General features: G+C 43.5%; 3 protein-coding genes and 2 pseudogenes across 3 annotated transcripts; 1 reads left to right on the top strand and 4 right to left on the bottom strand.

The window, feature by feature from the left end:
- Nucleotides 1-22,707: 22,707 nt before the first annotated feature.
- Nucleotides 22,708-23,814, bottom strand: LOC115194318 (uncharacterized). Its single transcript, XM_029753944.1, has 3 exons — nucleotides 23,769-23,814; nucleotides 23,259-23,615; nucleotides 22,708-23,142 (listed from the first exon to the last, which is right to left on the bottom strand). Exons 1-3 carry the CDS (start codon nucleotides 23,812-23,814, stop codon nucleotides 22,742-22,744), a joined length of 804 nt encoding a protein of 267 aa, XP_029609804.1. The 3' UTR covers nucleotides 22,708-22,741.
- Nucleotides 23,815-25,935: 2,121 nt separating this feature from the next.
- Nucleotides 25,936-33,863, bottom strand: LOC115194945 (uncharacterized; annotated as a pseudogene).
- A 21,992-nt stretch (nucleotides 33,864-55,855) lies between these two features.
- On the bottom strand, nucleotides 55,856-65,891 carry LOC115194944 (immunoglobulin superfamily member 3-like). Its single transcript, XM_029754856.1, has 5 exons — nucleotides 65,505-65,891; nucleotides 65,057-65,401; nucleotides 63,030-63,125; nucleotides 56,646-56,699; nucleotides 55,856-55,974 (listed from the first exon to the last, which is right to left on the bottom strand). The coding sequence occupies exons 1-5, from the start codon at nucleotides 65,818-65,820 to the stop codon at nucleotides 55,856-55,858; spliced, it is 930 nt and encodes a 309-aa protein (XP_029610716.1). The 5' UTR covers nucleotides 65,821-65,891.
- A 4,369-nt stretch (nucleotides 65,892-70,260) lies between these two features.
- LOC115194943 (uncharacterized) lies at nucleotides 70,261-89,800 on the bottom strand (annotated as a pseudogene).
- A 5,437-nt stretch (nucleotides 89,801-95,237) lies between these two features.
- LOC115194942 (uncharacterized) lies at nucleotides 95,238-106,151 on the top strand. The gene is given in 4 exon segments (XM_029754854.1): nucleotides 95,238-95,241; nucleotides 105,144-105,338; nucleotides 105,556-105,900; nucleotides 106,042-106,151. Coding segments are annotated over 4 exon segments (654 nt in total).
- Nucleotides 106,152-107,912: the final 1,761 nt, after the last annotated feature.

The following is a 107,912-nucleotide window of genomic DNA, read 5'->3' as shown; positions in this document are numbered from 1 at the left end:
AACCATACCTACATGTACATACTACCTCAATAAGCCTGACTAACCGGTGTCTGTATATAGCCTTGCTCTTACTTTCAAATGTCTTTTCACTGTTGTTTTATTTCTTTACTTACCTACACACACACACACACACACACACACACACACACACACACACACACACACACACACACACACACACACACACACACACACACACACACACACACACACACACACACACACACAGACACATACCTTTTTCACACTATTGGTTAGAGCCTGTAAGTAAGCATTTCACTGTAAGGTCTACACCTGTTGTATTCAGCGCACGTGACAAATAAACTTTGATTTGATTTGATCGAAGATACCTCTGAATAGAATCCATCTCCTCCTCTCCTCTCTCCCAAATGGCCGTAGCCCACTTCAATGCTTGCCCAGTCAGCAGAGAAATAACTGTGTCAGACTTGGACCTCTCAGTGGTGGGAGCTCCCTTCTGGTGCACAAAATAGAGGGAGCACTGGAATAGGAAGCCACGGCACTTAGATGGGGTTCCATCATATTTATCCGGGAAGGACAGACGGTCATCGCTGACATGGGTGGACTGCTGAGTGGACTGGTGTGCTGTCTCACTGGGTCGACTGTTGGCAGAGTATCCTCTGCTAGATGAAGGCAACGCTATGTTGTTCCAGATGTAGAAGACTGCGAAGAACCTCATAGCCTTTCACAGTTCCACCATCTGGTTGTTGTGTTGATGAAGTAGGTATCCCTGTTCTTCAACCATCTGGGAGATGTTCTGATTACCTGCTGCTTCCATTTGTTGAGGCAGTATTCTGTAACATCTATGCTGGGAGTTGGAAAACAAGTGCAGCTGGTGAGTTTAATAATAAACGGAACATAGAACAATATAACAAACACAAGTAACGTATAGACATGAAACACTTAGACAAAACCTTTATTTTATTTAACCTTTATTTAACTAGGCAAGTCAGTTAAGAACTACCTGAGGACGGGAACTAGGGCAGTGACAGATATAGGGGAGGTAATCAGTGAAGTGATGGAGTCCAGGTGTGCCTAATGTTGAATGCCAGGACTGGTGGTTACCAAACCGGCGATGTCGAACAATGGAGGTGAGGAGCGGGAGTAGACATGACAAAGGGAAGGTATTAATTTAGGCCATACTCAGGCATTTTTATGTTCCAGTGATGAACAGTATTTTTCTCTTCTCATACCACTAACACCCACTCAAACACACAGCAACGTATTTACAGGTACTCTGATGTCATTTCTTAATTAAGAAAAACATAAGACATGGTAGTATGCCATTTAATTAGTAAACAAGAAGAGGTTTCAAGTGTTTTAAATGTAGACAAGAAGAGGTTTCAAGTGTTTTAAATGTTGTGTCATTTTTCTTTTAGCGGGGACCCCTTCTCAGCAAAGCCAGTATGGAAAGCCTTATGCCAACACGTCAGAACAACAGGTTAGCAGGATGAGACAGGGAAAGAGAATTAACCTGTTTAGGATAGGGGGCAGTATTTTCACGGCCGGATAAAAAACGTACCCGATTTAATCTGGTTATTACTCCTGCCCAGAAACTAGAATATGCATATAATTAGTAGATGTGGATAGAAAACACCCTAACGTTTCTTAAACTGTTTGAATGGTGTCTGTGAGTATAACAGAACTCATATGGCAGGCCAAAACCTGAGAAGATTCCATACAGGAAGAGGCCTCTCTGACAATTTCTTGTCCTTCTATAGGCTGTTTATGGAAAATAGAGGATCTCTGCTGTAACGTGACATTTTCTAAGGCTCCCATAGGCTCTCAGAAGGCGCCAGAACGGGGAATGATGACTCTGCAGTCCCTGAGCGAAAAACAGTAGCGCATTTGGAAAGTGGTCGATCTGAGAACAATGAACGGGTGTGCGCATGCACATGAAGAGTCCATTTTACATTTTCTGTGTTTGAACGAAAACAACGTCTCCCGGTCGGAATAGTATCGCTATTTTACGAAAAAAATCGCATAAAAATTTATTTTAAACAGCGTTTGACATGCTTCGAAGTACGGTAATGGAATATTTTGCATTTTTTTGTCACGATACGCGCCGGCGCGTCACCCTTCAGATAGTGTCTTGAACGCAAGAACAAATGCAGCTATTTGGATATAACTATGGATTATTTGGAAACCAACATTGGGTGTTGACGTAGAAGTGCTGGGAGTGCGTTCTGACGAAGAACAGCAAAGGTAATCCAATTTTTCTTATAGTAAATCTGAGTTTGGTGAGTGCCAAACTTGGTGGGTGTCAAAATAGCTAGCCATGATGGCCGGGCTATCTACTCAGAATATTGCAAAATGTGCTTTCACCGAAAAGCTATTCTAAAATCGGACACCGCGATTGCATAAAGGAGTTTTGTATCTATAATTCTTAAAATAACTGTTATGTTTTTTGTGAACGTTTATCTTGAGTAATTTAGTAAATTCACTGGAAGTTTCGGTGGGTATGCTAGTTCTGAACGTCACATGCTAATGTAAAAAGCTGGTTTTTGATATAAATATGAACTTGATTGAACAAAACATGCATGTATTGTATAACATAATGTCCTAGGAGTGTCATCTGATGAAGATCATCAAAGGTTAGTGCTGCATTTAGCTGTGGTTTTGGTTTTTGTGACATTATATGCTAGCTTGAAAAATGGGTGTCTGATTATTTCTGGCTGGGTACTCTGCTGACATAATCTAATGTTTTGCTTTCGTTGTAAAGCCTTTTTGAAATCGGACAATGTGGTTAGATAAAGGAGAGTCTTGTCTTTAAAATCGTGTAAAATAGTCATATGTTTGAAAAATGGAAGTTTTGGGATTTTTGAGGAGTTTGTAATTCGCGCCACGCCCTATCATTGGATATTGGAGCGGTGTTCCGCTAGCGGAACATCTAGATGTAAGACGTTAAAGTAAAAGACTAAAGCATTAGACTTGACCCATACTCTGAATTTACTGAGTCCTTGTTTCATCCCCATAGCTAAACGGTGATTATGATGCTCTGAACTATACTGCCCTGCTGTTCAGTGACAAGAAGAGTACCAAGCCCAGGAGACAGAGGAGAGAACAGAGAGAAGAAGAAACCATCTACTCTGGTGTGAGTAATCAAGACAGGATGTGACATATGAGGGTCATTCAATCAGCATCATTCTAAGTTAAGCCCCACCCCTCCTCTGAACTCCACTTTGATCCCGTCACGACTTCCACCGAAGGTGGCTCCTCTCCCTGTTCGGGCGGTGCTCGGCGGTCGTCGTCGCCGGGCTACTAGCTGCCAACGATCCCATTTTCCTTTTCGTTTAGTTCTGTCTGTTTTTCACACCTGTGTTTAGTTTAGTTGATTTCAGTGGGTTTATTACACCCCGCTGCAGGCTAGGCTGTGTGCGGGATTATTGCTGTGTATTGTGCTTGTAAGGGGTGCGTGCCTGCACAACGGGATTTCATTTGTTTCTTATGGTATATGTTTACCGTGTGCATTTTGTGCTTTAGTTTGAGGAGTCGAGGTTTCTCCTCCGTGTACGAAGTTCCTTCCCTGTGGGTGGCGACGACGTTAGTGCGGTTATTCCCATTGTGTTTGTGTTGTGTTCGGCACTGCCTGAATAAACGTTGAATTACACTGGAACTTATCTGCTCTCCTGCTCCTGATTTCCTACACACCCCCCTCCTACGAAAGGCGCTGTTACAGATCTTGACTGAGCCAGCATGAACTGTCTATTATAAACATTTCTAATTTATTGTAGGATGCTATTGCAGGGGCCTAGCTTCGCCTAATATAAATGTAAAAACTCGCAGGTGCAGAGCATAATTGTACAGCAAGTGTGAAAGCTGATAACGGGATGGTTTCAGAAGACTCAAAACTTTAGCACTAGTGGCTGAGGTTGACTGACAGTATACATTTGTTTTTGTAGAAGTGTACAACAAAATGTATATAATGATTTTGCAAATGTCTGAATTCTTCCTTTTTATGATAATAGTTGTAATATGGTACTCTGTAACCTGCCTTTATGGTTGTGTGATATTTCAATAAACATATTTTTATTTCCTAGTTTAATGACTTGCCCAATTCTTACCACTTATTTGCACCAGGTATCAAAGGATCACATCTTAATTTTGTAAAAAAGGTGCCAACATCACCAGAGTTCACTTCCTCCTGAAAGCTTGAACTGCCTTCTACAGACATGAAGTAATAAAAACAATGTAAACTCCCTGTGTATGTCAAAAAGGACATATGTACCAGTAGTCTCAGACACTGACCCAAATGATAACATTTACATTTTTTTACATTTTAGTCATTTAGCAGACGCTCTTATCCAGAGCGACTTACAGTAGTGAATGCATACATTTCATACAAAATACAAACCAGTAACTCTGACTTTACATCATTTGAAGGGCTGTTCTAACTATGGAATGTTAGAGGACACATGTTAGATTGTAGTTTTTATCACATGCTTTATGCCTGTTCAGACAGCCAATAATACCACTTAGTTCAGAGTTTCCTCCTACATCATAATGATTACCCGATTAGTGTCATCATGTAAAAGCTGCCCCGTTGTCAGACCCACACACTATACAGTTCAGAAAGGAAATTATGATTATATATTGGACAATCTTTTTGTTTTGTGCCAATTTGGGTAAGTAAGACTTAATATGGATACTTTTACTTTTTTGTCAGTCTTTTCTCATCCATTTTAATGACTATGTAGTCAGAATAACAATAATCATTTTAAATTCTGTACTATACCTTCATCTGATTTATTTAGTTTGTTTGCTTCACAGGTTGTGCACTTAATACGGATGTAATCCAACCAGACCCTATGATAGTTACACAACTGGGACAAAGTGTATCTCTCACTTGCTTTTGTTGATCTCAATTGTTCAGAGTTACAAGCAAACTGTTGGACAGAAGCCTCTTCTCATGGCATCATCATATTATTGGACTGAAAATAGTATTTATTTCAACAACTTTACCGAGGACTTTACCGAGACTAAACATTTGAATGTGAAGAGAGGATTTGACAGCTAACCATCGCCAAGACAGAGTCAGGGGACTCAGCTACATACTACTGTGTTAGTATGTTAGTGAGGGAAGCCAAATTTGGGGAAGGAACTGTTTTAATAGTCAAAGGTAACTTAAGTTGTTTTTAAAAATGTTGGTTCTGAAGTGCATTCATATAATGCTAAATTAATTAATCTAGCAGGAAAATAGAATGTACAAACCATGATCTTATTCACGCTCTTCAGATTCAGGGTCCAACTGCATGTCTGTGCTCCAGCAGCCTGTGTCTGAGTCAGTCCAGCCAGGAGACTCTATGACTCTGAACTGTACAATACACACTGAGACCTGTGCAGGAGAACACAGTGTCTATTGGTTCAGACATGGCTCAGGAGAATCCCATTCAGGAATTATTTACACCCAGACAGGAATGATCAGTGTGAGAAGAGCCCTGAGGCTGGGTCTCTTACACAGAGCTGTGTCTACAACCTCCCCAAGAGGAACCTCAGCCTCTGTTGTCAAGACTTATTACTGTGCTGTGGCCTCATGTGGGGAGATACTGGACATCAAGGGTAGGTGATATATCTTACATTTTTCTTTATATCTATTGGATACTCTGCTGTGTAAAACTGTACACAGTACTAGTTATTTAGATCACATAAGAAAATTATCCATACAGTACTATACTTATATATCCATATTTATTTTCACAGACAATGGAGCAGACCCTCTTCTCTTGGTGTACTGCCTGGGAGTAGCATTGGCTTTCTCTCATCCTGATCATTGTCCTGACTTGCATCATTTACAATATGAACAAGATGTCACGGCTGTCAGAATGATCGGACCAACGCGCAGCATGGTTGTAGTTCCACATCTTTTATGTATAGTGAAACGTTGCAATACACCAAATACTAGAAATACAAAAAACAACAAACCGTGACGCAGAGAGGAAAACACACTACTCAAAATGAACAACCCACAAACCCAAAAGGAAAAACCCCCTACTTAAATATGATCTCCAATCAGAGGCAACGAGGACCAGCTGCCTCCATTTGGAGATCAACCCCCCAAAAAAACAACATAGAAATAGGAAACCTAGAACACAAAACCTAGAAATAGAAAACAAGAAAACCAACCAAACACCCCCTGTCACGCCCCGACCCATCTGCTATAGAAAATGACCTCTTACAAGGGTCAGGACGTGACAGTATCCCCCCCAAAGGTGCAGACCCCAACTGCACACAAAAAAACCAACAAACAACCACAAAAACACAAGGGGAGGGTAGGGAGGGTGACAAAAGTGTATGGTGGCTCTTGTGCTAAACCCAGAACCTTCCTATCCCTCCGATCCTCCAGCAACGGAGGTGGCTCCGGCTCCGGGCGTAAGCCCCGTTCCGCCCGCAGATCCCTCCGCTTCTGTAACACCGACCTGTGGATCATTATTAGAAGAATCGGACTGTAGGTCATTACCAGAAGCTCTGTGCTGCAGACCTCCGCTGGAGGATCTGAGCTGCAGGCCGCCGCTGAAGGTTCTGGGCTGCAGGCCGCTGCTGAAGGTTCTGGGCTGCAGGCCGCCGCTGAAGGTTATGGGCTGCTGGCCGCCGCTGAAGGCTCTGGGCTGCAGACCATCGCTGAAGGCTCTGGGGTGCAGACCGCCGCTGAAGGCTCTGGGCTGCAGACCGCCACTGAAGGATCTGGGTTGCAGACTGCCGCTGGGAGGCGTCGCTGGAGGCTCCGGACTGAGGAGCGTTGCTGGAGGCTCCGGACTAGGGAGCGTCGCTGGAGGCTCCGGACTGGGAGGCGTCGCTGGACGCTCCGGACTGGGAGGCGTCGCTGGAGGCTCCGGACTGGGAGGCGTTGCTGGAGGCTCCGGACTGGGAGGCGTCGCTGGAGGCTCCGGACTGAGGAGCGTCGCTGGAGGCTCCGGACTGAGGAGCGTCGCTGGAGGCTCCAGACTGAGGAGCGTCGGCAGAGGCTCCAGACTGGGAGGCATCGCTGGAGGTTCCGGACTGAGGAGCGTCGCTGGAGGCTCCAAACTGAGGAGCGTCGCTGGAGGCACCAGACTGAGGAGTGTCGCTGAAGGTTCCGGGCTGAGGTCCGTCTCAGTAGGTTCCGGACTGTAGGCCGTCTCAGTAGGTTCCGGACTGTAGGCCGTCTCAGTAGGTTCCGGACTGTAGGCCGTCTCAGTAGGTTCCGGACTGAAAAACTTCACCAGAAGCTCTGGACGGCGAACTGTCGCTGGAAGCTCTGGACGGGGAACTGTCGCCGGAAGCTCTGGACGGGGAACTCTCACCTCATAGTGGAGGTGCTGGCAGGATATGGCAGCACCTTCGGTTGTGCGTCAAGAATTCTGCATACAGAAGGAAGTTTGTATGAAGGTGTGGTTATTCACAGGCAAATAGTTTTTGCTATGGAGGTAAATTTGTGTCTTTTTGTCGAGAGTAAAACTTTTTTACTTTCAATCAAAGTAATTGTTCTGAAAACAACTTTTTTCCGACACAAAGGAAGTCATAGCGGACACCTACGAAGAAGGACTGTGTGATGATGGCATCTCAGGTAAGCAGCACTGGGCGTTCTTCTGTTCAACTTTTACATAGCTAGTAGTTAGCTCCTACGTTTCAGTGTCGGTTCATAACATTCTACTATATTACATAACGTAGAATGATAAATCACGCAATTATTATTCTTAAGCTAACCAAAAGAATTTAGCTACGAATACCTGTTCTCGCCATTCTCAGTTGAATTAATCTAGCTTTTTTTTCATGGCAACTCATAAGCAGGCCATGTCCTATTTGTTTCATAGTCGATATGCAGTTGAAGTCGGAAGTTTACATACACTTAGGTTGGAGTCATTAATACTTGTTTTTCAACCACTCCACAAATGTCTTGTTAACAAGCTAGTTCGGACATCTACTTTGTACATGACACAAGTAATTTTTTCCAACAATTGTTTACAGACGGATTATTTCACGTATAATTCACTGTATCCAATTCTAGTGGGTCATAAGTTTATAAACACTAAGTTGAATGTGCCTTTAACCTCTAGAGGACCCCTTCCCGCTCTGATCCCGGTAACAGGATTTATTGACAAGATACCATGGCGGGAAATTCAAAACTGCAAGAATCGAATAATTTCAATTTCTCAAACAATCAACTACACTGCTCAAAAAAATAAAGGGAACACTTAAACAACACATCCCAGATCTGAATGAAAGAAATCATCTTATTAAATACTTTTTTCTTTACATAGTTGAATGTGCTAACAACAAAATCAGAAAAAAATAATCAATGGAAATCCAATTTATCAACCCATGGAGGTCTGGATTTGGAGTCACACTCAAAATTAAAGTGGAAAACCACACTACAGGCTCATCCAACTTTGATGTAATGTCCTTAAAACAAGTCAAAATGAGGCTCAGTAGTGTGTGTGGCCTCCACATGCCTGTATGACCTCCCTACAACGCCTGGGCATGCTCCTGATGAGGTGGCGGATGGTCTCCTGAGGGATCTCCTCCCAGACCTGGACTAAAGCATCCGCCAACTCCTAGACAGTCTGTGGTGCAACGTGGCGTTGGTGGATGGAGCGAGACATGATGTCCCAGATGTGCTCAATTGGATTCAGGTCTGGGGAACGGGCGGGCCAGTCCATAGCATCAATGCCTTCCTCTTGCAGGAACTGCTGATACACTCCAGCCACATGAGGTCTAGCATTGTCTTGCATTAGGAGGAACCCAGTGCCAACCGCACCAGCATATGGTCTCACAAGGGGTCTGAGGATCTCATCTCGGTACCTAATGGCAGTCAGGCTACCTCTGGCGAGCACATGGAGGGCTGTGCGGACCCCCAAAGAAATGCAACCCCACACCATGACTGACCCACCGCCAAACCGGTCATGCTGGAGGATGTTGCAGGCAGCAGAACGTTCTCCACGGCGTCTCCAGACTCTGTCACGTCTGTCACGTGCTCAGTGTGAACCTGCTTTCATCTGTGAAGAGCACAGGGTGCCAGTGGCGAATTTGCCAATCTTGGTGTTCTCTGGCAAATGCCAAACGTCCTGCACGGTGTTGGGCTGTAAGCACAACCCCCACCTGTGGACGTCGGGCCCTCATACCACCCTCATGGAGTCTGTTTCTGACCATTTGAGCAGACACATGCACATTTGTGGCCTGCTGGAGGTCATTTTGCAGGGCTCTGACAGTGCTCCTCCTGCTCCTCCTTGCACAAAGGCGGAGGTAGCGGTCCTGCTGCTTGGTTGTTGCCCTCCTACGGCCTCCTCCACGTCTCCTGATGTACTGGCCTGTCTCCTGGTAGCGCCTCCATGCTCTGGACACTACGCTGACAGACACAGCAAACCTTCTTGCCACAGCTCGCATTGATGTGCCATCCTGGATGAGCTGCACTACCTGAGCCACTTGTGTGGGTTGTAGACTCCGTCTCATGCTACCACTAGAGTGAAAGCACCGCCAGCATTCAAAAATGACCAAAACATCAGCCAGGAGCATAGGAACTGAGAAGTGGTCTGTGGTCTCCACCTGCAGAACCACTCCTTTATTGGGGGTGTCTTGCTTATTGCCTATAATTTCCACCTGTTGTCTATTCCATTTGCACAACAGCATGTGAAATTTATTGTCAATCAGTGTTGCTTCCTAAGTGGACAGTTTGATTTCACAGAAGTGTGATTGACTTGGAGTTACATTGTGTTGTTTAAGTGTTCCCTTTATTTTTTTGAGCAGTATATTTTTCACCATTTGAAAGATAAACATCTCCTAAATCCAACTACATTGTCCGATTTCAAAGAGGCTTTACAGCGAAAGCATAAAGTTAGGTTATGTTAGGAGAGTACATTGAAAATAGCTGTGTGTAATGTTTTGTCAATTCAAAGACAGGCATCACCAAAAGCAGAAAACCAGCTAAAATTATGCACTAACCTTTGACAATCTTCATCAGATGACACTCCTAGGACATTATGTTATACAATACATGCATTTTTTGTTCCATCAAGTTCATATTTATATCCAAAAACAGCATTTTACAGTGGCGGTGAAATTCAGATTTTTTTCCCCCTCAAATGCTTCCGGTGAATCAGCGTTACAATTTCCAAAATTACTATTCGAAAACGTTGGTAAATTATAATATTGTCATTCAAAGAATTATAGATTAACATCTCGTAAATGCTGCCACATTGCCAGATTGCCAGATTTCAAAATAACTTTACTGGGAAATCACACTTTGCAATAAACGGGGTGCTATGCTAAGAACAATAGGCTAGGATATACAGGTTAGCACCATCTTGGAACCATCTAATATCAATAATACTATGGAAATAATCCCTTACCTTTGATTATCTTCATCAGTAGGCACTTCCAGGAATCCCAGGTCCACAACAAATGTGGTTTCCTTCGACAAAGTTCATAATTTATGTCCAAATAACTCCAAGTTGTTCCATGTTGTTAGCGCGTTCAGTAGGCTCCTCAAAATGTAGGGCGGGGGGGGGGGAAAGTCACGCCGAAAAGTAAAAAAAAAAATCTATTTACATTCGTTCAAACATGTCAAACGTTGTTTAGCATCAATCTTTAGGGCCATTTTTAACGTGAAACATCAGTAATATTTCAACCCGACCTCTCCTGTGTCTTGAAAAACGTTTTGAAAAATGTCTCGCCTCACATGAACGCGCAGGTGCGCGCAATAATGAAGTGACGACATCCCAGGGATGTCAACTTCTCTTCCTTGTCATTCGTTCTCTGTTCATCATAGACGCTTCAAACAACTTTATAAAGATCGTTGACATCTAGTGGAAGCCGTAAGAAGTGCGAAATGAATCCTTTGTCACTGTGTGATCTATTAGCAATGACTCGAAAATAGTACAGCCACAAAATTCTCATTTCCTGTTGTATTTTCTCAGGTTTTTGCCTGCCATATGAGTTTTGTTATACTTACAGACACCATTCAAACAGTTTTAGAAAATTCAGAGTGTTTTCTATCCAAATCTGTTAATAATATGCATATCCTAGCTTCTGAGTTGGTGTAGGAGGCAGTTAAAAATGGGCACATATTTTTTCAAAATTCTCAATACTGCCCACTAGCCCCAAATGTGGATGTATTTCAAGGCCTACCTTCAAACTCAGTGCCTCTTTGCTTGACATCATGGGAAAATGAAAATAAATCAGCCAAGATCTCATAAAAAAATTGTAGACCTCCACAAGTCTGGTTCATCCTTGGAACAATTTCCAAAGACCTGAAGGTACCACGTTCATCTGTACAAACAATAGTACGCAAGGATAAACACCATGGGACCACACAGCCGTCATACCGCTCAGGAAGGAGACGAGTTCTGTCTCCTAGAGATGAACATACTTTGGTGCGAAAAGTGCAAATCAATCCCAGAACAACAGCAACGGACCTTGTGAAGATGCTGGAGGAAACAGGTACAAAATGTCTTAAGGAGAACAAAGTCAAGGTATTGGAGTGGCCATCACAAAGCCCTGACCTCAATCCAATAGAAAATTGGGAGCAGAACTGAAAATGCGTGTGTGAGCAAGGAGGCCTACAAACCTGGCTCAGTTACACCAGCTCTGTCAGGAGGAATGGGCCAAAATTCACCCAACTTGTTGTGGGAAGCTTGTGGACGGCTACCCGAAACGTTTAACCCAAGTTAAACAATTTAAAGGCAATGCTACCAAATACTAATTGAGTGTATGTAAACTTCTGACCCACTGGGAATGTGATGAAAGAAATAAAAGCTGAAATAAATTATTCTCTCTACTATTATTCTGACATTTCACATTCTTAAAGTAAAGTGGTGATCCTAACTGACTTAAGACAGGGAATTCTTACTGGGATTAAATGCCAGGAATTATGAAAAACTGAGTTTAAATGTATTTGGCTAAGGTGTATGTAAACTTCAGACTTCAACTGTACAGGCTACAATTTGGGGATCTCATGCGTGGTAATAACTACAGTACATGTATATAGGACTTGCATCCTTGGCACAATTAAGTTATTATATTTTACTCAATCGATTGGCTTCATTAATGCCATTCAGACTTGGAAGTTGATACAACAACTATGATAGCTGAGGTTCACACATCCATAGGCATACAGTTATTTTTATCCTCCATTACAAAATAAGCAAGTAAATAGTTAGCTAGCTATGTTACTTCAGCTGCATTGCAAGGCAAGCTTACACAATTGTATATTCAAGTTGCAGTAAATGCTTTAGCTAGCTAGATTCTTTACATCCACTGCTTCCCAAGACGACAGCATGGTTTGCTGGTTTTCTCAGGAGTCCTTAAAACATGAAACAACAGGAATTACATTTTCATACTCATGTCATAACACCAGCTAGCTAGCTGGATAATATTAGTACGTTATCTTGCTAAGTCGCGATTTTCGTAAATTAACTTTATGACAAATAAATATGCCCCATCGTTTGCCTCTAAACCTCTCTAGCGTAGGGGGCAGTATTTTCACATCCGGATAAAAAACGTACCCGATTTAATCTGGTTATTACTACTGCCCAGAAACTAGAATATGCATATAATTATTGGCTTTGGATAGAAAACACCCTAAAGTTTCTAAAACTGTTTGAATGGTGTCTGTGAGTATAACAGAACTCATATGGCAGGCAAAAACCTGAGAAGATTCTGTACAGGAAGTGCCCTGTCTGACCATTTCTTGGCCTTCTTGATCATCTCTATCCAAAACAGGGGATTTCTGCTGTTACGTGACACTTCCTACGGCTCCCATGGGCTCTCAGAACCCGGGAAAAAGCTGAATGATGTAATTCCAGCCCCTGGCTGAAAAACTTTAGCGCGTTTGGATAGTGGTCGGTCAGAGTACTATGAGACTGAGGCGCGTGCACGAGTCGACTCCATGTTTACTTTCTCTCTCTTTGAACGAAAACAACCACTCCCGGTCGGAATATTATCGCTTTTTTACGAGAAAAATGGCATAAAAAATGATTTTAAACAGCGGTTGACATGCTTCGAAGTACGGTAATGGAATATTTAGATTTTTTTTGTCACGAAACGCGTCGGGCGCGTAAACCTTCGTCACCCTTGGATAGTGTCTTGAACGCACGAACAAAATGCCGCTATTTGGATATAACTATGGATTATTTTGAACCAAACCAACATTTGTTATTGAAGTACAAGTCCTGGGAGTGCATTCTGACGAAGAACACCAAAGGTAATAACATTTTTCTTATAGTAAATCTGACTTTGGTGAGGGCTAAACTTGGTGGGTGTCTAAATAGCTAGCCCTGTGATGCCGGGCTATCTACTTAGAATATTGCAAAATGTCGAGGTCATTTGTAAAGTCACTATGCTCATTGAGTTAATTCTCCAGTGATTGCACGTTGGCCAATAGAATGGATGGTAGAGGTGGGTTACCCACTCGCTGACGAATTCTCACAAGGCACCCTGATCTGCGCCCCCTGTATTTCCTTATTTTCTTCATGTGAATAATGGGGATTTGGGCCTTGTCCAGGAGCAACATTATATCCTATGCGTCAGACTCATTAAATAAAAAATCTTTGTCCAGTTCGAGGTGAGTAATCGCTGTTCTGATATCCAGAAGCTCTTTTCGGTCATAAGAGACGGTGGCAGCAACATTTTGTACAAAAGAAGTTACTAACAATTTAAAATAGCACAATTAGTTAGGAGCCCGTAAAACAGCAGCCATCCCCTCTGGCGCCATTCATTTGATTTGATTTGATTTGAAGCAGTCACAAGGACCTTCATATACACTGCTGCTCCCTATTGAAAGATACATGAATTGCAATCCTGCAAGGTGCACTTATACGTTCACGTTTTGTCAATAGTTTGTGAAAACTGCTCAGTCACAATGTGTACATTGTCATATCTGAAGTCAGTCTCAACAATATAAAGTCTGTTCAAAGTATATTCACCTAAGATGTTTATTTTTACTTCAAGGCTATTCTCATGAAAAGAGTGAGTTGTGCTCTTAGTGACATGGTTGATTGTGGTTTAGATGCAATGAGGTGTGTGTAGAGAGCACGTGGTGAGGACTTACAGTCATTGCTGGGGGTTAGAGATGAGTTTAGCTGAGTGTTAACCTCTCTAGGGTATGTGGGACGAAATCGTCCCACCTACTCACCAGCCAGTGGAATCCCGTGGCATGATATTCAAATACCTTAGAAATGCTATTACTTCAATTTCTCAAACATATGACTATTTTACACCATTTTAAAGACAAGACTCTCGTTAATCTAACCACACTGTCCGATTTCAAAAAGGCTTTACAACGAAAGCAAAACATTAGATTATGTCAGCAGAGTACCTAGCCAGAAATAATCAGACACCCATTTTTCAAGCTAGCATATAATGTCACAAAAAACAAAACCACAGCTAAATGCAGCACTAACCTTTGATGATCTTCATCAGATGACACTCCTAGGACATTATGTTATACAATACATGCATGTTTTGTTCAGTCAAGTTCATATTTATATCAAAAAACAGCTTTTTACATTAGCATGTGACGTTCAGAACTAGCATACCCACCGCAAACTTCCGGTGAATTTACTAAATTACTCATGATAAACGTTCACAAAAAACATAACAATTATTTTAAGAATTATAGATACAGAACTCCTTTATGCAATCGCTATGTCCGATTTTAAAATAGCTTTCGGCAAAAGCACATTTTGCAATATTCTGAGTAGATAGCCCAGCCATCACGGGCAAGCTATTTTGACACCCACCAAGTTTGGCCCTCACCAAACTCAGATTTACTATAAGAAAAATTGGATTACCTTTGCTGTTCTTTGTCAGAATGCACTCCCAGGACTTCTACTTCAATAACAAATGTTGGTTTGGTTCAAAATAATCCATAGTTATGTTCAAATATCCTCTGTTTTGTTCGTGCGTTCAAGACACTATCCGAAGGGTGACGATGGGTGACGCGCCCGGCGCATATCGTGACAAAAAAAATTCTAAATATTCCATTACCGTACTTCGAAGCATGTCAACCGCTGTTTAAAATCAATTTTTATGCGATTTTTCTCGTAAAAAAGCGATAATATTCCAACCGGGAAACCCTGTTTTCGTTCAAAGACGAAAAATAAAAACATGGAGTCGTCTCGTGCACTCGCCCCCAGTCTCATTGTTCTCTGATCAACCACTATCCAAATGCGCTACTGTTTTTCAGCCATAGCCTGCAAAGTCATCATTCTATTTTCTGCCGCCTTCTGAGAGCCTATGGGAGCCGTAGGAAGTGTCACGTTACAGCAGAGATCCCCAGTTTTCAATAAAGAGAGTGTAGAAGGCCAAGGAATGGTCAGAGAGGGCACTTCCTGTTTGGAATCTTCTCAGGTTTTTGCCTGCCATATGAGTTATGTTATACTCACAGACACCATTCAAACAGTTTTAGAAACTTTATGGTGTTTTCTATCCAAATCAAACAATTATATGCATATTCCAGTTTCTGGGCAGTAGTAATAACCAGATTAAATCGGGTACGTTTTTTATCCGGCCGTGCAAATACTGCCCCCTACCCTAGAGAGGTTAATTCTATTTAGGGTATTCAGAACACCACAGAGACGTTTTCAGGATACAGTTAAAAAATTGTTTGAGACAAACTAAAACACCAGTCAATAGATGCATATTCACAGTGCATTATGCAACCAAAAATAGCTTTGTTACATTGAGCATCAGCCTAATATAGTTGTTGCACACTGAATTTGTGGATGAAATTTAAGGACAGAGAAAAATATCAAATCAAACAATATCTCTATATGAAAGCATTTGAATGCTTTATTTGAATTAAAATACACAACAGTATCAATGTTAAAATGAGATTAACAGAAAGTAATTGTAACACACAATGAAAAAGCCATAGTTATACATATAGTGTAGAAAACAAAATCAATGCAAGTTATTAAAGAGCAAAGGTCTACATTTCTGTCCATATTTTGTCATCTCAACCGAGTAAACAATCTCTCTCCATGGCGACCCTCTGTCTCCCGGAGTTTACTTTCTTGTGGATGTTGTTCAGAGCGGCGTCATGGAGTTTTCAGCACCTTGATCCTGAGAGGAATAGCAAAAAAAAGTGTTCATTAGACTAAAATATTTATAGTGAAACAACACCTATAGGTAAATGCTTATTTTTGTATTTGAATTAAAAAAAACATGTTGAATCAGCAACAGCTGGACAAGTGTTATGTCATCATCATCATCATCATACAATGAATTAACCCATTTTCATGACTAAAACATTTAATGTATACTGCACCAACAGTTTAAGCATATCAAATATCAAATCAAATCAAATTATATCTGTCACATGCGCTGAATACTTACAAGGAATGTAACCAACAATGCAGTTTAAAAAATAACATAAAAAAATACCAATAAGAATAACAAATATCAGTAACAAATTAATAAAGAGCAGGAGTAAAATAATAATAACGAGGCTATGTACAGGGGGTACTGGTACAGAGTCAATGTGCGGCGGCACCGGTTAGTCGAGGTAATTGAAGTACCGTAATTTCCGGACTATTAAGCGCACCTGAATATAAGCCACACCCACTGAATTTTAAAAAAAGTAATATTTTGAACATAAATAAGCCGCACATGTCTATAAGCCGCAGGTGCCTACCGGTACACTGAAACAAATTAACTTTACACAGGCTTTAACGAAACACGGCTTGTAACAAAAATAAATAGGCTTTAACGAAACACGGCTTGTAACAAAAAATAAAACATTTGCAGTAAGCTTTAGTTGTCTTTTTGCACTGAGTCAATTCCTCACGCTGCTGTTTCCAACGTCTTATCATCGACTCACTAAGACCAAGCTCCCGTGCAGCAGCTCTATTTCCTTTTCCAACAGCCAGATCAATAGCCTTCAACTTGAAAGCTGCATCATATGCATTTCTCCGTGTCTTTGCCATGATGAGGGTGACAAAATGACTACCGTAATCAGAATGATGGGAAGTTTGAGAGCGCTCGATTCAATCTAAACCGTAAACAAAAAAGTTGTTTGACCGTAACCCGTTCGGCAATTTCATTGGTCTAATGAAATCTTCATGACGGCAAAAAACTGAGCACATCACAGAATGTTTTTTTTTGGAGAGAAAAAATTGAAAGCAGGAAAAATCCATATACTAGCCACGTCATTGTTTAAGCCGTGAGGTTCAAAGCCTGGGAAAAAAAGTTGCGGCTTATAGTCCGGAATTTACGGTAGTATGTACCTGTAGGTAGAGTTATTAAAGTGACTATGTATTGATAATAACAGAGAGTATCGTTGTCTGAGTAGCCATTTGATTAGATGTTCAGGAGTCTTATGGCTTGGGGTAGAAACTGTTTAGAAACCTCATGGACTTGGACTTGGCGCACCGGTACTGCTTGACATGTGATAGCAGAGAGAGCAGTCTTTGACTAGGGTGGCTGGAGTCTTTGACAATTTTTAGGGCCTTCTTCTGACACAGCCTGGTATAGAGGTCCTGGATGGCAGGAAGCTTGGCCCCAGTGATGTACTGGGCCGTACGCACTACCCTCTGTAATGCCTTACAGTCAGAGGCCGAGTAGTTGCCATACCAGGCAGGGATGCAACCAGTCAAGATGTTCTCGATGGTGCAGCTGTAGAACCTTTTGAAGATCTGAGGACCCATGCCAAATCTTTTCAGTCTTCTGAGGGGGAATAGGTTTTGTCGTGCCCTCTTCACGACTGTCTTGGTGTGCTTGGACAATGTTCGTTTGTTGGTGATGTGGTCACCAAGGAACTTGAAGCTCTCAACCTGCTCCACTACAGCCCTGTCGATGAGAATGGGGGCGTGCTCGGTCCTCCTTTTCCTTTAGTCCACAATCATCTCCTTTGTCTTGATCACACTGATGCAGAGGTTGTTGTCCTTGCACCACATGGCCAGGTCTCTGACCCCCTCCCTATAGGCCCCCTCCCTGGCTGTTGGAAAAGTCTCATCGTTGTTGTCGGTGATCAAGCCGACCACTTTGTCATCGGCAAACTTAATGATGGTGTTGGAGTCGTGCCTGGCCGTGCAGTCATGAGTTAACAGGGAGTACAGGAGGGGACTGACAACACACCTATGTTGAGGATCAGCGTGGCTGATGTGTTGTTGCATAACCTTACCACCTGCGGGCGGTCCTTCAGGAAGTCCAGGATCCTGTTGTAGAGGGAGGTGTTTAGTCCCAGGGTCCTTGAGGGCACTATGGTGTTGAATGCTGAGCTGTAGTCAATGAATAGAATTCTCACATATGCGTTCCTTTTGTCCAGGAGGGAAAGGGCAGTGTGGAGTTTAATAGAGATTGCATCATCTGTTGATCTGTTAGGGCGTTATGCAAATTGGAGTGGGTCTAGGGCAGGGCTGCCCAGCACTCTTCCTGGAGATCTGCTTTCCTGTAGGTTTTCAGTCCAACCCTAATTTAGCATATCTGATTCAGCTAGTTAAGGTCTTGTTGAGCAGCTAATAAGTAGAATCTGGTGTGTTAAATTAGGGTTGGACTGAAAACCCACAGGACGGTAGATCTCCAGGAAGAGTGTTTGGCAGCCCTGGTTTTTGGTTTCTGGGATAATGGTGTTGATGTGAGCCATGACCAGCCTATCAAAGCACTTCATGGCTACAGACGTGAGCACTACGAGTCGATAGTAATTTAGGCAGGTTACCTTAGTGTTCTTGGGCACAGGGACTTTGGTGGTCTGCTTGAAACATGTTGGTATTTCAGACTCAGACAGGGAGAGGTTGAAAATGTCAGTGAAGACACTTGCCAGTTCGTCCGCGCATGCTTGGAGTACATTTCCTGGTAATCTGTCTGGCCCTGCTGCCTTGTAAATGTTGACCTGTTTAAAGGTCTTGCTCACATCGTCTGCGGAAAACATGATCACACAGTCATCCGGAACAGCTGATGCTCTCATGCATGGTTCAGTGTTACTTGCCTCGAAGTGAGCATAGAAGTAATATGGTAGGCTCATGTCACTGGGCAGCTCTCGGCTGTGCTTCCCTTTGTAGTCTGTAATAGTTTGCAAGCCCTAAAAAATCCGATGAGCATCGGAGCCTGTGTAGTATGATTCGATCTTAGTCCTGCACTGACGCTTTGTCTGTTTGATGGGTCATCGGAAGGCATAGCAGGATTTCTTATGAGCTTCCTGTCAGGGATCAAGGTAAGACCCAGATGCAGACATGTCAAATTGACAATTGTTTGATATTCCAACAGGGGCAGGCAATAGACAGGTCAAGGCAGGCAGGGGTCAGTAAATCAGAGTTGGCGGCAAAGGTACAGGTCGGCAGGCAGGCTCAGGGTCAGGGGCAGGCAGAGTGCTCAGGCAGGTGGTATCAGAGTCAGGACAGGCAAGGGTCAAAACCAGGAGGATGAGAAAAGAGAGACAGGAGTTGATACAAAAAACGCTTGTTGACTTGACAAACAAGACGAACTGGCAACAGACAAACAGAGAACACAGGTGTAAATACACAGGGGATAAGCGGGAAGATGAGCGACACCTTGAGGGGGTGGAGACAAGCACACAGACAGGTGAAACAGATCAGGGTGTGACAGTACCCGGCGTCCTACCTGGGCGGATACCTTGTTGACCGTGGTGTCGGCGTTGAAAATCCACGATGAGGCCTGGGTCCAGGATGTCCCTGGCGGAGACATAGCACCTCTCCTCCGGGCCATAACCCTCCCAGTCAACCAGGTACCGGAACCCCCTGCCCCGAGGTCGAACCTTCAGGAGATGTCTCACCGTGTAAGCCGGTTGGCTGTCGATGAGATGAGGAAGAGGGGAGGGCCTGGAAATAGGAGACAAAGGGCTGTGAGACATAGGTTTGACTCTGGACACATGACATTTGGGATGTATACAAAGGGTAAGTGGCAACAGAAGACGAACAGCAGTGTGGCTAATAATCTTGGCGATGGGAAATGGGCCGATGAACCGGGGGGAGAGTTTGCGGGATTCCACCCAGAGGGGCAGATCCCAGGTGGATTGCCATACCTTCTGCCCGAGACGATATCGGGCATCCGGTGTCCGATGGCGATCCACTTGTCGTCGACACCTGGAGGTGGTCTTGAGGAGAGCCGACCACTCCAGGTACAACGACAGCGGCGGACAAATATCTGAGCAGATGGTACCCCGAAGTCTTCCTCCTGCTCGGGGAAGAGCGAGGGCTAAAACCCCAGGGAACTGTATGTTGTTGTACATTGTTCATGTAATTGTTCAGCCAAGACTCGGTGAAACATAAGATATTACAGTTTTTAATGTCCCATTGGTAGTTTTGCTTGTAGGTCATAGATTTTATTTTCCAATGATTGCATGTTTGCCAATAGAATGGATGGCAGTGGGGATTTACTCGCTCACCTGCTTATTCTCAGAAGGCAGCCCAACCTCCGCCCACTTTTTCTGCGTCTTCTCTTCAAGCAAATGACGGGGATTTGGGCATGTTCCCGGAAAAGCAGTGTATCCTTCACGTTAGACTCGTCGGACACATTAAAGGAAAAAACTTCTACCAGTTTGTGGTGCGTAATCGCTGTTATTTTCGGTCAGAAGAGACAGTAGCACCAACATTATGAACAAAATGAATAAAAAAAATAGTTTTAAACATGCAAAAAAACTAACAAAATAACACAGTTGGTTAGGATCACGTACAACATCAGCCATTCTCTCTGGCACCATTCTACATATATTGTGGGCAGTGATAACGCTTACCTCTGCACAGCAGAGAGGTTTTCTTCATCATCTTTTAAATAACACAACCAAGGACAATGATGAGGATGACACAAAGAGCCAACGCAACACCCAGACAGTACACCAAGAGAACCTGGTCCTCCTTACAACCATCTGTGGAAATACAGATAGTGATAGAGGAGATTCAGGAAATTTTGTTCAACCAGACATACAATTTGTTCACAGCAATGTGAAAGTATTTTAGAGATTTTCAGAAATGTCAGAAATATCACTTATGGTCAATGTCCAGCTTGGTCCCATTCCCAAATACGATATCCCCACATGAGGACACAGCACAGTAGTAAGTCCCAGCATCAGAGAGGCTGAGGTTCCTCTTGGGGATGTTGTAGACACAGCTCTGTGTAGGAGACCCAGCCTCAGGGCACTTCTCACACTGATCAGTCCTGTCTCCATAGGTGTAAATGATTCTTAGACAGGATTCCCAACTTACTTACAGATACAGTCTGTATCCATTGATGAATCAATGAGTTTCTTTTAAAATGCTTACGCTATCAATAAGTTGTGATATTCATCTTCAAATGGTGTAAAGTCAGAGTTACTGGTTTGTATTTTTTCATCGTTTTGGTTGGTTTCTGAGACTAGTAGCACATACAGTGCCTATAGAAAGTCTACACCAACATTGGATGACTTAATTTTTATTGCGTAACAAAGTGGGATTAAAATGGATTTAATTGTCATTTTGTCAACGATGTACACAAAACACTAATGTGAAAGTGGAAGAAATTCAAACATAAAATTACTTCGTACAAATAAGTTGTAAGAATTGGGCGAGTCATTAAACATAGGAAATAAAAACATGTTTATTGAAATATCACACAAGCATAAAAGCAGGTTACAGACATCCATGTTACAACCATTATCATGAAAAGGAAGAATTCAGACATTTGCTAAATCATTAAACATACAGTATTTTGTGCTACACTTCTTTTTACATTGCAATTGTATCCAGTCAGTCAACCTCAGCCACTATTTCTGAGGATTTGAGACTTCTGAAACCATCCTAGTATCAGCTTTCACACTTGCTGAACAATTATGCTCAGCATCTGAGTGATTCTACATTGATATTGGGAGAATATGCCAATGCAGTGACAGTCTCTTCAGCTACACCCAACTATTACATTGTATAGCAAATGAAGAAAGTACAAAATAGCCAAGTTACACGGACACAGTCAAGCTCAAATTGGAGGTCAGTAGGGCACAACTTAAAATTATACTGATTGGAGGACTGTCACATCCTGACTTGATTACTCACACCAGAGTAGATGGTTTCTTCCTCTCTCTGTTCTCTCCTCTGTTTCCTGGGCTTCCTATCAGTGAACTTTAGGCCAGTGTAGTTCAGGCCATCATCGTTACCGTGGAGCTATTGGGATGAAACACAGATTTACTCATTTCAGACTCTGGGTCACATCTAATGCTGTAATCTTTGCTTTAATAATCTTTTCCACTCTTGATACAGTACAATTGATCCTGCTAACCTGTTGTTCTGAAGTGTTGGCATGAGGATTCCCATAGTGGCTTTGTTGAAAAGGGGTCCCTGCTAAAAGGCAAACGTCAAAACATTCAATATATTGGAAACCTTTTATTTTTTACAAATAAAAACACTTACTGCTGTGAATGACCGATTTTTTGCCTCAAAATGTAGTAGGCCAGAGAGGGAAGTGGTAAAAGGAGGGCAAGCCTTCATTCCTCTTTATGAAATGTAACTATTATTACTATTACTATTACTATTAGTATGAAGACTTTTACTGTACCTGCAGAGTGTTCACATCGTGACCTCTTCATTCTCACACAGAGGATAATGTTGACAATCACACTCAGAATCACAGTAGTTGTCAGGAAAGATATAATGATGAGTAAAAGAAGATTACTCTGATCACCCAACAGGTCTGAAACTTAAAAAAACAAGGCTTGAATATTTTCTGTAATTCTTTATTCCGCAGTGATTTTGGCACACAATGAGCTATATAAATTATATTTGAAATCTAATACGAATTGAAAGTCATGGAATTAGATATTGATATTTTACACCATTTGAGAGAAAATGTTTGGTATTTTGGTTATGCACAGCTTACCTTCGATGTCCAGCTTGGTCCCGTTCCCGAACAGTATCTCCCCACATGAGGCCACAGCACAGTAGTAAGTCCCAGCATCAGAGAGGCTGAGGTTCCTCTTGGGGAGGTTGTAGACACAGCTCTGTGTAGGATACCCAGCCTTAGGGCTCTTCTCACACTGATCACTTCTGTCTCCATTGTTGTAAAATATTCCTGGATGGGATTTTCCTGAGCCGTGTCTGAACCAATAGACACTGTGTTCTCCTGCACAGGTTTCAGTGTGTATTGTACAGTTCAGAGTCATAGAGTCTCCTGGCTGGACTGACTCAGACACAGGCTGTTGGAGCACAGACATGCTGTTGGAACCTGAATCTGAAGAGAGTGAGTAAGATCATTGTGTGTACATTCTATTTTCCTGCTAGATTCATTCATTTAGCATTATATGAACACACATCATTACCAACTTTTTTAAAAGCAACTTATATTACCTTTGACAATTAAAACAGTTCCTTCTCCAAATTTGAATTTGCTCACTTCCATAGCACCACAGTAGTATGTAGCAGAGTCCCCTGACTCTGTCTTGGAGATGGTCAGGTTAAAGCTGTCAACACCCCTCTTCACACTTAAACGTTTAGTCTCATTAAAGTCTTTGTTAAAGTTGTTGGAATAAATACTATTTTGAGTGTGATAAAATGATGATGCCATGTGAAGAGGCTTCTCTCCAACAGTTTGCTTGTACCAAGAGATAAAATGAGATTGACAAAAGCAAGTGAGGGATACACTTTGTCCCAGTTGTGTAACTATCAAAGGGTCTGGTTGGATTACATCCTTGTTAAGTGCACAACCTGTGAAGCAAACAAACTAAATAAATCAAAGACAAAGGTATAGTACAGATTTATACATTATTATCATTATTCAGAATACATTGTCATTAAAATAGATTCAAAAAGACTATGATATACAAAATAAAAGGAATCATATTAATATTTCTTACTTACCAAAATTGGCGTAAAACAAAAAGATTGTCCAATATATAATCATCATTTCCTGTCTGAACTGTATAGTGTGTGGGGTCTGACAACGGGGCAGCTTTTATATGATGACACTCATTGGTTAATCATTATGAAGTAGGCGGAAACTCTGAACTAAGTGGTATTATTGGCTGTCTGAACAGGCATAAAACATCTGATTAAAACTACAATCTAACATGTGACCTGTAGCATACCATAGTTAGAACAGCCCTTCAAATGATGTAAAGTGAGTTACTGGTCTGTATTTTTTTTATCATAGGAAGTGAACTCCGGTAAGTTTGGCAACTTTAAAAAAATAAATAAAGATGTGATACTTTGATACCTCGTGCAAGTAAGTGGTAAGAATTAGGCAAGTCATTAAACTTATGAAATAAAAACATGTTTATTGAAATTTCACACAGGCATAAAGTCAGATTCCAGAGGTCCATTTTCCAACTATTATCATCAAAAGTAAGAGTTCAGGTATTTGCAAAATCATTATATACATTTTGTTGTACACTTCTACAAAAATAAATGTATGCTGTAAGTCGACCTCAGCCACTATTGGTGAGGATTTGAGACTCATGAAACCATCCTAGTATCAGCTTTCACACTTGCTGAACAATTATGCTCTGCATATGAGGGATTTTACATTTAAATTAGGCGAAGCTTGGCCCCTGCAATGGCATCCTACCGCAAGTTAGAAATGTATATAAATCGCCAGGTCACTCTGGAATAGTCAAGATCAATGTGGAGTTCAGAGGAGGGGTGGGTCTTAACTTAGAATGATGCCTATTGGATGAATCTCACATGTCAAATCCTGTCTCTATGACAGACCAGAGTAGATGGTTTCTTCCTCTCTCTGTTCTCTCCTGTCTTGTCAGTGAACTTCATGCCAGTATAGTTCAGGGCACCATTGTTCCGTGGAGCTATGAGGATGAAACACACACTCACTCAGTGAGTGTGTGTTCAGATTCTAGGTCAAAACTAATACTGTACTCTTTTGCTTTAATACTCTTATCCAGTCTCACTCTTGATACAGCAATTCTGCTAACCTGTTGATCTGATGTGTTGGCATGAGGATTCCCATACTGGCTTTGAGGAGAAGGGGTCCCCACTAAAAGACAAATTACATAACATGCAAAATACTTGAAACCTCTTCTCAAAAGGCGTACTACCATGTCTTATTTTCTTCTGAATTAAGAAAAAACATCAGTGTACCTGTAAATAGGTTGCTGTGTGTGTGAGGTGGTGTTAGTGGCATGAGAAGAGAAACAACTGTTCATCACTGCAGCATAAAGATGCATGAGTATGGAATAAATAAATACATTCAACTTCCTTTGTCTTGATTATTGTTAAACGTTTTATTTATCTTATCACAAGTAAGTAATTGTCAAATGAGTGTGTCAAAGAAGCAATGCACCTAATTCATTACAGTTACAGCTAACAAAGTTAGCAATTAAGGCTGTGTCATTCATCCAGTTCTACTGTCTGATCCCAGAGTACACTGTCTCTTCCTTCATGTTGCTTCTCTGTCTTCTAGACCTGTTCTTGTTGTTGCTCAGATTCAGAGCTACATAATGGAGACTGTCTGCATCTTGGGCCTGTGAAGAACAATAATATAATGGAGGAGAATATTACTATATGTTTTTATTGTATCCCCTTTCACACTTCTTTATATGGTAATACAACATAAGGAATTCTATTTACTGCTGCATCTGAAGAAGAAACTGCTGGACCTCTTGTCTGAGAGACGTGTCCTGAAAAAAAAGACAGAAAATATAAAGATACAACTGTTTCTTCCATTACAGATACATCTGGTGATATGAAAGAAGAGCAACTTCTATGAAGGACTTTACCTGTTACATACATCATTCATTTTTTTGCTATGGACTTCACTTACCTCTACACTGCAGACACTTTATATTGTTCATGATGTACACAACGCAACCAAGGACAATAATCAGGATAAATGAGAGACCCAATGCTGCACTCAGGCAGTACACTAAGAGAAGAGGGTCTGCGCCATTGTTTGGGAAAATGATTGCACAATTTCTTATGTGATCTAAATAACTAGTACTATGTACAGTTTTACACAGTAGATTATACAATAGATATAAACAAAAATGTAAATTGTTTCACCTGCACTTGATCTTCAGCTTGGTCCCATTTCCAACAGTATCTGCCCACATAAGACCACAGCAAAGTAATAAGTCCCAGCATCAGAGAGGCTGAGGTTCCTCTTGGGGAGGTTGTAGACACAGCTCTGTGTAGGAGACTCTGGCTCAGGGCTCTTCTCACACTGATCACTCCTGTCTCCATGGGTGTAAATGATTCCTCCTCTTCCATCCTATCATCTCTTCCCTCTGCTCAAATCCTTCTCCAACCAATCTCCTGAATCTGCCTCCTCAACCCTCCTCTCCTCCCTTTCTGCATCCTTTGACTCTCTATGTCCCCTATCCTCCCGGCCGGCTCGGTCCTCTCCTCCTGCTCCGTGGCTTAACGACTCATTGCGAGCTCACAGAACAGGGCTCCGGGCAGCCGAGCGGAAATGGAGGAAAACTAGCCTCCCTGAGGACCTGGCATCTTTTCACTCCCTCCTCTCCACATTTTCTTCCTCTGTTTCTGCTGCTAAAGCCTCTTTCTACCACTCTAAATTCCAAGCATCTGCCTCTAACCCTAGGAAGCTCTTTGCCACCTTCTCCTCCCTCCTGAATCCTCCTCCCCCCGCCCCCTCCTCCCTCTCTGTGGATGACTTTGTCAACCATTTTGAAAAGAAGGTTGACGACATCCGATCCTCGTTTGTTAAGTCAAACGACACCGCTGGTCCTGCTCACATTGCCCTACCCTATGCTTTGACCTCTTTCTCCCCTCTCTCCAGATGAAATCTTGTGACTTGTGACGGCCGGCCGCCCAACAACCTGCCCGCTTGACCCTATCCCCTCCTCTCTTCTCCAGACCATTTCTGGAGACCTTCTCCCTTACCTCACCTCGCTCATCAACTCATCCTTGACCGCTGGCTACGTCCCTTCCGTCTTCAAGAGAGCGAGAGTTGCACCCCTTCTGAAAAAACCTACACTCGATCCCTCCGATGTCAACAACTACAGACCAGTATCCATTCTTTCTTTTCTCTCCAAAACTCTTAAGCGTGCCGTCCTTGGCCAGCTCTCTTGCTATCTCTCTCAGAATGACCTTCTTGATCCAAATCTGTCTAGTTTCAAGACTGGTCATTCAACTGAGACTGCTCTTCTCTGTGTCACGGAGGCTCTCCGCAATGCTAAAGCAAACTCTCTCTCCTCTGCTCTCATCCTTCTAGACCTATCTGCTGCCTTTGATACTGTGAACCATCAGATCCTCCTCTCCACCCTCTCCGAGTTGGGCATCTCCGGCGCGGCTCACTCTTGGATTGCATCCTACCTGACAAGTCGCTCCTACCAGGTTGCGTGGCGAGAATCCTTCTCCGCACCACGTGCTCTCACCACTGGTTGTCCCCCAGGGCTCAGTTCTAGGCCCTCTCCCTTTCTCGCTATACACCAAGTCACTTGGCTCTGTCATATCCTCACATGGTCTCTCCTATCATTGCTACGCAGACGACACACAATTAATCTTCTCCTTACCCCCTTCTGATAACCAGGTGGCGAATCGCATCTCTGCATATCTGGCAGACATATCATTGTGGATGACGGATCACCACCTCAAGCTGAACCTCGGCAAGACGGAGCTGCTCTTCCTCCCGGGGAAGGACTGCCCGTTCCATGATCTCGCCATCACGGTTGACAACTCCATTGTGTCCTCCTCCCAGAGTGCTATGAGCCTTGGGATGACCCTGGACAACACCCTGTCGTTCTCCGCTAACATCAAGGCGGTGACACGATCCTGTAGGTTCATGCTCTACAACAATTGCAGAGTACGACCCTGCCTCACACAGGAAGCGGCGCAGGTCCTAATCCAGGCACTTGTCATCTCCCGTCTGGATTACTGCAACTCGCTGTTGGCGGGGCTCCCTGCCTGTGCCATTAAACCCCTACAACTCATCCAGAACGCCGCAGCCCATCTTGTGTTCAACCTTCCCAAGTTCTCTCACGTCAACCTGCTCCTCCGCACACTCCACTGGTTTCCAGTTGAAGCTCGCATCTGCTACAAGACCATGGTGCTTGCCTACGGAGCTGTGAGGGGAACGGCACCTCCGTACCTTCAGGCTCTGATCAGTCCCTACACCCAAAGAAGGGCACTGCGTTCATCCACCTCTGGCCTGCTCGCCTCCCTACCTCTGCGGAAGCACAGTTCCCGCTCAGCAGAGTCAAAACTGTTCGCTGCTCTGGCACCCCAATTGTGGAACAAGCTCCCTCATGACGCCAGGACAGCGGAGTCAATCACCACCTTCCGGAGACACCTGAAACCCCACCTCTTTAAGGAATACCTGGGATAGGATTAAGTAATCCTTCTAACCCTCCCCCCTACCCTCTCCCCAAAAAAGATATAGATGTACTATTGTTAAGTGGTTGCTCCACTGGATATCATAAGGTGAATGCACCAATTTGTAAGTCGCTCTGGATAAGAGCTTCTGCTAAATGACGTAAATGTAATTCCTGAATGGAATTCTTCTGAGCCATGTCTGAATCAATAGACACTATGTTCTCCTGCACATGTCTCAGTGTATACTCAGTGTATATTGTACAGTTCAGAGTCACAGATTCTCCTTCCTGGACTGACTCAGACATAGACTGCTATACAACGGTTATGTTTCTGGATGCTCAACCTGACAAAAAGGTTTTCATGTCAGTAATGTTTCCTATTTTGTGTCCTAACTGAACATTTGTTGAAAACTTAAGCTGCAGCAATTTCTGATTTTGCAAATACCTCAAATTGTATTAAGACATTGTACGTATATCCAAAACGTAAAGTGCAAAAATGATCAAGATTATAGTTGCAGAACATTAGTTTCTATTTGTTTGCTCTCTAAATTCAGATTGTCTACCTTTAATAATGAGAATGGCTCCTTCTCCAAATTCCACCTTGCTGGAATAAGAACTCCCTCATTAATATGTTGCTGAATCTGAGAGCTGCATGTCTGAGATCCTTAGGTGTTTTATTCCTCTGCCTCTTTGCACTGATAAGTGAAGGTTGCCTTTAAATTCATTGTGGACACAAGGCTCATGACTGAGGATTGTACCGCAGCTGGAATACACACAAAGACAAGTATGAATTGTATCAATAAAGTACCTGGGTGTCTTATGTTGGGTTGTAATTTGAAATTCTTGCTACACCAGAAGGTAATGGCTATATGTAGGAGGAATGTATATGGTGCGGTCAATTGAGGGTAGATAAGTGACACGGGCCTGAAAAGTTACTAAGTAAGGGAAAAGGCAATCACATGGTTGCGGTCACTGATAAGGGTGGATAGCTGTGAATTAGTGAAGAATGTGGGCCGAGGTCAGGTCAGGTCACATGAAGAGAGAAGGAACAGTTTATTACCAACATCACAACTTCCTGCCTAGCAACAAAGATGTGTTTAGAGAAAAAGAAGAGACTCCCCCTAAAGGGGGGTATAAATACTTGTGCTGGTGGGAACATGTCTTTGTCTTTGCAGCTGTTTGACCCACTGGGTGAATAAACTTGGTCAGTGTTACTTTCACTATTATTCACAGAAACATGAAGTGTAACACCTGAGAGTTTAGTAGGAGTCAGGGTTTGTACCTGGGTGGGTAGGGCTCTTGGCTGTAGCCTGGATACACCTTCTACTCTACACTCTGTAAACTAATGATTACAGTTCAAGAATTGATAAAAACCTATGATCTTGTAAGTGATAAGATACTGTGTTAGTCTACATGACATGCAGTATATCAGTGGAGTTGTGTTTCTAACTGTCATGGGCGTGAACAACGACGAAAGAGAGTAAATGACTGACACCACATAGACATCCTTCTGGAACCACATAGTGAGTGAAAGGCCAACCAGGCCTGTCCAAAGAAAAGACACAGCCTTGTCTTGAGCTCAAAACAGACCAAAGTGTTCCGGTACCTGTGAACAGCTCAATGAGTGCATGATGTGTGGGTGGGTTTAGCATAGTAACAGTAGGTTGTCTCTGCAGAAACCCTCTTGACAAACATTCATACAGGCACACTTTATGTACAACACCCAAGAGATGGAAGAATTCTTTTTTTATCCATATCAGTTGTTTAAATAGATATGTATTAATGCCAAAAGAAATGCGTTCTGTACACAGGGATTTCAGGAGAGCAGTTCAATCAATTAACCCATATGGCATTAGCAAGGATGCTTGCTGTTTCCTGTGTGCATCAAGAATGGTCCACCACCCAAAGGACATCCAGCCAACTTGACACAACTCTGGGAAAAATTGGAGTCAACATGGGCCAGCATCCCTGTGGATGCTTTCGACACCTTGTAGAGTCCATACACAGATGAATTGAGGCTGTTCTGATGGGCAAAAGATGTGGGGGGTGCAACTCAATATTAGGAAGGTGTTCCCAATATTTGGTATACTCAGTGTATACCGTATCACTCCACTATATTGCTACGGGCATTAGTTGATACCGTAAGTCAATAATTGACCAATAGTATGTGGACACCTGCTTGTCGAACATCTCATTCCAAAATCATGGGCATTAATATGGAGTTGGTCACCCCTTTGCTGCTATAACAGCCTCCACTCTTCTGTGAAGGCTTTCCACTAGATTGGAAGGTTGGTACGGGACTTGCTTCCATTCAGCCACAATAGTATTAGTGAGGTTGGGAACTGATGTTGGGCGATTAGGCGTTCGCTGTGGTTGAGGTCAGGGCTCTGTGCAGGCCAGTCAAGTTCTTCCACACTGATCTCGACAAACAATTTCTGCATGGACCTCGCTTTGTGCACATGGGCATTGTCATGCTGAAAAAGGATAGGGCCTTCCACAAACTGTTGCCACAAAGTTGGAAGCACATAATCCTCTAGAATGTCATTGTATTATGTAGCTTTAAGATTTCCCTTCACTGGAACTAAGGGGCCTAGCCCGAACCATGAAAAACAGCCCCAGACCATTATTCCTCCACAACCAAACATTACAGTTGGCACTATGATTTGGGGCACATAGCGTTTTTCTGACATTCGCCAAACACAGATTCGTCTGGTGGACTGCTAGATAGTGAAGCATGATTAATCACTCCAGAGAATGGCATTGAGCTTTACACCACTCCAGCTGACATTTGGCATTGCACATGGTGATCTTAGGCTTGTGTGCGGCTGGTCGGCCATGGAAACCCATTTCATGATGGTCTTGACAAACAGTTCTTGTGCTGACGCCGGGTGCTGACATTGCTTCCAGAGCCATTTTGGAACTCCGTAGGGAGTGTTGCAACCAAGGACAAGCTATTTTTATGGGCTAAGATCTTCAACACTCAGTGGTCTCGTTCTGTGAGCTTGTGGGTCCTACCACTTCTCGGCTGAGTCATTGTTGCTCCTAGATGTTTCAACCTCACAATAACATCACTTACAGTTTACCTAGGCAGCTCTGCCAATGTTTGTCTATGGAGATTGCATGGCTGTGTGCTAGATTTGATTAACCTGTCAGCAACGTGTATGGCTGAAACAGCTAAATCCACAAATTTTGAAGGGGTGTTCACATACTTTTGTATATATAGTATATGTACAAGTTTGAACATTCTCACATGCCGTTAGCACCAAAAGGCCCCTCCCCCCTGGACCACAAGTTAGAATAGAGGGTGCTGTACCACACATGAGATGCTTAACTCAGAGGGTTCAGATAGGGTTCATTAGCAGTTATTTGTGGTTTGTAACTGATTTCAGATAACTACAAATATATTACAGTCAATTTGATAAATAACTGTTTTGTTGTGGTTGTAAGCTGTCAGGGACAACATGAACAACAATTACAGATAGAGAGAACAACAGTGACACCACATAGACATCCTGCTGAAAACCACATAGAGACACAGAGACACAGAGAGCAGTTAGCAGGGTCCTGTGCGCATAAAGCCAGCAGGCCCACCTGACCAAAGCGTAGATATAGCCTCGTCTTGGGCTTACAGAAGACTGCAGAGTACTGTGAAACTGTTCACTGTGTGGGGGTGGGTGTTAGTGACATGCTATCAACACAACTAAAAGAGGACAACACATAACACATTACAGAGGAGAGAGGACATGAATAAATAAGTTGTCTCCTATACTTATGCAACTACTCTGGAACTCAATACAAAACTACACACAAACACGAGTCATTGTCTCCATCATATAGAGATCATTCTGCTACCCATTTTGAGTGATTCTGTGGCTCCTCCTGGTATCTAAGCTACACTTTATAGTAACTTAGTTGATGTTAGTAGTAATGATCCAGTGATGATGACTACCTAGCCTGTTTGATGCATGTTACTCTATGATTCTGAAATGGATTTATAACATGATACAGATATCTAATATCTATGTAATAAATGTATATATTACCTTGTTATAGATTCTTAACAGCCACACAGTGTCTTTGTTGGGCCTTTGTTGACAGGTATTATGACTACACGTATGAGCAATCACAGGAAAGTCAATTTTCTACGATTCTTTGTCAAATTAGTGAACAATTTGAACATTTTCACAACTTTTAAAAGTTGCTGCGACTCTAGTGGTGAAGCAGTCACATAATCAAATCAAGTTGTATTTATCACATGCACTGAATACAACAGCTGTAGACCTTACTGTGAAATGCTTACTTACAAGCCCTTAACCAACAATGCAGTTTTAACCTCTCTGGGGTATGTGGGACGCTAGCCTCCTGGAATCTGCACCTTTTACACAATAAAACCAAGGTTCTAATAAATGTTTTTTATATTACAATATAACCACTAGGAGATACTGATAGTCACATGTTAATAAATATACAGTGAGTGTACAAAACATTAAGAACACCTGCTTTTTCCATGACATAGACTGACCAGGTAAATCCAGGTGAAAGCTATGATCCCTTATTGATTTCACCTGTTAAATCCACTTCAATTGGTGTAGATGAAGGGGAGGAGACAGGTTAAAGAAGTATTTTTGAGCCTTGAGACATGGATTGTGTATGTGTGCCATTCAGAGGGTGAATGGACAAGACAAAAGATGCAAGTGTCTTTGAATGGGGAATTCTAGTAGGTGCCAGGCACATCTGTTTGAGTGTGTCAAGAACGACAATGTTGCATGGGTTTTTCATGCTCATCAGTTTCCCGTGTTTATCAAGAACGGTCCACGACCCAAAGGACATCCAGCCAACTTGACACAACTGTGGGAAGCATTGGAGTCAACATGGGCCAGCATCCCTGTGGAATGCTTTCGACACCTTGTAGTCCATGCCCTACGAATTGTAAAATATTTTTTCTTTTTATTTAACCTTTATTTAACTAGGCAAATCAGTTAAGAACAAATTATTTTTTACAATGATGGCCTACACCGTCTATCCCGACGGCCTACACCGTCTATCCCACTGGGCCAATTGTGCACCGCCCTATGGGACACCCAATCACAGCCAGTTGTGATACAGCTTGAAATCGAACCAGGGTGTTTGTAGTGACACCTCAAGCACTGAGATGCAGTGCCTTAGACCGCCGCACCACTCTTCTGAAGGCAATATCAGGAAGATGTCATCACTTATTAGGAAGATGTTCCTAATGTTTTGTACACTCAGTGCATATATGTTACTTACCCTCATGCATCAGAAATACACCCTTCCCGAAGATCATGGCATCATAATCGCGTGCAGCACATTTATACATCCCCATATCTGATGGTCTAGCATCTGAATAAGCCAGCACAAAACTGGTTCCACTCTTCGTTGTTGTAAACTGGGTGTTGTTAAACTCTCCAAAGAACTTTGCAGGGTTCGAGTGAGTGTAAAGAGACAGCATCAATACTGGGGCTTGTCCTATTATTATCTTGATCCAGTTGTAGTAGTTGCCATCTTCTTCTGACATGAGGCATTCCAAATTAACTCTGTCTCCAGACAGGAAAGTCTTCAGGACATCAGACTGAATCATGGCACCAAGAGACAAGCTGAAAAATATAAAAATGTATATTAAAATAATGATCATATCAATCTTGCTCATGCATGTACTGTAAGAACTCTGTGTGGAACAAAATGTATGTCAATCTTAAAACTTCTTGCGGATCAGTGGGATGCTAGATCAGTGGGACGCTCCCATTTCGACAACCTTCCGGTGAAATTGCAGAGCGCGAAATTCAAATTACAGAAATAGTAATATTTAACATTCATGAAAATACAAGTGTTATACATGAGTTAAAAGCTTATCTTCTTGTTAATCCAGCTGCTGTGTCAGATTTCAGAAAGGCTTTACGGCGAAAGCACACTATGCGATTATCTGAGGACAGTGCCCAGCACACAAAAGCATTAAAAACATTTTCCAACCAGGCAGATGCGCCACGAATGTCAGAAATAGCGATAAAATAAATCACTTACATTTTAAGATATTCTTCTGTTGGCACTCCAAAAGGTCCCAGCTACATCACAAATTGTCGTTTTGTTCGATAAAGTCTTTCTTTATATCCCCAAAAACTCAGTTAACTGGCGCGCTTCATTCAATAATCCACCGGTTTCCCTCCTTCAAAATGCATACAAAATGAATCCCAAATGTTACCAATAAACTTCTCCAAACAAGTCAAACAACGTTTATAATCAAACCTCAGGTACCCTAATACATAAATAAACGACAAAAATTAAGACGGAGAATCGTTGTTATTACCGGAGATAAACAACAAAGTACGCGCATTTGCTAGTACGCGTAATAAACACTTCAGCCAAAATGGGAGCCACTTAGAAAAACTACAAATTCTAGCTAATTTTTCCAAAAACAAGCCTGAAAATCTTTCTAAAGACTGTTGACATCTAGTGGAAGCCCTAGCAACTGCAATCTGGGAGGTTTTCCCTTCATATTAAACATGACAGCCATTGGAAACAGTGGTAGGCTGAATTGTTGTCCTCGGGTTTTCACCTGCCATATCAGTTCTGTTATACTCACAGACATTATTTTAACAGTTTTAGAAACGTTTTAGAAACGTTAGAGTGTTTTCTATCCAAATCTACAATCTTATATGCATATCCTAGCTTTTGGGCCTGAGTAACAGGCAGTTTACTTTGGGCACGCTTGTCATCCAAATGTCAAAATACTGCCCCCTAGCCCAAAGAGGTTAAATATGCATGATTTAGTCCAAATAGTATGTCACCTTACCTGCTCAAATTAATATAGTTTCATCATTGTCCTCTTCCTTTTGTGTTTACTAATTGTCTTGTCTGTCAGATGAAAGTGAGTGGGTTGGCTGTCTTACATGGCTGGAGTGATGGTCCACAGGTCTGATTGGCTGTACCAACTGTTCTGCTTATAAGTTATAAGTAATCACATTTTTCTCTGTTTCATATTTTTACACTGTACCCGTACATGAATGAAAGGGGGATACCCAGTCAGTTGTACAACTGAATGCCTTCAACTGAAATGGGTCTTCCGCATTTAACCCAACCCCTATGAATCAGAGAGGTGCAGGGGGCTGCCTTAATCGACATTCACGGCGGCCGAGGAAAAGTGGGTTAAAAGTGCCTTGTTCGGGGTCAGAACGACAGATTTTTACCTTGTCAGCTCGGGGATTTGAGCCAGCAACCTTTTGGTTACTGGTCCAACGCTCTAACCACTAGGCTACCTGCCATTTATTCAAGTTAATTGAAATAGAATGTTAATATTTACTTTTCCATTTCTCCATGACGTCCATGAAGTTCATTATGAATAGACCTATGTGTGATCTTCAACTGTAATATGTTGTCGTATTAGAGTTTGACTGAAACTCATGTGAATAAAAGATCCTATGGTTTGTTCTTCATGGTCTAACTGACATTAGAAAGATGACAAGAGCATCAACCACAGTGTGATAAGGTGACAGGAACTAAAAGTCTGGAGCCAGAGATGACATGATATTATTGGTTAGTAGCTCTGACACTCAGACAAAGCTGCAGGCTTTGATGATGAACTATAAGACCTGTCTCTGAAAATACCTGTCTACCTATGTGGCTGTAGCTACAGCCGGGATAGGGTTAGCTTTAGGGTTAGAATTAGGGCTATAGGGTTAGCTTTAGGGTTAGGACTAGGGCTATAGGGTTAGCTTTAGGGTTAGGACTAGGGCAATAGGGTTAGCTTTAGGGTTAGGACTAGGGCTATAGGGTTAGCTTTAGGGTAAGGACTAGGGCTATAGGGTTAGCTTTAGGGTTAGGACTAGGGCTATAGGGTTAGCTTTAGGGTTAGGACTAGGGCTATAGAGTTAGCTTTAGGGTTAGGACTAGGGCTATAGGGTTAGCTTTAGGGTTAGGACTAGGGAAATAGGGTTAGCTTTAGGGTTAGGACTAGGGCTATAGGGTTAGCTTTAGTGTTAGGACTAGGGCTATTGGGTTAGCTTTAGGGTTAGGACTAGGGCTATAGGGTTGGCTTTAGGGTTAGGACTAGGGCTATAGGACTAGGGTTATGGCTAGAGCTAGACTTAGACTAGGGGTATGGCTAGGGTTATGGCTAGGGCTGGGGTTCGCGCATAATTAGTTGAACATCTATAAACCACTTCTCCAAATAAAGCATTACCAGCAGCAGTAACGCCGAGAATGGCCTTGTGGTCACCTCTGAAGTCAACCGAACCCAAACACTTCCCCAAACATGTCAAACACTATGGGCTGTTTTACTGTAAGTCACCGATATCCATTTTGATATACACATTCCACATAAAACCTCTGCAAGAGTGCATATTCTGCTTTCTGTAAATTTACATTGTGGTCCAAAACCAACAACAGCTCCCTCTGCCAATGAAATGCCCTTTGACCCAGTCTGATCTCAGAGTGAATTAAGAGATATTCTCTGATTCACAGCCAGATGAGGCAGGACAGATCTAAACACATAATGTTGAGAACCTATATTCCAGCTCTACTGGTCTATGTATTGAGTAAGTAGGCTGCTGTTAAACCTAACATAGAAAATAAGATTGACTGCATCATCCATCCTAGAATCTAATATGAGGACAGAGTATATGCCAACAGAATGGTAAGCACAGTATCTTAGCTCATTTGCTAAATATACATTTCATTTAGCAAATTTATGAGCAGTAGAAACAAGAACAACAGAAAAAGCTGAGGGATTGGGCTGGATAATTGTAACCACTCTCAAATTCATAGACATAACTACGGCTGCAAGGACTGACGATCCATGATATCAAACTTATAGTTTTAACCATATTTTGAGCCTGTAAAGTGTTTGTTTACACTTTCTTTGTTTACAAATGTTCGAGTAAAACAAGCTTATATTTTGGGTGGAGTACGACAGTTGAACTAAACTCATGAGGCAGTTATAAGTTATATTCTTGAAGAATCAATGGGTACATATCATGAATTTATAAGTCAGAAAATGGATGTAGCAACTGCTGATTCCCCCTTTAATGTATATTATCTGTGTTTCAGGTTTGGTCTCTCTCTCTCTCTCAAGCTTCACACCTCTCTCTCTCTCTCGCTCTCTCTTTCTCTCTCTCGCTCTCTCTCTCATCTCTTCACACCACTCTCTCTCCCTCTCAATTCAATTCAAGGGCTTTACTGGCATGGGAAACATATGTTAACATTGCCAAAGCAAGTGAAGTAGATAATGAACAAAAGTGAAGAAAACAATAAAAATGAACAGTAAATATTACACTCACAGAAGTTCTCTCTCTCTTTCTCTCTTTCTCTCTTTCTCTCTCTCTCTCTCTCTCTCTCTCTCTCACTCTCTCTCTCTCTCTCAGTAGATAAGACAAACACTTATCTACTGTTGTTATCATAATACAGTTGAATTTAATTGAATGCATCACGTACAATGATACTGTATTTTGGACACCTGAGGTTTGGGACACCTGCACACCGCCATCTGCTTTTTAGTACAATAACCATACTTTTGTGTCCTATGTTAAAAAATACTATAAATGTGTTGTATGCAACATCTTGAACACTTTGAGCACTTGTAGGCCTACTTCAGTCATAGTGCATCCATGATGTATTTGCCTGCACAGTGAATTCATCCATAAACAAAAAACCTACTGCTCTATTGTTGAGCGTACAGAGGCAGGTGTCAATGCTCTCTGCAGACTCTCATCTGATGCATTCACTGCAGACGCAACATCCTCGACGTGTAGTCAGTCACCTCGCTGGCGTGAACACGGATGGAAAAAACACACCTCATACAAAGATCTCTGTGGTCCAACGTTTCCACTCAACAACTAAACAAACTGACTTCATGTCTTGGACTTTTTTTTCTTAGGTACTTTTGAGTTCTCACCTCCTCTGTTACTGTGACATGAAGGGTTTGTTATGGTTTGCTACCAATGCAGATTGATTTGCATGCATATACTTTGTTTCTTTCACTGTGTTTCTTAGGCCTGTGATAAGCCTTATCACTATTTCTGCTGGACAGAGGGATTCTGAGGAGGTTGATAACCAACCCTCAGGTCCAACACTTTCAGACCATAGTTTTCACACTTTTTAGGTAGGTAGGGCCATGCACTCTGTTTACTGATAGATAACAAAACCGTTACCAACCAAATGACTAGTGTGTTTCTGAAATGGCACCCTATGGTCCCTGGTCAAAAGAAGTGCCTCTGGTCAAAGGTAGTGCACTATATTGGGAACAAGGTGCCATTTTGGATGCAACCAAGGTCTCCGTCCTCACCCTCTGCACCAAAACCTCTGTCTGAATCATACACACATTACATTTATATGCAGACCACAACCTGTTGTTGTCATGATATTCATCTGACAATGTTAACAAAATACTTTAACCTCTTAAATGTAATCTAAAATGTAATTTAAAATGTAATCTATGTAATCCCCAAAAGTAATAATTTATCATGAGACGGCCATAAAAAATAAGTAGTAATGCTGCATTCTCCAAGTTTCAAATCTCACCTTTCTGGTAAAAATAGTTATAACTTGCTTAGGACTGAGAACAAAAGCTCAAGTACACAATACAAATATGAGAAAAAAAAATTAAATATGTAATATTGCATGACATATTTTCTATTCAACAAAACTGTATGAATAAGGCTTGAAAACACTTTCTAAATATAGTATAATTAAATTATAAAACACCTAACTATAGATTTAAACTTCCTTATAACTGTAAAATGCATATTTGTATGTTTAGTGAACTCTTTAGGAACTCGTCTTTCATCTCTTACTAATCTTGTCCATCTATGACAAACAGAAAGTGTTTTTTGTTTAAAATCTATTAATTATTTTAGATGAATGGTTATAAATCGATCTCTTAATGTGCTATAGCGATGAAACCACTCTCTCCTGCTGCGCTGTTATGTAGGGTTCAGCCAGGAGTTGATGGACAGTCGGAAGAGTGAATTAAATGGTGGGAGGGACATCCCAGCTTTAAGTGGTTTCAGATTTCACATCCTACGTCACACAAAAATATACTACTGTGTCCGTGGGAACCAGGGCTATTGCTCAATGGAATAAATGTTGATCTACGGTGTCAACAGATCGATTTCTAAGCAAAAATGTTGGTCGGAACCAGGAACAGACCAAGCAGGTCCCCTAAATAGGGACTTTATTCACGTGATGTCTGACAAATATCAGAATGCTTTCAATAACTTGAGAAAGTATTGACAGGGTACAAAAATGAAGGAGATGTCTATATACAGTGCCTTCGGAAAGTATTCAGACCCCTTGAATTTTTCCACATTTCGTTGCTTTACAGCTTTATTCTAAAATGGATATACATATTTTCCCTTATCAATCTACACACAATACCCCATAATGACAAAGCAAAAGCAGGTAATTTGTTGTTGTTGTTGCTAAATATCACAATTACGTAAGTATTCAGACCCTGTACTCAGTACTTTGTAGAAGCACCTTTGGCAGCGATTACAGCAACGAGTCTTCTTGGGTGTGACACTACAAGCTTGACACACCAGTATTTTTGGAGTTTCTCCCATTCTTCTTTGCAGATCCTCTCAAGCTCTATCAGGTTGGATGGGGAGTGTTGCTGCAAGGCTATTTTCAGGTCTCTCGAGAGATGTTCTATCGGGTTCAAATCCGGGCTCAGGCTGGGCAACTCAAGGAGATTCAGAGACTTGTCCCGAAGCCTCCTGCGTTTTCTTGGCCGTGTACTTAGGGTCGTTGTCCTGTTAGAAGGTGAACCTTCACCCAAGTTTGAGGTCCTGAGCGCTCTGGAGCGGGTTTTCATCAAGGATCTCTGCTTTCATCAGACCAGAGAATCTTGTTTCTCATGGTCTGAGAGTCTTTAAGTGCCTTTTGGCAAACTCCAAGCGAGCTGTCATGTGCCCTTTACTGAGGAGTGGCTTCCGTCAGGCCACTCTACCATAAAGGACTGATTGGTGGAGTGCTGCAGAGATGGTTGTCCTTCTGGAAGGTTCTCCAGAAGGTCAACCTGGTTCTCCAGAAGGTCAACTCTAGCACTATGTCAGAGTGACCATCAGGTTCTTGGTGAACTCCCTGACCAAGGCCCTTCTCCCCCTGATTGCTCAGTTTGGCCGGGCGGCTAGCTCTAGGAAGAGTCTTGATGGTTCCAAACTTCTTCCATTTAAGAATGATGGTGACCACTGTGTTCTTGGGGAACTTCAATGCTGCAGAAATAGTTTGGTACCCTTCCCCAGATCTGTGCCTCAACACAATCCTGTCTCGAAGCTCTACGGACAATTCCTTTGACCTCATGGCTTGGTTTTTGCTCTGACATTCACTGCCAACTGTTGAATCTGTTATAGACAGGTGTGTGACTTTCCAAATCATGTTCAATCAATTGAATTTACCACAGGTGGACTTCAATCAAGTTGTAGAAACATCTCAATGATGATCAATGAAACAGGATGCACCTGAGCTCAATTTTGAGTCTCATAGCAAAGGGTCTGAATACTTATGTAAATAAGATATTTCTGTTTTTTATTTTGAATACATTTGCAAAAATAAAAATATATATTTTTTTGCTTTGTCCTTATTGGGTATTGTGTGTAAACTGCTAGTTTAAAAAAATATATATTTTAGAATAAAGATAACACAATGTGGAAAAAGTCAAGGGGTCTGAACACTTTCCGAAGGCACTGTAGATGCAAGCTCTTTCTGAGACCCTTCCAGATAGTTAGTGAAAGTAGGTTTGAGAAGGTATAGAGCAAGCCTCCCCCTGTTGGAGAGGGCCTTCAATGGTCATCTTGAATTCATCAGAACAAGATGTCAATATGTATGTTCTATATGAGAACAAGGTGACGATATGTATATGTGCTATATGTGCGCCGACAGAAATGGCCCCCTCGCTTCGCGTTCTAAGGAAACTATGCAATATTTTATGCATTATTTCTTACACTGTTACCCCAGGAAATCTTAAGTCTTATTACATACAGCCGGGAGGAACTATTGGATAAAAGAGCAACGCCAACTTACCAACATTATGACCAGGAATACCACTTTCTCGAAGCGTATCCTCTGTTTGGTCCACCACCCAGGACAATGGCTCGGATCCCAGCAGGCAACCCAAAACAACGGCGCCGCAGAAGGGGCAGACGGAGCGGTCTTCTGGTCAGGCTCCGTAGACGGGCAAAACGCCCACCACTCCCGAGTATACTACACGCCAATGTCCAGTCTCTTGACAACAAGGTAGACGAAATTGAGCAAGTGTTGCCTTCCAGAGAGACATCAGAGATTGTAACATTCTCTGAATCACAGAAACATGGCTCACTCGGGATACGTTATCAGAGTCGGTACAGCCACCTGGTTTCTTCACGCATCGAGCCGACAGAAACAAACATCTCTCTGGTAAGAAGAAGGACGGGGGTGTATGCCTTATGATTAATGAGTCGTGGTGTGATCATAACAACATACAGGAACTCAAGTCCTTTTGTTCACCTGACCTAGAATTCCTTACAAACAAATGCCGACCGCGTTATCTACCAAGAGAATTCTCTTCGATTATAATCACAGTCGTGTATATCCCCACCAAGCAGACACCTCGATGGCCCTGAAAGAACTTCATTGGACTCTATGCAAACTGGAAACCACATATCCTGAGGCTGCATTTATTGTAGCTGGGGATTTTAACAAGGCTAATTTGAAAACAAGGTTCCCAAAATTTTATCTGCATATCGAATGCGCGGCCCAGGCTGGCAAAATTCTGGATGATTATTCCTCTAACTTTCATGACGCATACTAAGCCCTACCTCGCCCTTCTTTCGGCAAATCTGACCATGACTCCATTTTGTTACTCCCAGCCTATAGACAGAAACTCAAACAGGAAATGCCCGTGCTCAGGTCTGTTCAACACTGGTCTGACCAATCTGATTCCACGCTTCAAGATTGCTTCAATCACGTGGACTGGGATATGTTCCGGATAGCGTCGAACAACAACATTGATGTATACGCTGATTCGGTGAGCAAGTTTATTAGCAAGTGCATTGGTGATGTTGTACCCATGGCGACTAATAAAACCTTCCCCAACCAGAAACCATGGATTGATGGCAGCATTAGCAGAAAACTGAAAGCGCGAACTACTGCTTTTAAACAGGGCAAGGCGACCGGAAACATGACCGAATACAAACAGTGTAGCTATTCCCTCCGCAAGGCAATCAAACAAGCTAAGCGTCAGTATAGAGACAAAGTAGAGTTGCAATTCAATGGCTCAGACACGAGAGGTATGTGGCAGGGTCTACAGTCAATCACGGACTACAAAAAGAAAACCAGCCCCGTCGCGGACCCTGATGTCTTGCTCCCAGACAAACTCAACAACTTCTTTGCTCGCTTTGAGGACAATAGAGTGCCCCGACATGGCTCGCTACCAAAACCTGCGTGCGAACATTCACCGCAGCCAACGTGAGTAAAACATTTAAATGTGTTAACCCTCGCAAGGCTGCCGGCCCAGATGGCATCCCTAGCCACATTCTCAGAGCATGCGCAGACCAGCTGGCTGTTGTGTTTACGGACATATTCAATCAATCCCTATTCCAGTCTTCTGTTCCCACATGCTTCAAGAGGGCCACCATTGTTCCTGTTCCCAAGAAAGCTAAGGTAACTGATCTAAATGACCATCGCCCAGTAGCACTCACTTCCGTCATCATGATGTGTTTTGAGAGACAAGACAAGGATCATATCACGTCCACCCTACCTGACACCCTAGACCCACTCCAATTTGCTTACCGCCCCAATAGGTCCACAGACGACACAATCGCAATCACACTGCACACTGCACACTGCCCTAAACCATCTGGACAAGAGGAATACCTATGTAAGAATGCTGTTCATCGACTACAGCTCAGCATTTAACACCATAGCACCCTCCAAACTCGTCATTAAGCTTGAAATCCTGGGTCTCAACCCCGCCCTGTGCAACTGGGTCCTGGACTTTCTGACGGGCCGCCCCCAGGTGGTGAGGGTAGGAAACAACATCTCCACCCCGCTGATCCTCAACACTGGGGCCCCACAAGGGTGTGTTCTCAGCCCTCTCTGTACTACCTGTTCACCCATGATTGCGTGGCCATGCACGCCTCCAACTCAATCATCAAGTTTGCAGACGACACTACAGTGGTAGGCTTCATTACCAACAACGACGAGACGGCCTACAGGGAGGAAGTGAGGGCCCTCGGAGTGTGGTGTCAGGAAAATAACCTCACAATCAACGTCAACAAAACAAAGGAGATGATCGTGGATTTCAGGAAACAGCAAAGGGAGCAGCCCCCTATCCACATTGACGGGACAGTAGTGGAGAAGGTGGAAAGTTTCAAGTTCCTAGGCGTACACATCACGGACAAACTGAAATGGCCCATCCACACAGACAGCGTGGTGAAGAGGCTGAAGAAATTTGGCTTGTCACCAAAAACTTTTACAGATGCACAATCAAGAGCATCCTGTCGGGCTGTATCACCGCCTGGTACGGCAACTGCTCTGCCCACAACCGTAAGGCTCTCCAGAGGGTGGTGAGGTCTGCACAACGCATCACCGGGGGCAAACTACCTGCCCTCCAGGACACCTACACCACCCGATGTCACAGGAAGGCCAAAAAGATCATAAAGGACAACAACCATCCGAGCCACTGCCTGTTCACCCTGCTATCAACCAGAAGGTAAGGTCAGTACAGCTGCATCAAAACTGGGACCTAGAGACTGAAAAACAGCTTCCATCTCAAGGCCATCAGACTGTTAACCTGTTGGGGTGTAGGGGGCAGTATTTTCACGGCCGGATGAAAAACGTATCCAATTTAAACAGGTTACTACTCTGGCCCAGAGTGGCCTTATTACATCTCAGGAGGGATTTTGTCCCACTCCTCTTTGCAGATCTTCTCCAAGTCATTAAGGTTTGGAGGCTGACGTTTGGCAGCTCGAACCTTCAGCTCCCTCCACAGATTTTCTATGGGATTAAGGTCTGGAGACTGGCTAGGCCACTCCAGGACCTTAAAACCTCTTGCATCTAGACGTTCCACTAGCGGCACCCCGTTCCGCCAGCGGGACCCCTAGCCAACAGCCAATGGGATCGCATGGCGCGAAATACAAAACCAACTAAAATACCATAATTCAATTTTCTCAAACAATCAACTATTTTACACAATTTTAAAGATATCCAAAATACTTTTTTCCCTCACTGTAGCAGGTAAAGTCCTTCATAGAAGTTGCTCTTCTTTCACATCACCAGATGTATCTGTAATGGATCAGATTTTCTGTCTTTCTTTTCAGGACCCATCTCTCAGAAAAGAGGTCCAGCAGTTTCTTATTCAGATACAGGGGTAAGTAAAAATCATTCTATTTTCTCTTACTAATCAAATCAAATCACATTTATTTATATAGCCCTTCTTACATCAGCTGATATCTCAAAGTGCTGTACAGAAACGCAACCTAAAACCCCAAACACAAGCAATACAGGTGTAGAAGCACGGTGGCTAGGAAAAACTCCCTAGAAAGGCCAAAACCTAGGAAGAAACCTAGAGAGGAACCAGGCTATGAGGGGTGGCCAGTCCTCTTCTGGCTGTGCCGGGTGGAGATTATAACAGAACATGGCCAAGATGTTCAAATGTTCATAAATGACCAGCATGGTCAAATAATAATAATCATAGTAGTTGTCGAGGGTGCAACAAGTCAGCAACTCAAGAGTAAGTGTCAGTTGGCTTTTTCATAGCCGATCATTGAGAGTATCTCTACCGCTCCTGCTGTCTCTAGAGAGTTGAAAACAGCAGGTCTGGGACAGGTAGCACGTCCGGTGAACAGGTCAGGGTTCTATAGCAGCAGGCAGAACAGTTGAAACTGGAGCAGCAGCACGGCTAGGTGGACTGGGGACAGCAAGGTGTCATCATGCCAGGTAGTCCTGAGGCATGGTCCTGACCCTAGCCAGTCTGACCCTAGCCCCCCGACACATAAACTACTGCAGCATAAATACTGTAGGCTGAGACAGGAGGGGTCAGGAGACACTGTGGCCCCATCCGATGATACCCCCGGACAGGGCCAAACAGGCAGGATATAACCCCTCCCACTTTGCCAAACCACAGCCCCCACACCACTACTATGTAAAAAAATATATATTTAAAATAACGTGTAGTCATATTCTCCCTCCATTATATTATTGTTCTTCACAGGCCCAAGATGCAGACAGTCTCCATTATGTAGCTCTGAATCTGAGCAACAACAAGAACAGGTCTAGAAGACAGAGAAGCAACATGGAGGAAGAGACGGTGTACTCTGGGATCAGACAGTAGAACTGGATGAATGAAACAGTTGTCCTTTCATATCAGATAGCTCTTTAACTAGCTCTAACTTTATTAGCTTTATATGAATGCTTCAGTAAAATGTGATGACATTTGTGGTCATAGTCTTTTCAAGTGTATAACAAAGTACAAATAGAAAAATAAAGCATTTCCAACTGTTAAATCAAATTAATTTGAATAAGTTGAATACATTTCATTCTGTTCACACACCTCTGTGGTCATAGTGAAGGATGTTACAGTGACTTTCCACCACTGGAAACTAACCTTTCATAGCCATTTAACACAGGAAGACAGACCTGCTGCAACACACTGTACTCTACTTTTCCTCTCAGGGCCAGGCCAGTTCATACCCCTTAGTGCAACAATGTTCTCTAAACACAGTGCTTACAATGTAAAGGTCAATGTCTTCTCATTTATGTGAAGTCAGGTATTCCCTTGCATCATGTTACAGTATATAACGTAGGCCTCTTTCAACATAATTACTCATAGTGAAAGTGGCACAACAGCCACCACCACAGGAGGACAGGCCAGTTGTAGTTGTTTTCTCTTTAAGACATAGGCCTACTGATTGCATGCCACACACCCCCTCACATACACAGCAACATATTTACATGTATTCTGTGGTCTGCTATGAACAAAACATTAAGCTGTAGCTATCTACACTTTGGTTAGGCCTGTTGGCCTGTTGCACAGGATCCTCTCTGTCTCTGTCTCTTTCTGTCTCTCTTCATGTGGTTTCAGCAGGATCTCAGTGGTGTCAGTCAGTTGTATGATATACTCTTTCACTCTTCATGTTGTCCTTTTTATCAACAATAGAACACCATTTTAATGAGGCAGCAAATGATCTATACATATTCTACAGAAATCTATGAAAAAACGAAATTAACAATTTATTAGGTATTATGACCTAGACATCAGAAGTCCGTAGTTAAACACAAACCATGGTTTGAAGTGTGATGTAAAGTATCATCATCATCTGGACCAAGAAGAAAGAGCCTCCTTCTAATTATATCATGGGAGGGCTTTTATCCATCAATACATTAAATAATTGTCACACCCTGATCTGTTTCACCTGTCCTTGTGATTGTTTCCAACCCCTCCAGGTGTTTCTTATTTTCCCTGGTGTATTTATCCGTGTTTCCTGTCTCTCAGTGCCAGTTTATCTTGTATGTTCAAGTCAACCAGCATGTTTTTCCCCGTGATCCTACTTTTCTATTCTCTTCTACTAGTCCTCCCGGTTTCGACTTTTGCCTGTTTTCTGGACTCCATTCACGCCTGCCTGACCATTCTGCCTGCCCTGACCTCGAGCCCTCCTGCCATTCTTTACCTCTGGATCTCTGAACTGGTTTTGACCTTTTGCCTGTCCACGACCATTCTCTTGCCTACCCCTTTTGGATTGTAAATAAACATCTTGGACTCTAACCATCTGCTTCCTGTGTCTGCATCTTGGTCTCGCCTTATGTCCTTATAAGAATAAATAGTATATGAGATACTGCTGGTTAAGTAAAGACTATTATGTTTTCTGAGTCTCTGTATTATAAAGTGACTGTCTGGAAGTCATAGAGCCCTAGAGGATGACAGTGTTATAACATATGGCCAACCAGGTCTACTGTATGACTCCCATTGTCACGGTTGTCGTCGGTTAAGGAGGACCAAAACGCAGCAGGTATGTGCAGGCTCATCTTGACTTTTATTAACTATCAAAATGAACGTACAAAAATAACAAAACACGAACGATCAACAAAAACAGTCTGGTAAGGCACAAGGCGAAACACAGAACAATCACCCACAAATAACAACCACAAACACACCCTAATATATGGGACTCTCAATCAAAGGCAGATAGACAACACCTGCCTTCAACTGAGAGTCCCAACCACAATTAACCAAACATAGAAACAGACATACTAGACTAAACATAGAATACCTGAAAACCAAACAGTGCCCAAAAACCCCGGAATACTTAAACCAAATGCCCCTTCAACAAAACACACCACCCCGAACCACATAAAACGAATACCCTCTGCCACGTCCTGACCAAACTACAATACTAATTAACCCTTATACTGGCCAGGACGTGACACCCATGGACCACAATGGGAGAAAAACATTAAGTAAAGGGATCCATTGCCTCTTGCTGTTGTGTCTCTTACTTTGAGTGGACAAGCCCTCTGTTGGCCAGCTGCAGTACATAGTATTGTAGACAGTATGAGCTGTAGTTAGGCCTATTAAAGGATAAATCCACGGTACTCACATTTAAAAAAATAAACAAAACTGAACATTGACATATTCAAACTTGCTATGTTATAAAGTTGTGCAACACAGAATCAAGCTGTACAACAACATAGGAGGACAGTGTTTATTCCATTCATGGTCTACTGGGCGGCCTATCGAGTGTTCAGCCAATCAAATTTGACCATCGAAAACAGATGGTACCTGAGATGAACCAATGAACGTAAACGCAAGTTTCCATTCTTTTCTGTAGAGAGACTGCCTTTTACACAGGTCAGTCTCATCCCCAAGAAAGATGAATAAGCTCCTCGCCTTTCTTTTGATTTGGAAAGCATGGAAGTAACATCTAGCTCAATTGACTAATGTTATACATGTTTACTATACATTTAAAGTGCTTACTATAGGCTTTTGGTAAATGTAATAAATGCAGTAAATATAGTGTTTTTTTCAGGTGCATCTCAAACACCAGTTATTGTTCATCCCACTTCTTCCGAGAAAGCAGAGCTGGGAGGTAATGTGACTACTGAATGCCACATGACCAGTGAGAACATAAACTACATGGTATGGTACAAACTCACCACTGGCATGGTGCTTCAGTATATCACTAAATCTTTGAAGTACCTGAGTGATGTCCTATTCAACAATTAATTTGATGGCTGATTGACTGTGATTGCAAGAAAAAACACATTTCACCCTACCATTTCTGCCACAAAGGGACCTTGGGACCTACCATTGTGGGAAGATTTTCTTGAATCACATGCTCTTTGATGATGGAACCATGTTAATGCTGACAAGTGAAAATATTACAAATATTCTACTTTTTAACATTATTTATATTTTATTAGGCATTTTCCATAACGATGCTTTTTTGTGATCTACCATCATAAGGCACCACATCAAAACGCAATACACAATGAGACCTGTGCAGGAGAGCACAGTGTCTGTTTGTTCAGACATGGCTCAGGAGAACTCCGTCCAATCCAGGAATCATTTACACCCATGGAGACAGGAGTGATAAATGTGAGAAGAGCACTGAGGCTGGGTCTCCTACACAGAGCAGTGTCTACAACCTCCCCAAGAGGAACTTCAGCCTCTCTGATGCTGGGACTTACTACTGTGTTGTGGCCTCATGTGGGGAGATACTGTTCAGGAACATGACTAGGCTGAAGATCAAGAGTAGACGATACATCTTAATTTTTTTTTCATATCTATTGTATAATCTACTGTGTAAAACTGTATACAGTAATAGTTATTTAGATCATATAAGAAAATGTGCAATCATCCATAGTTACTTTACTTCAATCATCATATTCATTTTCCCAGACAATGGTGCAGACCCTCTTCTCTTTGTTTACTGCCTGACCTCAGCATTGGGTCTCTCGTTTATCATGATCATTGTCCTTGGTATCATCATGTACAAGATGAACAAGATAAATTGTCTGCAGTGTAGAGGTAAGTGAAGTTCATACAAAATATATGAATATTGTATGTAGCAAGTAAATTCCTTTTTAGAAGTTGCTCTTCTTTGATATCACCAGATGTATCTGTATTAGAAGAAGGAGTTGTATCTTTATCTTTTCTGTCTTTCTTTTCAGGATCTGTCTCAGACATAAAGTCCAGGAGTCTTTTCTTCAGATACAGGGGTAAGCAGAATTCCTGATGTTGTATTACCATAAAAACATATAGCAATATTCCTCTCCATTTCATAATTGTTCTTCACAGGCCCAAGATGCAGACAGTCTCCATTATGTAGCTCTGAATCTGAGCAACAACAAGAACAGGTGTAGAAGACAGAGAAGCAACATGGATGAAGAGACGGTTTACTCTGGGATCAGACAGTAGAACTGGATGAATGACACAGCCTTAATTGTTAACTTCATTGGCTGTAACTGTAATGAATTAAGTGCATTGCTTCTCTGCCAAACTCATTTGACAATGACTTTCTTGTGAGAAGATAAATGAAGCATTTAACAATAATCAGGACAAAGGTGTAACATCTATGCTGGGAGTCGGAAAGTAAGTTCAGGTGGTGAGTTTAATAATAAACGGAACACAGAACAATATAACAAACACGAGTAGTGTATAGACATGAAACACATAGTCAACACTCTAATTTAATTTAACCATTATTTAACTAGGCAAGTCAGTTAAGAACTGCCTGGGGAATGGAACTAAAGGAGTGACAGACATAGGGGAGGTAATCAGTGAAGTGATGGAGTCCATGAGTGCCTAATGATGAATGCCAGGTGTGCGTAATGAAAAAGGCGGTGGTTACTAAACCGGCGACGTCGAAAGCCGGAGGTGAGGAGCGGGAGTAGACATGACAAAAGGAAGGTATTTACTTAGACCATACTCAGGCATCTTTATGTTGCATTGATGAACCGTTTTTTTTCTCTTCTCATGCCACTAACACCACCTCACACACACAGCAACCTATTTACAGGTACTCTGATGTCATTTCTTAATTAAGAACATAAGACATGGTAGTATGCCTTTAAATAAGTAAACAAGAAGAGGTTTCAAGTGTTTTACAGGTTTTGTATTTTGTCTTTTAGCGGGGACCCCTTCTCAGCAAAGCCAGTATGTGAAGCCTCATGCCAACACGTCAGACCAACATGTTAGCAGGATGAGACAGGGAATGAGTATTAAAGCAAAATACTACAGCATTAGATTTCACTCAAACTCTGAATTTACTGAGTCCTTGTTTTACCCCCATAGCTTAACTGTGATTATGATGCCCTGAACTATACTGCCCTGAAGATCAGTGACAAGAAGAGTACCAAGCCCAGGAGACAGAAAGAACAGAGAGATGAAGAAACCATCTACTCTGGTGTGAGTAATCAAGACAGGATGTGACATATGAGGGTCATTCAATCAGCCTCATTCTAAGTTAAGCCCCCCCCTCCTCTGAACTCCACTTTGATCTTGACTGAGCCAGTGTGAACTGACTATTATATACATTTCTCATTTATTGTAGGATGCTATTGCAGGGGCCTAGTTTTGCCATATATGAATGTAAAATCATTCAGGTGCAGAGCATAATTGTCCAGCAAGTGTGAGAGCTGATACTAGGATGGTTTCAGAAGTCTCAAATCCTCAGCAATAGTGGTTGAGGTTGACTGACTCGATACATTTGTTTTTGTAAAAGTGTACAACAAAATGAATAATGATTTTGCAAATGTCTGACTTCTTCCTTATGATGATAATAGTTGTAACATGGAACTCTGTAACCTGCCTTTATGTTTGTGTGATATTTCAATAAACATGTTTTTATTTCCTAGTTTAATGACTTGCTGTAACACCCTGGCCATAGAGAGGGGTTTTTGTTCTTTATTTTGGTTAGGCCAGGGTGTTACATTGGGTGGACGTTCTATGTGCATTTTTCTATGTTGGTTTGTTTCATTGATTTTGGCCGTGTGGCTTCCAATCAGGCACAGCTGTAGAGCGTTGTTGCTGATTGGGAGTCACACATAAGGAGCATGATTTTCCTTTGGGTTTTGTGGGTAATTGTTTCTGTTAGTGTTTTGCACCTGACAGGACTGTTTGGCTGTCGGTTTTCTTATTGTTGTATAGTGTTCTTTCTGCTATTAAATATTCAATGATGAACACTAACTCCGCTGCACCTTGGTCAACTCTCTCTCCCGACAGCCGTTACAGAATTACCCACCGAAAACGGACCAAGCAGCGGAGGAAGGAGAGGCACCAGGAGAAGGAGAATAGTATGGACTCATGGACTTTGGAGAAAATGGAGAGGAGCGTTCAGGATTCCTGGAGATGGGAGGAATTACTGGACGGAGGTGGACCATGGACTCAAGCGAGGGATTATCGCCGCCCGCAATGGGAAATAGAAGAGTCGAGAGCTGAGAGGCGCTGGTACGAAGAGAGGGAGCGCAACGGACACGGGAGGCAGCCCCCAAACATTTTTTTGGGGGGGCACACGGGGAGATTGGCGGAGTCAGGCGGTAGACCTGAGCCAACTCCCCGTGCTTACAGGAGGCAGCGCAGTACTGGTCATACACCGTGTTATGCGGTAAAGCGCACGGTGTCCCCAGTACGTGTGCATAGCCCGGTGCGCTACAGGCCAGCCAGGACGGGTTGGACGGGTTGTGCCAGCTCAGCGCGTCTTGTCTCCAGTGCGCCTTTTCGGGCAAGGGTATCCTGCACCGGCTCTGCGCACTGTGTCTCCAGGGCGCTGGGAGGGTCCAGTTCACCCAATGCCTGCTCTCCGCCCGTGCTGGGCCAAAGTGGGCATTCAGCCTGGAGTATGGGTAAAGAGCGTAAAGTTTAGAACTCCAGTGCTCACCCATAGCCCGGTGTATCCTGTGCCTCCTACTCGGACCAGGCCTCCAGTGGATCTCTCCAGCCTGGTCCGTCCTGTGCCACCTCTCAGGACTAGGCCTCCAGTGGGTCTCCCCATTCTGGTCCGTCCTGTGCCACCTCCCAGGACTAGGCCTCCAGTGGGTCTCCCCATCCTGGTTAAGCCTGTGCCTCCTCCTCGGACCAGGCCTCCAGTGGGTCTCCCCATCCTGGTCCGTCCTGTGCCACCTCCCAGGACTAGGCCTCCAGTGGGTCTCCCCATCCTGGTTAAGCCTGTGCCTCCTCCTCGGACCAGGCCTCCAGTGGGTCTCCCCATCTTGGTCCGTCCTGTGCCACCTCCTAGGAATAGGCCCCCAGTGGGTCTCGCCAGTCCAGAGCCGCAAGAGCCGCCCGCCAGTCCGGAGCCGCCAGAGCCGCCCGCCTGTCCGGAGCCGCCAGAGCCGCCCGCCTGTCCGGAGCCGCCCGCCTGTCCGGAGCCGCCAGAGCCGCCCGCCTGTCCGGAGCCGCCAGAGCCGCCCGCCTGTACAGAGCAGTCAGAGCCACCCGCCAGCCCGGTGAGTCCTGTGCCTGCGCCTAGGGCCAAATCTCTTACATGTCTCCTCAGCCTGGTGAATCCTGGGTCAGTGCCGCCCGGAGCCGCCAGGGACGCCCGCCAGCCGGGCGCAGCCAGGGACCCCCGCCAGCCGGGCACAACCGAGGTTGCCCGCCAGCCGGGAGCAGCCATTGCCGCCCGCCAGCCAGGCGCAGCCATTGCCGCCCGGTGAGTCCTGTGCCTGCGCCTAGGGCCAGGTCTCTTACTTGTCTCCTCAGCCTGGTAAATCCTGGGTCAGTGCCGCCCGGAGCAGCCAGGGACGCCCGCCAGCCGGGCGCAGCCTGGGCCGCCCGCCAGCCGGGCGCAACCATTGCCGCCCGCCAGCCGGGCGCAGCCATCGCCGCCCGCCAGCCGGGCGCAACCAGGGTCGCCCGCCAGCCGGGCGCGACCATCACCGCCCGCCAGCCGGGCGCAGTCAGGGTTGCCCACAAGACCTTCGGCGCGGCCAGTTGCGCCACCTAAGAGGGCGACGCCGAGGGTGGAGCAGAGGCCACGTCCCGCACCTGAGCCGCCGCCGTAAGAAGGCCCACCCGGACCCTCCCCTTCAGAGTCAGGTTTTGTGGTCGGAGTCCGCACCTTGGGGGGGGGTACTGTAAAGCCTTGGCCATAGAGAGGGGTTTTTGTTCTTTATTTTGGTTAGGCCAGGGTGTTACATTGGGTGGGCTTTCTATGTGCATTTTTCTATGTTGGTTTGTTTCATTGATTTTGGCCGTGTGGCTTCCAATCAGGCACAGCTGTAGAGCGTTGTTGCTGATTGGGAGCCACACATAAGGAGCATGATTTTCCTTTGGGTTTTGTGGGTAATTGTTTCTGTTAGTGTTTTGCACCTGACAGGACTGTTTGGCTGTCGGTTTTCTTATTTTTGTATAGTGTTCTTTCTGCTATTAAATATTCAATGATGAACACTAACTCCGCTGCACCTTGGTCAACTCTCTCTCCTGACAGCCGTTACACTTGCCCTATTCTTACCAATTATTTGCACCAGTTATCAAAGGATCACATCTTTATTTTGTGAAAAAGGTGCCAACCTCACCAGAGTTCACTTCCTCCTGAAAGCTTGAACGTCCTTCTACAGACATTAAATGAGAAATACAATGTAAACCCCCTGTGTATGTCAAAGAGGACATATGTACCAGTAGTCTCAGCCACCAACCCAAATGATGAAAAAATACAAACCAGTAACTCTGACTTTACATCATTTGAAGGGCTGCTGTAACTATGGAATGCCACAGGACACATGTTAGATTGTAGTTTTATCACATGTTTCGTGCCTGTTCAGACAGCCAATAATACCTCTTAGTTCAGAGTTTCCGCCTACTTCATAATGATTACCCAATGAGTGTCATCATATAAAAGGTGCCCTGTTGTCAGACCCACACACTAAACAATGCGGAAAGGACAGTAAAATGATGACTATATATTGGACAATCTTTTTGTTTTACGCCAATTTGGGTAAGTTAGACTTATTAATGTGGTTCCTTTTACCTTTTTTATGTCATAGTCTTTTTTCATCCATTTGAATGACTATGTAGTCTGAATAATGATAATAATGTATATTTCTGTACTATACCTTCACAGGCTGTGCACTTAAAAAGGATGTAATCCAACCAGACCCTTTGATAGTTACACAACTGGGACAAAGTGTAACACTAAATTGCTTTTGTCGATCTCATTTGATCAGTGTATCTTGGTACAAGCAAACTGTTGGACAGAAGCCTCTTCTCATGGCATCATCAAATTATGGGACTGAAAATAGTTTTTATTTACGTTTGAATGTGAAGAGAGGATTTGACAGCTGTAACCTGACCATCTCCAAGACAGAGTCATGGGACTCAGCAACATACTACTGTGTTAGTTTGTCAGCGAGGGAAGCCAGATTTGGAGAAGGAACTGTTTTAATTGTCAAAGGTGACTTAAGTTGCTTTAAAACTGGTGGTACTGAAGTGTGTTCATATAATGCTAAATTAATTAATCTAGCAGGAACGAATGTACACACCATGATCTTATTCACTCTCTTCAGATTCAGGGTCCAACTGCATGTCTGTGCTCCAGAAGCCTGTGTCTGTGTCAGTCCAGCCAGGAGACTCTGTGACTCTGAACTGTACAATACACACTGAGACCTGTGCAGGAAAACACAGTGTATATTGGTACAGACATGGCTCAGGAAAATCTCATCCAGGAGTCATTTACACCCATGGAGACAGGAATGATCAGTGTGAGAAGAGCCCTGAGACTGGGTCTCCTACACAGAGTTGTGTCTACAAGCTCCCCAAGAGGAACCTCAGCCTCTCTGATGCTGGGACTTACTACTGTGCTGTGGCCTCATGTGGGGAGATACTGTTTGGGAACGGGACCAAACTGGACATCGAAGGTAAGCTGTGCATAACCAAAATACAGCACTACTTTTCTGTCAAATGGTTTGAAATATAGTACATTTCAAAAAATATAACTTTAATAGCTAACTTTTATGTAAAATGCATTGAGGAATAAATAATAATAGAAAATAATTAAGCCTTGTTTTTAAGTTTCAGACCTGTTGGGTGATCAGAGTAATATAATTTACCTTGCCATTATATCTTGCCTGACAACTACTGTGATTCTGAGTGTGATTGTCAACGTTATCCTCTGTGTGAGAATGAAGAGGTCACAATATGAACACTGTGCAGGTACAGTAAAAGTTTTCATACTAATAGTAATAATAGTTATAGATCATAAAGTAGGGTGAAGGCTCGCCCTCCTTTTACCACTTACTTCTCTGGCCTACTTCATTTTCAAGCAGAAAATATGACATTCACAGTAGTATGTATTTTAATTAGTAAACAAGAAAAGGTTTAGAATATATTGAATGTTTTGACATTTGTCTTTTAGCAGGGACCCCTTTTCAACAAGGCCACTATGGGAATCCTCATGCCAACACCTCAGACCAACAGGTTAGCTGGATCAGTTCCACTGTATCAAGAGTGGGTCTGGATAAGCAAAAGAGTACAGCATTAGATTGACCAAGAGTCTGAACTTGTGTTTCATCCCCATAGCTCCACAGTGATGATGATGCCCTGAACTACGCTGCCCTGAAGTTCACTGAAAAGAAGAGTACCAAGCCCAGGAGACAGAGGAGAGAACAGAGAGAGGAAGAAACAATCTACTCTGGTGTGAGTAATCAAGACAGGATGTGATAGTCCTCCAATCATCATCATTATTTAAGTTGAGCCCTACTGAACTCCACTTTGAGCTTGTGTCCGTGTGACTTGGCTGTTTTGTACATGTAACAGTCGAGTGTAGCTGTAGAGACAGTCACTGCATTGGCATATTCTCCTAATAACGACATAGAATAACTCAGATGCAGAACATAAGTGTCCAGGAAGTGTGAAAGCTGATACTAGGATGGTTTTAGAAGTCTCAAATACTCACCAATAGTCACTGAGGTTGACTGACTGGATACATTTGTTTTTGTAGAAGTGTACAACAAAATGTATATAATGATTTTGCAAATATTTGAACTCTTCCCTTTGATGATAATAGTTGTAAAATGGAACTCTGTAACCTGCCTATATGCGTGTAATAATTCAATAAACATGATTTTATTTCATATGTTTAATGACTTGCCCAATTCTTACCATTAATCTTATGTTTGAATTTCTTCCAATTTGACATGAGTGTTTTGTGTACATCGTTGACAAAAAAATGACAATTAAATCCATTTGAATCCCACTTTGTGTCACAATAAAATGTGAAGAAATCCAATGTTGGTGTAAACTTTCTATAGGCGCTGTATGTGCTACTAGTCTCAGAAACCAACTCAAATGATGAAAAAATACAAAGCAGTAACTCTGACTTTATACCATTTGAAGATACACCTTCTTGATAGTGTAAGCATTTTTAGAGAGACGCATCAGTGATTCATCGATGAGTACACACTGTATCTGTCTGTAAGGTGGGACATTTTCTCAACCTCACTTCCTCTTCAAACAACCAATGGAGCCAACCTAAATGTTGTGCCTCCTGTGGTGCATGTAGATTCACAGTTCTGCTGATGCTGTCACTTCACTTTGTCTCTTGACCCTCATCTCAGTTGTTCTGTTACAGACCAGAGAGAAGAAGTTGAAGGATGTTCATGAATCATTGCAGTTTAACAACTTAAAATACTATTGGTAAACCAAGGATTCTAATATTTCATATTCCTAAATCAATGTTTAACAATGTTTGATTCACACCAAACACTGTACACCACACCCAACCAGGACTTAGGGTTCATGTAATTAAAGTAAGTAAATGTTCGTGTTGTCTGAGTTAACCTCTTCTGCACGTTCATCTTGGAGACAATGTGACTCTGCAACGCATCTATCCGGACAGAAAATCTTATCTGATGGTACAAGATAAGTGTAGGAAAGAATCCTCATCTTGTATTAATAACAATTTACAGATATGATGGTGGTTCAACATTTCACAATGAGTTTAAGGATAATCCTCAGGTTCACAGTGCAAAGTGGAAATGGATTTTATCATCTACAACACTCAGCCATCTGACTCCACTACATATTTCTATGGGGGAATGAATGTTAATGTGATGGAATTCAAAAACGGGATATTTCTCATTCTGAAAGGTGGGCTATTGTTTTATTAACAGTAATATTGTAAAATATGGCTAATTATGTTAATTGTTTAAATGTGCTAATCCATCATCTAAAGTTCTGAACTAACTTTTTATTTCCGGATCAAGCAAAACTGCTGTACAGCAGCCTGTATCTAAGTCAGTCCAGCCTGGAGAATCTTTCCTCTGTGAAAGTGGCACCCCTGAAATTACATATTGGTTTCCTTACCTTATAAGCAGTCTATGGAGAAGGTATGACAGCAGTCCATGCTTTGGTTTAACTTACTTGGCACTGTTTCCAAATTATAATGTTTTAGTATTCGTGGCACAATTCCAATTCAAGTCATGGGACTGATATTACACTTCACCAAGATGGCGTAGCAGTGCAGACGTTGTTTGTCGTTCTCCCGTGTAAATGTTGTATTTTTCGTCTTTTTTGTAAATATTTCAATATATTTTCATTCTTTTTTTCCATTTTAAAATTAAATATACCTTCCGGCAACCCGCCTCACCCAATGTGATATGGATCTGCAATTTTTAGACCTTATAGCCAGAACCTCCATCAGAAGCTAGCCATCAGAAGCTAAACAGCTAATTAGCTACTAGCTACTTAGTCATTGGTAACCACTGCTAGCGGCCTTTACCTTTAGCACCGACACCTGCCGCTTTTAGCATGGATAATACTTGCCAGTCTGCACAGCGCGTTATGTGGGGGATGAATCAGAATTAGTTGGGTAACATAGATAATTAAGATGTTTTATTAGTATAATATGCTTATGTGAGATACTTGTCATTAGAAAGTGTCCTTTGACTCTGGAATGTTTCAGTTACACATTTCCCTTAGCTGCGGCTCACACACTTGGGGCCCAGAGAGGGGAAGAGGTCAGACTTGTCTTTTACTTGTCTCTGTTGCTCTGCAGAATATCAGCAAGAGAGGAGGACATTGTCTTCATATGTGAATGTCTCTTTACCTATGCTTAAACCATGTGAAGGGATGGCGTGATTAATGGGGAACCAATGACTTGTCTCCACAATGTCTGTGAGCAAGTCACACCCTCCTTTTCCTTATTGTGGGGAGGTTTATGGCAGTGTCTGGGACCATGGTCTCTTAGATCTCGCACTTATCCTGTGGTAGTATATGGCCTAGAGGCTCACTCACCCCAGTGAGCCTGTCCAGGAGTGGGGTCAAGAGGGGGTTTGCTTGAGATGGGAGTATTTAGAGTTGACAATTGATATATGCCATTGGATGAAATGGTGTTTTTGTTCTATGAAGTACCAGGGACGAGATTAGAACCTCGTCATTGGGGATCAAACTGAACGATAATTTATAGTGAATGTTATCTAGCTGTGGATACTCCTCTCTAAAGTAAACAGCCTTTCTTTGTGAACCGTTCCTAACTATCTGTGGTTTGTCATGTCAAAAGGGGGTGGATCTTACTATAAAGATCTCAGAAGTCATTGTGTTCAACACTCTCAACGGGTCATTAGAAATGGTGAATCGTTGAAAGTCAACTGCTACTGCAAAGCTCTTATAATTAAAATTGTAGTTTAAGTATAAACTCTGACTGGTGTGTGTGAAGTTTGTCTCTCCTCATTTGGTAATACAGAAATTAGCAACCACAGTTATCAACCCTGTGCATATTGGACTGTTTTTCTCCACTGCAACACCAGATTCCTGCCGTAAGCCCTGGACCATTACTCCTGATCGTAGCTGCTAGCTAGCTACCACCGAGTGGCCCAGCCCCGAAGCTAGCTTTGAGCCAAACCCATCTCCCGGCCTGCTCAGTGGACCCTATGATCACTCGGCTACACAGCTGATGCCTCCCGGACTCTTCACTAACACAACTAGAATCCACTACACCACCGGATTCTTGCCGTAAGCGCTGGACCTTTGCATCGGAACATCGCTGCTAGCTAGCTGCTACCGAGTGGCTATAGTGGCTAATGCCCTTGTCCCGAAGCCAGCATCAGTTAGCCGCGAGCCAGCGCATCTCCCGGCTAGCAAACTAAATTACTCCAGCTACAATACCTCTTTTGCCAACTGGCTTGGACCCTTTGTCGACACGGTGCCCTGCCGTTCCTTCATGACTGGTCAGCCGACGTAATTCCATCCGTTGTGCCATCAACCAGCCTTTGCCGGACATCGGAGCAGACACTTCTACTAGCCCCGGCCTGCTAACTTTTTTTTGAACGCCATGTCTCCCGCTTGCTATTGTATTAATGACTACCTAGCGGCTTCCCTGTTTCATCTACTGCTATTCCCTGGACCCTATGATCACTTGACTACATAGCTGATGCCTGCTGGACTGTTCATTAATCACGGTACTTCATTTTTGTTTATTTTGTTTATCTGTCGGCCCCAGCCTTAAACTCAGGCCCTGTGTGTAGTTAACTGACCCTCTCTGCCCATTCATTGCCATTTTACCTGCTGTTGTTGTCTCAGCTGATTAGCTGTTGTTGTCTTAACCGTTGATGTCTTAGCTAGCGCTCCCAATCAACACCTGTGATTGCTTTATGCCTCACTTTATGTCTCTCTCTAATGTCAATATGCATTGTATACTGTTGTTTAGGATAGTTATCATTGTTTTAATTTACTGTGGAGCCCATAGTCCCACTCAACATGCCTCAGATACCGCTTTTGTCCCACCTCCCACACATGCGGTGACCTCACCCAACATAACTAGTGCGTCCAGAGAAGCAACCTCTCTTATCGTCACCAAATGCCTAGGTTTACCTCCACTGTACCGGCACCCTACCATAGCCTTGTCTGTACATTATGCCCTGAATCTATCCGACACGCCCAGAAATCTGCTCCTTTTTTTCTCTGTCCCAAATGCACTAGACGACCAGTTTTGATAACCTTTAGCCATACCCTCGTCCTACTCCTCCTCTGTTCCTCGGGTGATATGGAGGTTAAACCAGGCCCTGCGTGTCCCAGGCGCTCTCATTTGTTGACTTCTGTAACCGTAAAAGCCTTGGTTTCATACATGTTAACCTCTTGACGGTTGCCTAGGATAGGGGGCGCCACAGCGCATTTTGAAAAAAATTCGTGCCCATTTTAAACGGCCTACTACTCAAACTCAGAACCTAGGATATGCATAAAATGAATACTTGTGGATAGAAAACACCCTAAAGTTTCTAAAACTGTTTGAATGGTGTCTGTGAGTATAACAGAACTCATATGGCAGTCAAAACCCCGAGACAGATCGAAACAGGAAGTGGAATTCTGAATTGCGAACTCAACTTCATCACGTTGCCTATTAATCACACCGTGAGCTATGGTTCATTGAGCACTTCCTATTGCTTCCACTAGATGTCCCCAGTCTTTACAAAGTGATTTGAGTCTCCTACTGTGAAAACTGACAGAATGACACGCTGTGGAACGTGGTCACACGGAGAGGGCCATCACCATTATGACGCCGGTGCCCCTGGTTACCCTCCCCTTTCAAAACGTTTTGAAACACAATGCAATCGTCCCCCTCGAATCTTATTGGAGCTCTGGTTGAAAAAGCCCCTAAAGATTTATGTTATACAACGTTTGACATGTTTGAACGAACCTAAATAAGAAAAAAATGCATTTTGTTGAAAGAGTAGCCCCGCCCACGTCGGAACTTTTGATGCAGCCTTCAGAACGCGCTAACAACAACAAGCTAATGGAACATAAAGGATGAACTTTTTCGAACAAAAATACATTTGTTGTGGACCTGGGATTCCTGGAAGTGCCTAAGGATGAAGATAATCAAAGGTAAGGGATTATTGACAATAGTATACAAGACTAGATTTGATATGCGATTGTTCCAAGATGGCTAGCCTATTGCTATTGCTAGCCTATTGTTCTGAGTATCGCATCCCCTTTTATCGTAAAGTGTGATTACCCAGTAAAGTTATTTTTAAATCTGGCATTACAGGTGCTTTCAAGAGATATTCATCTATAAATCTTAGAGTGACAATATTACATTTTAAAAATGTTTTCGAATAGTAAATTAGTAAATTGTAGCGCTGTTTCATCGGATGCATTTGAGGGAAAATAGTTAGTCAACGTTACGCACCGATGTAAAATGCTGTTTTTATATATAAATATGAACTTTATCGAACAAAAGAATGCATGTATTGTGTAACATGATGTCCTAGGTGTGTCATCTGATGAAGATTGTCAAAGGTTAGTGCTGCATTTAGCTGTTTTTTGGTTATTTGTGATGCATGTGGTTGGTCGGAAAATGGCTATGTGGCTACTTTTACGATATACTCCTCTAACATAATCTAATGTTTTGCTTTTGCTGTAAAGCCATTTTGAAATCGGACAATGTGGTTCGATTCAGGAGAGGTGTATCTATAAAACGATATAATTTGAAAAAAAAAATGAAAAAAAAAAGTATTACATTTTGTTATGCTAATGGCGATAGGATTTTTCGCTGGATGTCCCCTCACACACAAAGCAACTGATTTACAGTTACTCTGTGGTCTGTGATGAACACAAAATGAGGATGTCTCTACGCTTTGTTAGGGCCTGCTGGCCTCAGGCACACAAGACCTTTGTCTCTCTCTGCTCTTTTCTCTCTCTCTCTCTCTCTCTCTCTCTCAGTACAGTATTCTCAATCAAACACAAACCCTGATTGTGTTTGTGTGATGCTAGGCCAGTAGAACCATGGACTTACTCAATAACAATATCATTAAAGGGCATTCTATCCATCTATTCTACTGAGTGTAAATCCTGAATGAGAGATCACTAGAAGAAGACTACGGTATTGTATTTGCTATGTTTGTTATGTGTTTTTCGTAGATGTTTTTGGTGAGGTGAAGTGATTGTCTGGTGATAGAAGCCCTAGTGGATGACAGTTTCTTAGCATGTGTCACGTCCTGACCAATATAAGGGTTAATTGTTATTGTAGTTTGGTCAGGACGTGGCAGAGGGTATTTGTTTTATGTGGTTCGGTGTGGTGGTTTATTTAGTAGGGCATTTGATTGATGTATTTCGGGGTTTTTGGGCACTGTGTTATATTCATGTATTTCTATGTTTAGTCTAGTGAGTCTGGTTCTATGTTTAGTTAATTGGGGTGGGGACTCTCAATTGAAGGCAGGTGTTGTCTATTTGCCTTTGATTGAGAGTCGGGCTATCTACTTAGAATATTGCAAAATGTGCTTTCACCGAAAAGCTATTTTAAAATCGGACATAGCGAGTGCAAATCTATTATAGCGAGTACAAATCTATTATATGCATATTCTAGCGAGTACAAATCTATTATATGCATATTCTAGTTTCTGGGCAGGAGTAATAACCAGATTTAATCGGTTATGTTTTTTATCCGGCCGTGAAAATACTGCCCCCTATCCCAAACAGGTAATACTCACAGACATCATTCAAACAGTTTTAGAAACTTCAGAGTGTTTTCTATCCAAATCTACTAATACTATGCATATCCTACCTTCTGAGCCTGTGTAGCAGGCAGTTTACTACGGGCACGCGTTTCATCTGGGCGTCAAAATACTGCCCCCCTACCCAAGAGAGGTTAAAAGAAAAAGCTTCTACCAGTTCGTGGTGAGTAATCGCTGTTCTAATGTCCAGAAGTTATTTTCGGTCAGAAGAGACGGTAACAGCAACATTATGAATAAAATAAGTAAAAAAATAAGTTATAAACAATGCAAAAAACAAAACAAAATAACACAGTTGGTTAGGAGTACGTAAAATGTCAGCCATCCTCTCTGGCACCATTCTACATATATTGTAGGCAATGACAACGCATACCTCTGCACAGCAGAGATGTTTTCTTGGTCATCTATTAAATAACACAACCAAGGACAATGATGAAGATGACACAAAGAGCCAACGCTACACCCAGACAGTACAGCAAGAGAACCTGGTCCTCCTTACAACCATCTGTGGAAATACAGAGAGTAATAGATTAGAATCAGGAAATTTTGTTCAACCAGACATGCAATTTGTTCACAGCAACGTGAAAGTATGTTAGACATTTTCAGAAATGTCAGAAATATCGCTTATGGTCAATGTCCAGCTTGGTCCCATGCCCAAATACTATATCCCCACATGAGGACACAGCACAGTAGTAAGGCCCAGCATCAGAGAGGCTGAGGTTCCTCTTGTGGAGGTTGTAGACACAGCTCTGTGTCTCCATAGGTGTAAATTATTCTTAGACAGGATTCTCAACTTACATACAGATACAGTCTGTATTCATTGATGAATCAATGATGTGTTTCTTTTAAAATGCTTACACTATCAAAGAGTTCTGATATTCATCTTCAAATGGTGTAAAGTCAGAGTTACTGGTTTGTATTTTTTCATCATTTTGGTTGGTTTCTGAGACTGGTGGCACATACAGTGCCTATAGAAAGTCTACACCAACATTGGAAGACTTCATTTTTATTGCGTAACAAAGTGGTATTAAAATGCATTTAATTGTAATTTGTACACAATTGTCAACGATGTACACAAAACACTAATGTGAAAGTGGAAGAAATTCAAACATAATATTACCTCATGCAAATAAGTGGTAAGAATTGAGCAAGTCAATAAACGTAGGAAATAAAAACATATTTATTGAAATATCACAAAAGCATAAAGGCAGATTTCAGAGTTCCATGTTACAACCATTATCATGAAAAGGAAGAATTCAGACATTTTGTGCTACACTTCTTTTTACAAAAGCAAATGTATCCAGTCAGTCAACCTCAGCCACTATTGCTGAGGATTTGAGAATTCTGAAACCATCTAGTATCAGCATTCACACTTCCTGAACAATTATGCTCTGCATCTGAGTGATTCTACATTGATATTGGGAGAGTATGCCAATGCAGTGACAGTCTCTTCAGCTAGACCCAAATATTACATTTTACAACAAATGAGGAAAGTACAAAATAGCCAAGTTGCACGGACACAGTCAAGCTCAAAAAGGAGGTCAGTAGGGCTCAACTTAAAATGATGCTGTTTGGAGGACTGTCACATCCTGACTTGATAACTCACACCAGAGTAGATGGTTTCTTCCTTTCTCTGTTCTCTCCTCTGTTTCTTGGGCTTGGTACTCTTCTTGTCACTGAACTTTAGGCCAGTATAGTTCAGGGCATCATCGTTACCGTGGAGCTATTGGGATGAAACACAGATTTACTCATTTCAGACTCTGGGTCAAATCTAATGCTGTAATATTTTGCTTTAACACACTTCTCCAGACTCACTCTTGATACAGTACAATTGATCCTGCTAACCTGTTGTTCTGAAGTGTTGGCATGAGGATTCCCATAGTGGCTTTGTTGAAAAGGGGTCCCTACTAAAAGGCAAATGTCAAAGCATTCATTATATTGGAAACCTTTTCTTCTTTACAAATAAAAACACATACTGCTGTGAATGTCATATTTTCTGCTTCAAAATGTAGTAGGCCAGAGAGGGAAGTGGTAAAAGGAGGGCGAGCCTTCATTCCTCTTTTTGAAATGTAACTAATATTACTATTACTATTACTATTCGTATGAAGACTTTTAATGTACCTGCTCAGTGTTCACATCGTGACCTCTTCATTCTCACACAGAGGATAACGTTGACAATCACACTCAGAATCACAGTAGTTGACGGGCAAGATATACTGGTGAGGAAAAGAAGATTACTCTGATCGCCCAACAGGTCTGAAACTTAAAAAACAAGGCTTGATTATTTTATATTATTCTTTATTCCTCAGTGATTTTGGCATAAAAATTAGATATACAAGTTATATTTAAAATCTAATATGAATTGAAAGTCATGGAATTAAATTTTACCACACATTTGAGAGAAAATGTGTGGTATTTTGGTTATGCACAGCTTACCTTCGATGTCCAGCTTGGTCCCGTTCCCAAACAGTATCTCCCCACATGAGGCCACAGCACAGTAGTAAGTCCCAGCATCAGAGAGGCTGAGGTTCCTCTTGGGGAGGTTGTAGACACAGCTCTGTGTAGTAGACCCAGCCTCAGGGATCTTCTCACACTGATCACTACTGTCTCCATGGGTGTAAATGATTCCCGGATGGGATTCTCCTGAGCCATGTCTGAACCAATAGACACTGTGTTCTCCTGCACAGGTCTCAGTGTGTATTGTACAGTTCAGAGTCACAGAGTCTCCTGGCTGGACTGACTCAGACAAAGGCTGTTGGAGCACAGACATGCTGTTGGAACCTGAATTTGAAGAGAGTGAGTAAGATCATTGTGTGTACATTCTTAATTTAGCATTATATGAACACACATCATTACAAACTTTTTTTAAAGCAACTTATATTACCTTTGACAATTAAAACAGTTCCTTCTCCAAATTTGAATTTGTTCTCTACCATAGCAACACAGTAGTATGTAGCTGAGTCCCCTGACTCTGTCTTGGAGATGATTAGGTTACAGCTGTCAAATCCTCTCTTCACACTCAAACGTTTAGTCTCAGTAAAGTCTTTGTTAAAGTTGTTGTAATAAAAAATATTTTTATTGTGATAATATGATGATGCCATGAGAAGAGGCTTCTCTCCAACAGTTTCCTTGTACCAAGATATAAAATGAGATCGACAAAAGCAAGTGAGAGATACACTTTGTCCCAGTTGTGTAACCATCACAGGATCTGGTTGGATTACATCGTTAAGTGCACAACCTGTGAAGCAAACAAACTAAATAAATCAGACAAAGTTATAGTACAGAAATATACATTATTATCATTATGAAAATGTAAAAAATTATTCAGACTACATAGTCATTCAATTGGATTCAAAAGACTATGATATACAAAATAAAAGGAACCATATTAATATTTCTTAGTTACCAAAATTGGCATAAAACAAAAAGATTGTCCAATATATAATCATCATGTCCTTTCTGAACAGTATAGAGTGTGGGGTCTGACAACAGGACACCTTTTATATGATGATATTCATTGGTTAATCATTATGAAGTAGGCGGAAACTCTGAACTGAGTGATATTATTGGCTGTCTGAACAGGCATAAAACATGTGATAAAAACTACAATCTAACATGTGTCCTGTAGCATACCATAGTTACAGCAGCCCTTCAAACGGTGTACAGTCAGAGTTGCTGGTTTGTATTTTTTCATCATAGGAAGTGAACTCCGATGAGTTTGGCAACTTTTAAAAATAAAATAACGATGCGATACTTTGATACCTTGTGCAAGTAAGTGGTAAGAATTAGGCAAGTCATTAAACTTGTCATGTCCTGACCAGCAGAGGGCGTAATGGTGTTAGTTTTGGTCAGGATGTGGCAGGGGTTTTGTGTGTGTGAATGGTTGTGTTGGTGATTGGGACTCCCAATTGAAGGCAGGTGTGTTGAGTTGCCTTTGATTGGGAGTCCTATATAGGAGTGTGTGTTTTTCTTTGGGGTTGTGGGTAGTTGTTTTTGCACTGTGTTTATTTAGCCTGCAAAACTGTTGCTGTCTTGTTTATTGTTTTTTCACCGTGGATGCTTTACTCTTTTTTGAATTAAACTATGAGTATCCACATTCCCGCTGCGCCTTGGTCCATTCATGAAGACAGTTGTTACAGAACTACCCACCACCAAAGGACCAAGCAGCAGAAGAGGAAGGAGCATCGGGTGGATGAATGGCCATGGGAGGACGTCCTGGACGGCAAGGGAGTCTACACTTGGGAAGAGATCCTGGCCGGAAGGGATCGCCTCCCATGAGAACAGGTGGAGGCACTCAGGAGAGTGGAGGCAGCTGGACAGAGGAACCAACGCGAACGTTATGCTGGAACACGGCTGGCGAGGAAGCCGGAGAGGCACCCCCAATAATTTTTTGGGGGGGGGCACACGGGTAGTTTGGCCAGGCCAAGGAAGAGCCGTAAGCCAGCTACCCGTGATTACAGGGAGGTGCGTATGAGGTGGAGGGCGCCATGTTACGCTGAGGTACGCACCATCTCGCCTATACGGACGCACAGGCCAGTCCGCCTTGTACCAGCACCCCGCATGTGCCAGGGTGAGGTGAGCATCGAGTCGGAAGGGGTGATGCCAACCCTGCGCTCAAGACCGCCAGTGCGCCTCGACGGTCCGGTGTTTCCCGCTATACGCACTAGCATGGAGGTGCGTGTCTCCAGGCTGGCACGTCCAGTACCAGCCCCACGCATCAGGCGTCTAGTGCGTCAGCCCAGCCTCGCCAGTCAAGAGTCACCAGAGCTGCCCGCCAGTCAAGAGTCACCTGAGCTGCCCGCCAGTCAAGAGTCACCTGAGTTGCCCGCCAGTCAAGAGTCACCTGAGCTGCCCGCCAGTCAAGAGTCGCCTGAGCTGCCCGCCAGTCAAGAGTCGCCTGAGCTGCCCGCCAGTCAAGAGTCGCCTGAGCTGCCCGCCAGTCAAGAGTCGCCAGAGCTGCCCGCCAGTCAAGAGTCGCCAGAGCTGCCCGCCAGTCAAGAGTCGCCAGAGCTGCCCGCCAGCCAAGAGTCGCCAGATCTGCCCGCCAGCCCGGAGTCGCCAGAGCTGCCCGCCAGTCAGGAGTCGCCAGAGCGGCCCGCCAGCCCGGAGTCGCCAGAGCGGCCCGCCAGCCCGGAGTCGCCAGAGCGGCCCGCCAACCCGGAGCCGCCAGAGCGGCCCGACTGCCCGGAGCCGCCAGAGCGGCCCGACTGCCCGGATCAGTTAGAGCGGCCCGACTGTCCTAAGGTCCAGCCCGAGTGGCCCGCCTGTCCTCCGGCCCAGCCCGAGTGGCCCGCCTGTCCTCCGGCCCAGCCCGAGTGGCCCGCCTGTCCTCCGGCCCAGCCCGAGTGGCCCGCCTGTCCTCCGGGCCAGCCCGAGTAGCCGCCTGTCCTCCGGGCCAGCCAGAGTGGCCCGCCTGTCCTCTGGTCCAGCCAGAGTGGTCCGTCTGCCCGGCGCAGCTATCGGCGCCACCGAAGTGGGCGACGCCGAAGGTGGAGCTTGAGAGGAGGGGGGTACTGTCACGTCCTGACCAGCAGAGGGCGTAATGGTGTTAGTTTTGGTCAGGATGTGGCAGGGGTTTTGTGTGTGTGAATGGTTGTGTTGGTGATTGGGACTCCCAATTGAAGGAAGGTGTGTTGAGTTGCCTTTGATTGGGAGTCCTATATAGGAGTGTGTGTTTTTCTTTGGGGTTGTGGGTAGTTGTTTTTGCACTGTGTTTATTTAGCCTGCAAAACTGTTGCTGTCTTGTTTATTGTTTTTTCACCGTGGATGCTTTACTCTTTTTTGAATTAAACTATGAGTATCCACATTCCCGCTGCGCCTTGGTCCATTCATGAAGACAGTTGTTACAAAACTTATGAAATAAAAACATGTTCATTGAAATATCACAGGCATAAAGGCAGGTTCCAGAGGTCCATTTTACAACTACTATCATCAAAAGTAAATGTTCAGATATATGCCAAATTATTATATACATTATGTGGTACCCTTCTACAAAAACAAATGTAACCAGTCAGTCAACCTCAGCCACTATTGGTGAGGATTTGAGACTCATGAAAGCATCCTAGCATCAGCTTTCACACTTGCTGAACAATTATGCTCTGCATCTGAGTGTTTTTACATTTAAATGAGGCGAAGCTTGGCCCCTGCAATGGCATCCTACAGCAAGTTAGAAATGTATATAGTCGCCAGGTCACACTGGAACTGGAATGGTCGTCGTAGGAAGTGGACCAAAATGCAGCGGGTACGTGAACGCTCATATTTATTCTATTACGAACACTCCACAAACACAACAAAACGAAAAAAACGAACGACAGCTAACAGTTCTGCAGGCTAAACAGCAGTGCACGAATACAACTTCCCACAAAAGGACAGGTGAAACAGGGCTACCTAAGTATGACTCTCAATCAGCAACAACGATGTACAGCTGTTCCTGATTGAGAGCCATACCAGGCCAACACAAAGAAATACACAACATAGAAAACCATAGAAATACAAAACAAGAACATACCCAAAAACCCAGGCACACATAAATCAAACACCCCTCTTACATGAATACATCTCCCACTAAACCACGAACCACATTAAACAAATAACCCCTGCCACGTCCTGACCGAACTACAATAACCAATAACCCCTTATACTGGTCAGGACGTGACAGGAACAGTCAAGATCAATGTGGAGTTCAGAGGAGTGGTGGGTCTTAACTTAGAATGATGCCTATTGGATGACTCTCACATGTCACATCCTGTCTCTATGACAGACCAGAGTAGATTTCTTCCTCTCTCTGTTCTTTCCTCTGTCTCCTGGGTATGGTACTCTTCTTGTCAGTGAACTTCATGCCAGTTTAGTTCAGGGCACCATTGTTCCGTGGAGCTATGAGGATGAAACACACACTCACTCAGTTCAGATTCTAGGTCAAAACTAATACTGTACTCTTTTGCTTTAATACTCTTATCCAGTCTCACTCTTGATACAGCAATTCTGCTAACCTGTTGATCTGATGTGTTGGCATGAGGATTCCCATACTGGCTTTGAGGAGAAGGGGTCCCCACTAAAAGACAAATTACATAACATGCAAAATACTTGAAACCTCTTCTCAAAAGGCGTACTACCATGTCTTATTTTCTTCTGAATTAAGAAAAAACATCAGTGTACCTGTAAATAGGTTGCTGTGTGTGTGAGGTGGTGTTAGTGGCATGAGAAGAGAAACAACTGTTCATCACTGCAGCATAAAGATGCATGAGTATGGAATAAATAAATACATTCAACTTCATTTGTCTTGATTATTGTTAAACGTTTTATTTATCTTATCACAAGTAAGTCATTGTCAAATGAGTGTGTCAAAGAAGCAATGCACCTAATTCATTACAGTTACAGCTAACAAAGTTAGCAATTAAGGCTGTGTCATTCATCCAGTTCTACTGTCTGATCCCAGAGTACATCATCTCATCCTACATGTTGCTTCTCTGTCTTCTAGACCTGTTCTTGTTGTTGCTCAGATTCAGAGCTACATAATGGAGACTGTCTGCATCTTGGGCCTGTGAAGAACAATAATATAATGGAGGAGAATATTACTATATGTTTTTATTGTAACCCCTTTCACACTTCTTTATATGGTAATTCAACATAAGGAATTCTATTTACTGCTGCATCTGAATAAGAGACTGCTGGACCTCTTGTCTGAGAGACGTGTCCTGAAAAAAAAGACAGAAAATATAAAGATACAACTGTTTCTTCCATTACAGATACATCTGGTGATATGAATAAAGAGCAACTTCTATGAAGGACTTTACCTGTTACATACATCATTCATTTTTTTGCTATGGACTTCACTTACCTCTACACTGCAGACACTTTATATTGTTCATGATGTACACAACGTAACCAAGGACAATAATCAGGATAAATGAGAGACCCAATGCTGCACTCAGGCAGTCTCACACAAGAGAAGAGGGTCTGCGCCATTGTTTGGGAAAATGATTGCACAATTTCTTATGTGATCTAAATAACTAGTACTATGTACAGTTTTACACAGTAGATTATACAATAGATATAAACAAAAATGTAAGTTGTTTCACCTGCACTTGATCTTCAGCTTGGTCCCATTTCCAACAGTATCTGCCCACAGCAAAGTAATAAGTCCCAGCATCAGAGAGGCTGAGGTTCCTCTTGGGGAGGTTGTAGACACAGCTCTGTGTAGGAGACTCTGGCTCAGGGCTCTTCTCACACTGATCACTCCTGTCTCCATGGGTGTAAATGATTCCTCCTCTTCCATCCTATCATCTCTTCCCTCTGCTCAAATCCTTCTCCAACCAATCTCCTGAATCTGCCTCCTCAACCCTCCTCTCCTCCCTTTCTGCATCCTTTGACTCTCTATGTCCCCTATCCTCCCAGCCGGCTCGGTCCTCTCCTCCTGCTCCGTGGCTTAACGACTCATTGCGAGCTCACAGCCGAGCGGAAATGGAGGAAAACTAGCCTCCCTGAGGACCTGGCATCTTTTCACTCCCTCCTCTCCACATTTTCTTCCTCTGTTTCTGCTGCTAAAGCCTCTTTCTACCACTCTAAATTCCAAGCATCTGCCTCTAACCCTAGGAAGCTCTTTGCCACCTTCTCCTCCCTCCTGAATCCTCCTCCCCCCCCCCCCCTCCTCCCTCTCTGTGGATGACTTTGTCAACCATTTTGAAAAGAAGGTTGACGACATCCGATCCTCGTTTGTTAAGTCAAACGACACCGCTGGTCCTGCTCACATTGCCCTACCCTATGCTTTGACCTCTTTCTCCCCTCTCTCCAGATGAAATCTTGTGACTTGTGACGGCCGGCCGCCCAACAACCTGCCCGCTTGACCCTATCCCCTCCTCTCTTCTCCAGACCATTTCCGGAGACCTTCTCCCTTACCTCACCTCGCTCATGAACTCATCCTTGACCGCTGGCTATGTCCCTTCTGTCTTCAAGAGAGCGAGAGTTGCACCCCTTCTGAAAAAACCTACACTCGATCCCTCCGATGTCAACAACTACAGACCAGTATCCATTCTTTCTTTTCTCTCCAAAACTCTTGAGCGTGCCGTCCTTGGCCAGCTCTCTTGCTATCTCTCTCAGAATGACCTTCTTGATCCAAATCTGTCAGGTTTCAAGACTGGTCATTCAACTGAGACTGCTCTTCTCTGTGTCACGGAGGCTCTCCGCAATGCTAAAGCAAACTCTCTCTCCTCTGCTCTCATCCTTCTAGACCTATCTGCTGCCTTTGATACTGTGAACCATCAGATCCTCCTCTCCACCCTCTCCGAGTTGGGCATCTCCGGCGCGGCTCACTCTTGGATTGCGTCCTACCTGACAGGTCGCTCCTACCAGGTGGCGTGGCGAGAATCCTTCTCCGCACCACGTGCTCTCACCACTGGTTGTCCCCCAGGGCTCATTTCTAGGCCCTCTCCTATTCTCGCTATACACCAAGTCACTTGGCTCTGTTATATCCTCACATGGTCTCTCCTATCATTGCTACGCAGACGACACACAATTCATCTTCTCCTTACCCCCTTCTGATAACCAGGTGGCGAATCGCATCTCTGCATGTCTGGCAGACATATCAGTGTGGATGACGGATCACCACCTCAAGCTGAACCTCGGCAAGACGGAGCTGCTCTTCCTCCCGGGGAAGTACTGCCCGTTCCATGATCTCGCCATCACGGTTGACAACTCCATTGTGTCCTCCTCCCAGAGTGCTATGAGCCTTGGGGTGACCCTGGACAACACCCTGTCGTTCTCCGCTAACATCAAGGCGGTGACACGATCCTGTAGGTTCATGCTCTACAACATTCGTAGAGTACGACCCTGTCTCACACAGGAAGCGGCGCAGGTCCTAATCCAGGCACTTGTCATCTCCCGTCTGGATTACTGCAACTCGCTGGTGGCGGGGCTCCCTGCCTGTGCCATTAAACCCCTACAACTCATCCAGAACGCCGCAGCCCATCTGGTGTTCAACCTTCCCAAGTTCTCTCACGTCACCCCGCTCCTCCGCACACTCCACTGGCTTCCAGTTGAAGCTCGCATCTGCTACAAGACCATGGTGCTTGCCTACGGAGCTGTGAGGGGAACGGCACCTCCGTACCTTCAGGCTCTGATCAGTCCCTACACCCAAAGATGGGCACTGCGTTCATCCACCTCTGGCCTGCTCGCCTCCCTACCTCTGCGGAAGCACAGTTCCCGCTCAGCAGAGTCAAAACTGTTCGCTGCTCTGGCACCCCAATGGTGGAACAAGCTCCCTCATGACGCCAGGACAGCGGAGTCAATCACCACCTTCCGGAGACACCTGAAACCCCACCTCTTTAAGGAAAACCTGGGATAGGATTAAGTAATCCTTCTAACCCTCCCCCCTACCCTCTCCCCCAAAAAATATATAGATGTACTATTGTTAAGTGGTTGCTCCACTGGATATCATAAGGTGAATGCACCTATTTGTAAGTCGCTCTGGATAAGAGCTTCTGCTAAATGACGTAAATGTAATTCCTGAATGGAATTCTTCTGAGCCATGTCTGAACCAATAGACACTATGTTCTCTTGCACAGGTCTCAATGTATACTCAGTGTATATTGTACAGTTCAGAGTCACAGATTCTCCTTCCTGGACTGACTCAGACATAGACTGCTATACAACGGTTATGTTTCTGGATGCTCAACCTGACAAAAAGGTTTTCATGTCAGTAAATGTGTTTCCTATTTTGTGTCCTAACTGAACATTTGTTGAAAACTTAAGCTGCAGCAATTTCTGATTTTGCAAATACCTCAAATTTTATTAAGACATTGTACGTATATCCAAAACGTAAAGTGCAAAAATTATCAAGATTATAGTTGCAGAACATTAGTTTCTATTTGTTTGCTCTCTAAATTCAGATTGTCTACCTTTAATAATGAGAATGGCTCCTTCTCCAAATTCCACCTTGCTGGAATAAGAACTCCCTCATTAATATGTTGCTGAATCTGAGAGCTGCATGTCTGAGATCCTTAGGTGTTTTATTCCTCTGCCTCTTTGCACTGAGAAGTGAAGGTTGCCTTTAAATTCATTGTGGACACAAGGCGCATGACTGAGGATTGTAGGAACAGTTTATTACCAACATCACAACTTCCTGCCTAGCAACAAAGATGTGGTGTTTAGAGAAAAAGAAGAGACTCCCCCTAAAGGGGGGTATAAATACTTGTGCTGGTGGGAACATGTCCTTGTCTTTGCAGCTGTTTGACCCAATGGGTGAATAAACTTGGTCAGTCTTACTTTCACTATCATGCACAGAAACATTAAGTGTAACACCTGAGAGTTTAGTAGGAGTCAGGGTTTGTACCTGGGTGGGTAGGGCTCTTGGCTGTGACCTGGATACACCTTCTACTCTACACTCTGTAAACTAATGATTACAGTTAAAAAAAGTATAAAACCTATGATCTTGTAAGTGATAAGATACTGTGTTAGTCTACATGACATGCAGTATGTCAGTGGAGCTGTGTTTCTAACTGTCATGGGCGTGAACAACGACGAAAGAGAGTAAATGACTGACACCACATAGACATCCTTCTGGAACCACATAGTGAGTGAAAGGCCATCCAGGCCTATACAAAGCAAAGAGACGGCCTTGTCTTGAGCTCACAACAGATCAAAGTGTTCAGGTACCTGTGAACAGCTCACTGAGTGCATGATGTGAGGGTGGGTTTAGCATGGAAACGGTAGGTTGTCTCTGCAGAAGCCCTCTTGACAAACATTCATACAGGCACACTTTATGCACAAAACCCAAGATATGGAAGAAGTTTTTTTCCATATCAGTTAAATAGATATTTATTCATGCAAAAAGAAGATGCGTTCTGTACACAGGGATTTCAGTTCAATCAATTAACACATACAGCGTAAGCAAGGATGCTGATGATCAATTGAATTAAAAGTCGCAAGCTAATATTTTTCAAATGAACCACGAGCTACAAAGCAATCTCAATAAATTATAATTTGTAATGCATAGCGATGATACAGTTTTGCCTACTTTATTCTATTGACACTGGTCTCAGCTTTATCTATTTCCTGGTGATGTAGACGATGATTAAGATGATCATACAGCAGAGGAGAATTCCAGTTCTTATGATGGAGAAAAGACCAGGATTCTCATCTGACGATCAACATCACATAGGCTGACCAGGTGAATGCTATGATCCCTTATTGATGTCACTTGCTAATAAATCCACTTCAATCAGGGTAGATGAATGGGAGGAGACAGGTTAAATAAGGATTCTTAAACCTTGAGACAACTGAGACATGGATTGTGTGATTCAGAGGGTGAATGGGAAAAACAAAAGATGTGTGTGCCTTTGAAGGCGTATGGTAGTAGGTGCCAGGCGCATCGGTTTGTGTCAAGAACTGCAATGCTGCTGGGTTTTTCATGTCTAACAGTTTCCTGTGTGTATCAAGAATTGCCCACCACCCAAAGGACATCCAGCCAACTTGACACAACTGTGGTAAAAATTGGAGTCAACATCTGCCAGCATCCCTGTGGATGCTTTCGACACCTTGTAGAGTCCATGCACAGATGAATTGAGGCTGTTCTGAGGGCCAAAAAGGTGTGGGGGGTGCAACTCAATATTAGGAAGGTGTTCCCAATATTTGGTATACTCAGTGTATACCGTATCACTCCACTATATTGCTGTGGGCATTAGTTGATAGCGCAAATCAATATTTGACCAAAAGTATGTGGACACCTGCTTGTCGAACATCTCATTCCAAAATCATGGGCATTAATATGGAGTTGGTTCGCTGCTATAACAGCCTCCACTCTTCTGTGAAGGCTTTCCAATAGATGTTTGGAAATTGGTACGGGGACTTGATTCCATTCAGCCACAAGAGCATTCGCGAGGTTGGGCACTGATGTTGGGCGATTAGGCCTGGCTCGCAGTCAACGTTAAAATTCATCCCAAAGGTGTTCGATGGGGTTGAGGTCAGGACTCGGGGCAGGCCAGTCAAGTTCTTCCACAATGATCTCGACAAACATTTTCTGTATGGACCTCGCTTTGTGCACATTGGGGCGGCAGCGTAGCCTAGTGGTTAGAGAGTTGGACTAGTAACTGAAAGGTTGCAAGATTGAATCCCTGAGCTGACAAGGTACAAATCTGTTGTTCTGCTCATGAACAAGGCAGTTAACCCACTGTTCCTAGGCCGTCATTGAAAATAAGAATTTGTTCATAACTGACTTGCCTAGTTAAATAAAGGTAAAATAAAATTGTCATGCTGAAAAAGGAAAGGGCCTTCCACAAACTGTTGCCACAAAGACAGAAGCACATAATCCTCTAGAATGTCATTGTATGATGTAGCTTTAAGATTTCCCTTCAATAGAACTAAGGGGCCTAGCCCGAACCTTGAAAAACAGCCCCAGACCATTATTCCTCCCCCACCAAACATTACAGTTTGCACTATGATTTGGGGCACGTAGCGTTTTTCTGACATTCGCCAAACCCAGATTCATCTGGTGGACTGCTGGATAGTGAAGCGTGATTAATCACTCCAGAGAACGGCATCAAGCTTTACACCACTCCAGCTGTCACTTGGCATTGGGCATTGTGATCTTAGGCTTGTGTGCTACTGGTCGGCCATGGAAACTCATTTCATGATGGTCCTGACGAACAGTTCTTGTGCAGACGTCGGGTGCTGACATTGCTTCCTGAGCATTTTGGAACTCGGTAGGGAGTGTTGCAACCAAAGACAAAATATTTGTATGCGCTATGATCTTCAGCACTCAGTGGTCCCGTTCTGTGAGCTTGTGGGGCCTATCACTTCTCGGCTAAGTCGTTGTTGCTCCTAGATGTTTCAACCTCACAATAACAGCATTTACAGTTGATCTGGGCAGCTCTGTCAATGTTTGTCTATGGAGATTGCATGGCGGTGTGCTAGATTTTATACACCTGTCAGCAACATGTACGGCTGAAACAGCCAAATCCACTAATTTAAAGGGGTGTTCACATACTTTTGTATATATAGTATATGTACAAGTTTAAACATGAGTGGGGTAAACACCTACACAATGAAACAAGTACATTTTATGTCAGTCTTATATTCCTAGTATATCATTCACAGAAACATTCACTAAGTATAACACCTGAGAGTGCGTGCCTGATTGGACACCCCAGACAACCAGCTAATGTGAAACACTTTATCTTGTCTGTTTTAGTCTTTTTTTACCTTTATTTAACCAGGTAGGCTAGTTGAGAACAAGTTCTCATTTACAATTGCGACTTGGCCAAGATAAAGCACAGCAGTTCGACACACACAACAACACAGAATTACACATGGAATAAACAAACATACAGTCAATAATACAGTAGAAAAAAGAAAAATGTATATACAGTGAGTACAAATGATGTAGAATAAGGTAGGTAAGGCAATAAATGGGCCATGGTGGCGAAGTAACAACAATATAGCAATTAGACACCAGAATGGTAGATGTGCAGAAGATGAATGTGCAAGTAAAGATACTGGGGTACAAAGGACCAAGATAAGTAAATAAATACAGTATGGGGATGAGGTAGTTGGATGGGCTGTTTACAGATGGGCTATGTACAGGTGCAGTGATCTGTGAGCTGCTATGAAAGCTGGTGCTTAAAGCTAGTGAGGGAGATATGGGTCTCCAGCTTCAGTGATTTTTGCAGTTCGTTCCAGTCATTGGCAGCAGAGAACTGGAAGGAGGGGCAGACAAAGGAGGAATTGGCTTTGGGGGTGACCAGTGAGATATACCTGCTGGAGTGCGTGCTACGGGTGGGTGCTGCTATGGTGACCAGTGAGATGAGATAAGGTCCCCTAGCAGAGACTTGTAGATGACCTGGAGCCAATGGGTTTGGTGACGAGTATGAAGCGATGGCCAGCCAACGAGAGCGTACAGGTCGCAGTGGTGGGTAACATATGGGGCTTTGGTGACAAAACGGATGGCACTGTGATAGACTGCATCCAATTTGTTGAGTAGTGTTGGAGGCTATTTTATAGATGACATCGCCGAAGTCGAGGATTGGTAGGATGGTCAGTTTTACGAGGGTATGTTTGGCAGCATGAGTGAAAGATGCTTTGTTGCGAAATAGGAAGCCAATTCTATATTTAACTTTGGATTGGAGATGTTTGATGTGAGTCTGGAAGGAGAGTTTACAGTCTAACCAGACACCTAGGTATTTGTAGTTGTCCACATATTCTAAGTTAGAACCGTCCAGAGTAGTGATGCTGGACAGGCGGACAGGTGTAGGCAGCGATCGGTTGAAGAGCATGCATTTAGTTTTACTTGTATTTAGGAGCAGTTGGAGGCCACGGAAGGAGAGTTGTATGGCATTGAAGCTCGTCTGGAGGGTTGTTAACCTTTTTAGGTATAGGGGGAAGTATTTTCACTTTCGGATGAAAAGCGTGCCCAGAGTAAACTGCCTAATACTCAGGCCCAGAGTGAAATATTTGCATATTATTAGTAGATTTGGATTGAAAACACTCTGAAGTTTCTAAAACTGTTCGAATGATGTCTGTGGGTATAACAAAACTCATATGGCAGGCAAAAACCTGAGAAAAATCCAACCAGGAATTGTGGAAATCTGATGCTTGTAGTCTTTTCAAGTCATTGCGTATCTAACACGCAGTGACTTAGGGTTCATTTTGCACTTCCTAAGGCTTCCACTAGATGTGGAACCTTGTTTCAGGCTTTTGCAGTGAACAGAGAGTGAACAAGAAGGCCTTGAAGTTGGTGACTCAGAAAATGACATGAGTTCAGTGGCGCGCATTCACATGATGAGGTAGCTGTGTTCCATAACACTTTTCAAGACATTGGAATCGTCCGGTTGGAATATTATTGAAGTTTTATGTTAACCTGTTGGGGCTAGGGGGCAGTATTTGCACGGCCAGATAAAAAACGTACCCAATTTAAACTGGTTACTACTCTTGCCCAGAAACGAGAATATGCATATAATAGATTTGGATAGAAAACACTCTAAAGTTTCTAAAACTGTTTGAATGGTATCTGTGAGTATAACAGAACTCATATGGCAGGCCAAAACCTGAGAAGATTCCATACAGGAAGTGCCCTGTCTGACAATTTGTTATCCTTCTGTTGCATCTCTATCGAAAATACAGCATCTCTGCTGTTACGTGACATTTTCTAAGGCTTCCATTGGCTCTCAGAAGGCGCCAGAAAGTGGAATGAGATGTCTGCAGTCTCTGGGCGAAGTACAGCAGCTCTGTTTGTTACTGGTCAGGCTGGGGACAGTGACACTGGAGATGCGCGTTCATGAGAATTCTCCATGTTTTTCTTTCAGCCTTTGAATGAATACAACGTCGCCTGGTTGGAATATTAGCGCTATTTTACGAGAAAAATTGCATAAAAATAGATTTTAACCTGTTTGGGATAGGGGGCAGTATTGAGAATTTTGGAAAAAATATGTGCCCATTTTTAACTGCCTCCTACACCAACTCAGAAGCTAGAATATGCATATTATTGTTCAGGTTTGGATAGAAAACACCCTAAAGTTTCTAAAACTGTTTGAATGGTGTCTGTGAGTATAACAGAACTCCTATGGCAGGCAAAAACCTGACAAGGTTTCATGCAGGAAGTGGCCTGTCTGACAAGGAGTCGTGCGTCTTGCATCTGTTTATTGAAGAGTAAGGATCTTAGCTGTAACGTGACAATTCCTAGGGCTCCAATAGGCTCTCAGAACCCGGGAAAAACCTGAACGATGACGAGGCGGCCTCTGGCTGAAACAGATTATCGCCTTTGGTAAGTGGCCGATCAGAGAACCATTGAATGAGGCGCGTGCACGATTCGCCCCCGTGGAGAAATTGCATTCGGCTGTTTAGGCTCATTGCAGATTCCCGGTCGGAATATTATCGCTTTTCTACGAGATAAATGGCATAAAAATTGGTTTTAAACAGCGGTTGACATGCTTCGAAGTACGGTAATGGAATATTTAGACATTTTTTGTCACGCCATGCGCCATGCTCGTGACCGTGATGTAGCATTCTGATAGTGTCTAGAACTCACAAACAAAACGTCGCTGTTTGGATATAACGATGGATTATTTGGGACCAAACCTACATTTGTTATTGAAGTAGAAGTCCTGGGAGTGCATTCTGACGAAGAACAGGAAAGGTAAGAACATTTTTCTTATAGGAAATGTGATTTTGGTGAGGGCCAAACTTGGTGGGTGTCAAATTAGCTAGCCGTGATGGCCGGGCTATGTACTCAGAATATTGCAAAATGTGCTTTAGCCAAAAAGCGATTTTAAAATCTGACACCGCGATTGCATAAAGGAGTTCTGTATCTATAATTCTTAAAATAATTGTTATGTATTTTGTCAACGTTAATAAATATACAGTGAGTGTACAAAACATTAAGAACAGCTGCTTTTTCCATGACATAGACTGACCAGGTAAATCCAGGAAAACCTATGATCCCTTTGTCACGACTTCCACCGAAGTTGGCTCCTCTCCTTGTTCGTGCGGCGTTCGGCGGTCGACGTCACCTGCGTTCTAGCCATCGCCGCTCCATTTGCTCATTGTTCCATTTGTTTTGTTTTGTTCCCTGCACACCTGGTTTACATTCCCTAATCACACTGCATGTATTTATTCCTCTGTTCCCCCCCATGTCTTTGTGTGAAATTGTTTTGTTACGTGTTTAGTGTGATGCGCCAGACTAGTTTTCCCCCCGGGTATCGTATTTTTGACCTGTTGTATGTATTTGTCATACATTTGTATACTTGTGAGTGTTTTCGCGCTTATTGACTTTTACCTGTGGCTGGAGGATTTTGGATGCAGTTGTGACTGTCTTTTGTGCTTTTGCCAAATAAAAGTGCGCCTGATCACAACTCATTGCTCTCCTGCACCTGACTTCGTACCAGTAGCGTGCAAACCTTGACAGAACTTCACACCACCCATGGAGTCAGCAGGAGCAGGTACCCCTGTCAGAGGAGTCGAGGAGCGCATCCAGGAACATTCGGCAATGCTGCAACATCTCGGTGCCAGGAGGGATTGCGTTGTCCAGACCGTGGACCATTGGGAGAGACAGGAAGTCTCTCCAGCGCCTCAACCAGCGCAACCGGGGTTACCTCTACCAGTCCCTCCTGGATCCAGTCCCAATGGGATGCGGCTCTCCCTTCCCAGGGAGTATGATGGGACGGCAGCACGGTGCAAGGGGTTCCTATTACAACTGGACCTGTACCTGGCCACCGTTCACGCAGCTCCCTCGGGAAGGGAGAGGGTGTCCGCCCTCGTCTCATGCCGTGGGTAGAGAGCTCTGGAGTGGGCAAACACCGTGTGGGTAGAAGGAGACGCGGCGTTGGACCACTTCGAGGAGTTCACCCGCCACTTCCGGGCCGTCTTCGACCATCCGCCCGAGGGTAGAGCGGCGGGGGAACGGCTCTTCCATTTGAGGCAGGGGACGAGGAGCGCCCAGGAGTTCACCCTGGAATTCCGGACCAAGGCTGCCGGAGCAGGATGGAATGACAGGGCCCTCATCAACCACTACCGATGCAGCCTGCGTGTGGACGTCTGACGGGAGTTGGCCTGCAGGGATGCCACCATCACTTTTGACCAACTGGTGGATCTGTCCATCCGGTTGGATAACCTGCTGGTCACCCGCGGACGTCCAGATAGGGCTCTGTCGGTTCCATCTTCCAGCACCCCTGCTCCGGTGCCCATGGAGCTGGGAGGGGCTGCGCTTAGGGAGGCTGGAGGAGGGGCCTTCACGTGCACCATCTGTGGCCGCAGAGGACACATTGCCGGTCGGTGCCGGGTTGGTCCCTCTGGGAGTCAAGGCAGCAGGCAGGGCACTCTGGCATCACCCCAGGGGAGTCTGCACCACTCTCATCCAGAGACCTCTGTTGTCCACCTGTTTGTACCTGTGTGTTTTCCTGAGTTTCTCCGCATTCTCAGCATAAGGCGCTCGTCGATTCAGGCGTGGCTGGGAATTTTATCGAAAGAGCGTTCGCCCTTAGTTTAGGGATCCCCATTATTCCTGTGGTTAGGCCTTTCCCGGTACACGCTCTGGATAGTCGACCATTAGGGTCCGGGCTAATCAGAGAAGCCACCATCTCCCTGGTCATGGTGACGCAGGGGGGTCACGAGGAGAGACTTCCTCATTGACTCTCCTGCATTTCCCACTAGCCCTTCCCTGGTTAGCTCATCATGACCCCACCATTTCATGGCAACAGAGGGCTCTCACGGGGTGGTCACGAGAGTGCTCGGGAAGGTGTGTAGGGGTTTCCGTTGGTGCTACCACAGTGGAAAGTCCAGACCAGGTCTCCGCCGTGCGCATCCCCACCGAATAAGCCGATTTGGCTCTCGCCTTCTGTAAGAAGAAAAGAAGAAGGCGACTCAATTCCCACCACATCGACGGGGGGATTGAGCGATAAATCTCCTGGTAGACGCTGCACTTCCCAGGAGTCATGTGTATCCCCTGTCGCAAGTGGAGATGGTGGCTATGGAGACATATATCTCTGAATCCCTGCGTCAGGGGTACATTCGGTCCTACACTTCACCCGCCTCCTTGAGTTTCTTTTTTGTGAAGAAGAAAGAGGGAGGTCTGCGCCCGTGCATTGACTATTGAGGTCTCAATCAAATCACGGTGAGGTACAGTTACCCGTTACCTCTCATCACCACGGCGATTGAGTCAATGCACAGGGCGCGCTTCTTCACTAAACTGGATCTCAGGAGCACGTACAACCTGGTGCGTATCTGGGAGGGAGACGAGTGGAAGACGGTGTTTAGTACCACCTCAGGGCATTATGAGTACCTTGTCATGCCGTACGGGTTGATGAATGCTCCATCAGTCTTCCAATCCTTTGTAGTCAAGATTTTCAGGGACCTGCACGGGCAGGGTGGAGTGGTGTATATCGATGACATTCTGATATACTCCGCTACGTGCACCGAGCATGTGTCCTTGGTGCGCAGGGTGCTTGGACAACTGTTGGAGCATGACCCGTACATCAAGGCTGAGAAATGCCTGTTCTTTCAGCAGGCCGTCTATTTCCTAGGGTATCGCATTTCCACATCAGGGGTGGAGATGGAGAGTGACCACATTTCAGCCGTGCGTAATTGGTCGACTCCCACCACGGTAAAGGAGGTGCAGCAGTTTTTAAGGTTTGCCAATTACTACCGGAGATTTATCCGGGGTGTTGGCCAGGTGGCTGCTCCCATTTCCTCACTGCTGAATGCGGGTCCTGTACGTCTGCAGTGGTTGGTTGAGGCGGACAGGGCTTTTGGCACCTAAGAGCTCGGTTTACCTCGGCTCCCGTGCTGGCCCATCCGGATCCCTCTTTGGCGTTCATAGTGGAGGTGGACGCGTCCGAGGCTGGGATAGGAGCTGTGATCTCTCAGCGCTCGGGCACGCCACCGAAGCTCCACCCCTGTGCTTTCTTCTCAAAGAAGCTCAGCCCGGTGGAGCGGAACTATGATGTGGGGACCCGGAAGCTGTTGGCTGTGGTTAAAGCTTTGAAGGCATGGAGACATTGGCTTGAGGGGGCTAAACACCCTTTTCTCATCTGGACTGACCACCGCAATCTGGAGTACATCCGGGCAGCGAGGAGACTGAATCCTCATCAGGCAAGGTGGGCCATGTTCTTTACCCGTTTTGTGTTTACCCTGTCCTACAGACCAGGTTCCCAGAATATGAAGGCAGACACACTGTCCCGGCTGTATGACACAGAGGAGCGGCCCATGGATCAGACTCCCATACTCCCGGCCTCCTGCCTGGTAGCGCCGGTTGTGTGGGAGCTGGACGCGGACATTGAGCAGGCATTGCGGACAGAGCCCACTCCCCTCCAGTGTCCCGTCGGGCGTCTGTACGTTCCGTCTGCTGTCCGTGACCAGTTGATCTATTGGGCCCACACGTCACCCTCCTCTGTTCATCCAGGGATCGGTCGGAGGGTGCGCTGTCTGACTGGGAAGAACTGGTGGCTCACCTTGGCTAAGGACGTGAGGGTTTATGTTTCCTGCTGATCGGTGTGCGCCCAGTGCAATGCTCCTAGGCACCTGCCCAGAGGTAAGTTACAACCCTTACCCGTTCCACAACGGCCGTTGTCGCACCTGTCGGTAGATTTCCTGACCAATCTTCCTCCCTCACAGGGTAATACCGCGATTCTGGTTGTTGTGCATCGTTTTTCTAAGTCTTGTCGTCTCCTCCCTTTGCCCGGTCTCCCTACGTCCCTACAGACTGCGGAGGCTTTGTTTACACATGTCTTCCGGCACTACAGGGTGCCTGAAGATATAGTGTCTGATCGGGGTCCCCAGTTCACGTCGAGGGTCTGGAAGGCGTTCATGGAACGTCTGGGGGTCTCGGTCAGCCTTACCTCAGGTTTTCACCCCGAGTGTAACGGACAGGTGGAGAGAGTAAACCAGGATGTGGGTAGGTTTCTGAGGTCCTATTGCCAGGACCGACCGGGGGAGTGGGCAGCATTCTTGCCCTGGGGAGAGATGGCCCAGAACTCGCTCCGCCACTCCTCCACTATCCTCACCCCTTTCCAGTGTGTATTGGGGTATCAGCCGGTTCTGGCTCCTTGGCATCACCGTTATTCCGAGGCTCCTGCGGTGGACGACTGGTTCTGGCGCGCGGAGGAAACATGGGATGTCGCCCATGTCCACCTTTAGCGCGCCATGCTGCGGCAGAAAGTGGGTGCAGATCGTCACCGCAGTTAGGCCCCGGTGTTCGCACCGAGGGACTGGGTCTGGCTCTCGACCCGAAACCTGCCCCTCCGCCTGCCCTGCCGGAAGCTGGGCCCACGGTTTGTGGGGCCATTCAAAGTCCTGAGGAGAGTGAACGAGGTGTGTTACAGGTTACAGCTTCCCCCCGATTACCATATTAACTCCTCGTTCCATGTGTCTCTCCTCAGGCTGGTGGTGGTTGGTCCGCTCCAGGAATCTGAGGTACGGGAGGTTCCTCTGCCCCCTCTGGACATCGAGGGGGCCCCAGCATACTCCGTTCGTTCCATCCTGGATTCGAGGCGTCGGGCGGGGGGCCTTCAGTACCTCGTGGAGTGGGAGGGGTACGGTCCAGAGGAGAGGTGCTGGGTGCCGGTGGCGGATGTGTTGGACCCTGAACTGCTGCGTGAGTTCCACCGTCGACGGCCGGATTGCCCTGCGCCTCGCCCTCCGGGTCGTCCCCGAGGCCGGTGGCGGTGCGCCGCTGGAGATGCGCATCAAGGGAGGGGGGGGGTTACTGTCACGACTTCCACTGAAGTCGGCTCCTCTCCTTGTTCGGGCGTGGCGTGATGCGCCAGACTGGTTTTCCCCCCAGGTATCGTATTTTTGACCCATTGTATGTATTTGTCATAATTTGTATATTTGTGAGTGTTTTCGCGCTTATTGACTTTTACCTGTGGCTGGAGGATTTTGGACGCAGTTGTGTCTGTCTATTGTGCTTTTGCCACTTCGTAACAGTAGCGTACAAACCTTGACACCCTTATTGATTTCACCTGTTAAATCCACTTCAATCAAAGTAGATGAAGCGGAGGAGACAGGTTAACCTCTATGGGACCGGCGGGACGAATTCGTCCCACCTACGTAACAGCTAGTGTCATCCTGTGGCGCGATTTTTAAAACTTTTGAAATGCTATTACTTCAATTTCTCAAACATATGACTATTTTACAGCTATTTAAAGACAAGACTCTCGTTAATCTAACCACACTGTCCGATTTCAAAAAGGCTTTACAACGAAAGCAAAACATTAGATTATGTCAGCAGAGTACCCAGCCAGAAATAATCAGACACCCATTTTTCAAGCTAGCATATAATGTCACAAAAACATAAACCACAGCTAAATGCAGCACTAACCTTTTATGATCTTCATCAGATGACACACCTAGGACATTATGTTATACAATACATGCATGTCTGTTCAATCAAGTTCATATTTATATCAAAAAACAGCTTTTTACATTAGCATGTGACGTTCAGAAAAAGCATACCCCCCGCAAACTTCCGGGGAATTTACTAACAATTTGCTAAATTACTCACGATAAACGTTCACAAAAAGCACAACAATTATTTTAAGAATTATAGATACATTACTCCTCTATGCACTCGATATGTCCGATTTTAAAATAGCTTTTCGGATGAAGCACATTTTGCAATATTCTAAGTACATAGCCCAGCCATCACGGGTTAGCTATTTAGACACCCACCCAGTTTAGCCTTCACCAAAATCACATTTCCTATAAGAAAAATGGTCTTACCTTTCCTGTTCTTTCGTCAGAATACACTCCCAGGACTTGTACTTCAATAACAAATGTAGGTTTTGTCCCAAATAATCCATCGTTATATCCAAACAGCGGCGTTTTGTTCGTGCGTTCTAGACACTATCAGAATGCTAAATCACGGTCGTGCGCATGGCGCAGAATGTGACAAAAAATTTCTAAATATTCCATTACCGTACTTCGAAGCATGTCAACCGCTGTTTAAAACCAATTTTTATGCCATTTATCTCGTAGAAAAGCGATAATATTCCGACCGGGAATCTGCAATTAGCTAAACAGCCGAATGAAAATACTCCACGGGGGCGAATCGCGCACGCGCCTAATTCAATTGTCCTCTGATGCGACACTTGGAAAAGGAGATAATGTGTTTCAGCCTGAGGCTGCCTCGTCATCGTTCAGGTTTTTCCCGGGTTCTGAGAGCCTATTGGTGCCCTAGGAATTGTCACGTTACAGCTAAGATCCTTACTCTTCAATAAACAGAGGCAAGAAGAACGACTCCTTGTCAGACAGGCCACTTCCTGCATGAAACCTTGTCAGGTTTTTGCCTGCCATAGGAGTTCTGTTATACTCACAGACACCATTCAAACAGTTTTAGAAAATTTAGGGTGTTGTCTATCCAAACCTGAACAATAATATGCATATTCTAGCTTCTGAGTTGGTGTAGGAGGCAGTTAAAAATGGGCACATATTTTTTCCAAAATTCTCAATGCTGCCCCCTAGCCCGTAGAGGTTAAAGAAGTATTTTTATGCCTTGAAACATGGATTGGTATGTGTGCCATTCAGAGGGTGAATGGACAAGACAAAAGATGTAAGGGCTTCTGAATGGGATATGGTAGTAGGTGCCAGGCACATCTGTTTGAGTGTGTCAAGAACGGCAACATTGCTGGGTTTTTCATGCTCAACAGTTTCCGGTGTGTATCAAGGACGATCCACCACCCAAAGGACATCCAGCCAACTTGACACAACTGTGGGAATCATTGGAGTCAACATGGGCCAGCATCCCTGTGGAAAGCTTTCCACACATTTTTTTTTTTATATAACCTTTATTTAGCTAGGCAAGTCAGGTACGAACAAATTCTTATTTACAATACGGCCTACACCTTCCATCCCGGACGACGCTTGGCCAATTGTGCACCGCCCTATGGGACTCCCAATCATACATGCTGGAATCAAACCAGGGTGTGTCACGTCCTGACCAGTATAGGGGTTATTGGTTATGGTAGTTTGGTCAAGACGGGGCAGAGGGTATTTGTTTTATATGGTTCGGGGGGTTATGTGTATGTAGAGGGAATTGTATTTATATGTTCCGAGGTTTTTGGTGTATGTTCTGGTTTTGGGTTTCTAGGTTTTCTAGGTTTTGTATTTCTTTGTTGGCCTGGTGTGGCTCTCAATCAGGAACAGCTGTACATCGTTGTTCCTGATTGGGAGTCATACTTAGGGAGCTTGTTTTCACCTGTCTGTTTGTGGGTAGTTGTATTTTGCACTGCTGTTATTATAGCCTGAGAAACTGTCGTTCTTTGTTTCTTGTTTTCGTGTTCACTTTAATTAAATGAAATAATGATGAGCACGCAACCCGCTGCGCCTTGGTCCCCTTCTCTCTTCAACGACAGCCGTTACAGAACTACCCACCAAACTCAGACCAAGCAGCGGAGGAACGAGAAAGAAGGATGGACATGGGCTGAGATGAGGATGAGCATTTCCAGGGCTATCGAGGAGTTAAGTAAGCCTGAGAGGCAGCCCCAGAATTTTTTTTGGGGGGGGCACACGGGAGTATTGGCTAGGTCAGATGACAGACCGGAGCCAAATCCCCATGCTTTTGTCAAACAACCATTGACTGGACAGGTCCCGGGCTTCGGGGTAATGCGTACTGTGGCGAGGCCAAGTATTTTCAGGCCGGTGTGAGCAGTGCCAGCGCCCCGCATTTGCCAGGGGGAAGTGAGCACTCAGCCAGTACGGGCGACGCCAATCTTGCGCTCGAGACCGCCAGTGTGTCTCTACGGTCCAGTGTATCCCGCTCCTCGCACTAGCCCTGAAGTGCGGGTCTCCAGTCTGATACCTTCAGTATCAGCACCACACACTAGGCTTCCAGTACATCAGCCCAGTCCAGTATGTCCTGTTCCCACTCCTCGCACTAGCCTTGAAGTGCGTGCCTCAAGTCTGATACCTCCAGTACCAGCACCACGCATCAGGCTTCCAGTGCGTCAGCTCAGTCTCGAGCTTCCGGCAACAGTGTCCAGTCCAGAGTGTCCGGCAACAGTGTCCAGTCCAGAGTGTCCGGCAACAGTGTCCAGTCCAGAGTGTCCGGCAACAGTGTCCAGTCCAGAGTGTCCGGCAACAGTGTCCAGTCCAGAATATCTGGCAAGTGTCCAGTCTGGAACCGAGTGAGTCTGCCTACAGTCCGGAACCGAGTGAGTTGTCCTACAGCCCGGAGCTCCCAGAGTCGCCCTACAGTCCAGGGTCATCAGTGAATGGCCTCAGGCAGAGGATTTCAGTGGGGGTGGATGGGTCAGGTAGGGGACTGAGGCCTGAGCCGGAGCCACCTCCATTGTAGGAGGTTTGGGGAGGGGGGGTGTAGCACAGGAGCCATCGGTGACGGCAGCCACCCTCCCTTCCCTCCCTTTAGTTAGGGGTTTATTTTGGGGGGTATTGTTGTGAAGTGCATCCGGGGTCTGCACCTTTGGGGGGGGGGGGGGGGGTACTGTCACGTCCTGACCAGTATAGGGGTTATTGATTATGGTAGTTTGGTCAGGACGTGGCAGAGGGTATTTGTTTTATATGGTTCGGGGGGTTATGTGTATGTAGAGGGGAATTGTATTTATGTGTTCCAGGGTTTTTGGTGTATGTTCTGGTTTTGGGTTTCTAGGTTTTGTATTTCTTTGTTGGCCTGGTGTGGCTCTCAATCAGGAACAGCTGTACATCGTTGTTCCTGATTGGGAGTCATACTTAGGGAGCTTGTTTTCACCTGTCTGTTTGTGGGTAGTTGTATTTTGAACTGCTGTCATTATAGCCTGTGAAACTGTCGTTTCTTGTTTTCGTGTTCACTTTAATTAAATAAAATAATGATGAGCACGCAACCCGCTGCGCCTTGGTCCCCTTCTCTCTTCAACGGCAGCCGTTACAGGGTGTTTGTAGTGACACCTCAAACACTGAGATGCAGTGCCTTAGACCGCTGCACCACTCTTCTGAATGCAAAAGCGGGTGCAACTCAATATTAGAAAGATGTTCCTAATGTTTTGTATATATGTTACTTACCCCCATTCATCAGAAACACACCCTTCCCGAAGATCATGGCATCACAATTGCGTGCAGCACAGTAATACATCCGCATAACTGATGGTCTAGCATCTGAAATAGTCAGCACATAACAGGTTCCACTCTTCATTTTTGTTAACTGGGTGTTGTTAATGAAACTCTCCAAAGAACTTTGCGGTGTTGAAGTGAGTGTAAAGAGACAGCATCAATACTGGGGCTTGTCCTATTATTATCTTGATCCAGTTGTAGTAGTTGCCATCTTGTTCTGACATGAGGCATTCCAAATGAACTCTGTCTCCAGGCAGGAGTCTTCAGGACTTCAGACTGAATCACGGCACCAAGAGACAAAGTTGAAAAATATAAAAATGTATATTAAAATAATTGTCATATAATTCTTGCTCATGCATGTACTGTAAGAACTCTGTGATGAACAAAATGTATCTCAATCTTAAATATGCACGATATAGTCCAAATAGTATAACACCTTACTTGCTCAAATTAATAGAGTTGGGGAACAGTGGGTTAACTGCCTTGTTCAGGGGCAGAACGACAGATTTTTACCTTTTCAGCTCAGAGTTTCGATCTAGCAACCTTTCAGTTACTGGCCCAATGCTCTAACCACTTGGCTACCTGCCATCGATTGAAGTTAAATGAAATAGAATAGTAATATTTACTTGTCCATTTCTCCATTACGTCCTTGAAGTCCATTATGAATAGACCTATGTGTGGTCTTCAACTGTAATATGTTGTCGTATTAGAGTTTGACTGAAACTCGTGTGAATAAAATGTCCTATGGTTTGTTCTTCATGGTCTAACTGACATTAGAAAGATGACAAGAGCATCAACCACAGTGTGATAAGGTGACAGGAACTAAAAGTCTGGAGCCAGAGATGACCTGATATTATTGGTTAGTAGCTCTGACACCCAGACGAAGCTGCAGGCTTTGATCATGAGCTATAAGGCCTGTCGTGCTATAAATTCTCAGACAACCCAAAGATTCCTTGATGCCCTTCCAGACTCCCTCTGCCTACCCAAGGACGTCAGAGGACAAGAATCAGTTAACCACCTAACCGAGGAACTCAATTTAACCTTGCGCAATACCCTAGATGCAGTTGCACCCCTAAAAATTAAAAACATCTGTCATAAGAAACTAGCTCCCTGGTATACAGAAAATACACGAGCTCTGAAGCAAGCTTCCAGAAAATTGGAACGGAAATGGCGCCACACTAAACTGGAAGTCTTCCGACTAGCTTGGAAAGACAGTACCGTGCAGTATCGAAGAGCCCTCACTGCTGCACGATCATCCTATTTTTCCAACTTAATTGAGGAAAATAAGAACAATCCGAAATTTCTTTTTGACACTGTCGCAAAGCTAACTAAAAAGCAGCATTCGCAAATGGAGGATGGCTTTCACTTCAGCAGTAATACATTTATGAACTTCTTTGAGGAAAAGATCATGATCATTAGAAAGCAAATTACGGACTCCTCTTTAAATCTGGGTATTCCTCCAGGGCTCCATTGTCCTGAGTCTGCACAACTCTGCCAGGACCTAGGATCAAGGGAGATACTAAAGTGTTTTAGTACTATATCTCTTGACATAATGATGAAAATAATCATGGCCTCCAAACCCTCAAGCTTCATACTGGACCCTATTCCAACTAAACTACTGAAAGAGCTGCTTCCTGTGCTTGGCCCTCCTATGTTGAACATAATAAACGGCTCTCTATCCACCGGATGTGTACCAAGCTCACTAAAAGTGGCAGTAATAAAGCCTCTCTTGAAAAAGCCGAATCTTGACCCAGAAATTATAAAAAACTATCGGCCTATATCGAATCTTCCATTCCTCTCAAAAAATTTAGAAAAAGTTGTTGCGCAGCAACTCACTGCCTTCCTGAAGACAAACAATGTATACGAAACGCTTCAGTCTGGTTTTAGACCCCATCATAGCACTGAGACTGCACTTGTGAAGGTGGTAAATGACCTTTTAATGACGTCAGACCGAGGCTCTGCATCTGTCCTCATGCTCCTAGATCTTAGTGCCGCTTTTGATACCATCGATCACCACATTCTTTTGGAGAGATTGGAAACCCAAATTGGTCTACATGGACAAGTTCTGGCCTGGTTTAGATCTTATCTGTCGGAAAGATATCAGTTTGTCTCTGTGAATGGTTCGTCCTCTGACAAATCAATTGTAAATTTCGGTGTTCCTCAAGGTTCCGTTCTAGGACCACTATTGTTTTCACTATATATTTTACCTCTTGGGGATGTTATTCGAAAACATCATGTTAAATTTCACTGCTATGCGGACGACACACAGCTGTACATTTCAATGAAACATGGTGAAGCCCCAAAATTGCCCTCGCTAGAAGCCTGTGTTTCAGACATAAGGAAGTGGATGGCTGCAAATTTTCTACTTTTAAACTCGGACAAAACAGAGATGCTTGTCCTAGGTCCCAAGAAACAAAGAGATATTCTGTTGAATCTGACAATTAATCTGGATGGTTGTACAGTCGTCTCAAATAAAACTGTGAAGGACCTCGGTGTTACTCTGGACCCTGATCTCTCTTTTGAAGAACATATCAAGACTGCTTCAAGGACAGCTTTTTTCCATCTACGTAACATTGCAAAAATCAGAAACTTTCTGTCCAAAAATGACGCAGAAAAATTAATCCATGCTTTTGTTACTTCTAGGCTTGACTACTGCAATGCTCTACTTTCCGGCTACCCGGATAAAGCACTAAACAAACTTCAGTTAGTGCTAAATACGGCTGCTAGAATCCTGACTAGAACCAAAAAATTTGATCATATTACTCCAGTGCTAGCCTCCCTACACTGGCTTCCTGTTAAGGCAAGGGCTGATTTCAAGGTTTTACTGCTAACCTACAAAGCATTACATGGGCTTGCTCCTACCTATCTTTCAGATTTGGTCCTGCCGTACATACCTACACGTACGCTACGGTCACAAGACGCAGGCCTCCTAATTGTCCCTAGAATTTCTAAGCAAACGGCTGGAGGTAGGGCTTTCTCCTATAGAGCTCCATTTTTATGGAATGGTCTGCCTACCCATGTGAGAGACGCAGACTCAGTCTCAACCTTTAAGTCTTTACTGAAGACTTATCTCTTCAGTAGGTCCTATGATTAAGTATAGTCTGGCCCAGGAGTGTGAAGGTGAACGGAAAGGCTGGAGCAACGAACCGCCCTTGCTGTCTCTGCCTTGTCGGTTCCCCTCTTCCCACTGGGATTCTCTGCCTCTAACCCTTTTACAGGGGCTGAGTCACTGACTTACTGGTGTTCTTCCATGCCGTCCATGGGAGGGGTGCGTCACTTGAGTAGGTTGAGCCACTGACGTGGTCTTCCTGTCTGGGTTGGCGCCCCCCCCTTGGGTTGTGCCGTGGCGGAGATCTTTGTGGGCTATACTCGGCCTTGTCTTCGGACGGTAAGTTGGTGGTTGTAGATATCCCTCTAGTGGTGTGGGGGCTGTGCTTTGGCAAAGTGGGTGGGGTTATATCCTGCCTGTTTGGCCCTGTCCGGGGGTATCATCGGATGGGGCCACAGTGTCTTCTGATCCCTCCTGTCTCAGCCTCCAGTATTTATGCTGCAGTAGTTTATGTGTCGGGGGGCTAGGGTCAGTCTGTTACATCTGGAGTATTCTCTTGTCTTATCCGGTGTCCTGTGTGAATGTAAATATGCTCTCTCTAATTCTCTCTTCTCTCTTTCTTTCTTTCTCTCGGAGGACCTGAGCCCTAGGACCATGCCTCAGGACTACCTGGCATGATGACTCCTTGCTGTCCCCAGTCCACCTGGCCATGCTGCTGCTCCAGTTTCAACTGTTCTGCCTGCGGCTACGGAACCCTGACCTGTTTCACCGGACGTGCTTGTTGCACCCTCGACAATTACTATGATTATTATTATTTGACCATGCTGGTCATTTACGAACATTTTAACATCTTGACCATGTTCTGTTATAATATCCACCTGGCACAGCCAGAAGAGGACTGGCCACCCCTCATAGCCTGGTTCCTCTCTAGGTTTCTTCCTAGGTTTTTGGCCTTTCTCAGGAGTTTTTCCTAGGGGGTTTTTCCCAGCCACCGTGCTTCTTTCACATACATTGCTTGCTGTTTGGGGTTTTAGGCTGGGTTTCTGTACAGCACTTTGAGATTTCAGCTGATGTACGAAGGGCTATATAAATAAATTTGATTTGATTTGATTTGTCTCTGAAACAATCTGTCTACCTTTGTAGCTGTAGCTACAGCTGGGCTAGGGTTAGCTTTAGGGTTATGACTAGGGCTATAGGGTTAGCTTTAGGGTTAGGACTAGGGCTATAGGGTTAGCCTTAGGGTAAGGACTTGGGTTAAGGCTAGGGCTAGATTTAGGCTAGGGGTAGGGCTAGGGTTATGGATAGGGCTGGGGTTAGCGCATAATTAGTTGAACATCTATAAACCATCTCTCCAAATAAAGCATTACCAGCAGCAGTAACCCCGAGAATGGCCTTGTGGTCACCTATGAACTCAACCGAACACAAACACTTCCCCAAACATGTCAAACGCTATGGGCTGTTTTACTGTAAGTCACCGATATCCATTTTGATATACACATTCCACATAAAACCTCTGTAAGAGTGTATATTCTGCATTCTGCAAAAATGCCCTTTGACCCAGTCTGATCTCAGAGTCAATTGAGAGATATTCTCTGATTCACAGCCAGACGAAGCAGAACAGATCTCGCTCTCACTCAGTCTCTCACTCAGTCTCTCTTTCACTCAGTCTCTCACTCAGTCTCTCTTTCACTCACTCTCACTCAGTCTTTCTCTCTCACTCAGTCTTTCACTCAGTCTCTCTCTCTCTCTCTCTCTTTCTCTCTCTGCATCTAAACCACACAATATCTTCTCACCAATCAGGCCCCACATCTCTTTCCATCCATACCGCCAGACTATATATACCTGACCAAAACCAAAACCAAACTAGCCCAGGCTCTAGACTAGATTTGTGCACAACGTGGGAGGAGTACAAACAAAGACAAACAATAATCTACTGTTGTTATCATAATACAGTTGCATTTAATTGAATAGCTGAAGTACAATGATACTGTATGTTGGACACCTGGGGTTTGGGACACCTCCACACCACCATCTGCTTTTTAGAACAATAACAAAAAGACCATAAATGTGTTCTATTGAACAGCTTTATCACTTTGAGCACTTGTAGGCCTACTTCAGTCATAGCGCATTCGTGATGTATTTGCATGCAAAGTGAATTCATCCATAACAAAAACCTACTGCTCTATTGTTGAGTGTACAGGCAGGTGTCAATGCTCTCTGCAGACTCTCATCTGATACATTCACTGCAGAAGCATCATCCTCGGCCTGTGGTCAGTGTCAACTCGCTGGCGTGAACACGGATGGAAAAAACACACCTCATACAAAGATCTCTGTGGTCCAACGTTTCCACTCAACAACTAAACAAACTGACATCATGCTTTCGCACATTTGGCATGAACTTTTTTTTTCTTAGGTACTTTTGAGTTCTCGCCTCCTCTGTTACTGTGACATGAAGGGTTTGTTATGGTTTGCTACCAGCGTAGTTTGATTTGCATGCAGATACTTTGACTCACTGTGTTTCTAAGGCCTGTCATAAAACCTTTTCAATTTCACTATTTCTGCTGGACAGAGGGATTCTGAGGAGGTTGATAACCAACCCTCAGGTCCAACACTTTCAGACCATAGTTTTCACACTTTTCAGGTAGGTAGGGCCATGCACTCTGTTTACTTATAGATAACAAAACCGTTATCAACCAAATTACAAGTGTGCTTCTGAAATGGCACCCTATGGGCCCTGGTCAAAAGAAGTGCATCTGGTCAAAGGTAGTGCACTATATTGTGAACAAGGTGCCATTTTGGAAGCAACCAAGGTCTCCACCCTCACCCTCTGCGCCAAAACCTCTATCTGAATCGTACACACATTACATTTATATGCAGACCACAACCTGTTGTTGTCATGATATTCATCTGGCAATGTAACCGATGTGAAATGGCTAGCTAGCTTGCGGGGTGCGCGCTAATAGCTTTTCAATTGGTGACGTCACTCGCTCTGAGCCCTTGAAGTAGTTGTTCCCCTTGCTCTGCAAGGGCCGTGGCTTTTGTGGCGCGATGGGTAACGATGCTTGGAGGGTGGCTGTTCACTCTGTGTGCAGAGGGTAGCTGGTTCGAGCCCAGGTAGGGGTGAAGAGAGAGACAGAAGCAGTACTGTTTCACATATTAGGCTTATGCTGAATGTAGCACAGCTCTTTTTGGTTGCATAATGCACTGTAAATATGCATTTATTGACTGGTGTTTAAGTTTGTCTCAAACTCTTATTTAACTGTATCCTGTATCACATCTCTCTGTGGTGTTCTGAATACTCTAAATAGATTTAACACTCAGCTAAACTCATCTCTAACTCCCAGCAATGACTGTCAGTCCTCACCACGTGCTCTCTACACACACATCGGTACAACTAAACCATAAACAACCATGTCACTCTCTTCATGAACTAAAAATAAAAATCTTATCTGAATATAATTTGAAAGGTGTATTGTTGAGAGACTGATTTCAAATATGACAATGTACACATTGTGATTTAGAAGTTTTCAGAAACTATTGACAAAATGTAAACTTATAATTCCACCTTGCAGGACTACAATTCATGTATCTTTCAACAGGGAGCAGCAGTGTATATACAAGTCCCTGTGACTGCATCACCAGTAGAGTCGCATCAACTTTTAGAAGTTGTGAAAATGTTCAAATTGTTCACTTTCCTGTGATAGTTGATGTGTGTACTCCTAATATGTCAGCAAAGGCCCAACAAGACACTGTGTGGCTGTTAAGAATCTATAACAAGGTAATATATACATTTATTACATACATATTACACATCTGTATCATGTTATAAATCCATTTCAGAATCATAGTCACTTGTATCAAACAGTCTAGGTAGTCATCATCACTGAATCATTACTACTAAGCTATTATAATGGGTAGCTTAGTTACCAGGAGGAGCCATATAATCACTCAAATTAAAACTGGTACTAGAGTGATCTCTATATAATGAAGACAATGACTTTATGTGTAGTTTTTTCAAATTGATTTCCAGGGAGCAGTTGAAAAAGCATGGGAGACAACCTATGTATTCAAGTCATCACTCTGTAATGTGTTGTCCTCTTCTGGTAGTGTTGATAGCATGTCACTTACACCCACCCCCACACAGTGAACAGTTTCAGAGGTACTCTGCAGTCTGCTGTAAACACAAGACGAGGCCGTATCTACATTTTGGTCAAGTGGGCCTGCTGGCTTTGTGCAGACAGGTCCCTCACACCTGCGCTCTGTGTCTCTGTGTCTCTATGTGGTTTTCAGCGGGATGTCTATGTGGTGTCACTGTTGTTCTCACTATCTTTACTTGTTGTTCATGTTGCCCCTGACAGTTTACAGCCACAGCAAAACCGTTATTTATTAAACTGACTGTAATATATATTTAGTTATCTGAAATCAGTTACAAATCACAAAGAACTGCGGATGAACCCTATTTGAACCCTCTGAGTTAAGCATCTCATGTGTGATACAGCACCCTCTATTCTAACTTATGGTCCATGGGGAGGGGCCATTTTGTGATGATGTCATGGGAGAACTTTCAGTAAATTCTCAAACAGACATGTCTTCTGAAGCACAAAGTCTACTGCAGGTTCCTCTATGAGAAGGAGACCAATAGAGGAGGATCCTCCTTCTGATAGATTGCTTCCTTTTAGAACCATATTAACCACATAGTAAATAAGACTAGATAAAGTGTGTCACATTAGCTGAGTGTGTCCAATCAGGTATGGCACTCACAGGTGTTACACTTAGTAAATGTTTCTGTGAATGATATACAAGGGATGGAAGATTGACATGAAATGTACTTGTTTCATTATGTAGGTGTTTACCCCACATATTCAACCTTGTACGTACAATATATATACAAAAGTATGTGGACACCCCTTCAAATGAGTGGATTGGGCTTTTCAGCTCACCTGTTGCTGACATGTGTATAAAATCGAGCACACAGCCATGCAATCTCCATAAACAAACATTGGCAGCAGAATGGCTTTACTGAAGAGCTCAGTGACTTTCAATGTGGCACTGTCAAAGGATGCCACCTTTCCAACAAGTCAGTTCATCAGATCTGTCCTCCTAGAGCTGCCCTGGTCAACTGTAAGTGCTGTTATTGTGAAGTGGAAATGTCTAGAAGCAACAACGGCTCAGCCACAAATAGGTAGACCACACAAGCTCACAAAATGCGACCGCCGAGTGTTGAACTGCATAGCGCGTTAAAATTGTCTGTCCTTGGTTGCAACACTCACTACCGAGCCTACAAACTGCCTCTGGAAGCAACGTCAGCACAAGAAATGTTCGTCGGGATCTTCATGAAATGGCTTTCTATGGCCGAGCAGCCACACACAAGCCTAAGATCACCATGCTCAATGCCATGCGTTGGTAATGGTGGTGTAAAGCTCGCCGCCATTGGAATCTGGAGCAATTGAAACAAGTTCTCTTTAGTTATTAATCACTCTTCCCTATCTGGCAGTCCGACGGACAAATCTGTGTTTGAACGCTACATGCCCCAATGCATAGTGCCAACTGTAATGTTTGGTGGAGGAGGAATAATGGTCTGGGGTTGTTTTTCATGGTTCAGGCTAGGCCCCTTAGCATCAGTGAAGGAAAATCTTAATGCTACAACATACAATGACATTCTAGATGATTCTGTGCTTCCAATTTTTTGGAAACAGTTTGGGGAAGGCCCTTTCCTGTTTTAGCTTGACAATGCCCCTGTGCACAAAGCGAGGTCCATACAGAAATGGTTTGTCGAGATCGGTGTGGAAGAACTTTACTGGCCTGCACAGACCCCTGACCTCAACCCCATCGAACACCTTTGGGATTAATTGGAACGCAGACTGTGAGCCAGGCCTAATCACAAAACATCAGTGCACGACCTCACTAATATTCTGGAAGCAAGTCCCCGCAGCAATTTTCCAGCATCTAGTGGAAAGCCTTCCCAGAAGAGTGGAAGCTGTTATTGCAGCAAAGGGCGGACCAACTCCATATTAATGCCCATGATTTTGGAATGAGATGTTCGACGAGCAGGTACACACAAACTTTTGGTCATGTAATGTAATTATTAATTTGCGGTATCGACATACTGCCCATAGCAATATAGTGGAGTGATACTGTATACGATGAATATCAGGAACACCTTCCTGATATTGGCTGGATGTTCTTTGTGTGGTGGACCATTCTTTATACACACAGGAAACTGTTGAGCATGAAAAACCCAGCAGCATTGCAACTGTTGACTGAAACCGGTGTGCCTGGCACCTACTACCCCTTTCAAAGCTCCTTAAGTCTTTTGTCTTGCTCATTCACCCTCTGAATTATACAATCCATGTCTCAATTGTCTCAAGGCTTAAAACCTGATTAGAAAAGGCGTGCTTCTAGTGGGACACCTCGACAACATCCGGTGAAATTGCAGAGCGCCATATTGGAATTATATTATTAGAAATATTTAACTTTCATAAAATCACAAGTGTAATACATCAAAAGAAAGCTTAACTTCTTGTTAATCCAGCTGCTGTGTCAGATTTCAAAAAGGCTTTACGGTGAAAGCAAACCATGCGATTATCTGAGGACAGCGCCCAGAACACAAAACCATACAAACATTTTCCAGCCAAGTAGATTAGTCACGAAAGTCAGAAATAGCAATAAAATTAATCACTTACCTTTGATGATCTTCATATGGTTGCACTCACAAGACTCCATGTTACACAATAAATGTTAATTTTGTTCTATAAAGTCCCTCTTTATGTCCAAAAACCTTTTGTTTTCTTTGTGCGTTTTGTTCAGTAATCCATTTTCTCAAAGGCGGTCACAACAGGCAGACAAAAAATCGAAATAGTACCAGTAAAATTCGTACATGTCAAACGATGTTTATAATCAATCTTCAGGTTGTTTTTTGCCTAAATAATCAATAATATTTCAACCGGACAATAGCGTCGTCAATAAAAAAGAAAAACAAGAAAGGCGTGCTCTCAGTCGCGCGCAGAAAACAGCTCTGGGGACTTTCCTATCCACTCATTGAAAGTGGTCATTCTCCCTCATTTTTCAGAATAAAAGCCTGAAACAATGTCTAAAAACTGTTCACAGCTAGTGGAAGCCATTAAGAATGGATTTTATAGCCTTTATATGGTGGATAGGCTTTCAATGGGAAAAAAAAAACATTTCAAAATAATAACACTACCTGGATGGATTTCAATTTTAACAGTTTTGGAAACTTTAGAGTGTTTTCTATCCAAATCTATCAATTATATGCATATCCTAGCTTCTGGGCCTGAGTAACAGGCGGTTTACTTTGGGCACCTAATTCATCCAAACTACTCAATTCTGCCCCCGGTCCCAGAAAGGGTAAGAATCCTTCTTTAACCTGTCTCCTTCCCTTCATCTACTCTGATTGAAGTGGATTTAACAAGTGACATCAATAAGAGATCATAGCTTTCACCTGGTCAGTCAATGTCATGGAAAGAGACATTTTATTTTTCAAATTGTGACGTTGATCCACAGATAAGAGTCCTGGTCCTTCTCTCCATCATAAGAACTGGAATTCTCCAATGCTGTCTGATCATCTAAATCATTGTCTTTACCACCAGGAAATAGATAAAGCTAAGTCCAGTGTCAATAGACTATAGATGGGTTTTGGAGTAAAGTAGGAGATACTGTATCATCGCTATTCATTGCAAATTCTTATTTATTGAGATGTCTCAGTTGCTCGTATTGCATTTGAAAAGTATTAGCCTGTGACTTCTAATTCAACTGATCATCATCATCCTTGCTTATGCTGTATGTGTAAATTGATTGAACTGCTCTTCTGAAATCCCTGTGTACAGAAAGTGCCTTATTTTTGCAGTAATAAATATATATTTAAACAACTTATAAGGACTAAAATAGACTTCTTCCATCTCTTACTTTCTGTACATAAAGTATGTATGTACAGTATGTTTCTTTGTGCAGATATCTGCTGCAGACACAACCTACTGTTACCATGCTAAACACACCCACGCATCATGCAGTCAGTGAGCTGTTCACAGGTATCTGCACACTTTGGTCGGCTGTGAGCTCAAAACAAATCTGTCTCTTTGCTTTTTACAGGCCTGGTTGGCCTTTCACTCACTATGTAGTTTCAGCAGGATGTCTATGTGGTGTCAGTGTGTTTTCTCTCATGTTTACATTGTTGATCACGACCATGACAAATAGAAACACAGTCCACTGACATATTGCATGCTATATAGCCTCTATCTATCACATGGGCCAGTTTCCCAGACACAGATTATGCCTAATCCTGGACTAAAAAGCATGTTCATGTTCATTCTGTAACTACGATAATTGATTTAAAGTAGAAGTTGTATAAATGTATACTAGGCTGCAGCTAAGAACCCTACCAACCCAGGTACACCCCTGACCCCTGACCCCTATTAAACTGTCAGGTGTTACACTTCAGATAGAGCATGATTCTGTGAATGATAGGTAATGAGACTGACATACAGTGAAACCTCAGGATTGGACATCTTTGTCTAGACAGTGCCTGCAAACTACACAATGTTTATTAACCTCTACGGGCTAGGGGGCAGCATTGAGAATTTTGGAAAAAATATGTGCCCATTTTTAACTGCCTCCTACACCAACTCAGAAGCTAGAATATGCATATTATTGTTCAGGTTTGGATAGAAAACACCCTAAAGTTTCTAAAACTGTTTGAATGGTGTCTGTGAGTATAACAGAACTCCTATGGCAGGCAAAAACCTGACAAGGTTTTATGCAGGAAGTGGCCTGGCTGACAAGGTGTCGTTCTTCTTGTCTCTGTTTATTGAAGAGTGGGGATCTTAGCTGTAACGTGACAATTCCTAGGGCTCCAATAGGCTCTCAGAACCCGGGAAAAACCTGAACGATGACGAGGCAGCCTCAGGCTGAAACACAGAATCCCCTTTTCCAAGTGTCGCATCAGAGGACAATAGAATTAGGCGCGTGCACGATTCGACCCCGTGGAGTATTTTCCTTCAGCTGTTTAGCTCATTGCAGATTCCCGGCCGGAATATTATCGCTTTTCTATGAGATAAATTGCATAAAAATTGATTTTAAACAGCGGTTGACATGCTTCGAAGTACGGTAATGGAATATTTAGAATTTTTTTGTCACGTTCTGCGCCATGCGCACGACCGTGATTTAGCATTCTGATAGTGTCTAGAACGCACGAACAAAACGCCGCTGTTTGGATATAACGATGGATTATTTGGGACCAAACCTACATTTGTTATTGAAGTACAAGTCCTGGGAGTGTATTCTGACGAAGAACAGGAAAGGTAAGACCATTTTTCTTATAGGAAATGTGATTTTGGTGAAGGCTAAACTGGGTGGGTGTCTAAATAGCTAACCCGTGATGGCTGGGCTATGTACTTAGAATATTGCAAAATGTGCTTCATCCGAAAAGCTATTTTAAAATCGGACATATCGAGTGCATAGAGGAGTAATGTATCTATAATTCTTAAAATAATTGTTATGCTTTTTGTGAATGTTTATCGTGAGTAATTTAGTAAATTGTTAGTAAATTCCCCGGAAGTTTGCGGGGGGTATGCTTTTTCTGAACGTCACATGCTAATGTAAAAAGCTGGTTTTTGATATAAATATGAACTTGATTGAACAGACATGCATGTATTGTATAACATAATGTCCTAGGTGTGTCATCTGATGAAGATCATAAAAGGTTAGTGCTGCATTTAGCTGTGGTTTGGGTTTTTGTGACATTATATGCTAGCTTGAAAAATGGGTGTCTGATTATTTCTGGCTGGGCACTCTCCTGACATAATCTAATGTTTTGCTTTCGTTGTAAAGCCTTTTTGAAATCGGACAGTGTGGTTAGATTAACGAGAGTCTTGTCTTTAAATAGCTGTAAAATAGCCATATGTTTGAGAAATTGAAGTAATAGTATTTCAAACGTTTTAAAAATCGCGCCACTGGATTCAACTGGCTGTTACGTAGGTGGGACGAATTCGTCCCGCCGGTCCCATAGAGGTTAAAAAAATTACATCATCATCAAGACACCAATAAGTGTGCTTCACCAAACCTGCACAAAATATTATATAAAGTAAGCATTGCCTCACTTTAAACATTGATCATATGAATCATTTTCAGTTATGCAGACCATGCTGGGCTGAATAAGGCATTTACAAAAATGACGCACACGTCCAGTCCGACCAATCACCAATAAGCCCATTGTAAAAGTGTTCTGTACATACTGTATGTCTGTATGAATCTTTGTCCAGAGGGCTTCTGCAGAGACAACCTAGTGTTACCATGCTGAATCCACCCACGCATCATGCACTCAGTGAGCTGTTCACAGGTACCTGAACACTTTGGTCTGCTGAGAGCTCAAGATGAGGCCATATCAACGCTTTGGACAGGCCTGCTGAACTTCTACACACCCTGTGGTTTTCTGCAGGATGTCTATGAGGTGTCAGTCAGTTACTCTCTTTAGTTGTTGTTCACGCCCATCACAATTAGAAACACAACTCCACTGACATACTGCATGCCATGTAGACTAACACAGTATATTATCACTTACAAGATCATAGGTTTAATGAATTATTGAACTGTAATCAATTACAGAGTGTAGAGTAGAAGGTGTATCCAGGGTACAGCCAAGAGCGCTACCCAGCCAGGTACACGTCTAGACCCTACTGAACTCTAACGTGTTATACTTCATGTTTCTGTGAAATAGTGAAAGTAAGACATATAATAGACTTGCTTCATCCTGTAAGTGTTTTCCCCCTAAACACTCAAAACGCTCCACCCCTATTCATCCTGTACATACAGTATCAAGTCATGTTCTTTGTATAACAGTCCTCCTATAGGTCATTAGGAAAACTGTAACTGCTGCATGTGGTGGAACCAGAGATATCTAAGACACACAATTGATGTTGATACCAAGAGCATACAGGTACATATAATGTATGCTTAAAAAATACAAAAGTACAAACTACTATTTAAAAAACAACAACAACCTGTGATGGTAAATCAGGTGGTAAATAAATTAATGAAATGTATTCATAAAGCCCTTTTTACATCAGCCGATGTCACAAAGTGCTGTACAGAAAATGATGATTGCCAAAACAGAAAAATGGTTGTTGGATGATATTTGAATTGTTCTTACACAGCCTATTTATCCAGATAAGAGTTTTAACAGAGTATTCAACAGCATTCATCCAGCCAGTTGTTGCAAATGACTAGAATTGGAACTCTTTTAGCATTGATAATACACAGTAAGTGATTCTCGGTTTACCTGTGAAGACCATGGTGGGTGGGCTTGATAAGGCATCAACAAAAATGATGTGTCCAGTTCAACCAATCACCAAATAGACCACTGTTGAAGTATTGTCTACATGGGTAGACTTCTTCCACTCAAGACACAGTTAGTAAAGAGGATGACAATTCAATGTCAATAACATTTTCAATTTCAATTCAAATTCAATTCAATTCAATTGAAAATGCTTTATTGGCAAAGCAAGTGCCAAAGCAAGTGCCAAAGCAAGTGCCAAAGCAAGTGCCAAAGCAAGTGCCAAAGCAAGTGCCAAAGCAAGTGCCAAAGCAAGTGCCAAAGCAAGTGCCAAAGCAAGTGCCAAAGCAAGTGAAATAGATAACAAACAAAAGTGAAATAAACATAAAAAAAGTCCCTTTTTTGTGGCAACAAGTCACAAATATTGCTGCAGTGATGGCACACTGTGGTATTTCGCCCAAAATGTATGGGAGTTTATCAAAGTTCGATTTTTTTCAAAATCTTTGTGGGTGTGTGTAATCTGATGGAAATATGTTTCTCTAATATGGTCATACATTTGGCAGGAGGTTAGGAAGTGCAGCTCAGTTTCCACCTCATTTTGTGGGCAGTGTGCACATAGTCTGTCTTCTCTTGAGGGCCAGGTCTGCCTTACTTTCTCAATAGCAAGGCTATGCTCACTGATTCTGTACATAGTCAAAGATTTACTTCATTTTGGGTCAGTCACGGTGTTCAGGTATTCTGCCACTGTGTACACTCTGTTTGGGCCCAAATAAGCATTCTAGTTTGCTCTGTTTTATTGTATATTCGTTCCCATGTGTCAAGTAATTATCTTTTTGTTTTCTCATGATTTGGTTGGGTCTAATTGTGTTGCTGTCCTTGGCCTCTGTGGGGTCTGTTTGTGTTTGTGAACAGAGCCCCAGGACCAGCTTGCTTAGAGTTCTCTTCTCTCTAGGTGATGGCTTTGTTATGGAAGGTTTGGGAATTGCTTCCTTTTTGGTGGTTGTAGAATTTAATCGCTCTTTTCTGGATTTTGATAGTTAGTGGGTATCGGCCTAATTCTGCACTGCATGCATTATTTGGTGTTTTACGTTGTACAAAGAGGATATTTTAGAAGAATTCTGCATGCAGAGTCTCAATTTAGTGTTGTCTCATTTTGTGTATTCTTGGTTGGTGAGCAGACCCCAGACCTCACAACCATAAAGGGAAATGGGTTCTATAAATTATTCATGTGTTTTAGCCAGATCCTAAATGGTATGTCACATTTTATGCTCCTTTTGATGGCATAGAAGGCCCTTCTTGCCTTGTGTCTCAATGTTCAAAGCTTTGTGGAAGTTACCTGTGGCGCTGATGTTTAGGACGAGGTATGTATAGTTTTTTGTGTGTTCTAGGGCAACGGTGTCTAGATGGATCATCACACTCTGCCTGATACCACTTCTCACTTCCACTTCCAACTTTTATACTACTGTGCTTATAGGGGGTACACCCTAAAATTGAAGACAACCAGGAACTTTATTGTTGCAATTCATATTTGTCTTTGTGTGTATTCTATCTGCGGTGCAATCCTATTGTCAGCCAACATAGGAGACACAGTGACTTTGCACTGCTCACATGAAGGCAAGTTAGCACTGCACTTCTTGTGGGTCAAGAAAACCTTGGGTGATGGTCCTCAGCTTACAAGTATGACAATAATGCTCCATTCCACAATGAATTCAAAGGCAACCTTCACTTCTCAGTGCAAAGTGGCAAAGGAATAAAAAACCAAAGGATCTCAGACATGCAGCTCTCAGATTCAGCAACATATTGATGAGGGAGTTCTTATTCCAACCAGGTAGAATTTGGAGAAGGATCCATTCTTATTGTTAAAGGTACACAATCTGAATTTAGAGAGTTAATAACTAGAAACTAATGTACTGAAACTAATCTTCAGCATTTTTGCACTTTACGTTTTGAATATTCAATGTCTTAATTAAATGTGAGGTATTCGCACAATCAGACATTACTGTCGCTTAAGTTTTCAATAAATGTTGGATAATAAAATAGGAAACACATTTGCTGACATAAAAACCTTTTTGTTAGGTTCAGCGTCCAGAATCACAACTGTTGTACAGCAGCCTGTGTCTGAGTCAGTCCAGCCTGGAGACTCTGTGACTCTGAACTGTACAATACGCACTGAGACCTGTGCAGGGGAACACAGTGTCTACTGGTTCAGACATGGCTCAGGAGAATCCCATCCAGGAATCATTTACACCCATGGAGACAGGAGTGATTGGTGTGAGAAGAGTCCAGAGGCTTGTCCTCCTACACAGAGTTGTGTCTACAACCTCCCCAAGAGGAACCTCAGCCTCTCTGATGCTGGGACTGACTACTGTGCTGTGGCCTCATGTGGGGAGATACTGTTTGGAAACGGGACCAAGCTGTACATCAAGGGTAAGTTAAATATCTTACATTTCTGTTTATATCTATTGTTTAATCTACTCTGTCAAACTGTAAACAGTTGTAGTTATTTACACCACATTAGAAAACGTCCAACAATTTTCCGGGACAATGTCACAGACTCTCTTCTCTTAGTGTACTGCCTGAGCTCAGCATTGGGTCTCTCGTTTATCCTGATCACTGTCCTTGGTAGCATCATGTACAAGATGAACAAGAGAACGTGTCTGCAGTGTAGAGGTAAGTAAAGTCCATACCAAATAAATGAATTATGTATGTAGCAGGTAAAGTCCTTCATAGAAGTATCACCAGATGTATCTGTAATGGAAGAAGGAGTTGTATCATTATGTCTTCTACGTTTCTTTTCGGGACCCGTCTCTCAGACAAGAGGTCCAGCAGTCTCTTCTTCAGATGCAGCGGTAAATAGAATTCCTTATGTTGTATTACCATACAAAGAAGTGTGAAAGGGGTTACAATAAAAACATATAGTAATATTCTCCTCCATTATATTATTGTTCTTCACAGGCCCAAGATGCAGACAGTCTCCATTATGTAGCTCTGAATCTGAGCAACAAGAAGAACAGGTCTAGAAGACAGAGAAGCAACATGGAGGAAGAGACGGTGTACTCTGGGATCAGACAGTAGAACTGGATGAAAGACACAGCCTTAATTGTTAACTTTATTAGCTGTAACTGTAATGAATAAGGTGCATTGTTTCTCTGCCAAACTCATTTGACAATGACTACCTTGTGATAAGATAAATAAAGCGTTTAACAATAATCAAGACTAAGGAAGTTAAAGGTATTTATTTGGGCCATACTAAAAAGAAATGTACGTTGCGGTATTGAAGAGCATTTTTTCTTCTCATGCCACTAGCACCCCTCACGCACACAGCATCCTATTTACAGGTACTCTGATGTCATTTCTTAATTAAGAAGAAAATAAGACACGGTAGTACGCTTTTTAAATAGTAAATAAGAAGAAGTTTCCAGTGTTTCAAACGTTCTGTATTTTGACATTTAGTTTTGAATGCTTCTCAGCAAAGAAAGCCAGTATGGGAATCCTCATGCCAACACATCAGACCAACAAGTTAGCAGAAATGTTGTATCAAGAGTGAGCCTGGACAAGAGTATTAAAGCTAAATATTACAGCATTACATTTGATCCAGAGTCTGAATTCATTGAGTCTGTGTTTCATCCCCATAGCTCCACGGTGACAATGATGCCCTGAACTATACTGCCCTGATGTTCACTGACAAGAAGAATTCCAAGCCCAGGAGACAGAGGAGAGAACAGAGAGAGTAAGAAACCATCTACTCTGGTTGATTCATCAAGGCAGTATGTGACATGTAAGGTTCATCCAATCAGCATCATTATAAGTCAAGCCCCACCCTTCCTCTGAACTCAACCTTGATCTTGACTGTTCCAGTTTGAACTGGCTGTTATATACATTTCTCATTTGCTGTAGAACGCCATTGCAAGGGCAGAGCTTTGCCTAATATAAATGTAAAATAACTCAGGTGCAGAGCATACTGAAAGCTGATACTAGGATGGTTTCAGAAGTCTCAAATCCTCAGCAGTAGCGGCTGAGGTTGACTTAGTAGATACATTTGTTTTTGTGGAAGTGTACAACAAAATATATATAATGATTTAGCAAATGTCTGAAGTCTTCCTCATGATGATAGTAGTTGTAACATGGAACTCTAACCTGCCCTTATGCTTGTGAGATATTTCAATTAACATGTTTTCTTTTCAAGTTTAATGACTTATTTGCACCAGGTATCAAAGGATCACATCTTTATTTTGTCAAAAAGGTGCCAACCTCACCAGAGTTCACTTCCTCCTGAAAGATTGAACTGCCTTCTACAGACATGAAGTGATAAAAACAATGTAAACCCACTGTGTATGTCAAAGAGGACATATGTACCAGTAGTCTCAGCCACCGACCCAAATGATGAAAAAATACAAACCAGTAACTCTGACTTTACATCATTTGAAGGGCTGTTCTAA

Source organism: Salmo trutta, chromosome 5 (assembly GCF_901001165.1).
Source record: "Salmo trutta chromosome 5, fSalTru1.1, whole genome shotgun sequence".
NCBI lineage: Eukaryota > Metazoa > Chordata > Actinopteri > Salmoniformes > Salmonidae > Salmo > Salmo trutta.
This window is presented reverse-complemented; position numbering and strand designations above follow the sequence as displayed.

Excerpts from the sequence above, each read along its gene's own strand:
- LOC115194318 (XM_029753944.1), bottom strand. The coding sequence starts at position 23,814 with ATGATGATTATATATTGGACAATCTTTTTGTTTTACGCCAATTTTG. Across the intron at positions 23,616-23,768 it reads TTTGTTTTACGCCAATTTTG|GTTGTGCACTTAACAAGGAT; the intron begins GTAAGTAAGAAA and ends TTTGCTTCACAG. Across the intron at positions 23,143-23,258 it reads AACTGTTTTAATTGTCAAAG|ATTCAGGTTCCAACAGCATG; the intron begins GTAATATAAGTT and ends CACTCTCTTCAG.
- LOC115194944 (XM_029754856.1), bottom strand. The coding sequence starts at position 65,820 with ATGGTTACACAACTGGGACAAAGTGTATCTCTCACTTGCTTTTGTCGA. Across the intron at positions 65,402-65,504 it reads AACTGTTTTAATTGTCAAAG|GTTCCAACAGCATGTCTGTG; the intron begins GTAATATAAGTT and ends CTTCAAATTCAG. Across the intron at positions 56,700-63,029 it reads TGTCCTTGGTTGTGTTATTT|ACAGCATCAGCAGAACTGTG; the intron begins AATAGATGACCA and ends CAAAGTGAAGTG.